Raw genomic sequence first — 144,179 nt, 5'->3', positions numbered from 1 at the left:
AAGTAATAGGAACCATGTCATTCTGGATCAGTTGGTATTAAATTTTAATGAATATTCTAACTTCAGTGCTTCATTTATGAACTAGATGGAATAAATACAAGGCCCTATCTTGCATCTTAAAGAATAAAAAGAAATAAAGAAAAATATATAAGTTAAAAATGAGATGTAAACTGATAACATTGTTTCACAAAATCTTCAATGTATTTCCTAATTACAAAATATAACTGTCAGATATAGTTGTAGATATGATCTCTTTTTTTGTTTGTTTGTGTGTTTTTTTGTTTTTGTTTTTTAATATATATTGGATATAATTATATTAATTATAATTATATATTTAATTATAATTATATAATATAATTATATTAATTATATTAATATATATTGGATATAATTGAATATAATATTTTTTAATATATATTGGTGGAAAGGCCTTGCAGAGGGATCTGGATAGGTTGGAGAGCTGGGCGATCGCCAACCGCATGAAGTTCAATAAGAGCACGTGCCGGGTCCTGCACCTGGGATGGGGAAACCCTGGCTGCACGTACAGACTGGGCGATGAGACGCTGGAGAGCAGCCTAGAAGAGAGGGATCTGGGGGTCGTGGTAGACAGCAAGTTGAATATGAGCCGGCAGTGTGCCCTGGCAGCCAGGAGGGCCAACCGTGTCCTGGGGTGCATCAAGCACGGCATCGCTAGTAGGTCAAGGGAGGTGATTGTCCCGCTCTACTCTGCGCTGGTGCGGCCTCACCTCGAGTACTGTGTGCAGTTCTGGGCACCACAGTATAAAAAGGACATGAAACTGTTGGAGAGTGTCCAGAGGAGGGCTACGAAGATGGTGAAAGGCCTGGAGGGGAAGACGTACGAGGAACGGCTGAGGGCACTGGGCCTGTTCAGCCTGGAGAAGAGGAGGCTGAGGGGAGACCTCATCGCAGTCTACAACTTCCTCGTAAGGGGGTGTCGAGAGGCAGGAGACCTTTTCTCCATTAACACCAGTGACAGGACCCGCGGGAACGGGGTTAAGCTGAGGCAGGGGAAGTTTAGGCTTGACATCAGGAGGGGGTTCTTCACAGAGAGAGTGGTTGCACACTGGAACAGGCTCCCCAGGGAAGTGGTCACTGCACCGAGCCTGACTGAATTTAAGAAGAGATTGGACTGTGCACTTAGTCACATGGTCTGAACTTTTGGGTAGACCTGTGCGGTGTCAAGAGTTGGACTTGATGATCCTTAAGGGTCCCTTCCAACTCAGGATATTCTATGATTCTATGATTCTATGATATGATAATTTTTAACAGAAGTTGTTTTTGAGCACATCAAAGTAAAGATTAGGTAAAGGTAAGATTAGACCACTTCAGAATGGACAAGTATCATGCCTTCCTTTTTTTTTTTTTTTTTTTTGTTTAAGTTAACTTTATATTTGAAGAGGAGCAACAGCATGTAGAACAGTTTAGAGGCAGAAATGCTAAATCAACTAGAATGCAGCAGCTTTAGATGAGGTTTCCAGAGTTTGAAAGCTAGTCCCAAGGTAATTCCATTTCTATCTTTTCCTCCATAAAACAGTGATAAATAGAAAATAATCAACACAAGTGATACAGGAGTGACTGATCCATCTTAAAAAAAAAAAAATTATCAACCTCAAAACTAAGTATGACTGTTATGCTGTAAACTCCTGTAACTCTAGAAACCCAGAAGAGTAGTTTACCAGGGAATATTTGTACAATGTTTTTGACTGACTTAAAACACTTAGGGATCTCCAGCTGTTTTATGAGCTTGGATCATAAAAAATATTTTTGGATCAACACATACTCCATATGTATATATATATGTATATATATGTGTAGATTTATAGCCCTTCATCTTGTGTAAGCAGTTACACTCTGCAGTCTCTCTTTCTTTCTCCCTCATACTGCATGCATCCAGAGAATTTTGTCCCCACAAAGTATGATTTTTTTACCTAGAGTTACTGATCACACTGGATATACTTCCAGTCTGGAACAGCATATAACAGAGAGGTAACTGAGTTAGCCAAGACCCAAGTAAATACTATGTAGTGATTTTCAGCTCACACCCAGACATAATTTGCCTTACTAGATTGATTTTAGAAAGCTTAGAAGGGTCTTTCTTTTCACTAGAATGGTTAGACTGAATGTAAACTGTGATAGTAACATCTGCATGTATCTAAGTGGATTTACCATTTCAGTTTTTGACTAGTTTAAGAGTTTGTGTAACACTCTGTTTCACTGTTACTTTCAGTGTGTGATCTATGGCTACAAGAAACAGCAAATCAATTTTGAGGATAACTTGTTTTCGGGCATCTGAGGAGAAGTGAGATTCCATTAAGTCCATCAATCACCTCCTGAATCGTTTTCCCTTAAGGAATGGTGAAATAACTTGGTGTCCTGATAGATGCTTAGGGCCAACACAGATATAAACAGAAGGGAAAACCCAAAACAAAACGTTTTTGTGGTTACTATTATTGCAGGAAAAAATGACTCTTTACCTTTCTGGTCTACATCTAGATTTAGAGAACATTTTATCTATACATATATTTACATATATTTTTCCATCGTTCCAAGAGTAAAAAGCAAGGGAACATTTTTTTCCTCACATTGCTGTTGAGACTTGAACTGATGTTGGCAGATACCTCTTATCAGTTATGGTCATCAAGACCACTTTTCAGGATCACTTTTGTTCCTGTCTTGTTTACTCATCCCTTGAGTTAGAGGCAACACAGTCTTTACATTTCTTATGCCCTATTTATATCTTGGAAGTTACATGTACTATACATTTCTTATTAACAATGTTGCGCTCCAAGTAAAACAGAAGTGATAGTTGAGCATATAACAGTTTTAGATGGTGACTTTATCTCTGATAAGTACATTATAAGACCTCTGCATCTAAACAAAGCCTTTTATATATATATATATATATATATATATAATTTGTTATGGTCATGACAATATATTTGTTATATTTATTTTTTAATTTGTTATTTCTTTAATTTGTTATTTAAATATGTTATTTTTAAAATTTGTTATATATATAAAAATTTGTTATATTGTTTATATATATATATATTTTTTTTAATTTGATAACTTTTAAATTTGCTATCCTCTGGTAGGGAGAGACTATTCACAACCTATTCACGATCTGCTTCATCCAATGAAAGCCATCTGTGTTGGAGATGCAGAAAAAAAGAATGACTCAGATGTCTGACAATTGCAGTCATATTTATTATTAATGAAAAAGAAACTTTTATTTCTGCATGTCAATGTGATTACAAAGTTACCTTATAGGACTGGAAAAAATGATATCTAGAGACAATCTCATGTTGTACTGAAGCAATAAGTGAAAGAAAAGAAGAATTTCTACAACATTTGTCTTTATCCAGATAACATAAATAAAAGATGACTGAAGGCAGAAATAGTAGAAATAGCAAAAAATATTTCTAATAAATGAAATTTGTAGTAATTATTTCAGAGGAATGGAGAGATCTAGTCATGCTGCCAAGTTTTCTTCCACTGAATTTCATATGGTTTCATTTCTGAATTGTATTTTCGCTTGTATGTTTTTCTTGCAATTCACTGTTTAATCAAGATTATATTAAACAGTTGGTCTTGATGATCCTTGTGGGTCCCTTCCAACTCAGGATATTCTATGATTCTATGGCATAGACTTTGGATTTTCAAATATAAATGTGTGTTTGTTTATTATTCTCATAGCAAGTGTGAATCTCTTTTTCAGTGCAATATGTTTTTAAATTGCCAATACCAGTAATGTACATAAAAATGATACTATTTTGATATACTGATGGGGGACAAAATCATATCCTTTAAAAGAAAGGCAAAGTTCATAATGCTCACTACCTAATAAAGAAGTAATCTCTAGATTTTTTTTTTGATTTTCTTTTTTTTGTTACCAAGGGAGTACAAAAGAACATAAGAGGAATTAAAGGGATGGTCAGTGACTCACCAAGTACTTCAGAGTTTAAGGTGTTATGAAGTGTATAATTTAACCTACATTCCAATCAAACATATTGATAAATGAAGTTATCTATTATCTCCTCTTCACAGGACATTTGCTGGAGAGACCAATGAATGACTGACTAGAAAGAAGGCAATTAATTAACCAGTGCCCTATTTTCTGTCATTTTTTTATTTATGCTTAACTCAGCTTTACAGTAGCTATTCCTTTCCCATTTCAAACATGATACTTTCTTCACCCTTCAATACAGTTTTATAACATTGTGTTTGTACTTCAGCACTTTTTCCTTTCTCCAGTACCATCTGTTGCCTCCTTGCTTTACTTTGTTCCTGCTAAGTTTTTGCATACTTCAGTGTTGTACAGTAAGTCTTTTACCACTCATGGTACTCACCCTGACAGATCTTCTACTGCTCTGCATATGTAACAAGAGGGCTCTCAGGAACTGAGAAGTCAGATTGCAAAGAAATGTTAAGAGCCAGCTTATAAAATAGAACAATATCATCAGGAAAATTATTAAACAAGAAAGGAAAACATGTGCAGCAAAGGGAAGACCAATCTACTATACAGGTATTGAGTATACAGACACAAAAATAATGAGAAAACAGAATTTTATTTGATGAGCTTATTGAAGGAAATTTTAAACAGCTACTTAGTATGTCCATGAACCAGTAAATCACAGTGTAAAACATAAGCTACAAGCTAAGGAAATTACTCAGTAAACTACAGATTTAATTTCTGTGAATGTAATCACACAGTGGACAAAAATGTTGTAAAAATTTTGTCACTCCAATTATTCCATGTTAAACAATACTTCAGTTTCATGCCTTTATCTTCTTTCCATTATACTTTTCTCTTACTCATCTGACCCTTTTTTTAAACACGCATCTTTTTGTTTGTTTGTTTGTTTCACATTTTTTTTACATTCAGTCAGAAAATGCCCTTTCATCTGAATCCCTCCTCCAGAGATAGCTCTTCCTGCTCACAGTTCATCTACCTACTGCTCTTCCTCTCAGCTGTTTGCTCTTCATCTTGGTTATGCTTGCTCTTTACCTCAGTTGAGGACAGTGACTGTGTCTGGCAAATGTTACTAGTCAGATGAAGAGAGTTAGCACCACATGGAGTCCTGATTTTACCTGTTGTGTGCTGGCCAGAAGAGCTGACCAGCTTGGTGAGCACTGCAAAGCATAAGCCCTTCCATTAAGGAGCTGCACTCCAAGGAGATGAAGATGTGTGAGGAAAGTATGATAATGTTAATATCTGTTACTATCAGGAAAGGGCCTGGGGTTGCTAACAAGGATGCTGATATACAGGGTGAAATTGTGATAAACAGTAAACTTTAAACATGTATGATCTATGAAAGAAAGGGCATATTTTCTGGCAGTGTGAACCAGAAAAATGTTGCTTTGAAAGATTAAAAGAGCAGTAGAATGGTAGCTAACTGGAGAATGCAGAGCATTGGGTAGAGATGGCAGTGGGATACTGATGTTTGCACAAGTGCCATTGCAACTATGTAAATATGTACATCTTTCCACAGAATGCATAGTAATGTGTCTAACCCTTCACTGGGTCCTACCTTTGCACAAGCAGATCTGTACAAACTGTAGGTAACCCAATTATATCTTGCACATTCATAATGGCTAATTATTTCTTTTATGATAGAGAAGGAGAATGAACTAGAATATATCATGATTTAACTAAAGCTTAGTCACTATCACAATGCTATTCTCATTAGCAATCTGGGGTAACATGGTAGCGTTAAGTCACAAGCATGCCAAATTGATTGGATACCAGTAGCCATTGACTAGTTATTGGGGAGCTATTGTCAAAATGGAAAAATTTATTGAATTGCATTTGATCCTTGCCCTCCCCAAGGCATGGTGCAGGAGGCAGGCACCTAGAGACACCTAGGTGCAGCTGTGATGGCTATGAAGGGTGCAGTTAGCTCTATTTCACTCTAAAATGAGCAAAACCAGAATAATGTAAGGTGGCTATCACAATAGTCCCTCTGAAGTTTTACTCTGTTTTGTCTCTTTCCCAGTTAGTTGAATAAGCTGAATATGGCTTTCAATCAGTGATCACGTCCAAAACATGGTGAAAATCTCTGAGAGGTCTTGTATTTCCCATAGTTTAAAAGATTTGTTATGGTGGTCTTAAAATGCAGTTAGAGAGTTTCATGAAGTAGCATTTATTTTGGAAGATGTATGAAAAATATTTGTTGCATGGCTGTAGTGTGTAAATGTTATGATGTCAGTGGAGTTCCCAGTCATTAGTGAGGCAAGGCATGCAAAAGGAGGTATGACATAAAAACAAATCCAGTATTCAGCAAGTTAATCCATCATGGAAGTGGTTTTGACTGGTGGATAAGTAAATACTGTTTTAAAGAAAGGTAGAACTTGATGAGTGAGGAAAGATAAGTTAGGTCCATATAAAGATGATGTTTTAGCATGGATAAATTAATTGTTTAATTGACATAACAGAATAATCCATTCGAACAAAGGTTAAAAAGAGCTTTTTTAAATTGGCAAGCATGACAATACAATACCACAGTTTGTGTTACTGGAATAAGAGAATGGGAAAAAAGATGTATCTGCATTATGGTGGGGAAAAAAAAGCTGAGTTATATAAAGACAATATAGAAAGGAATAAAGAAAAAAACTTGTATGTTTTTGTCAAATACAATTTTGAACACATACTTTTTTAACACTACTTTTTTTTTTTTTCTTTTTTTTTTTTTTCTACTCTTTGGACACAGATTGCTGGAAAATAAGGACATCATCACAGAATGTTTAAGGGCACCCTACTACCTCCAACTTGAGTTGGAAGGACAATATCTTAAAATGTCATAGGTATCAAAACAAGAACCAGCTGAAGTAATTGCCTCTTGTCTGATGGAGACTTATTGGCACAGATAACCTCTCTACATGCAGAATATTTCAATAAATTCTATGGAATCCAGTATGGATCTACTGGCATTTCTGCTTCTGTTAAAAACACCTGAGTTTATCTTTCATGTGGTATTAGAAAAAACATTGTATTTTTTCCATTCAAAGTCAGTTAATATAATTCTCCCCAGATTTTTTTTTGTACATAAAAGCATTCTGAAGTACACATTATTTCCCAATAAACCAATCAAGGTCAGGTAGATTCTTGAGAAGGTGAAATGGTTTCTGGTTTTGGCTCTGAGAGCATTTTGACAGGTGCCTTTATCTAGATATTACAACAGCTTTTTTTAGTTGCTGTGTAGTGAGTCTCTTATCTTTCTTTAGAGAAAGCAGATGATGGAGGGGAGTGATGAGTAGTCAGAAAGAAAAGATTACCTGACTGTCATATGACTTCACAGGCAACAGTCAAGTGAGCGGTTTTTTTTGTTTGTTTGGTTGGTTGGTTTGTTTGGTTTGGTTTGGTTTGGCTGGTTTTTGTTGTTTTGTTTTTTTTTTTTTAACCTTCAGCAGAGAGGCAAGAGTAAATGTTTGGCAACTGCAGCCCATTTTGCTCAGAATTAGTGCTATGTTTTGTGTTACTTCATCAGTTTTTCTATCTGAACTCCTGATTTAAGGTCTAAAATAGATTCTGGCTGAGAGGGAGAGAGAGAGCAAAGTCATTAGTTTAACACTGGTTTATTAATGTGTGGGCATGCTGTTATTACCAAGGCCAATAGTGGCAGAACACCAGCAATTTTGCTTGTCCCCCCCACCACACAATTTGAGAAGATAGATAGTACCATTGATTCACTGTGTTATAATTGTGTCCTAATGCCTTCACAGTTTCAGCTTTCACTCTGAACTCCTGGGGCCTCTCTACAGTCTTTTCCATTAGTCATACAGTTGTTCTTTCTTTTTGAGGAACCTACTGAGCATCTAACCTTCCTGATACCTTATCGCAGCAGTGTCCCCAATGTGTTTTTTTTTGTTTGTTTTTGTTTTGTTTTGTTTTGTTTTTGTGTGTGTGTGTGTGTGTAAGAAAATGCTTACTTTCATCAGTTATAATTGGTATCTTGTCAATTTTGCTAACTGTATTCATTAGGACAAAAAAGTAGACAGGTTTATCTCTTCATATTCTTCATAATATTTATTAGTTCAGGAACATACAAGAATAACACAAAATAAACAAATGTTGTTTTTGTTTCCATTATGTCTTCTAACAATTATATTGTTCCATGCTTACAACAAATTTCTTACAAACATGTCATTGAAATGTGCATATTTCTGTGTTTGTTCATTCGTTTTTCAGGTGATAGTCATCAATATATGGGTATGTGTGGGTTTAACAAAAGATAAACAAAAGAACATTAGAATACCTTATTTTTTCATATTCAGCTTAATATTTTCAGTATTTCATTTTCACCAACTTCCCTTTCTTTGGACAGTTAAAGTATACTCAGTGTATTTTTTAAATCGTTGTCAGCAATCTCTTTATGGAATTTCTCTCCTGAATGGAATAACTCATTCAGAAAGACACATTTTGAAGTGCAAAACCTTTCAAATGTGCTTTGCAGTTCAGTTGTCTACATTGTCTTAAATCTGTCATTTTGCTCTTCAGTTACCTAGTTTTATAATCACTGGTTGAAATTCTTCATTGCCAAGACTGCAAATTATTATGTATCACTTTACAATTTCGACATACCACATTTTGCTGTCTTATTGCGTCTTTAGTGTTAGATCATTTTGAAAGGTTGAAAACTGATTCTTCTCTTCCTATTCCCTCTGTGTGAGAAGTGCTGATAACCACATTCTGCAAATAAGAGTAAGCAGCTCTGTTTTGAATTTATCATACATTACAATTTTCTGCTCCCTCTTGTTTTGTTGATGAGAATTACAGCAAATTGTGAAAGTGTGAGGGTGTTTTTTTGCCTTTTTTTTTTTTTTTTTTTCAGGAAAAAATATAGAAATTACCACCATCTTATCTTATTATAGGAACCTTTCAGAAATGTAGTTATTGGATTCATGAACTCCAAAAGGTCACATACTGACAACTTCTTGCTGTTTCTGTTTCCCTGCTAGTTACCTAATGTACTCTTCACAATCATTTTAAGCATCAGAACATAGTCAGGCTTACTTTTGCAAATAAAATTAGAGTGCTTTAAGAAATGATTGCTCTCTAGGTGATCATTCACCTTCTGTCTCCAGGTGATTGAACAATTCAGAAGCCTTCTATAGTAGAGGCCCAAATTATGTTTGTAAACACATATGCAACCAGGCACAGAATGCTTGACTTTAGTTGTCTTTCAGTAAAAAATTCTTAAGGTGGTTTGAAGGTATATTTTTTAATGTTAACATTCAAAAGGTTAATATACAGTAATAATGCAAAATATGGCCATGTAGTGCCTCTGGGAACAACTCTTAGGAATGTCAAATGGGAGGGTAAATTCAATTCTAAATAGAAATGTTTTTACTATAAGTTTTGACATTTCTTACAGCCAATCTTACATAGAAATTAGCCTATGTTAACATGAAATTGCAGAGTAAATCCATTTTTACCATGATTTATATGACAGTGGGGGTACTGATCTAAATTAACTTTTATGATGCTTTTAAAAATATTACAAAGCATTTATATAGCTTTTTGCTATTTAAATATAATTTATTTTTTATTTTATTTATATTTTGCTATATTTTAGAGAACAGAATTTGTTTGGCCTGCCAAATAGATAGGTGCCAAATATAGTGAATAGTAGGTATATAAAATGCACAGAAATGATTGCTTTTCCATCTGGAATCCATTTTCCAAATACATTGAAAACTGGTAAACAGCAAACAAACAAAAATAGAACAAACACTAAAAACAAACAAACAAAAAACTAGGCCATAATTTAAGAACTACCTTGTATATTATTTAAAGGTGGATTCAAAGTCTAAATTATTATGGAAACTGAGATCAGACCAGTCACAGAATAAAAATGCAATTTTCTTGCTCCTAAGACCACTAGAGTTAAATCATTTTACAATACTAATGCTACAGTGGTTAACTCATTACATGTGTTGCATTAAACAGATACAGTTAAGCCAGCTTGTAATTCTCTTGAAAAGTGCTTAAATAATGAAGAATCTCAGGCACCTCTGCAAAGGACTGTTGACTTTATAGCTTGTTCCTGAGTTAGAGTATCCTTTTGTAAGTTCTGAAATCTACAAAAATTTGATGGATCTGGCAACAGTGATGTAATGGGGACAAAAGTAACGTGATTTCTTGGTCCTTTACCCTCTATGAGACCAATATAAAGACATATCTGAAACAGAAATGCTTAGGTAAATGCATCAGAGCAACTTCAAATATTTGACAGTTCTACTTCAGCGTGGTCTCAAATTATACCAAGATCTTGCTGTGCTTTGCATAAGTATGCAACGTGGGGGGAGAAAAGAAATGTTCCTTTCCCCAGATAATTGGCAATTTACAGGAATGTCTACATTCCCATTTGCAAACAAATGCCAATTTGAATGCCATTCTCACAGCAAGATACACCACTGAACCAGAGATCCCATAGCCATGCTGCCTCACATTGTACCTGGTAGCATAACCCTCCCAGAGACCCCCCATCTATGGAAGGGTCTGTGTTTACCCTAGGAAAATGACAAGAGGAAACATACCTCCAGCAAGAGCTTTCCCATAATCTAGCATAGCAGTAACAACTGACTGAGCCGCTGAGCAGTCTGTGGCTTATCAGACAGGGTTTTTTCATTCTGAGATGAATCCTTCATTAGCTTTTTTGTTTGTTTGTTTTGAATGTATTGTTCTACTTCCAGAGAGGAAATGTGATCTAGCATTTAGTATTTTATGATACCACCTGCTAAAAACCTTATTGAAATTTTTATTCCTATAATAGATATTGAAGATAAATCAGCGAAAGATTCATCAATAAGAGTATACTAGTCAGCATACAATTAACAGCATAACTCATTAGGTGTATAAAGATTAATCACTTAGTACAAGGTGCAGTATTGTTCATTAATTTTTGCAAGTGGTAATGCATATTGAAGCCAAAAACCTTTGTATGTAAATAAGACAAAATTACGTGTCACCTTATTAAAGTGTTTTGTTGTTGTTTTTGTTGTTGTTTTGTTTTGTTTTGTTTTGTTTTATTAGGTCTATAGTCTGAAAGTTAATTCTGAGGCAACTTGAGCTATATGCAGTCTGTAGATAAGATTTAATTTTCTATTGATTCTAGCCTATCAATCTTCACAAGCATTAAAACAACCCTTATAATAGTTATGAATTAAGATACGCATCAAGTAATGCTTGTGTTCTTAATTTAGATGATTTTTCAAAGCCAACTTTGTTTAAAGCTTGCTTCCTACTAAATGACATAATCATGTTCTCATATTAATAATTTTTTTTAAGGTGAATAGCATATAAACTTACATTCAAATATTCATGTTGGAATTTTAAGAAACAAGATATTTAAATTGAGTGCCCCTGAACAGAAAAAAGTAATCACTGGAAGTGGACTATTTCCAAGTTAAACATACAATTTAAAATCTACTGGACAAGATCATGGTTCACTTATTTCTTTGCTGGTGGTTGCATTTACTTCAAAAAAAAAAGTGAACATAAAATGTGATCTGTTAAATCTATACTGCTGGGATAACATATCTGCTGTCACCAATTCATGTCCTGCCATCGCCAATTTGCAATCTATTTCTCCTGGATTTAGGATTCTCAGTTAACAAACACATTCTTTACTTTTTTTTAACAGACAAAATATTTTCAGTGCTATAAAAGTTTTTATACTCCAGTATAAGCATTAATTAGATACAGTGAAAGTAAAAGTCCACCAAAGCCAAATTAACACAAGTGTTTCCATTCTCAGCCTCATGCAATTCCTTCGCTTGTTTTTGCACTTTGTCATTATCTTGTATCTTGCAGTTTTGAAACCAATATCTCCTCTGAGACCCAAACCACAGAGTGCTTTATGATATCTGCACGCAGATCCTGACAGGCTGCTGAAAATGTCTCCATTTCACGCTGTTATTTGAGCCTCATGACGTGCTACTTAAACTTGCAAAAATATCCTTACTTACTCAAATAGTATGATGGACGTGAATGGGGTTACAGGTAAGTAGAATTTCTTACACATTACCCTGGAATATTTTTTTAAAAAACTATTTTGATATTTTCAGTTCAGACCCTTCAAAGGGGAATGGTTACCACAACAGCAAGTATGATCTTAATATTATTCTACAGGGGAAACAGAAAAAGCTGGAGGGAAACCTTGACAATATTGGAAGAGGTTTGATGTGCCTAGTCTTGTCTTTATCGGAACAAACTGGTGTGGATTATGTCACCTGTCATGGTGACAGGAGTGCAATGATAATGCTTCCCCAGTTACAAAGTTTCCCTGAATCTACCTTACAGCTACTTACAGCTGTAATCTGTGAGAAATATACCTTATGAAATCTACCTTATGTTTCTATGTACAGCTAGGAATGAGATTATGAATGATATGAATTCCACAACATTTTGTGTTATATCTTATTTTGAAGTATTATCACTTTTCTACGTTTCCTCTGTGGGTGATAATAAAAAAAAAAAAAAAAAAAAAAAAAAAGCAGATGCAACAGATGCAATGACTTTGTGTGTGTGAAAAATGTAGCATTAAAAAAAAAAAAGTCATAAGCAAAATTATCATTTAATAAAATAAAAGTTAAAATTGATTAACTTAACCAATTTTGCTTAGAAAACACTTCTCCTACCTGATTGATATTCATGCTCAGGACAACATAATTCCTTAGCAAAGATAACAGATCAACAAAGAAACAAGGATTTTAAATCCTCCTCCTGAATTTCAAAATAGACAGGAACTAAAGCCACAAATTCTGCATCTCTCTTAGTTGTGCTTGTCAGGCAGCACAACTAGTCCATAGGTACAATTAACAGTATAAATAACTTCCTGGGATAATATAGTTGCTTCAGTGGGAAATCTGCTCACACAAATTTGTAAAATCAAGGAAAATTGCCAGAAAAGCTTGCTTTAGACATGCCATAACAATGACACATCACATCAGTCACTCTGGGAAAGAGTCTGCCTCTGTACAAATAACTTTGTTACTTCCAAATTCTAACAGTATGTCCCAGTATGTAATGCTCCATGCACTATTCAGTTAGGGAGAACAGGGGGAAGTGTAAGGGATAGGCCTGCTGGTGGCCTCTCAAATCAAGACATATGATGAGAAAGACTCTTAATTAGCATGTTATTTAGGAGAGTTATTACTATTATTATTATACTTTTAATTGGGGATACCCATTTGTCAAATGTGTGTAGTCACCAAACGGGAAAAAGGACTTCTGAAGTTGAGATGCAGCAACAGAGAAGTGTGAGATGGTACAGAAGCTATTGATAATAGCAGAAAAAGATATGGAGCACCATAAAGCTATAGAGCATCGAAATACAGAGGTATAGAACAAGATTTATATATTTCTTTCAGCCACTATATTGCTTACTGTTGATATTCCCATACACCGTAAACTTTAAACTCGGACTACAAGAGAATATCAGAAGCAGATAATAGGAAACATTTCATACTTTATCAACCTTGTAGTCATTTCGTGCTCTGTTATCAGTTATACTACTACATCAGCACATCTGTCACCATTCCATATCTTCGGAAACTATTTCTGCCTTAAAACTGACAAAGTCAGATTAGACTCTCCTGCAACTGAATCAATTCTCTACAGGCTAAATGGGCAATGGGACACCCCTCTCTCTCCCTTTCTCTCTCACTCACTTATTTTAGATAGTGAGTTCCACCACAGAAATGTTGCAAAAACATATGTTTTATTTATTCATGTTAAAGTTTTAAGAGGGTTGTAATTTTAACAGACCATTGATTTAAATAAAGCTTTTCACTATCTGAATTGAATGTGATCAAACAATCCTTCCATAATGCACAATGATAGGTCACTGAAACATTTTAGAATTCATTTGGCATTAATGGCAAGAGCAATTATTAGATCTCTTCTGGGTAAGCTGTCAGTGATCTTGACAAACATGTTCATTACATGTCACACATCAGTTTACTAGTTAGTAGTAGCTCATGGTGTAGTAGAAGTATTGTGTTCTATCTTCAGGCTATGCCAGAAATGTAAAGTTGTTAATCAGGACTTCGCATGTAGTACATAGTCCTGAAAACCCTACTCTGGCATTTTTCATGATGCAGAAATGTAGGAAATTATTCAAAATACAAAGTCAAATATTATATCTTAAATTGTATTAGTGAATATTCTCATCTCATATTCTATTACAATTCTATAATTTAGTTTATAAGTTCAAATAAATGTTCAAAAGTTCAATCTAATTCATGGGCTCACATCAACAAGATCTATGAAATAAAAAATAAATTAGCTCTTAAATTGAGATCTGTAGCACACTTTTAATAAGATTTTATACTCAAATCCTTGTTAAAGGGAGGTTAGGCCTTTAGCTCTTTACTTGTGCTAAAGAGAGCCAGATGGATGGAAGACTATACCAACTGAGAGCTATCTTTTGGTTATATGGCCCAACTGGTAACAGTAGAATGACCCTTGTCAAATAAAATTGACTAATAAAATTAACTAAATAAAATTGACTAATAAAATTAACTAAACATGAACACCTATTTCTGCTTCATGTTACACAAATGAAGTAATCAGAAACACAACAGTAGCAAAGATATGGGGAGGACTCAGGGAAGGCTGTTCCCTATGTGAAGAAACTGCACTTGATACATTCAGAACTATGACAGGGGTAATGTCTTGCCCTTCATTTGAAATTCCTGTCCTGTCTGAGATTCTTAACTAAGGTCTGAACTGAAAATAACTGCACTGAGATACAGTGAGTGTCTTACAGCACAATATGATTGGCAAGATTTTAATCCCTTTTACTAGGGATTAAAAAGTTAACTAGGCTGCGCTGCAAGTTGTATGTGTATGTACATATATTTTTAGATATATGTATAGTTATATTTGTAATATATCTGCATATATATCTTTCTGGGGGGATATATAAATCTTTTTGAAGATCTATACATGTGAACTTTTGAAGAAAAAAAAACACACCAGTGATATAGAAATTCATTTAATTAATATGGAAATTTCATAACTCATCTTTATTTTGTGTTTGTACATATGTACATAATACAAGCATGCACCTTTTCTTTCATAGAAAATAGAAGCTTAAAGTCAATCTTTGTTATTTTTAAATATCATTTTCCACTGGGGAAGATAGAGCTATTTGCATATTTATTAAATATATTTTACCCAGAAAATTCATAACTATGATGCCACATCTCATTGAAAGTCTATTTCTACAAGAAGCCAAGGTCATTAAGTAGAAAATTCTGTACAAAAATATAATATGTATTGGCTACATTTAGAATAAACTATAATAGGAACTGGTAGAGATTTTGAGCCTTAGGCCATAAAATTCAACAAATGCAATCATTCTTCTGGTAACACTAGCATTAACTCAGTTTTGGAAAGCTGAGTAACTAGGCACACTGGTCAACTCCTAAAAGTCAGTATTTCTTGATAGTTACAACATAATTGAATCTGAAATGTTTCATTTATTGTTTATTCTGCATGGATGGTATGTCAAGTCAGTATGATTTAACTGTGCATAAATTCTGACATTTTAGGGACAATGAGTATGGAAAAGAAATCATGAAATGTTGTGGCATTTTTCAAGTTTGGTAATTGCCTGTTCCAGGTTTGATTACAGACATTGCTCCAATACCCTATTAGCAGACCAACTGGTGGAAAAGGTGAGGAAACAGGATATCATAATAGATTCACTGGCAATATTCTCAAAAAGGCATGGTTAAACTACCAAATTGTTCTCTCAGGAACTTGCCTCCTTTTCGTACAGTCTACTTTCCTACTTCTACAGATGTAGAAGATTACAAGCTGATAGCACAATTGGACTAGTTTCTGCTTTCCACTTCCATGACATTTAGAGTCAGGTTTTTAAAATATTTGTGTCTGGCCATGAAGATGTGCACCTGCTGGGACGTATAAAAAAAAACACACTAACCCTGAAGAGCTCATTGGCAGAACTGCTGACCTCCTGGTTCTGTACTGGCAGCTTTCATTCCCACACTTGGACAGCATGTGGCTGTCTAATGAGGGAGCCCCTAGGAAAAAAAAAAAAAAAAAAAAAAAAAATTGCAAGGAGAGATAAAGAGCAAAGCTGGGTAAAATAAAAAATAAATAAATAAAAATCTACCTTTCCTTCTTTCTTGACAGAAAATCTGTGCAAAACAACATAGCATAAGATAAAAAGAGACTAGATAGCAGAAGAAAAATACCTCAGGACAGAGCAGAGAGAAACATATTGTCAGGAATCTGTCTACTCTAAAATGGGGACTCAGACTTGAACACAAAAGGTGCATATGTCACTGCAGCAAGGAAAGAACTTTTGTACATATTCAAACATATGGCCTAATAACTGATAACCAGCTAAATACTTTAAAAGAGCTATACGGGTATGGTAATCAAGTGATAAAGTGTGGAGATTACAACAAGAAATGTGTCATTTTTATAGAGTGGGATAGATCACAATACCATTTACAAGGACATGAAGTCACTGAAAATACAACAGTGCAAGTTAGATGGAAACCTGACAGGAGCTCTGGCAGGAGAAACTAAAGTTTTGGCTGCAGCCAGCAGCTAAACAAAGGGAAGGCACCAACACATACAGCAGCTTTGTCTGCAGCCACTTGCAGCTGGTTGTACAGAGATCAGCCCAGCTGTACGGATGCACCTCTCCCCAGCCACTGCTCTCTGTGATTCAGTACACTTACTGCAGACATCCCTGTATCTCTGAATGCATTAGCTGGAAGAATAGGATTTGACTTTATGACTAAGATATTTACAGTCCTGTCAAAAACCTGACTTTCTTTTGTACTATTAGGAAGAAGTACATATCCTTTGGGAGGGTAGAAGGCTCTCTATGAAAATGGTTAACTCAACAGAAAGATGCAGTGATGAAATATAGGCAGTAAAGAAGGAATTATGGTGGTGAATTCCAGTTCTTTGTGGCAGAAACTGATAGCTGTCAGGTCGATCAGTGATGATGACAATGGCCACAGGTCTATGTAAAGGAGTCCCAGAGCTTGCATCACTCTCAGTATCTCAGTGACTTGACAGGTATGTGGTTTTTGATACATCTCTGAGTATGACTCTGGAGGTAGTTGAAGAACTTATTTGAAGCATCAATCTTTAATGAACACTGGGAATTTTTCCTGCAGTCTAGAGAAAGATAAGTTTTTATTTAAGTTTTCCAGGTTCCTGACATAACACATCAAAGTTGTCCTAATAAAAATATTTCTACCCTTTCAATACATTTTTCAAAATGTGTTAAGTCACTTTTATTCCCATACATAAATAGGAAAACAAACAAGAAAAAAAATCCATGGATTACTCTACCTGTTCTCCATCAAGAGGGTGGTCAGGCAGTGGAACAGGCTCCCCAGGGAAGCGGTCACGGCACCAAGCCTGCCAGAGTTCAAGAAGTGTTTGGACAATGCGCTCAGAGATAACAGCTTAGTTTTGGGGTAGTTCTGTGTGGAGGCAGGAGCTGGAATCAATATGGGTCCCTTCTAATTCAGCATTTTCCATAAAATGTTGCACCATTCTTTTTTCATCAACTGCAGCATATTCCCCTTGATCACCTTTTCTAATTTGTCTCCATTCAAAAACAAAACAACAACAGCAATTAACATACACATGTATAGTTACAAAAAAGAGGGGCCCCCTCCACATCCCTGGGAAGAGGAGCTCCCTGACTGAGCTCTACCATAGCTCAGTCTCCAGCCCTGCCTCAGTCTCCATCCTGTCCTCAGACCTCTGTTTTTGTTCTCTGTCTCCTGCTGTTCATGAACAGGGCTCCCTGGAATAACCCTGGACCTGCCGCTTGGTCTTGCCTCCTTTAGGACAACCAACAGACCCGCTGTTGGTACCCTGCTCTGCCCTCCGTGCTCTGATATGCTGGGACTGTGATCTGGCTGGGGGGAGCACTGCCCCTGTCCATGCCACCCTCATCTCCCACCACAGAGTCCCTTATGGAGCATCTCCATTACTGCTGTGTCCTGACAAAATTTTAGGCATGGCAAAGAGCTGTTTGGAAAGCAACAGGCTGATGCTATGCTGTGCTATAGTATTGAATTATTTTTTCTTCTGTGCAAGTTAAATAGATTGTGCTTTTAATATCAGAGAAGACAAAATATCTGCTATATTCCCATGCTTCAGTGTCTTTTGTACTACTTGTAAATAAACATAGAAGTAATTTACACAATTACATAGATTTTGTGAGACAGCATTTTTAAGAGATGAAGTTCATTTTGAATTGAATTGCTTATGTCCAAATTTATACAAAATGAAAAAATCCAGTTTCTAAATAGTGAATTTTAAGGAAAAGATGCCAATTTTACAGTAGGATTATACGCATTATTTAGCAATGCATGTAAAGTCTTCTGAGAATCTTCAGGAATCATAAAATATTGTCTGAGTTTGTCATGACATATGTGATGTGAATTGTTACGTGAATTCTTGATGTAAAACTCTACTGCAGGCTAGTTGTATTCTGGCAAGTTGTATTGAATCTTCCAAAGCCGGTTCCCTAGGGCAAATTGCACAGGTAGGCATCCAAACAGGCCTTGAATATCTCCAGAGAAGGAGACTCTACAACCTCCCTGGGCAGCCTGTTCCAGTGCTCCGTAACCCTCACCATGAAGAAGTTCTTTTGCATGGTGGTGCGGAACTGCCTGTGATCCATTTTGTGGCCATTGCCCCTTGTCCTGTCCCCACAAACTACTGAAAAGAGGTTGGCCATACCATATCTCTTTGTCTCCCACACTTCATGTATTTATAAACATTGTTAAGATCACTCCTCGACCTTCTTTTCTCAAGGCTGAACAGACCCAGGTCTCTCAGCCTCTGCTCACAGAGGAAATGCTCCAGGTCCCATACCATCTTTGTGGCCTTCTGCTGGACTCTTTCCAGGAGATCCCTGTCTCTATATATATGAGTGGAGGTAGCTGAGGAGGCAGTGGCCACGTGTGCCTGAACTATAAGGGGTTCTGGGAATACTGCAATCTTTGGGGGTCTTGGGACCCCCAATGCAGGGTTAATGCTCACTGCACTGAGTTCAGCAAATGGCCCCCAAGCTGGCTAGGAACCTGCCCTGAGAGCAGTGGTTAGGGGACTGGGCTTCTTCAGCCTGGAAGAAAGATGGTTTCAGAGGGACCCAGCAGCCATCCAGTATCTACAGGCAGTTATCAAGGTGACAGGGCAAAGCTCTTCATAGACATGCCTATTGGAAAGCTGAAAGACAACAGACACAGAAATGAAACTAGAGAGATTTGGGTCAGATGTGAGGAAAACCTTGATCCCCACATGGACAGACAAACAATGGAACAGCCTGTCCACAGAGGCTGTGTGCTCTCCCTCCTCAGCAGTTTTTGAGATTGCCCTGAGCAATCTGGTCTGAGCTCAGAGATGGCCCTCCTGTGGGCAGGAGATTGGACTGGAGACCTCCTGAGGGCCCCTTCACCCTGAGTGCTGCTTTGGTCACGCTTCACTTTTCATATAATGAAGCAATAATATTATTATTATAGCAGGCAATAATATGTTTCATAATGTATTGTTCATAATAATATGGCTCATATAAATCAATGAAATTGATGTAACGATCAGTGCAATGTCTCATTTTTGACAAAACCCACCAAGGTTGGACTGAGCACTTCTATTAACCTAACACAGGGCCACAGAGTGGGCAGGAAAGAGATCAAATGAAAAACGAAGAAAGTATGTGTTCAAAATTCCAGGTGCAGAGAAAAAGACTGTATTTTTTTATTCTATGTTTAAAAGAAAAAGATTTTTGAGTCTCAGGACAGTACTTTCCAAGACAGCTAAAATGTTTCTTTGACTTGTCAAAAGTTGTATCTTAAAGTGAAGTGTCTGAAGTGTCATTTTAGATTTAAAATAAGAACTAGAGCAAATCATTTTGTTGCAGAAACAGGGTGCTTTACACATAATGAGTAAACAGTGTGTAACAGCTTAGCATTTGAAATTTCAAAAAAATTGTTTCCCGAGAGTTATGCCAAGGACAATAATGAAAAAATGTCAGTCTACTCTAAGAGTATGTACTTAATACATTTACGTTTTTGGAAAGCTCCAAAAAGGGGTTGGGAAATATTTTTCTTCATATCCAGCCTGCAAAATTGGCAGCATTTTATTCATTCACAACTCCTAAAAGATTAAAACTTTTTCTCTTCCTCAGTCTCCCCTAAAGCACTAATTTGCTGCTTTGGCTGACTTTCTAAAGCTTATAATTGGACCATCCACAGAAGCTAATCAGCTATCACAAAAATCTGTGCAGATGAAGATCAGGGAGACATGTTCACGGCTGAAAAGCATACATTTAAAAACCCAGCTCCCTTTATATATATATATATATCTATACTAAAATAAATAAATAAAATAAAATAAAAATAAAATAAAAATAATAATTAAAAAAAAAGCACAGCAATTAAAATTATCTGATCGGTTTAACTTTATCCTTTTCAAAAAGCTTTAAACTCTGCTTGAGGCTGGGGGTGGAGGAAAGGGAAAAAATAACGTGGTCCCCCAAATCACCACCATTTTACCCCTAGGAGGAGCCGAGCAGCCGGCTCCAGACGCGGGAGGGCTCCAGGCGGCGCTGCAGCACCGCGGATGGGTGCCCGGCAGCGGTTCTTGCAGCTGGAGCATCATCGGTTGCTCTGCCACACTTAACTCCCTGTATCTCATCTGTCGGGGTTACTGGCTTTCTGTTTGTTAAAGCATTCTGACCCCCGACCCATTTCATTCCTTACCTTATAATGCCAGGAGTTTGAAAAGAGGCGCTCTAAAACCCTTGTTTTCTGCAAATCGTCTTTCAGATATATTATAGCTTTCCTGTCCTCACATCTCCCACCCTTTCTCTAATTTAAAAGGTAGAATTAAATTTGAGACACTTTGCGCAGCTAATTCTATGGCTAGCATTAAAATGATGCAAACCTTTCTGGAGTCATAGGACAAAGACTAAAACTGGCTGTGTCTGCTGATTTATTTTTATCTTGGTGGTATATTTTTGTTTGCTTGTTTTTAATTATTTGTTGTTTTTCTCTGTGTCACGGAATGCAGGTTTTTTTTGGAAGAGAGCAAAAAATAATCTTTCTTTACATAGCACCGTTTGAATGAATTTATCATTTGTGGTTCTGTCTTAAAATGTTGTTAAAATGAAAAGAAAATACCGCAGCAGCTGAATTAGCATGACTGATGTATTAGCATGAGTTTTTTTTTTTTTTTTTCTAAAAAAAAAAAAAACACTTTACTTGAATTTCATCCACATAAATAAGTGGTGTACTTGCAAACCACTTCTGATTGCACCCCTGAAAATAAATTACTGTTTCAGATATTCTATCCTTCTAAATAACATAATATGTTTATACATTTGACAAGTACTGTTGAATATTTCCCGGGAACCATAAAAAACAGTAGGAGACTATAAGGATACAGAATTTTGGGGGATGCTAGTTTCTTCCATTTTTCTCTAATGCCAGCTATCTTCATGTTCTTCTAAATTTGCCTCACAGATGTAGATTTCAACACATACAATGGATTTATAACACAGCATATTCCAGTGTATTCTGGTTCTGATTCAGGTATTTTCATGGTTTGTTCAAATATACTCTGTTGCAAGGAATGGATGTTCAACACCCATGGCTCTTAAGTAGCTCTGTACAAACTCCTGTATTCAGATCAATAAAGTAAAATGGATACAAAACATAGAAGAGTGTTGATCTGTAACAACACAGATTAAAATCAAAGTCTAAATTTCACCCAAACCGCCTTCCTTTTACGTCTCCTGCCACCCAAATGCTCTGGTACTATGTTAGCTTTTGGATTGTCTGATTTAACTTTGCAGCCTCACTGCCTGGTGAAGGCTAATCTTCTTTGTGAAACACTGTCCCCAGCTGAGGTAGAGCCAGGAACAAAGACATACATCACCCGGGGTCCATAGTCACAGTCTCATAATGCACAAATCAAAAAGTTCGATCTCAGAGCATCTGCTGGTGGTCACCTACACTTACAGCAGAGAGCGGGAGTGCTTACTGGATGCGAGAAAGTAACAAATGGAGATGAGTACCACCTCTGATCCCAAACTAATTGTGATATTCTAACTTTTTGATTTAAGATCAGAACAGAAGACTGCTATTGATTTATGCATGTATTCCCTTAGCATTTATACATAGTAATTTACTGTGTGCTAGTACTAGTAACAGGAGTATAACGTAGACTTTCAGGAACTGTGAGATACACCTACAATCCTTCATTTACACTAGTTATGAGAAATTATCCAAGCTTCTTTTTCAAACTATATAGAAGAAACAGTAATAGCTTCCATCTCCTGTGTTTGACTGGACATTCATTTGCCAGTATTATATGAAGCCTTAAATGTAGAAATGTATGCCTGGGGAAAACATGTGCCTAAGAGAGAAAATAGCATACATAGCCAGTAAGATGCTGGAACACAGGAGAATGGCTCTGAGAGTCGTAAAAATAACAAAAATTTGGGCCAGAAGGACCTCAAGAAGTTGTTTACCCTTTTTCACCTGATAAATGTTTGTCCAAAATTTAAGATAGGGAAAATTTGCCCTGGGTGCCAGCTTGAAAGGTTTTTGGAGAAATGATGAAGGAAACTGTTGTTTGCTTTCTGCAGCAGTTCAGAAGCTTGCTCATTCTTTCTAAGTAAATAGATTACATCAAAGACATCTGACTCCATCACCACCTTCCTCCTAATGGAATCAATACACAATGCCCTGAGCTTTGACCAAGTACTCTGGTCAAAAACAGTAAAATTACTCTGTGAAACTTCATCTTCACCTTTATTCTGCCAGAAGATTTCAGGATTTTTCTGCTAGACAAAGGTGACTTCCCATCTCAGAAGAGATGCCATAGTTGCAGTTTGTAGATGAATGAAAACTTCAGTGTAGTGATAATTCCTGACATTAACTGGTTCTGGCTGTGGATCAAGATCCCTCAACTTAATCTGTCTTGCACCATTAAGAACTTCAAACTGACTATACTTTGTAACAGGATCTGCAAAGTTTTTCCATGATGCTGCTACTTTTAGATTTGGTGACTTTTATTTATGTACAAAGTAAGCCTCCGTTAGCACTTCTAATGAAAAGTGGTTTTGTGCCTCTTCATATGGTGATGAAGAAAGCTGGGAACATGTAAGGGCAGTATTCCAAAATATTTTTAAAGCAGAAGGGAAAGCTTCTGCCATTATTTTAATAAAACATAGGTGTTGTTTTTTAATCTTCCTTATCTATAGGAAAAAAAAAAAAAAAAGCTTTAAAAAATATTAATTTGACAGTGATCTCCATTTCTATGCTTCTTTCTCTCTTTCACCGTAGTTGACACTTGTACCAATAGCATGTACCTGCTTCAGCTGACTAGACTTTTCATTTCCATATTGTTGCTGCTCATAACTTCTTTCTCCCAATGTTGCTTCAATTCACAAAGTACAGGTATTCTGCTGTTAATGCTCCACCTCCTTTGAATATGACAGTTCCAAAAGGTATCCTGGTTCTCTTGCAGCTGTTATACTCATTTGATGGTTGCTTTCACAGGCTCATACTCCTAAATATAGCCTATGCTAGGTGTTGTTTCCTACACTTCACAACTGCTTGTGTGGTATAATGCCTCGGCAATATCTCTTGCCATACGGAGCACTGCAAGCCATTGATAAGCAGTATGCATGAAAACTTGTTCCAAGGATGCATCCTTCTGAGCATATATTTAAAGTTAAACTATAGAAAAAGCCTCAAATTAGAATATCAGCTGGTTGTACAGATTTACCCTAGTGAGGCATCAAATGATGTAAGCTTTTCTTTTGTGTGTTAGAATGGAATAGTTTGGTTGAAAGGAACCTTCAGAGATCATCAAGTCCAAAAAAAAAAGCTAAAGCATATTACTGAAGGCATTGTCCAAATGTGCCTTGAACACCAACAGGCATGTCCAACCTGAACCTCCCCTGGTGCAGCCTTGTGCTGTTCCCTTGCATTCTTTGTTTTTGACATGCATACATTCACAAGAACCTCGCAACCAAGGTAAATTCACTGTACTGTTCAGTGTTGAATAAAACTGGCAACATCCGTCAGGAAAAGATGTAGTTTTTAGATGTGGTTCTCAGCTTTTGTAGTCTGTAGAGAATCACATCCAAAAAGCCCACCCCCCCTTCCACTCCCCACTTTCCCCTTCCCACAATAAATGTAGCAAAACAGCAAGCAAATTCAAAATAAAATAATAGTGGTCTTAGTCTTCTGCATTTTATGTCAGTTGAAATCAGCAGAAACTCTTCAGAATCAAAAGAGTGATGTTGGGGGGGAAATGGTGGGAGAGCACACTGTAACTAGCTAATTAATTATTAATATGATTTAAATTATAGTGATTCATGTTCTGTCATTGTCACACACTAGCTCTAGAGGAGCTATTGTTTGACCTGGATTGTGGGCTGCCTTTCTTTTTCTTTGTTCTCATAGCATATCTTACTCCCTTTCCTGTCTTGTTTCATTTTTATATGAGACAAAATCACTGTAGTAGATCTAATGTCAATTACATCTTCATTAATATAAGAAAAGTTATCTTAGTAATAAACAGAACAATCAGGAGATATGAATATGAGGAAATATTAAAAAAAAAAAGTATATTTTTTAAGAAAAAAAATTATGCATAGATGAAAAATCTTAGTCTTTATATATGCTTTAGTCTTTATAGTTTTTGTCCAGATAAGGGGGAAAAATCTTAATCAAATTAAATTAAAAAGACCAGGTGCTGAGCCAATGTAGATCAGCATAAAATAACCAATTCCAAAGGAGACGTGCTGATACATACTGTAGATATAGCTTTTTTTTTTTTTTTTTCACAGATGTATACAATTTAATTTGGCAAATAGGCAGGGCATTCACCTTGATCTCTCTGCTGCCATTGGCACAGACAGGTTTTCATGATGCAGAGGGCTAAAGTCACCTTTATTGATGATTCTGAAAATGTTGTCTGTGTGCTGATGAGCAGTCTGTGAGGCTGTAATAAATGGTCTGTATTTATTCTGTGCATGCTAGTCTTCAAGAAATTTTGGAGCCGTAATTGATGCCTGTCATTGCTTCAGAAAGTATTACTGATCCAGCCTGATTCCTTTCTGCATATCGTGGGTTATGACATTTTATGGAAATTCATTACGTGACACATTGTGATAAGCCATATTTTTTTAAAAGACTTATTTTTTTTAAGACTTAATCTAAAGGACAAACATTGTATCCCAAAGTCATTCGTTACGATGTTTAATTATCCCCACAAGTGGGAACAAATCACTGAGGAAATTAACCCATGTTAGGCACAACGTCCATTGTGTATGTGATGGAAGGCATTAGCCTTTGGGGAAATGATGTGATTTCAGGAGTAAGAAATATAAGATTGATCTTTTTTATACAAAAATTCTTCTCCATTGAAATTAACTGATCCATGACTTCTTACATCATGGAGGCACCTGTCTTACGTCATGGAGGCACGATTATTATTGATTGTTTGAGTAATTGTGAACTTTTTCTCTCTTCTCTTTTCTCAAGTGCTTGTAAATTAGGTTAATGATTATATTATTTGTCTTCATTAATCTTTACTACTTTTGCAGTATATATGCAATATATATACTGTATTATTTGAATAAATTGAATTTGTTGTATCTGAATATTTTATTTATACTGTATATACATTTTAAAGATGGGAGGGAATGGGAAGTAGAGAGGAAAAGGTATGCCTCCTTATATTGAAAGCAGGGCATTCAAAGTGAAGAACAAATCTTGAGCTGTTAAGATGTTGTCGTGTTTCTGAATTTGTAGTACAATTATCTGAATGCTATTTGTAACTTTGTTATCTACATGGAAAATCATTTGCAAACCGGGGAAAAGATTGTGCTGTGCTTTGTCTTCCAGTTTGGAGAGTCATAATACTAACAACTCTTTACATTTAAGCTTAAAAGAGCAAAATAAGTTTTTAGTTCTTCTTAGCCTGTTAATGGTCTGCTAAAATGGCTCTAAATGTATAATAATTATGCTATCATACACAACTGATTCTGGAAGAAAAAAAAAAAAAAAGAAAGTAAAAAAATATTAAATACATACTTCATTGTTTAAGTGAGTTAAAAATCACCAAATAAATGTTATTATTGGTCCCATACCTGGCATCATAGCTGGGATTTTCATTCATTTATTAACTTCTAACAAATTTCTCCAGAGTTCCCTCATGTTTTTATCACTGATTTGTCTTAGGCATAAGTGGGTAACAACGTCCAAGAGGACCTTCACAAAAAAGTATAAATTTGCTCTACAGAGATTATGTAAAATCTGTACATGCTCTATGGAGATAATCTACAGAGATTATGCTCTACAGAGATTATGATAAAACAGTTTGATAGAAAACAAGAAATTGTAGCTGAGGAAGAATTGTATCTCAAGGTTTGAGACTGATTTAAAACCTTTATACCTTGATCTTGTGGCAAGTTGATACTATATGCAATGGCAACTAGAATCTCCAATCAGGAATTCCCAGATGATGAATACTTCACTCGGGTTCATTTCATTTATCAAATACTCAGAAATTCTTCAGAAGTATCTATTTTTAAATATTTCTTTGTAGGAATGGATGCAGTAAAATTAGTTGTACTGGCACTGCAAACAGTCTATATTCATTTAAAAACAAAACAAAACATAACAAAAGACAAATCAAAGTATCGCATTAGCGTATTTCTAATAAAAATATTTTAAATATGTTAATGTGACACCTGATTTCTTGCTGACAAATAAAGTCATGGGTTTGTTTCTTCTGAAACACTATGAAGTTATAGGAAATACCCTACTCAGTACCTAATAAATGATGTAGAATATCTAGAAGTATGAAAAAGCTTTTTCATACTGTGTCAGCTGAATAAATAGGCATGTTTTCTGATGTTTCTAAGTTTTCAAAAAGTTAGAAAAACAATTAAGTTGCTGTGTATAAAACATTGGTATGCAATAGCAGGACTATGGTTATGTCTACGTGCTAGAGTGTCATGGTAAGAGCAAACAATTCAAGATTCTTTAAATATTTCATAGTTAGTTGAGGTAATTGCAATTATTTTGTTTTCCATGATGGACTGAGATTCCATATGTTAAAATTTACCATTCAGAAACCGCTATGTGATAAATTCTTCATGTAGCTAAGCCATGAACTTCATTCAGTATATGGCCTGTTGTTCCTAACATACATGGTTTTAAAGACATACCCTCAGGTGTGTTAAAATCCTCTTAGAGTATAGAAATTTTTAAGGAAATCCAGAATACATTAAATTTCCATAGAAGCAGTAAAGGAATCTTTACTATGAAAAATTCTTGTGTGTTTTTTTTTTCTTTTTTTTTCTTTTTTTTTTTTTTTTCTTTTTTTTTCTTTTTTTTTTTTTTTTTCTTTTTTAGGGAAATCACAGTAAAGATTTAAAAGCTCTTCTGGTCAATTTAGATTGCTAGCAGCATGAGTATTCTTATACTAAATATCTCTATTTCTGGACAGAAAAATCTGCTGTGTCTACAGTTTTATTGTTGATTTCAGTAATAGTTACAAAAGAAAAAAAAAAATCTTTGCAGATTACTCCATACTGGACCATAATCTGGAGTAATATTTGAATTGCAGTTATGTTTGTGCTGTTGTGCTAAATTGCCCCATGTATATTTCTGTAAGCTTTATTAATGTTCCATGGGAAATTAATCTCAACCACTTTCTTTTATGTAATTTCTGATTGTGAATGGATATCTTACTGCAGGATGCTGAGAGGGCTAGCCAAGAAAAATGTTGGCAATGTAATTCTAAGTATATTAACTTGAGCCATGTGTTGTGATTTTAAGGTAAATTATATAGCTGCACTGACAAACTATCTAAATTAGTTCAAGTTTGGGTACCAACTAAGAAACTAAAATTATTTGTAAAGTTGCTGATATAGGCTCCAGTGAAATTAACAGGACTAGATTCCAGTGATACAAACTCATAAGTTATACTAAAAAAATAATGCAAAACACACTGACATCATTGGCTGAAATTTTAAGGAAAAGTGACTGTTTCGTTGGGAACATTTGTCTTGACCATAACTGTCAGTTGAACAGAGGACTGTAAATTAATCTAATCTTGATGCAACTCAGCATCTGCATGCAAAATGAAGTCAGGGGACTTGCAAATTTCCTGTAAGGTATATTTTATTTTTTATGCATTTGATTAGAAACGGAAGCTCAACGAGCATGAAAAGTCCATGAAATATTATTTCATCTAGTTGTTACAGAAACTGACAAACTGTTGTTCAGGAGTTCTAAAAGGAAAAAATAAAATGGGTTTCCTGGAAATATTTTTTTTATTTTAATTATTAATTAAGTTTATTAAACAGTTTAAAAGTGTGGAACTATATGTCTGGCTATGTCTTCACTCCAAAAGATGTGTTTTTATGTGAAAACTTTTGTGATATTCTTCTTAATATCTTCTTCCACAAGGGAGGCCAGACAGAAGTAGTTTGCATAACCTAAGAGCAGATGTATCTCAAAATACCATGTCATGGGGACAAAAAACTTCTTCCAGTATAAAGCATCCAATATAAATGTGCAATAGAACATTAGATATGAGGAAATAAGTTCTTCCAAAAAATGAATTCAGACTGATTCTCTTTATGACTAGACAAAGACTTTAAGATACCTTGACTACCATCATATCAGCATGCAGCATTGAGACATTTGGAAGAAATGGTGCCAAGCATTATTTCAGACATGTACGTATTACTCGTAATGCCGTATTTCATTCAATTTGAATTGTTGTGAAAATCTTTTTTTTTGCAGGGAAGGCAAGAGGAACCCATTTGAAGTGTAGGAAGCATGCAATAAGGATCAGGAAGACTCACCTTATTTTTCATGCCAGATGTGATTATTAATTTGACTGTTTCTTAGTTTTTCTCTGATGATATAGTTACTGTTTCCACAGTTGATTGCTTTGATTATTCATACTATTTGTGTAATTTCTGCTAGTATCCATGTTAGAGGGAAATGTCATCGAGAATTGGTCCAGATCTTTTCTGGTGATAAGGACAAAACACAATGTTCAATACCACATATTTTTATTCTCTAGGCAGTTTGGACCTACAGAAAAACCATTTGGAAAAGTACAAAAAGAAATATGGGTCAGCAGCTGCCTCAGATAAACAGAGATTGCTGGACTCGAGAGCAAACAGTAGCATACTGCAGCGGACCTGTTTCCAAGATTTTACAGACCAGTGATTTTTGAGGCTATTTGATATTTACAGGTACTCTTTCTTACAATATGATTTGATGCATATGACGCACAGTTGCAGCTTTATTGAAACACTGATCTGTATTGTCTTTGGTTTGTATTTTAATATTACGTAAGATTTTTGTTCTCATAGAAACAGAAAATACATAATTGCATTTTTGGCAAGAGAAATCAGATTGGCTTGCTTTTATTGTGGGAAGAGGAAAGATCACCTTACCATACTAGAACATCACAATTCTCAGTCACAATGAAAATCTATCATCAGAAATTAAGTTTTCAGTTATTCATGTATCTATGAATTTGTATCTGTCTGTGGGGAAGAATTGACACATTCATGTGCAGTCCTACAGCATGTGCTCCGGATTAGACTTCAGATTGACTTTTCACAGGTCACTGCCTTATTCTTTGGGATATAACTCAAGACTGAACCAAATATTTTATGTTTTGTTTCTTTTTTTTCATGTTGATATAGTAAGGGGAAAATTCTTTTTGCATCCCCTGATTATTTGCATCATAACTTTGAACAATCCAATGTCTTATGCCTACCTAGATCATTAGAATGAATCATGTTGATATGAGGCAGGATTTATAGCATCATAGAATATCCCGAGCTGGAAGGGACCCATAAGGATCATCAAGTCCAACTCCCGGCACCATACAGGTCTACCCAGAAGTGTAGACCATGTGACTAAGTGCACGGTCCAATCACTTTTTAAATTGAGACAGGCTTGGTGAAGAGACTACTTCACTGGGGAACCTGTTCCAGTGTGCAACCACCCTCTCGGTGAAGAACCTCTTCCTGATGTCCAGCCTAAACTTCCCCTGTTTCAGCTTAACACCATTCCCGCGGGTCCTATCACTGGCATTTACAGAGAATAGGTCACCTGCCTCTCCACTCCCCCTCATGAGAAAGTTGTAGACTGCGATGAGGTCTCCCCTCAGCCTCCTCTTCTCCAGGCTGAACAGGCCCAGCAACCTCAGCCGCTCCTCGTACGTCTTCCCCTTTAGGCCCTTCACCATCTTCGTCACCCTCCTCTGGACACTCTCCAACAGTTTAATATTCTTTTTGTACTGTGGTGCCCAGAACTGCACACAGTACTCAAGGTGAGGCTGCACCAGCGCAGAGTGGGACAATCACCTCTCTCAACCAACTAGCAATGCTGTGCTTGATGCGTCCCAGGATACGGTTGGCCTTCCTGGCTGCCAGGGCACACTTCTGGCTCATATCCAACTTGCTGTCAACCACAACCCCCAGTTTTTTGTTGTTGTTTTTGTTTGTTTGTTTTGTTTGTTTTTAATGCAGTTAAATAAACAGGATTGCAGTACAGGAAAAAAAATCTTGTTTCATTTGACACAGGATATAAATTTAATATCAACTTCAGGTTATTAAGCATTGGAAATACTTAAGAAGGTAGACTTTGGTACACACCTGCTCTGTTCCTCAACTGTAGAAATGAATAGATCTTGTATGCACAATTCTTAGCCAAGTAAACAAGTCATCCAGGTCCTATTCCCAAATGGGATGCAACTTGCTCCCATTTCCAAATGGGATACAGTCTGTTCAAAAGTAAAGCTATTGACTCATCTTTACACATATGTAGCCATTTTTTCTTATTTAGACTGTAAACTTTTCTTAACAATAATAGTCTGTAGGAGTTAGATTTCAGCCTCAGTTGGGCCTAAAAGCATCTGTAGAAGATGCAACCAATAACACACTTCATTCAGACCCAGTGCCTACAGGGAGATGAAAAATGAGCGTATTTTGGCACCGAAATTTCCCAGACCTATTGTTTATCTAATCTGTACGTTTTGGACCCTTTGTACATCTTGGAACTGTGTCTCATTTCTTTTCAAATACACCTTATCTTCAGAGGACAGGGAAAAAAATGAAATTAAGAAATGAATATTAATTTATTTGGGGCTTAGGGAGCATTTTACTTCTATGTTTATTTGTTTGCCTAGCTTTGATCTGCTATGTTCCAAAAAAAGCAGTGGATATGATTTCAAAGACTCAGTGAGAGACAGTAAACTTAACTTTGGGACTGGTGATAGCATCTGTAACTTTTGTTGAAGAATTCAACAGAGGTTGCAAGTGCTCATCACCAATTTGGATTAGTTACTAGGAACACATATGACAAATCTTACCTTAACATGAAATGGCCAAGTAATAACACTGAGTAAAAAAAAAAAAAAAAAAAAAGAGAGAGAGAGGAGAGAGAGAGAGAGGGAGAAGCTTAATGATGGTGGAGTGGTGGAATGAATGATGCTGGTGTTATAAAACTTTATGCTTCTTTGCAGATTGGTGTATATACCTAAGGCAAAAAGTGTCCTTATATTTCCCAGATTATATGACTTTGTGAAGGCAGACATGTTTAGAAATTAGGTGTTCATATCCCTTCGGATTGATGCTGGCTAAATGCAGATCTCTAGAGGTGGATTGCATGATTAATCCTTTTTACCTGTGATTTAACTCATTTCCCTGTCACTTAATAAAATACCCTTACCAATAACAATGCTATGTTAAAACATATAATGATACTTCAACTTTTCCAGTGAATTAGTCTAACTAGCCTATTATGTTAATACAGGAGTTATTAAGTCACTCATTAATTCTGTCTGAAAGTATGACACCCAAGGAAGCAATTTGTGTTTGGTATAATTGCCATCATTTGAAAAGAGATTTTTGTGCAGGAAATTATTTTTTTAACACATTCAATTCCTTCTTATCAATCTCATAACACCATTTTCCACCCGCTCAGCCATCTCATCTCTCAGCTTTGAGATTAAATCATGCTGAGGCATTACCAAACTCCTTTCCTTGATCTATACCTTTCCTGTTGATATTAAATCTGCCTGCAAGCCACTATACCATTTGCATGTCCTCGCCATGCTGGATAGCATCACAAGCTGTATGTTATAAAAACATAAAATCTTTCAGCACCAATTACAGAGTTGAAAAGGTGCCGTTAGGTAGCTGTGACTGATCAATAAAGACTTTCTGTCTGGAGTTCCCTGATGAGAGAAATACCTTGGCTCTTGACCTTGCACTTTACACTTCATTCTGTGATATATTATATGTCAAGATTTAGCAGATGGTGAGAGATGCAATGGGAGGTGACTACATTACACCCTACTCTTGACTGACGCTCACTTTAACTGCAGCATTTACATTACTCTGCCTTTGCCTCATCAACTTGAGAATTGAAGTGTTGTGACTGGCACTCTATCACCTTTGACCATAATTTTTTTTCAGTAAATTTGCTTCCATTTTCCTTCTTTTTCTGCTTTCCTTTCACATAGCATTTTCTCTACATTTTCTTTCTTGTGTTCATACCTACCAGTTTCTTTTCCCTCTATGGGTTTTATTTTGTTGTGATTTTCTTTTTTTTTTTTTTTCAGTTTGAAGCTTCTTCATAGTAAACATTCTCTGTGGTAGAGAAGGAGCAGCTTAACACTAACTATACAGGCCAGCAAGAGAAGCAATAGCGAAAAGTAAAACAAACAAACAAAAAATCTATAATGTACTTTTCCAGTATACTTTGTCCCCTGCAGTCAAAAAAGGGAACTTCAGAACAATTTTTCTAGTCTTAGCTTCAGCTAAAAGGTTACAAGGTAAAAAATGGATACTATTTTCAGGAGAATATGGATTAGGCACAGGTACCTCTTTTATTTAGAGTTTAAAATAGATAATACTGCAGCTGTTAATAAGCCTGAGATGTTATTTTAGTAAAAGTGCCTGACTAGCTGCAATTGTATTAGGTACAGATTACTGTTTTCACAGATGACACTATTGTTACACCGCTGTTTTCTAAAAATTAAATCTGTCTTTCTCTTCCCATTCATCGTAACTAGGTAAGTAACCAAATGAAATTCAATAAATACACTGCAGGGCAAGGGTTTTCAAAACAAAGTCCTAGGATTTGGCTACCTCTGGTAACGTCATTGCATCCACATGGCTAAATCTCCAATTATCACTTAGAAAATGTACTAGCTGGTGTCAGACTTATTAGCATGATTATACATGAGGTGCTGAAGAGAGAAGATAATAATACCATTGCATAATTGTTTTTCTGTAATATGGATAGCACTGGGTTTCAAGTCAGACATTGAACAAATGTCTGATGTATCCCCATTAAAAGGGAAGATAAAGCTTCAGAAAGTTTAAACTCATATTGTTTTTTTACAGTCTTTAAAAGAATTAGGAATACAGATCTAAAGGTACTAGGAAGCATAAATAAGTTTCGATATCTGGAAAAAAAATAATAAAATGCCATGAAACTACATTTTGGCCACTGAACTTAGAGAGTATTTAAAATGTCCTCATCAAGATAAATGTGCAGAATACAACTGAGATGAATTAAATCTGTAGGTGAAGGGGAGAAAAGGGACTATAACGAACCTGATGTCTGTATAACAAAGGATTAACAATTTGCTTAAATTTATATAGCTGAAGTAGATGCTGGGCTGAAACACCTAGAGGAGGACATCAGCCCAGTTTACATAGCTGGAAAACCAGCCACTGTCCAAAATTTTGATAAATGCATGACTCCACTTTGTGACCTTAATAGTTTGTAAAGAATTACATAGCTCATTCTTCATAAATATCCTTAAAGGTGACAGATATCTGCGTAAACATGCACGATTCCACAAAAATCTGAACCAAATACCTACTAATTAATTGTAGAAGTTTGAAGATTAAAAATCTCAAGTATTGATTCTCAAAGAAGAAATATCATGCATCCCATCAGAATTAGAAGCTATTCTGTGTTATTAAAGTGCCATAGATAAAAGAGCACAGAAGGTAAAATTCTGTCCCTTTGAAGTCATGAGCAAAACTCATCTTGACTGTTTTGGAACCAGTATTTCCCAGTGATTATATGAAAACCACAATATGCACAAACAACATGTGTGCATTGACACAGATGCACAATTTGCTGACAAAACTAGTTACAGGTAATCGGGGGATAATCACAGGTAACAAGAAAAGGAATAGCAAGGGAATAAAAAGTATTAATTACCCACACATAAACCTATATTCATAATAAATGCTCTCTGGAATAACATCTGCCAGCATATGAAGGAATACAAAAAAGCTCTCTTGTTTCTCAGTTCTGCAATTTAAACATAAAGTAAAATTCTTCTTAAAACTATATTTTTTGAATAAAAAAGGATAAGTTTCTCACATCAAACACATTTTCTTTATAACACATTCTGAAAAACAAGAATTTACATTAATTGAACATAAATGTTCCGTTAATTTCATTTGGACTATGCATAGAATATACTGTATCCAAACTGACAGAGTCACCATCCCTGGAGGTCTTTAAAAGACGTTTACATGTAGAGCTTAGTGATATGGTTTAGTGGAGGACTGTTAGTGTTAGGTCAGAGGTTGGAGTCGATGATCTTGAGGTCTCTTCCAAACTAGAAATTCTGTGATTCTGTGAGAAAAGCTATCCTCTAATTTTGTTTATGCATCTGATTATCTTGACTTTTACCTAGTAACAGTTTTGTCTACAGGTTCAGTATTTTCTTTTTATATAAATATATTTGATAGAATAATTGATATAAAGAGGAAAAAGCTGCAAGCACTAAGGTGATAATAATGATTTTTCACTTAGAGCACTGAAAAAAGAATTAATGATTTATTGTGTACACTTGTTTGTTTGTCTGCTTTATTTTGACCATGCCTAATTAACCCTTGAAGAATATATGATCCCCAATGTTTACTAGAAGATATGCATTCAATCACTGAAGTCTAACTAGTCTTAGTAAATTACATGAGCCTTCATGACATTTCCTAACAGGCAAAATCTGAGCTGTAACAGAGTTGTATGTGATTCCACATGCTTCACCTTGAAGAAGTACATCACCTTGGAATGAAAGTTGTCTTTTAAGTAAACTTAAGCAGTACTTGATCTTGTTTTGACAGCTTGTCCTTGATGGCATGCATGTATATATCCCTCAGGAGGTTAATGTAAGGTACTTACTTTCAGGTAAGCAGTGAATTTAATATATTGAAGTTATCCTTTCTTAAGGATCTTGCTTGCAAAATAAATCTCCAGTCACTTAAAAAAGGTTTTGCTTTAGGCACTAAAGTCAAGTGACGTAACAGCTAACTCAACCTTTTGAAAAATAATTACCTGAAGAAAATGTAGCTCTACTTCTGATTGTAGAGAGTTCAGAAGATTTTTCATTGATTTCAGCAGAAGTAAGCTTAGGTACTTTGTTACCACTACATCTCAAAGGGAATATACTCCATATTCAAACGGGGAATTTATATTTCCATAAATATATTTAAGATTAGGCCACTTGGATCATGGCAATTTTGCTTATGCCTTTACACAGGTTGTTTTGAGTCTACTTGAACATACTATGCAAACAGTCTTTATACCACATATTCTGTTTGAATTAAAATATACTGAAGAACTAAACTTACTCTGATTCGTGTCACACAAAAATAAACAGATCTGATAGGACTAGTGGTCCTGTTAAAGGATTTTTAAAGACTATATGGGCCTCTTTTAAGAGGAAAGCCATCTTTAATGCTTCTTCTCTTTACAGACAAGTATCTTCACAGATTTTAATATTAGTTTTCTGCTCAAAAAGCAGTCATGACATATTTTTTGCCAGTACTTCTCAGACAACATCTCATTCTAAGATCATCGCTTCGGCATATGATGCTTTATTGTACCTAGTTCAAGCTTTTCAAACTAATCATTACAGAAATTTAGGAGGAGAATAAAATATGATCTAATTAATTCTCAAAATAGCAAGCCTTTAAAGGACTGACGTGTATTACTTTAAAATACTTTTGCTTATGAAATGCAATCCAGGGCCAAAACTAGAGTGTAATAAATTGCTCACTGTGAAAAGGAGGCTTGTTTTCCCTTTCACTGCTCTAAACTGTTAGAGTGGGATCAATCTCTGCCCTGTTTTGCTAGTAATTTATTTTTAATAATACAAGAAATGCTCCCTTAAGTCTCTGATGTAGATTTTCTGAAGTCAGGGAAGAAAGTTAATTTGAACACATCTGCACCATCAAACATAATTGCTCCATAACATGCTGATTCAGTACATCATTCTGTCATTCCATTTATGTGAAAAAGATGGTAGCGTACCATTCAAGAGTGAGCTATAAGAATGGACATTTGCAACAAAAATTTCAGAAAGATTTCCAAGGAAGTACAGAAATCAACAGACAACAAACACATACATTTTGTAAAGCTAAAACAGTGATTAAAATAAATAAAATGAGATTTTGACTAAAATAATCAAAGTTCAGTTAAGGTGGATTCAAGAAATAGCAATTCCTATATGCATGCACTTGTAGGATTTATTGGTGGTTTTCTTTGGTTTGGGGTAATGTATCTGTTGAAGGCCACATTAGAAACACCTTGAAAGAAAATATAGATGCCAGAAAATATACTTTTTTACTTTGCAATTCCTTAGTATTCCTTGGTGCCCCTGAATATACAGACGCTGATTTTTTGACCCTGAAGGGACAGGTTTATTATGTCCTCTACATACCTGACACCTACTATGGAGAACAACCAAAAGGATGCAACAGAGAATTTATCCAGCATCTAAGTAGCACCAGGTTTGCCAGAAATGCATTTCTTGTAAATTCCCAGAGGAAGTAACAAAGGTGTAAGCAGAAATATAACCTTTTCTTGCATTTTACCATGTCATTGATATTTTTGTTATATAGTAATTTTTACATCCTGCATTTTCTAGGTACAGCAGTGTTTGGTTTTACCTTTAATGACAGAGTATTATTCTTTTCATTAGACATAAGAGCAACACATAGCATCTGCATGCTGCACCACCATAGAATTGCACTGTCCCTTCAAAGGCCAGGGAATCTTTCCTCTCACTGTGCAAATGGCACCATGATTGCCTGGTATTTTCATGAGCCCTGAGTGTGTGACACAGATCGCTCTTTGGGCTTTGAACTGTTTCAAGCACAGATGGAAGGAACTGGTTCAGTGAGCACAAGTTACCTGTAACAGCATGGGGAGCTGGAAATCTGTGCCTGGCTTGCTAAGCCACAAGAGTAGGCAGGTGAAGGCGTCTGCTGTGTGAGTCCTTTGGAGGTCGATGATGCTCCATGCCCACAGCACTCTGACCCTCTGACCAGCTAAAAGAGGAGGTGTGACTGTGTTGCTTTGCAGAAAACAAGTTGCATTTTTAAAGGAACAAACTTCCAGCTGGGTCTGACAGACGTTTCAGTGACTCACGCTGCCAGTTGGGGTTTACCAATGTTTTACAGGGTTATAGGTAACTGAAGATCATAGTGCCCCATCTGTACATAGTACATTTGAATGGGATTAACCAGTTCAATGAACCTACATACTGTATTTAAAGCCTACAACCAGTTAACTAACTAAAGGTATGAAGGAAGAAATAAAGGAAAATACACTGAATTGTTTTCTAATTTCTAATTGTTTTCAGCCCCAAACCTTGCATTTCTTGACTAGCTTGAAAGGCAGGTTGAATTTCTACAAACCATGAGACTGGGCAGGGAAAAAATAAGACATTTATGAAACTTTCCTTAGAAAGAAAAACACAGAATATGAGGTGGAAAAGTTTTGTCATAAAATCTCAATATTTAGCAATTTTGTGAGAGTAAATAGAACACCTAGCTTGGTATATTTAGCCATCCTGCTATAGAAGAAATTCTCTCCTAGATTAACAGATTCTGAAAGATCTCACTAAGGACATTTATACATTTTTAGAAAAAAAATATAAAACATACTGAAGAATTTTTCAACAATTTAGGCTCTCCATAAAAATTTCACAGCTGTGAGTCTTGTGGTAGTAACATCCATTGCAGGCTATAATTCACAGAGGAATATGGGTCAAACCGTTATATAACACTAATGCCAACTTTTTAGCAAGTAGCAAAATACTAGGGTGGTGGGAGTTGTTGTTTAAAATATGAAAAAAGGATACAATGGATTGCATGAAGATAAACTCAACTAGGTTCATGTTCATGCAAAAACAACATAAAAGAACAAATATGTTAATAATAATGATGATTGTTATTATTATTATTAATATTGTTATTATTAGGTCTAGCAAATAAATTTTGTATCAGGCAGTAGATAAATTCAGCACTGAACCACTGATATCTGTTTGGAATAACTAAACTCTCCAAGAATAAACAGGAAAGACATGCTAGAATACAGTTTTTTTTAAAACATTTATTTTACAACATTTTTTATATATTTTATATTCAGTGTCACTGAAGTTCTTACTTTTACCTTTCATTAACTTCCTCGTGTCTTGTGACACTGTACTGCTTGAATAAATAACATATATGTGTGTGTGTGTGTTTATATAAAGAAAGGAATTTTTCACAGCCTGGTTCTGCCTGCTGCATATTGGCATTGTACCAGTTACTATTGAGAAAATACATCCTTAGAAACTGAGCACTTGCTATCCATGCATTTAAAACTCAAAAGAACTGAAAAGACTTTGAAATCTAAGGAAAAGCAGATTCCTTTCATCCAGATTTATTCCTTAAACTACCAGATGAACTCTATAAACTAAACACAGAAGGCTGTAGAAGGTGGATTACACAGCAATATCTGGTATTAATGGTTGAGTTCAGCCCTGGCATAAAGGCATGGTGTAGACAATGCAACCTTTTTGTAGATTGCTTTTCTTGTTACTGGCTTGTCCTTGTGCACCCTAGATAGGGAGTTACACAAGCTAACACCCACACTCACTGACACCATTGTAACCATGTAATTTGCACTTTGAATAGCTCCTCCACAGAACTGCAGTCAAAGAGTTTGTGCTGCACTGCCTATACTCTGTGTCACAGCCATTCAATTATTTTTTATTTGCTTTTTTTCCTGATAGAACTGTGAACACTTTTTTGTTTGATTTTTCATTTGAAATTAGGTCTATACAGATGGTAAAGGAAAAAAATGAAATGAAAATGAACAATATAGTGGAAAAAATACTCTGACAGCAATTCTGCAGATATTCTGCTCCTAAATATCATGCCCTAGCACTCAGATTTAATTCACTGTAACTGAATTTGTGTTCTCCTAGTGCACACTGTGGGAAAAATCAGGACCTTGGAGACAATCTAAAGCATATCAATCAATATTTGCAACTTTAAAATTCCTCATATGGATTCTGTGAACTCAATTTTCTTCTATAAAGCTTCTGTTGGCACAATACACAGCATAGCTTTCTAACCACTGATACATTATGTTGCTGGCATGGGTCTGTAATTTTTCATTAGCTAGCCATTCAATATTCCCAGTTTTCTTTACACCAAAATAGAAGGGATGTTCTTCAGTTATTACATTGGAAAATGCTTGTGGGTATATTGTACCTAAAGGGAACAAATTCATTATATAGCTGCACAGTATAAAAGTGCAATTACTCCAAGCTGACAATTACATTTTGAAATACTAAAGTTTACTGTTTTGATGATGTCTGTAGTTTTATTTTTAACAGATAGATCAGCATGAACAATTTTCGTAATAGTATGCAAGCTACTCAGTTCACATTCTTCAATTGTATTGATTTTACCATGACTCTTCAAAGGAGATCAAATATAATAGAAGGAAAACGTTAAACAACATTAAGGTCCATATTCATTCTGGGTGTTTGCCCAGTGTAACTCCAGTATTTCAGCAGAAAATTACCTTCTTCATTCAAGATATAATCATACACATAATCTGCCAGGTGTGTACATGTAGCACTGTGCATGTTATTAGACAGAGGAAAGGGAGAGGATCAGAAACTTTCTGAATAGCAGGAATAAACCCAAACACAACAGGGCGAATGAAGCCTCTTAAAATTGCAAAGGGTGAATATATATGTACATGCTATATATGGAGTGGTAATTCGTGTCGAGAGAATGGTTGATATTAACAAAGAAGAGGGAGATGTGGGAGTGTGGCCATGCGGGTCAGAAAGCCCTGTGGTTGATGATAACATTAGACTCTTAAAGATGAGGCCATCAGGAATGTAAAAGAGTTTAGAGGGTACAAAGAAGGGTGATTCAGGAGACGCCATGCAGTCTCAGGTTTCTTGTTCTCCAGCCATTAAGGCATGTAAGTTTCTGGGTGTTTGCTGTTGCTGTTATATGAAAAGTTGTTTGAAAAGAACTGCTGTGGGGAGGAGGGTATAAGAGGGGAGCCTGTCCTCAAGAGGAAAAAAAAAAAAAAAAATGCAACATGATATGATGAAGTTATGTCATCAATAAAGAAGCAGGGAAAAGGAATGAATAGGGACCAGCTGGCAGAATGGAGACCAGGACGGGAACAGGCACTTTGATTGCCTCATGAAGATAGGTTCAGCCAAACTCAGCAAACTGCTCAAAGAAGTTCATACAGAGTCACTGGAAATAGCCGCACCGGAGCTGGAGAGAAGCTCAAGCTGAGAGAAGCGGAGCCACGCACACAACTGCCCCTCGCCGGTAAGCAGCTGCACATTGTGGGGAATCATACGTCCTTGGAAACGAAGACTGTCCTGGTAACCTTACAGTTTATTCTCCTTATTAACAATCAGACAGTTTATGAGCCTGAAATATGGGACCAAACTGAGGTCAAGGTGTGGGCCTCTGCAACTAAAAATGACAAGGTAGCGGCGGGATTGCGCAGCACCTGGTGAGCAATCTCTGAGGCCTTGAAGAGCCCTGTGGGACCACAGTCAGAAACGTGTGGTTTGCCAGACAGTGAGGGAGCTGCAGGCTCCTTTACTGATCCTTCTGCTACCCCATCGGCCCCTCTGCTGCTACAGCCATCGAAGGCTTTTGCTGTTCCACCCCCTGCTGACCTGGACGTGCCTTTTGACCCAGGCCTATTGGCCTTGAAAAGGAGATGGATACGCTTTTCTTCGATCTGGGAAGAACAGGATACATAAGGCCCGAAGGCTGAGTTGCTTGACAACTTAAAGCAAGACATATTGTTCAAAAGGAATGGAAAATGGAGACTGTTAAGTCATGGAACGTAAAGGATTGTTTGTTACCTTTTCTGATTGCACATATGTATAGGTGTACTCGGGTTTAGTATGTAAAAGCAATGTTAATGTTTGATGTTCGTGTGTGCGTGTTGGTGGAGCATAGACTCCCCGCACACTCAGCACTGTTTACTTGCCTTTTATACCTTTTATAAATATTCCTTTTATAAATATTAGTAAATTCAGATTCAGTTGAGACTTCATTTATAACATACATACACATGTACAGACACACCTGTGCGTACCGGGTAGGTAAGGGCTGATGAGATGGGAGACTGCAGGGCTGCAGAGAGGTGAGCAGGGAGCCCAGCCTGGTGGGCTGGCGAGCTTCCTTCTCTGCTGTTCCTGCCTCAGGCCTGCTGCTTTTAGGCTCTGGGCCCCCCGCCCTGCCCCCGGTGCTCCTTGTCTCCAGCTCTTTTGTCTGGCCAGTCTCCTTCCTGTGTATTGGAGGTGCCGTCTGCCTGGTGGCCCGGGCCCCCTCAATGCCTCCCGCCTGCGGTGCGCCCATCGTTGCCTGTTGGCCATCTCACTGCTGCCTTGCTTGTGCAAAGCTGCGCTAAGTGGCTGTGCCACTGCAGCCTTACACAATACCTGCACACTGTCGCTGGTTACACAGGCTGCATGCACGTTCAAGGCAAGCTAGTATTAATTATACAGGTGTCACGGGCCTCTGTTTTTGCTACATAACAGTTTATCTTAAAGGAAACTTCAGATCATACAAGCCACTTTCAGCTAAGTACCAGCTAAGTACTGGCATAATATAAAATAGATTAGCATCCTGCAGCTGAATGCCAAGTGGAAGAGATAACAGCAGAAAGGGTGATTATCATAAAATGTGTCTGTTTTCTTCGCATCTCCATTCCACCAGGTTACATGAAAATACCTCTCATCAGCAGAATGAATTCAGCTCTGCCGTCAGGCTGTGGTTTCTAAATTTAAGGGAAAATATTCTGTCTCTCCTGATGTGTGTGTATACATACATATATATATATATTTTTTTTTATTATTATTATTTTTTTTTTTACAAATGACTACTTATTGGCTTAGATAGTATGTAACAATAACCTTCCGCAGGTTGGTGGTATTGCCTGTGTTTGAGAAACACACGTAGGGGGTAGGCCTTGCAGGGAAGGAAAACCCTAGATTATTACAGTCATAACAGCTACTGATTTGGTTACTCTATGAAGCTGAGAGTCTGCAGTTCAGTCACATTTCTCAACAAGATAATATTAAAATTTGAATCTGAGGCTCCTCCAGCCCAGCAAGTGTCTAATCATCAAACTATTAAGTAATACAGAATGATTTCTTTTTTTATCAATGGTAGTTAAGTCCTATTCCAGGTTTAGTCATTCATTTTCAAAATGCGTCTCTTTTTCTAAAAAATAAATAACTATGAAATAACATTTCCACTTGACATTCTTCTTCCCAGAACGAAAGAAAATAATAATTTGCATATCTGTTTTATAACCTGCATTTATCAAACTGTAAAACTCTGCATCTTCACATTATATCTTAGAAAATATTTTTTAACAATATAGATTTCTCTATTTCATGGTCTGTTAAGCACTAAGAAATACAAAAAGAGTCTCCTGTTCAAATGATGAAGCCATCTTGTTGTCATATCCATGTATTCAATATAGTGAGTCAGCATTACTTGTTTTGTTTGATTTCGTTTGACTCATGACGTTATGATTTGTCTCTAAAAACTGAAGACATAATATGAGATTGGTGGAGAAGAAGAGAAAGATGCCAGAAGCTGAATGATTTTGCAGACTTATTTCAGATTTAGCCTTATCAGATTTCTTACTGTTTTTATCACCTAGATAGTCATAAAGTAATTAATACTACTGAAATGTGCAGGTATATGTGCATTAATATTACTGAAATGTGCAGTCATCTGTTGAGATAACTGGCTAGTGGATGAGAGGAAAGCAGTATTTATCCTGCTTTTCGTGCTGTCTCCTAGAACTTCATGCTCTGGAGCCTGGAAAAGATGCATAAGCCTGGAGAAGAAAAGGCTCAGGTGGGCTCTTTTCAACGTGCACAGATGCTTAAAGAGAGGGATTAAAGAAGATGGAGCCAATAGGCACAAATTGAAATAACAAGAAATACCATACGAACAAATGAAAAACTTATATACTATGAGGACTGTCAAACACTGGAACTTTCTAATGTCTTTGTTTTTCTAAAAACTGTGAACAACTCACTTTTTTTTTTTTTTTTTTTTTTTTGTCCTCTGATTACAAAATTGATTATTCCACCTTATTTGTTGCAACCAGTGCTCTGTCTTGCAATTCATCTCAGTGTTTTTTTCTGAACATTTTGTCATGCTGACAAAGAAAAAAAGAGTAATTTTGAATACTTTTTCTGTCATATTCTAGGATGTCTGCTTCTCTTCTTGTTCTGCACAAATACAAGAAGTCTATTTTATCACACAGGTCATTAATGAAAATACTGATGCTGTAGACCCTGGGGGAATAATAATAATAATAATAATAATAATAATAATAATAATAATAATAATAATAATAATAATAATAATAATAATAATAATAATAATAATAATAATAATAATAATATAGTAATAATATAGTAATAATAAAAAAGATACATCTCAAAATATTCCTTACTTTTACTTTTGGCAGCAAAATAATGAGACATGGTCATGGAGAGGTAGGCATAGTTAGGCATAACTTTAGAAAAAAAATGGTTCTGAGATATAATATAAAAAAATAATAATGATGATTGTGGATGCCCTGGAAGTGTTCAAGACCAGGTTAGGTGAGGCCCTGAGCAACCTGATCTAGTGGGTGTCACGCCTGCCTATGGCATTGGGGTTGGAACTAGATTACCCTTGAGGTCCCTTCCAACCCAGGCCATTCTATGATTCTATGATTCTATGAGATCATTTCAGAGAGGTTTTCAAGATGGCTAACCAATTTGATAAGTCTATGTTACAAGGAAGTACTCTAACTTATAATTTCTGAAGTTTTGGATGGGCTTTTACTCACACTTTTTACTCATGCTACTCATATATCACAGTAGCATCCAGATATTTGTAGTTGCTCTTTCTAAGGAAGATTTCTATAAAAAAAGAGGTCAATCTTTTGGCATCATCATGGATGGATATCCTTGTTCAGTGCCTAATAAAACACTATGATTGTTCTTTGGCTGACTTTTAATATGCTTATGAAGTCACCTCTTGTTACTATTGGTGCCTTTCTGAATTTCATTTTATCTTGTCTTTTCTAACTTTGCTTCTGTTTATTTTTTCTTGATCTTGCTGAGGTGTTATATAGAAAGTATTTCCTTTCTTTGTAAAACCATGACAATGTAATGCAGCTTTTCTGAACTTCATGCCTGTTCTGTGAATGCCATTCAAATTCAGCTATATTCCAGTCTGCTATGTTAACTCTGCGTATGTTCATGCATACTTTTGTGTGCATTTAAAAAATACACACATGTGTACATGTGTACATGTGTACAGGAATGACAACAAATATAACTAGCATTTCATTTTTCAGTTTAGTACATCTATACTCTAAAAGGTGAAATTACCTTCACATTTTTAATTAAAAGCCCAGAGTTTACTAATACTAGGCATTACAGGGGAATGCATTTAATTTATCTTTTTTACAAAATAAGCATGCATAACAATGAAGTAATTTCAGTGATTCTAATTTCAATCTATAAAAGAAGATACCATCTTCTCAACTGTAATTACTTACTTTAGTAACAATCATTACCTATACCTGAAAATTTGTAGTATGAAAGCTCATATGATTGAGAGATCATATTTCTTATAGTAAGTGATTGATTTTCTTCAAGTGTCATCTTTCTCGCACAATCTTCTGTAAAAATACCTTCACTGTATAAATATCAGTAGGAAGATAAATCACGTCTTTTTATCTCTATTGTTATTGTGAAGGCTTGGGGTTTTTTTGTTCTTTTTTATTTTTTTTCTGATAGGTTAGTCGAGAGTTAAACACAAATAAGACAAAAAAACAATTATAGTTTAGTTCTTTCTTCAGATATTCACCATATATATATTCACCATTACATACCTTGAAGAGTCAAAGTCAAGCACATTTTATCCAGCAAAGAGACAGTATATGATTTTTATGGGACCAAAAGACCAAAAAAAAAAAAAAAAAACTGTAATATAATAAAAAGGGAGATGAATTATTTTCTTATTTTGTATTTATAAATGAAATATAGCAAATAAGTGAGCATTGTTTATATATGTATTTGATTAGTGTTCTGTTTTTGTCATAGAGATTACAGATTTACTCTAAAATTCATACAAGAAAAGGTGAGGCATAACAGGCATCAAAAATATGGAACAAGTTTATCAGATAAATGTATGTCAACTTTACAAGAAAAGCACAGTAGATGCAAAAGAACTGTGGTTTTGAGCACCTGAAATACAAGCTCCAACTTTAAAAAACTTTTTTTTTTGGTCTTTACAGTAACTCGGGCTTTAATGTGATTTTGTATTTTTCATTTTTATTTATTTATTACATGAACCTAGAGGCACCACAGTTTTTATACAAAATTGCTTCCTTTCAGAAATGTTTTTCATGCAGTATGTTAAAGGTAAAAAACAAAGGGAAAACTAGTCTACAGTTTTCAGACTTCTTTTTCTACAGAAGTTTGAGCAAATAGTACGTTAGTTGATATGCATCATATCTGTATTTCTCTTCTAGTCTTTATATATAGATTCACACATTCAGTCATTTCAAATGCTTTTCACAGTTGAAATCAGGATATTTTTCACGTATTGCTACATTTTGTTCTTAATTCTGTACCTGCCATTGCTTTTCCCTACAATTCTAATGAGTTAATGCAATTAATTTTCACCTTCTCTAGAACAATGTTCATGTTTTATTGTCAGGACGAGAACAGCATTCTCATCTTGTGATGCATCCTGGAAATATATAAAAAATAATGTTTATATAATAAAATATATGCGAATAGATAAAGTCATAAATGAAGTGGCAGAGGTGAAGCAGGAAACAATGAAGTTGTTTAAGGAATATTTTCTAGTCCTATATCCCCAATACATTGGATTTAAGTCAGTCCTGCAATATGATTTCATGTCAAGATTTAATTTAAATTTAAGAGATACTGTTCTTCCCTTTATTTCATCATAAATGATATCTTCTGAGTAGAATATAATAGTAAAGAATTGAAAAATGAAACTCAGAAAGCTGTGAACAGTGTAGGAAAAAAATAGCTTAGAAATAAAGAATGAGGGAAAAAAATATATGTAATATATTTTTTAAAGCTTTCTGTAAGGCCTCATTAGTAGTTCTTTTCTTCAAAAAGTTATGTAAAGAATTGCTGCATTCTAAACCTTCCTTCCATAACACAACATCACTAAAAAGATAAAATACTGTTTATATGTATGTTATGTATACATATTAAAATATGTAAATTATGTATCAAATCATAACTCAACAAATGAAAGTACATAGTGTTTACAGTTCATTGTGTGAACTGTGGCAATTTGACAATGGAGTTGGTTAAGCTTAGGTCAAATCCTATGGTCATTTGGCTTATGCTACTGAAGTCTCTGAGATTAATTAACCTGAGAAGTATAATTAGTGTCATCTGAGGGTCTTAAAGTGAAACATTTAAGAGGAAGAAGAAAAAAAGAGGTTGAGTTTGAAAATGTTTAAAGTTCTATAAGTATTCTAACTATCTTCAACAACATGTCTTTTCATCTTTAATCCAGTGTAAGCTCTTTCTGTGCTGTAGCTTTTGACTATATAAACCCCCAATAATGAGAAATATAACTTGCTCTTACTGCAAAATATCTTTACTGCTAAAATCCTGTATCAGCCATGTCATGCTTGCTGAATGTATTTACATTGTTGCATCACTGGCCCTATTAGCCCATTAGAAAACAAAAACAAAAACAAAAAAAACTGTCTGAGTAGTTGTTTTAATCACAGCACACTCCGTGGAGAGTCACAAGTTATATTTTACCCTGAAAAGGCAAAAAATACTACTCTTCCCTACCTACTAGGACATCTACATATTAGGGAGACTGGGTCTCCAGTAATCACTCCAATGAAAATTTAAATACAGTTTATAAAAAGTCAAGTTATCCAACTGTGGTGTAATTGCCTGAAGTAACTAGGAAAATAAAACTAACATTCGCATTTTTAAGGAAAAGGTACAGCATTGAAGAGGCTTTCAGGGTAGGGCATAACTGCATTACCTGAGCATTCCCGATGTTCCCAACCTTAGATGCTATCGCGCTGGGGAAACTTGGTGTGCTAGCCCTAAGGAACAGTATGGAGCGTAGAGCGGAGTGGAGACACCACGGTTAGGCTCTGTAACCAGGTGGGGACTCGACTGTTCTTGTGGACAAAACTGCACTTTTTGCCACCCTGAGCCAAGGACCTGTCATGTTTTGACAAATGCTGTACCCTAGTGTACTTTTTGCTCATTATAATATCATTATAATACCAAAACACACCTCCATCCCAAAAGCTACGCGCCTCCAAGGTGCAACCACCCCTCACTGAGCATGCGCTCTGAATTTTTCGGAGCCTATTACTTTAAACGGAGACGGGAGAACTTTTCACCAATCATAACTAAGATATGCTTGACTAGAGCCACTCAAGCTCCACCTGAAAGATAGAAAATAATATCAATTGGCCCAAGAGAAAGGGGATGTCAGGGAAGATACCACCGTCAGGGGAGATACCATCCCGAGGAAATACAACATCCTTAAGACCTCCTGATTCCTGGGATCAGTCGACAGGCTGAGCCTCTCTTCCCCCCCCCCCCCCCATGAGGACGCCTTTGGGTGAGATCTGAATACTTGTTTATAAATCTCTATAGAGTCTTTGATCCTTTTAACACGTTTATTCCTAGGCTGCGCACCTGTAACACCTGTAACACCTGTAACACCTGAATATTTCATGCATGATAGCTTGCTTTTGCAGACAGTCACTATTGCTGGCAATACAAAAGAACCTGATTATCTGTTGCTGTAATAAACTGTACTTGATTGCATTGTGATAGCTCTCATTAAGTGCAACTAGGGTAAGGGTGGATATCCGTGATAGTTCAGTGTTCTGAATCCATCCAGACCCCCAGACGGTTAATGCGTTGTTGGTGAATGTCTGAATGGACCCCCAGACCGTTAATGCGTTGTTGGTGAATGTCTGACTGGACCCCCAGACGGTTAACGCGTTGTTGGTGAATGTCCGACTGGTTCAGTACCCTGAATTCGACTGGGCCCGTAACGGTTAATCAGCTAACACGACACCAACAGAAAAGACAGAGGACAGCAGAATATCATAGTTTTTTAGTGAAAGCATGATCAAAGAAGATGGATCTTGCACATTTGCCTGTCTTCAGGCAAAACTTTTGTGTATTGAGAGGATAGAGCAATCACTATGTTATTGGGCTGTACTTCTTTTTCTATTCTACAATTCAAAAATTGTAGCTATTCCATGTCATTTGAGAAAAGATTTTGGTAGTGGATTTTCACTGGAAAAGGTCCCTCTGGGGTTGACGTTAGTGCCACAGACAAATGTGTGGGCCATTGACTAACTTGAGGTTAAGCTAACTGTATAAAAGTACTATATATAAGAAATATAGAGAAATAAAACAAATATTGATGTGAGAGGTTGACAGAGTTGGGTAACTCCAGAAAACATGGGTGGACCTCAGATGTGCTGATGAAGGAATTAAAAACTGCCAACTCCAGAAAACATGGGTGGACCTCAGATGTGCTGATGAAGGAATTAAAAACTGCCAACTCCACAGGCTATTGGACAGGAATATTGGGAACCTTTGGAGTAGCACGATATTCTAAGGCCAATAACACCTATGTAGCCGTAGCAGTTATACCACTTATATATGGCTGATACTACACGTTAGAGATGGTTTGGCGCTTGGGATAGATATGGGAGGAGAATGCTGCCAATAAAGAAAGGGTGCAAGGGCTAGCTAATTAACCCTCAGACAGAAGGAGCTAGCATCCTGGAATTGTTATGATGTTGCCTGTTCCAGACCTGATGGCATCAACAGCTATCAGCTACTTCCTAACAATTAAGCATATTTCTGTGAGATGAGTGTTAAATGACATCCTCTCCTCAGTATGTCCTGCTGCATAACTCCCAGCTATGCATAGATGCAGCATCTGGTATACCCTTCCTTCTCTCCTGGCTCTGGCTTTTGGACATTTCATTAAGTGATGACTTTGTTCCATGTACCAAGAATCCAGACACCTGGCTTGGGCTTATGGATCCTACTAACAGGACTTCAAGCAAACATTAGCTGCTTGCAAGCAAAGTGAATACCCATTTTCTTAACAATCAAACCAGGAAGAGCTCATGGTTGCTGGAAGGTGTTGAGTCCATCATAGGACCTAGGATCTCCAATAAAAAATAACTGAATGGACTCGCTCACATCTGTTATACACTGCTCCTGATCAGCGTACTATCTCCATTCCACTCTTGTACATCTGAATCTTCCCTATGTTTCATTCTAGCAGTCAGTTCACTTTTTATATCTGTCCATCCCCAGTGAAACGGCCAGAACAGGAGCTTTCCTGCCCTGCCTTCATGGACCACAACCTATCATAAGACATAAAAACTTTTACAGCCTTCTCTGATACCAGTCCTTGCTAAACCTTAGGGACTGCCAACAGTGTTACCTAAATCAGAGACAGTTTAACAGGGGTTTCCTGAGTCAAGTTCCAGGTCCAAAAATCCCCATTATTTTCCTCTACACCACTTATGGTAGATTTTCTTTTTTATCAGACCATCAGCTCTCAGCACTGATGATAATAAATGTGTGATATAGAGACTATATTACTCTATGTAACTGATAACAGAAACAATTGAAGGTAAGTAACTTCATAGACCAAATTATGTTTCTAGCTGAGGCTGGCTTCTGGAAAGTCATTTAAAAATGAGTGCTGTGTTACTCAGGACAGTCTTAAAGGTTATGACAAGTATTTTCCATAGAATAGCGAAAAATATATTTTATGTTTCCTCATATCCAATCCTAAATTAATTTGTTCGTATACAGGTGTGTCAGTCTTGTAAAGAAACATGTGTATGATTATCTTCAGGGAAGAGTATTCTTTTTCGAGGCATAAAAATTAAGCTACTGGCTTTTTTTTTTTTTTTTAATGAAAATGGAAAAGGAAAACAAAATATCTCCTTAGACAAATAATCTAGAAAAGATGAATACCTCTTATTCTTTAAGTACCTAATCCAATAGAAAACAAAAATATAATTCTATTTATCAGCCAGTTATCCAGGCATCATCATATATATAGGTTGACTGCATGCCCAAAATGAAACCAAATATGAGCATGTTTTTCTGTTCCTTTACATCCTTCGCATCTTGTAGATAAAGTCTGGTGCTGTGCCAAATTAAAAACAGAGGTTGAAGACATTATAAAAGTTCAAAAAATATATCTTTAAATGAGAATAAACTGTTTGTCACATCCCTTAAAGCAGGCCCATTCTGTAAGATGATAGCGGGACTATCAGATGATTGTTGTTAGTGGGGCTTGTTTTATAAAGTAGTGAAACAAATCTGGCTATCATACTGTGATTGTCTGAATATATATCCTTCCATAGCATTCGGTTTGATTTGATTAAACTTTTAATTAAACTGCAAAATGTCATGCAAAAATATTTATATCTTAATTGGAAAGTGTGTTTTCATTCTTTGATTATAGGCACAGTAAATCTCATCATTAGCTTTAGATCTTTTTCTTCCTGAAAACTCAAATGCCTATGAATTTATTTTTTAGACAAATGAAGTAAAAATATTAGTTTAGGATAATTTATATATTTTAAATACATTTGTAATATGTATTTATTTGACATGCCCACATATAATATCTTTGTCCAAGGAATAGCTTCATCTACAGAAATGCCTTTCTAAGACCTTTAATAAATTATACTGACCAAATAACTAAAAAGAGAAATAACCAGATGAAATTACTGTGTATTGTTGATTCCTTTTCCTTATGCAGAATACAGCAAAATCAATCAAACAGGTTTTACAAGTTTTGTTAATAACAAATCAGTTATTATTACAAATCATGTCAACCATGATATCGTAACTTTTTGCTGTAGAAAATTATTTTTGTGGTCACCAGGTGATGTTTAGCCCCAATAAGAAGTTGAAATTAGAAATTGTAGGATAGTTTGCACTCCTGAAATTTGAAATACAAGGCAGAGGTTTCTTTAAATACTTTGGTTGAGTGGTTTCTCTACTGCAAAATACAAAAGTGAGGTTACTGAGTTAAGGGCACTGCATCAAGAGCTGATTAATAACCTCTGAATGAGTGAATATGTGTCTGCCATCCTACAGCAAAGGCCATATGTTACACTATCACTTTCATTCCAAACTGCATCTTAGCCAGTGACAAGAATAATTTCTGACAAGCAAGGAAATCGTCTAATACAAGAGATATCATAATTTGTAACAGCAGAATTGCTGAATGACCTATGGTCCCAAGGCTTACTCTTAGGCAACACACTAAGGCTTCATCTAATAGTGCCAGTGTTTGTCATATCTGAAAGGATCTGAAGAAAATGTCATTCAAAGTCAGTGCTTTAGAGTGCTGACTGCAAGACGTGAATTAATGAAGCTTCTTCTAGATCAAATAAGCTAATGGTGGATATCTGAGAAGTACAATAAATGATGAAAATTTTTATCACTGAGGAAATAATAATCTGTTGGAGAAAGTGTTAGAAACGATATTACATTTAGAACTGAACAACAGATTTTAAGATGTCAATATGTTGCTTAGAGCAATTAAGGTCTATTTACTCTATTATGCATACAAACTGTTTATTTTGCTTTTAAATCATAACACTTAAAATAATAAATATTTCTGAATACACAGTTCTTCAGAAAAGTTTGTTACCATATTGCTTTCTTCCCAAGTGACATAATATTTAATTTAACAAATCAAGATGAATTTTATGTTCTTAAAATGTTAGCAGCTGAAAACTGATCAGAGAAGCTGAAGCTTATTTCAGTGAATGTAGCCATTGCAACAGTATCTACAATTGAAAAAGACTAAATATATTATTTTGTGAACTGGTATTTGGCTAATTTCCAAATACAATTAGTGAATTCTAAAGAATTTACCTTAAATTAACCCTATAGTTTGTTCTGGTCTTTTTCTAACACCAATTTGTCTTGTATGCTTCATAGAATTTTGGCTATTTAAAAGATCTAATGGTCTTACAAGGGCCTTGGCAGCTTTCTTTCGGGGTTCTCTGCAAACACAGACATTAAAAATATGGAGAACTAAAATTTTCTATAACTCACTAACCTGTATTATATGCCTCAGGATATATCTCAGAAAGACTATCTGATTTTAATTCTGAAATTAGTGAGAGTGTCATGAATAAAAAAGGATTTTTTTGATGAAAATAAGGAGTGTTTATTAAAAGATTCTGCTTGTACATGTTTTGGCAGAAGTCATTATAAATGTACACAGAAATCTCTGTATTTCTGAAAAAGCATAGGGTAATTCAAATTTTTCAAACCTCTGAGGAAAATATAAATGCACAACTCTTCTGTTTGTCCTTACCACCTCTTTCTCAATTCCCAACATATTGTGTGGTAAAAATAAATACATCATTTGTATCTACTGTATAAAAGTTTCAGATTGAGAAAGCATTTATTGTTGTTTCTGTTGCTGACAACTGATCAGAGAGAGGGCAGGCAGAAGGAAAAAGCTCTACTGGAACCCTCTGTCCTGAATTGAGTGACCAGGTTCCCCATAATTCATAGAATCATAGAATCATAGAATATCCTGAGTTGGAAGGGACCCTCAAGGATCATCAAGTCCAACTCTTGACACCACACAGGTCTACTAATTCATAGATAATGCTCCACCAAAGGGAAGTATACCCTTCAAGCTGATAGGAAACTGTGTTAGGGAAGTTTTCATTATAAAAAGAGCTGGGCAGATGTAAGAGACTGACTGGAGAGAGGAACGCATCTGCTTATGGCCAGCCAGGAGCTTCCATCTGTGTAACATTCTGGTTTTCTAAGTCTGAACTTGTTTTAACCATGTGTGAAGCTGGAGCAGGTGTGCTATTCCCTAAACAGCTATAATGGCTATGATATATGGGATTCATCTTCAAAGACAAGTTATGCTTGATTTGGAGAAGGAACATTCACTATTTATTTGTCTGTTTCTATAACGGACAAAAGATATCCTGACAGACTTCTGTGCCATTTCATATTCAGTGATTTCTGCAAATATCATCTAGCAAAAATTTTGACATTGTATGAGACCAAGATGCTGTTGGCCTAAGGTGGCAGCCTAGGATTGATCTTCAACATGGTGGATGGATTCCCTTCCCCCAAATATATCTGAAAAGCTGTGCTTCATATTTACTCCAACTCAGTTCCCATATGTAAAATGGAAAACACTTTTCTGCTTAGTTCACTTTTCTGCTTAGTTCATTCTTTGGATAAATTAAGCATTGTAATTCATGCTGCAATCAACAGTAAAGTGTTTCAGTACCAATCAATAAAGGCTGAATAAAACAGAATCTATAGTCCCTGAATTCCTTGACAGTGTATTGCTTAAGGAATGTTAAATGTCTTAGAGAGTCGAGGACACCCACTGCAAGCAAGAAGCCGATTGCAATAACTCACAGAGAAAAGGAGTAGCCAGGAAGTCTTTTGAATTTTGCCTGGTTCTCAAATCCTTTGTGCTCCTTCTGAACTATACACACAGTATATAGAAAACAGCTTATACATAGAGCACTTTGTCCTAATCGTGGGAGATGTGATATTTCCAAATGAAGTCTCACACACAGAATCACACAGAATTGTCTATGTTGGAAGAGACCTCAAGATCATCGAGTCCAACCTCTGACCTAACACTAACAAGTCCTCCACTAAACCATATCACTAAGTTCAACATCTAAACGTCTTTTAATGACCTCCAGGAATGGTGACTCTACCACTTCCCTAGGCAGCCCATTCCAATGCCTCTCAGTAAAGAAGTTCTTCCTAATATGCAACCAAAATCACCCCTGGCACAACTTTAGCCCGTTCCCCCTCATCCTGTCACCAGGCACGTGGGAGAACAGATCAACCCCCCCCTCGCTACAGCCTCTTTTAATGTACTTACAAAAAGCGATAAGGTCGCCCCTGAGCCTCCTTTTCTCCAGGCTGAACAAACCCAACTCCCTCAGCCGCTCCTCGTAGAACTTGTTCTCCAGACCCCTCACCAGCTTTGTCGCCCTTCTCTGGACTCTTTCAAGCACCTCGATGTCCTTGTAGCGAGGGGCCCAAAACTGAACACAGTACTCGAGGTGTGGCCTCACCAGAGCTGAGTACAGGGGAACAATCACTTCCCTAGCCCTGCCCACACTGCTTCTTATGCAAGCCAGGATGTCGTTGGCTTTCTTGGCCACCTGAGCACACTGCTGGCTCATATTCAGCCGACTATCCACCAATACTCCCATGTCCTTCTCCACCAGGCAGCTTTCCAACCACTCATCTCCCAGCCTGTAGCTCAGCTTGGGGTTATTGCGCCCCAGGTGCAGGACCCAGCACTTGGCCTTGTCGAACTTCATGCAGTTGACCTCAGCCCATCGGTGCAGCCTATCCAGATCCTCCTGCAGAGCCTTCCTACCCTCCAGCAGATCGACACACGCACCTAACTTGGTGTCATCTGCAAACTTACTGAAGGTGCACTTCATTCCCTCATCCAGATCATCAATAAACATATTAAAGAAGACTGGCCCCAGTACTGAGCCCTGGGGGACGCCACTAGTGACTGGCCTCCAACTGGACTTGACTCCATTTACCACGACTCTTTTGGCCCAGGTATCCAGCCAATTTCTAACCCAACGAAGTGTGCGCCAGTCCAAGCCATGAGCAGACAGTTTCTTGAGGAGAATGCTGTGGGAAACGGTGTCAAAAGCCTTGCTGAAGTCAAGGTAGACCACATCCACAGCCTTTCCCTCACCCACCCAGTGTGTCACTTTGTCATAGAAGGAGATCAGGTTTGTCAAGCAGGATCTGCCTTTCATAAACCCGTGCTGACTGGGCCTGATCACCTCGTTGCCCTGTAAGTGCCGCATGATGACACTCAAGATAATCTGCTCCATGAGTTTCCCTGGCACTGAGGCCAAACTGACAGGCCTATAGTTTCCTGGGTCTCCCCTCTGGCCCTTCTTGTAGATGGGCGTCACGTTTGCTAGCCACCAGTCGACTGGGACCTCCCCCAGTATCCAGAACTGTTGATAAATGATGGCCAGCTCCTCCGCCAGTTCTCTCAGTATCCTCGGGTGGATCCCATCTGGCCATCTGCATACATCCAAGTGCCGTAGCAGGTCGCCAAACATTTCCTCATGGATAGTGAGGGCCACATTCTGCTCCCCATTCCCTTCCACCAGTTCACGGTACTGGGTATCCAGAGAGCAACTGGTTTTGCTGCTAAAGACTGAGGCAAAGAAGGCATTAAGCACCTCCGCCTTTTCCTCATCTTTTCTAAGTTCCCCCCCACATCCAGTAAAGGCTGGAGATTCTCCTTAGTCCTCCATTTTGCATTAATGTATTTGTAAAAACATTTTTTGCTGTCTTTGACGGCAGTCACCAGATTGAGCTCCAGATTAGCTTTGGCCTTTCTAATTTTGTCCCTACACTGCCTCGCAACATCCTTATAGTCCTCACAAGTGGCCTTCCCTCTTTTCCAAAGATTGCAGACCCTCTTTTTCCCCCTAAGCTCAAGCCACAATTCTCTGTTCAGCCAGGCCGGTCTTCTTCCCTGCCAGCTCGTCTTTGGGCATGTGGGGACAGACTGCTCCTGCACCATTAAGATTTCCTTCTTAAAGGGCGCCCAGCCTTCCTGGACTCCTCTGCCCTTCAGAACCACCTCCCAAGGGACTCTACCAACCAGTGTCCTGAACAGTTCAAAGTCAACCCTCTGGAAGTCCAATACAGAAGTTTTACTGGTCCCCTTTCTGGCTTCTCCAAGAATGGAGAACTCTACCATTTCATGGTCACTCTGCCCAAGACAGTTTCCAACCACCACATCTCCCACCAGTCCTTCTCTGTTTGTGAAGAGAAGGTCTAGCGGGGCACCTCCCCTGGTAGGCTCACTAACCAGCTGCATCAAGAAGCTATCTTCCACGCTCTCCAGAAACCTCCTAGACTGCTTTCTCTGGGCTGTGTTGTGCTTCCAGGATATGTCAGGGAAGTTGAAGTCCCCCGCAAGAACAAGCACTGACGATTTCGCAACTTTTGTCAGCTGCCTGTAGAACTCCTCATCCCTCTCCTCATCCTGCTTCGGCGGTCTATAACAGACCCCTACCGGGATGCTTCCCTTGTTGGCCTTCCCACTGATCCTAACCCATAGGGACTCAACCTTATCACTCCCAGCCTCAAGTTCCATGACATCAAAACTCTCTCTTATATAGAGAGCCACACCACCACCCCTTCCATGCTGCCTGTCCCTTCTGAAGAGCCTATAGCCAGACATTGCAGCACTCCAGTCATGAGAGTGGTCCCACCAGGTTTCCATGATGGCAACCAAGTCATAGCCTGCCTGCTGCGTGATGGCTTCCAGCTCCTCCTGTTTGTTACCCATGCTGTGTGCATTAGTGTAGATGCACTTCAGTTGGGCCATTGCCTTCTCTCCCAGCCTTGCCATTGTTCCCCCTGGCACAGCTCTAACAACCCTTGTTTCAGCCCCGTCCCTCTTCTTACCTAGTTTAAAGCCCTCTCAATGAACCCCGCCAGCTCCTGGCCTAGAATCCGTTTCCCCTTAGAGATAGGGACCTGTCTGCAGCCATCAGGCCGGGTGCTGAGTAAAGCACCTCATGGTCAAAAAAAAACCAAATTTTCTGTGTTGGCACCAGCCTCTGAGCCATGTGTTTATCAGGTGGGCTTTCCGTGTCCTCTCTGTACCCCTCCCTGCCACTGTAGGGATGGACGAAAACACCACCTGCACTCCCGCTCCATCCACTAACCATCCCAGTCCCCTAAAGTCCCGTTTGATGGTCTTCAGGCTTCTCTCTTCAATGTCATCACTGCCAGCCTGGACTATTAAAAGAGGATAATAGTCAGAGGAGTGAACCAGGTTCGGAAGCTTTCTGGCAATGTCCCTGACCCTGGCCCCAGGGAGGCAGCAGACTTCCTTTCAGTTAGGGTCAGGCCGACAAATAGGTCCCTCTGTTCCCCTGAGAAGGGAGTCGCCCACAACAATCACCCTTCTTTCTGTCCTGGTGGAGGCAGTCCTGAGGCATGGAGTCAACTTCCTCGCCCTAGGCATCCTCCTGGGTAGACTTTCCACCTCTTCCTCAGCTACCGGTCTCTCAAGCTCCAGGGCCTCAAACCTGTTGTGTAAGGGCACCTGGGAAAGTGGGGCCGGGGGGGTGGGGGGGCATCACATGCGATGTTGAGCAGGGACCTGTCTCCATTCCTCCTCAACTCCTAGGTCCCCTGCCTCCACCCGACAGCAACAGGGCAGGGGGTCCACCCCCATCTGGGGGTCTCTCCCCGGTACCTGTCCTCCAGCCATGCAAGGAGTTGCTCCACAAGTCTATCTCCCGCTCACACTCCCTGATATCCCTCAACCTCTCGACCTCCTCCTTGAGTTCTGCCACAAGGCAGACCAGGTCGTCCACCTGCTCACACCTCACGCACACAGTCTCTTTGCCCTACGCAGGTGGTAGCAACAGGCTCAGGCACTCCATGCACCCGGAGACCTGAACTGCCGCAGTGTTGAGTGAGCAGTCGGTGTGGGTGTGTACAGACTTCCTGGAGAGCGCGCTGTGCCTGGTGTGTACCATTGCAGCTGAGCTAGCGGTAGACCGCCGTTAGAGGAGGTATTCGTATGGGCGGAGGAGAGGGCATTGCCCTGCCTGCTCACCCTGCCTGCACTATCTGCTGAGCCACTCCCTTCTGTTGCGCCACGCCCTGCTTGCCCGTCCTGCTCGCGGCGCTCCTGGTCGCTCGCGCTCCCTAGGGGCAGCTTTTGAATGGCCGGGGAGGGGGCGCTGCTGGCTCCGCCTACACCTCCTTCTCACCTCATTCACCTCCCTTGCGAGGGCTGCCGGGTCCTGGCGGCTCCCTCGAGTGGGCTCGGTGCCGGAAAAATTAGCCCTGCCTGTTCAATGCCCCGCTCCGCTGCAGAACGCATCTGCCCCGGAGCCGATCACCTTGGCAAGTGGCTCAAAGTATGTTACCTGCAAGGTCCCAGCAGTGTGAAATCAGCAATCTGGCTGCTAGAGCTAGGATGTCCAACCAGCAAAATATTTATGTGGTTAGACAACAATGGTGCAAAGCAAAATACACAAACAGACTTTGAAACAGAACATTCTCCTGGAATCTTTGTCCTAGTAATGCTGAGAATCAAAATCACCCTTCCTCTGCAAGATGGTTACTGACAACTTCACATCTTTTATTAGTAAGGTTCCTTCAGAAAACATTTGGTTGTGAGCGGTCATGCTTACCATTCATATATTTAATAATCTACATGAAATTAACAATAGTACTGGCATATTTCTAATTCATGGAAGAAAACTCCTTCAAAAATGCTTTCTCTACTTAAACACCTGCCCTTAGAGTTCATGAATGCAGAATGCATAGAAAAAGGCATATATTGAGAAATTATGGGAAATAATGTGTTTTTATTTCACTTTTTTTTAACCTTTATGTATGCCCAATGAAGCAGCATGAAGGATCCTCTCACTGTACCAAAATAAGTTCCTAAGAGAGTTCTCTAATTTCAAATTAGCTTATTCCCTCTCTGAAACACAGTGATTATTGCATAGATTGGTACACAGAAATGGGAAAAACAGCAGGCTTCATCAGTTTCAAAGGAATCAGCAATACTGATGTTCCAAACTGGAAAAATAAGTGTCAGCAATGACACTGAGTACAATAGAAAAAGTATACATTTTATATGCACCTAATATTTATGTAAAGCATAACTTCTTTTCAGATTATCTCTATTTTCCTTGAATAAAAATAATTTCTTTTTGCATTTTGTCTTCAAAAAACAGCCTTTAGTTAGTTTTCGCCTCATTTGCAATTCTAAATTTCTTTGCCATCAGCTAAAGTAATAAACATTTCTGCCTGGAAGTGTATTTTAAAGAGAATATTCTCAAAATTCATACATTAATTTTGGCAAAGCATTGTTCAGGGTTTAAATAAATCCTCCCCTCATTTGAGTGGTAGTTGTATTGATGAATACACAAGCAACTCTTTGAAAATACAGTATATTCACAAAGAAAATGTATGGAAACCAGATAAGTTTCTTGAAAGGGGAAACTCACTTGTTCTCCAAGGAATGGCAACGATTACTTTGAAGCTCACTTGTTAACTCTTTTCCTAAACCCAGAATAAACGGTTATATTTAAAGCAGTTCATCCAAGCTTCTTGTACTGAATGAAGCACCTACAAGAAAAATACATTTCAGTCATCTGGAATGAAGTTAATTAGTAGAGCCAAGTAGAAACTGGAATTTCTACTTTCTAAAAAAAATCTTTATAGATTTGGGTAGTAAGAAATGTATTATACTTATGCTGCATTACACTTTTTAGCCAGAATTATTTAGACTATATGAAATATAGTATGTCTTGACAGCAGAGAATACTTGCATTTGGTATCTGCATAGTCTAACTTTTGTCTAGACAATAGCTGTAGAAAAAAATCATTAACAGGGAAAACGAAAAAAAAAGGAAAGAAAAAGAGAAAAAGAAAAAAAAAAAGAAAAAAAAAAAAGAAAAACAGATGAGAAATATAGTTTGAGAATGTTTATTGTCCTAAACATGTATTAGGAATACACCTGTGCTGTACTGTATTAAGTTGAAGAAAGATAGGTTCAAATCGTGATTTTTCATTGTATTTGATTTGTTTATGTCATTTTGTTTAATGGGAAATTTCAACATTCTCTGATAAAGTGTATTGTCTTAATAAATGAGTGTTCCTTATAATGGATGAAATATCTTCCCTTAGTCATAACAACTTTAAAGAACTTATTCTGATTCACATTAAAAGAAAACAGTAGATGCACACATTATCCACAATCAGCTGACAGCTGGTAAATTATAGATGGAAACCAGATATCCATCTGAAAACTTCCCGGATTGCTCTGAATGTTTTAAATTACTGCAGTCACATACAAGAGTATTTGCAAAGTTTTCAGAAAGATCTTGACAAATTAGAAGTCTAGACAATAACCAACCACATCAAGCTTAAGAGGAGCATGTAGTCAATTCCACACCTGGGACAGGGTAGCCTCGGATATATGCACAGACTGGGGGACAAGAGGCTGGAGACCAGCTGCACAGAAGGGGATCTGGGGGGTTGGTATTAGTAGATCTGGCAAGTTGGACATGCGTCAACAGTGTGCCCTGGCAGCCAGGAGAGCCAACAGTACCTTGGGGTGCATCAAGCACAGCATTGCTAGCCAACTAAGGGAAGTGATTGTCCCACTCTATTCTACTCTGGTATGGCCTCACCTCAAGTACTGTGTGCGATTTGGGATGCTACAATATATGAAGGGCACACAACTATGGGGAGTACTACAGGAAGTACTAAAAGGTAGACCACGATGGTGAAGGTTCTGGAGATGTATGGGTCTGGCAACATGTAGCAGGAGTAGCTGAATTCATGTGGTTTGTTCAGCCTAAAGAAGAGAAGACTGAGGGGAGGCCTCATGGTGCCCTGCATCTTCCTCACAAGGGAAGTTGGGGGTCAGGCATTGATCCCCTCTCTCTGGTGACAGCAACAGGACCTGGGGAAATGGCATGGAGTAGTGTCAAGGGAAGAAATTTGATAAAACTCAACAGACCTGTTACTACAAGAAATATAATAACATATCAGATGCATCACAGCAGCAGTAATCTACATTTCCTTAGGTCCTAAACAATCTAATTAAACAGAAAACCCTAAAATCCTTATTTGTACAACTTTTGGACAATTATAAAACAAAAGCAAATGGAAGTACATGGTTTTAGAGAATCAAGGACCTAGAAAATACGCAAGCTCATTGTTGGTGGAAAATTCTTCCTAATTTCAGCGAGTTTCATCATCAGTGTTACAGAATGTGTTTCTTCGCACCTTGTATGAGATGATTCCTCACCACTGAGGTTAACATAATGCAATTACACCTAGAGTGCTCAAAGGTCTAAAACACATGTAACCATATAAAAGTTAGCTTGCACCTTTTCAAGCTGTCTAAAGGGACAAAAAGGGTCTTCAATGCCAGGCATAAATAGTCAAGATAATTGAAAAGTAAGCTATATCGCTGACTCATCCAGAGGTTTAGACTTGTTACAGAAATGGCTGTAATTGTTAATTAATATAACTCTTCTGACATGCATTTTCTGGCCAATCATTGCTGTTCCGATTCTTATTTTAACAGTGCTTGTTTCAGCTCTGTAAATTTATAGATCTATTACTTAGAATGATTCAACACTGAGAATATCTATCAAGGAATTCAAAGGTTATTTAAATAGAATATGGATGAATATTCTGTCGCACAGGTATACTTGTTATCCTGTATGTTAATCAGAATTTCATTACAAGCTAAGGTCAGATCTAGACAGAATAGTTCAGCAGGTATTTAGTACACTATATCATTTTTTGAGTCACATGTAGCTGTACAAGATAATTAACATTTAATTGATAGTTTATCACACTTTAGAGTCAAGTAAACACCTACATTTTCAGTGTTCATGTTAGTTTGTATAGTTAAGATCAGTTTTGTGGTACTGCACTGAAAGCAGCTATTGTGGATTGCAAAATAAATAGCTCTTAGCATCTGGCATTCAAAAATTATAGGAAGAAAATTACATCCCCCATCATCACAGTATTTTCATGTTTTACAATTCAGAAAAATTGTCTGTGACCTTTTCTGGATAATGATGTCCCATCATTTGACCATGTCATGGGAAACCATTAAATCCTTCACAATTAGCAAATGAAATGTTTCTGCGGTATCTTCAGAGAAATCCAGCTGCCTCGTGCTCTTAACTTTCTGAGTTTTTTTGTTTTTTCTTATATACCAAGCTCTTAGCAAAATGGGAAATATTTTGCATAACAGAAGATTTCTAGTCAGAATACTTTCAATAACAATATATTTAGACACAGTAAACTGTAAGAAAAAATATTTTAACAGCATAGCTTTTTTCCCATATCCAGCTGTAGAGCAACTTGTGACTGACTTTAGAAGGAGAAGACCTGTTTTCATTCTAACTCTTTGCAGGGAGTATATATACAGAATTTTGTAATAAACATGCATGTAATCTCTCATTATCTTGCTGTTTTAAAATATTACCCTGTGAAACCAAGTCTTGCTAATTTACTGTGCTATCACACTTTTCTAGAAGAAAGTTAATCTTATAGTGGATGCAAAATACTCAGAGCTTATTCCTGGTTGTGAAAGTCATCTTGGCATAGAAAAATATCTACTCATTGCATAGAGTAATGAGTAGGTAGTTTTGGCAGAAACACTATTTCTAACTAGCAAAATTTTCAAGATATGTAAATCTTTTCTCATTTGGAGTCTATATGAAAAGTCAATTAAGAGTAAAAAAGTCATTGAGGTGTTTCTTCAGATATTGTTTAAAAAAATTGTTTCAGGTTTAGTTATTTATGTTTGATTGTTAAAAATAATCAGCTTAAATCTTCAAATGCAAAGTTGTCTTTAAATTAAAACTGGATGTTTTGTTTTGAAAAGAACAAAATAAAAGATTTTTACATGAAAAATATCAGCCCATTATTCTGATTATCTTTGAATTATCACTGATTCAAAGAGACCTTGGATGTTTAGTCACTGATAAAATCCTGCATATAATTCCACAGAATTATTTAACTGTTCTTTAAGAATTGAGCATTATATTTAAATTGATTGTGTTATCTTTGGGGGATTTTTTTCCTGAAGGAATGCCTGTGTGGAAATGGTAAACATTAGACTGTATCTAATTTGCCATGGTATTGTAATGATGCATTATCACATTAAATTTTAGATGAGATCTTTGAAGAACATGCAGAACAGTAATTGGACAGCTCTCCTTTCTGTTACAGTTGGTATTGGTTAACACTGGTTAACCAGTTGCTCTAGATTCCAGATGAACAAATTTAATACTACTTCCTGCAAAGCATCTCCTTTACTTGCTTTTAATTTTACAATATGAACAAAAGTGGTGTGAAAAGTAATTTAAGTAAATTGCTTTTCTTACTGTGAGGTAATGTCCATAGAGACCAATGACCTTAAATGTTATTCTCCTGACAAGAAGCAACTTTCAGTGTACTTTAATCCTCAAAATCCATAACTCAATAAAACAATACCTGTAATGCAGAAAATTGGCTGATGGGGCAGAATGCTATACGATTTTATTCATTCTTCAACCAAGGGTCAAGAAAGAGCATGGAGCTTAGAAATTCCATAACATATGTTTTTAGGACAGTTCTGTGTATTTCTTCATACCAGGTATGAAGTCCATGGGGAAAGATATTTGTTTATTAACTACATTTTTCTCTGAGGTATTGAACGGATTGAACGGATTTTGATAGTCAAAACAGTTTTAGTTCCTTCAACATAAAATTCCTTAAATCTTCTACTCTATTTCTTAGTTTTATGTAAAAATGGAACACATTATTAAATATGTATAGCAGTAAGGTAAATTTCCATTCAACTGCCGTTTATTTATATGATTTATTTTAAGGACAATAAATTACTATTATTCTACTAAATTCTCACAAATAATAAATATTGCAGGTTTTCTTTTTTTATATATACTTTTTATATTTTCATTTTGGAAAATGCAACATAAGAAACACAATTAAATTTTTATGGGTTTAAATATAGAGAGAAATTTAGAAATTAAAGTAGAAGACTGCCTCCCATTCCAAATTGGAAGCAGCAATATACCAAAAAAACAGGATATGAAAAATCTATAAATCTATAAAAATAGAAAAATCTATAAGTGTTCATACTGGCTTTTTTACCTCTGAAAATAATTTATAAAGCTCATAACTTTAATGCTATGATGCTAAAGTGTCCTTTCAGGTTCAAGAGTTGTTTATTCAAACATAAAATTCAAAAGCAAATTCTAAAAATAAATCATAAGAACTCAGACCCATAAGAAAGAACATGACTTTCATATCTTAATTTTGCCATTGTAGACATATTCATACAAAATTAGTTAGAAATAGAAAGAAATTATATTTTATTTTTGATTAAGATACAAAAGCAGTAAATTACACTGTTGAAATGGTCGAAAGGAAGCAGAAGTGTTTGTTGCATCTTTACAGCAATGAGTAAAAAGTAGATATAAAACTAACATTTAATGAAATCAAAACAGAAATATGAATTCTCAACGTGTCACTTAGTTTTCATTTAGGCAGCAATATGGAAGAAGGCAATTGTCATAATTTTTAAGATCTCCTAAGCAACTTAAAACTTAGTTTTAAATTCATGAGTCTTTGAGAAACAAAAGATTTGTTTCAGCTCAATTTGCCTTGTATATATTGCAAGTTGCATTAAATTAAGTGCTTTTGATATGAATTCTCTAGCAAGATTCTTTGGTAAGGGTGAACAAAGCATACTATCAATAGCAGAACTGGGTTTTACTGAAAATACAAACCAACATACTCACCTTATTTCAGAAAAAAAAAAAAAAAAAAAAAAAAGCTGTAGGACAACACTGTATTTCCTTCAGAGAAATTTCCAACCAAAGTGGAACAGATGCTGAATGTATGGCATGCATTTATGACTTGTCCAAGACACTTTGATTTATTGTATGTGTAAAGTATCATTGCTTGCCTGAGACAGTCAAGCCTCTCAAACCAAGAAACCAAGGATCAGTTCTCTTTGAAACAGTTCTTTACAATCCTTACTATAACTGAAGATATTTGAATCTCTTGGTTCGTTCCCTTCAAAGAAAAAAAAAAAGTAAGACCACTTACTTGGTTCCCACCTCCTCCCCCACGCCCCCCAAAAAAAAAAAAAAGACAACTTAACTTGAATTAACATCTCACATTTCTACCATTGAGAAAGTGCAGCCCTGGGTCTCAGGAAGTATGCTCTTGCCTTTGCTATTAACAGGACAAAGGCTGTATATTAACTTAGCACTGAAGGCCTTAGGACTTGTCTTGATCTTCTGGAATGTGGTCTTCTGGAATTAGCTTATGAGCAGTAGCCTTCTCATGACAAGGAGACTATTCTTTTATTTGCTTTCATTCTAACTCAGTTTTGTGCATTCGTGTGGTGTAATGCCTATAGTTATAATAACTATCTGTTACAAATAGACAGTAAGCATCATTTGTTGCCCTGTGTAGAGTGAACCAGCTAGGACCCTAGAATAAAAATGTAGTTGAATGCAAGACAGGCATGCTAACAAAGACCTTGAAAGCACAGGCAGACTCTTTATAGGCCTGTATACATGAAGGTGTACATAAAAATCTGAAATGGTCAATTATTGGTCAGTGAAGGAATGCAACTGTGGGAATTGGGTAGAACTGGTCTTAGGGTAGCGAAGAGATCAAAGAGCAATATCCGTATGTAATACATAAATATACGTAGTAAAACAGAAATGTAGCGTGCAATTCCAGAACACTGAATGAACAGTTGGCAAACAGAGTTAAAAAACTGTATGAAAATAAAATATTTATGTAAATAAACATGGACCTGTTGCAGGAAGCATGGCCAAAAGCACGACAGACACCAGTAGAGTCAGATCATGCTCCAATTTATTGCCCGAATAGCCTAACTTTTATAGTGAACTTGACAGGGGCGGACAGTGTTTCACACAAGATTATTGGTCAAAAGCACTCAGACAAACAACTACAAGAAAACAACCCCACCTGCAAGAAAACAACCCCCTTGTGATTAGCAGTCACGTAGACCTTGTCCTTGAAGCCAGCTACTGATAACAATATTTTTCTAAATTCCTCAATTGGGCAATGTGGGAACACTGTCATGGGAACTTCTCATAGTTGCCCTGGTAGCTTGGTTTGCTCAGCTACAGCAAGCCATGGGATTTTTGCTGTTTCAAAAAATCCCTCAACACGGACCCAGGGAAAAGGTGAAAGAATTCTCCATCAGCATTATACACCTCTTGGTGGAGAACTTGGTACTCATAATTCATCATAGTAACACATTGGAAAGCTCAACATAACAATATGGAAAGTGATAGATATGAGATGGTTTGTACATATTAGTTTTAGTTACCCTTACTCAGAATGTTAAAAACTGTAACTGGATAGTTTGGACTATAAGTCTATAAAATGTCATAGATGATGAACTATGCTGCGCAGCTAGGATAGTTCTATAAATATATGTTATGATCCATCATTTGCTATTTCATTAAAAAAAATACAAATCGTTTACTTGATGTAAAATATAGAACTTGGTTCAGTTATACTCATTGTCTTATTGGATCCAAGGTCATTAATAAGATTTCCTACATGGGTAAAATGAGGAGGTTTTTAGGTTTTTAGGCACAACAACAACTCTCTCTCTCTCTCTCTTTTTTTTTTTTTTTAATAGTTAGGTGGTGAGGTGAATCTCTAAATTACCCTCACCTTAGCACCTTTTCTGACAATTTGGATGTGGCAATTATGAATTATCATTTATTTAGACTCCTGATGTCAGAGGTATTGAAGGCCATCCAGCTTCTTACAAAGTAAGTTCTTTACTGGTTTATAGCACAAGACCTATGTGAGACCTGTGCTTTAACAGAGTGGCTCCTTGTACCTCCCTGTCACTATTAATGATGTGTAATTTATGGAAATAGTAGATAGCAATACCTAATCAGCAAAGCTGCAGCTAATAATGCTGGAAAGTATCATATGGGATTGATGTCATATTTCTGAAAAATGGAATTGACAAGTAAATTTTCTGCTATCAACAGCTATAAGACTCTGGTTTAGAAAAGCATGCAATCTATTCAGAAGAACATTAAAAAGATTATTTTTTTATTATTATTAATAAAGGCATGTCTAATAATTCTTGAAAAACAAGACTTTGAGTAATTGAATGTTTTGCGTTATATTCTTATATTTTAATTTTTAGCCTATGAACTAAGTAGGATCCTACTTAAATTAGTAAAAATTATATGGATTAATTGGAAAGGACAAATCTCTGTATTAATATTATTACTATTAGTTTGATTTTTTTTTATTATTTTGATCTATTTTAATCATACCAGTGACCAAACCAAATAAATAAAGAGCTACTCACACTACACAGCTTTTCCATGATGGTTGTATAGATAGAAATCATTTTTTGAAATCACAAGACAAGGTTTCTGCATTCTCACAGATTTTATTGCTAAAATAAACTACAGGAAATCAGTTTATAAACATAAAGCTATAAAACAAAACTATGCACTCTTAGCTGCTCTTCCAAGTTATCAGATTGCCTGTGTTATTTAAGTGTCATTTTTTATGACACAAGTGAAAATATTCGGGGGACACAATGTTTTGAGATGAAAGGTCTGATTAAACCACTCAGTTTTTCACGGTATAAAATCCTCTTATTAAACTAGGTTACTCATCATATTTCTAATCTTAATTTCCTAACTACTTCTTTACCAACTTTATAACGAAAAGCCGAGTACCATCATAGTTACAGGAAGTAAGGATGATGGTAAACCTTTCCACAGTATATGTTGGATAGACAAAGACAATACCTTAACTACATCTCTCATTCTGAATTTGACCAAGGTACAAAAATGTGTAAGAGCATCAGGCACTCAGCAAACGGATATTTTTTCTGTTTACTGAATCTTTTCTATTTACAAATCCCTATACTTGCTTGTGTATAGTTTGAAGTTTGTTGTACCAATATGCACAGAAAATAGCAGAAGTAAAATTCCCTTATAGCTTATCCTAAGGCCTTAAATTACATGAATTACACATCACATTATTAAATATTCAGTACTGACATATGTACCCAAACTGTGCAAAATATGGTAAGGATTTTTAAAATGAATCATGATAGTCATTATAATTTTGGGCTGCACTGAGAAGAAGACAAATGTCTTTTATGATGACAGTGGAATAGACAAAACATGGCACTGATGGAGTGGAGCAGATTGCTCAAGCAGCTTGACTGATTGACTGTATCAGATATCACTAGTCTGGAATGATCTACAGAATCAACACCAGCTGAAAGGAATTCCAATATTCGTCTGGTTTCTGTAGAGCTCAGCTGCTTCTGGATCAAGAATCTGAAGCTTTTGAAAGTTTTAACAGAGAGGGTGATATTCGCAATGAGGAATGTAGATGCATTAAGACAAATGAAAAAAATAAACATTCACTATGCTTTTGTTGTTGCTGTTGTTCCCGTTTGCTTGCTTGCTTTGGGGAAACATGAATTGCCTGTAGAACCAAGCATGAAGAGATCAGCAGATTCTCAGGAAGTCAAAGCTGGATACCTTTTGAGTAATGTGCTGTTGGCACAATACAGAGGTAAAATGGAGGGAATTCTATGTAATATTGTAATTTTGCTTGTAATATTGCACCTAGCAAAATAAAGTAATATTCCATCTGGTCCTGGAATTTGTTTTCATAGTTGGTCTATTTCTATTTATTTCATTGTGTTGCTTACCTAAATCCTTCTTTCCTTCAAACAGTTCTGTCTCTGAGTTCTTGAATTGGACAGCACACTGTCCAACAACCCTGAATAAAAGTGGCCATCAATATTTAAGTCCCTAAAGCACATAGATTTTTGGTGTGACTTTCAACCTGATGTACTGAAGCCTAATTAAGCCATTTTTTTCTGATTAGAAATAAGAATGTAACCCAAACCTCTTGCTTTAATGATTATTTTTTTCCTGATGTTAACATCATATTCAAAATCCACACCAATACTGGAGATGTAGATAGTGAATTGTCATATTATTCTTGGACTGTACCTTAAAATCAATAGGAACTGGCTGACTTGAATGAGCAAAGCATCAGGACAGCAATGAATACCTATAAAGCTTTAAAAAAAGTAACCTATATTAGAGAAGGTCTGTTCTAAAATATGTACTAGGAGAAAAAAGCATCCCACATTTTACAGACTGCTAATCTGTAGGTCTTCAAATGAACAGCAAATTGTACCCGTGAAAGGCAATTTATAAGGCAGAGTAAGTGGGTAAGTTTTTGTAGCATTAACTATCAGTGATTTAGATCAAAGGATAAAGAAATATCAAGTACAGGAATGCGTCTAAAATGCTGTCTTCTTCCAAGGTTTTAGTCAGAGATAAAGGGAATGAGGGAATGGTTTTAAACTAAAAGAAGGGAGATTTAGATAAGATGTTAGGAGGAAATTCTTCACTCAGAGGGTGGTGAGGAACTGGAACAGGTTATCCAGAGAAGCTGTGGATGTTGCATCCCTGGAGGTGTTGGTGGAAGTTGGACAAGGCCCTGGGCAGTCTGGGTGGCATCTTCGCCCATGGCAGGGAGGTTGGAATTAGATAATCCTTAAGGTCCTTTCCAACCCAAGCCACTCTATGCTTCATATGATTCTATGATAACATTGTCTGACAGAGATCTACGGTTAGGAAACTTATGCTGAAGTTAGAGATATAAAGACTACAATAGTGTTACACTATTTTATACAACACCCCAGTGACTGGACCACCCACCTAGAAATGGAAAATCCAGGTTCAGTTCCCAGGTTCAGCAGAAGGGCATTCTGCTGGAATCCCAAACATCAAAGATTTTGAAACTAAACTCATGCTTTCTATGTAGAAAGAACCATGACTAAAAAAAGTGATTTGAAAAGGAGGACTTCCAGAGTTAAGCAACATAAGCAAAGGGAATTGGGATTTTAGTTTTGGATTTATGCACCTATTCTCCATGTCAGTACTGATTTAGATAATGAAGTCCTTCACTGAATCTTTTCTTTAGGGCCTAATCTTATACATGTATATTCATACAATGTATGCCAAATCCATTAGTTAACATCTTCTGTTCTGAAATAATACTAACTCCCTGTATTACATCTGGGCATGCTCTGTATTTCCCTGAAACTGAAAGTATAGAATTATTCTGGTAGATTATAATGCTTGGGAATATCTTGGGTTCTGAGCTCTGATGTATATTAGATTTTATGCAGTATGCAGCTTCAGAAAGATATTTCTATAGCTTTCCTTGTTTTTAATATCTGCCAAGGAGCAAATGACAGATGTTTCTTCTGTGGACTAACAATCAATCAGAAGTGTAGTGCTGTGAAGCTGTAATAGTCAAGGGATATAAGTGAGGTAAGCTTCCAGAGGGAGATAGTATCTTTAATAGAATGATAGGGAAATAGATTTTTTTGGGGAAAAAAAAAGCCATATAATGTTTTGGTCTCAGAGTGACTAGCTGCCTGTTTCTGCTTCTTCGTCACAAGGCCAAGGATTTTATCACCTCTTCTCTTGTTAACTTTCTTCTCCAATAACTATCCTATTTTCTAAAATTGTCTTGTTATTTAACTAAATGCAATTGAAAGTGATTATTCCAATGTACTTTGGTTGGAACTCTTTGCATCTATTTCAGACCTCTGCTAAAAGTTCATTCCTTTTTTTTTTCCAGCTGTACCAGCTGGTACAATAAATGATACCACTTCTCCCTGAAAAGAAACAGAAGTGCAACTGCTTATTAACTGAACAGATTTGTAAGTGATTGCTAGTCACTTTGCATATTGGAACTCATATCTTCCTTGTACTTTTTACTGTAACTGAGGTTAAGGCACTTTGTGAGCTTCCTTCTGCACTCAATATGCACCTTTATGCAAAAGAATTAGTCAAACTACAGATTCTAATTGTTTTATTTTCTCAGTAGTAAGCCTTTTAAGCTACAGAGACTTCACCTACATTAGAGTACACTTATATAGTTCATGACATAACTAACAATAATGGGATAGCAATGTACACAAGGCATTGCTGTTTAGTATGCAAAATTGTTATTCCAGTCTTCAATAAGCTTGTTAATATGTAACTTATCTACAGTTATTCAGATGAGCTACTGCACTTTGAGACATTCCTGTTCACTCCTGTGTGATCTGTGATGGAATTCCATTATGAGAACTGTTTATAAGATTTAGTGAAATACATATTAATATGTTGGCATAATTGAACTTATGTGCTGTTAACACAAAGGAAGATACGTGAGAGTCATTAAACGGTCTGTGCACAAATTAGAAGGATCATGGCTGTCTTAAGAAAGCTGTTCATTGTTCTAATCTATTTTTTAATTCAATATTAAAAGAGCATTTACTGTGCACTGATGCTGATGACTTTGAAATACCTTTTAATCCAAACAGCTGTGAGCAAAGATACTTATTATGAATTTGTAACATTAGTTACTAGACATTTTGCATATCACTTAGAATTACTCAGAAGAAAGTATTATCTCAGAAGAATACTTTTGAGCATTAGTATTAGCTGATCAGGGGAATTGCTAACTGGAGTGTAAACCAATGCTAGAACTAGTAACTACTAGTAAAACAAGTAGTGATAGCTAGAGAAGCCTATGAGCAGTCTCAGTGGTCAAAGTATCATACAATATTTTCATATGTGACAAATTATGCCCAAGTCATCTCCAGAACTTTGTATAAGGTGTAAATGGAAAGACTGTGGCCTGTCCTTACAGTTGTGCATGAATGAGATTAGAGAAGCAAGGACCCATGACAATGTGTGGGTTAATCATGTCACAGTGCAAGAGGGAAAACAGCTCACACAGAGTTTCCGCTTGCACTGCTGAAGTAAACAGGATCAAGGAGTTATCACACTTTTCTGTTCCCAGCCTCTTGCACTGATGTAATTGAAAAACACATGACTTTCTTTGAAAGACAAGGAGGAAGACTGAGGCAGGGAACTGGTTTGCAAGTATATCCAGCTAAGGGAGGCCATAGGACTACAAATATGTAAAAACAACTTTACATTAGAAGGCATTTCAAGGGTAAATATTGCATTAACAGCAGATGTATAAGCCGTTAACATAGTAAAACTATCAGTAAGGGATAAGTTATATTTCTAATGAAGCTATTTCAAGGAATGACTAAAAGTTATTTTGGAAAGTCCATGCTTATTGAAGAAAACAATATTGCTTTGTCAGGCATAATACACCTCTTTGGTGGATAAAGTTCTTGAAGTGGATAAACTTCCACACTACCTTACTGTGGAATGATTATTGCATTATGGAAAAACTCTGCAGTGTTCTTCATATACCAGGACAGTAAATATTTGTGTTGCTAACTTTTCCTGCTGCTTGAAGAAGTGCTGTAAAGATCTGGTTAGAAGTCAAAAAAGTTTTTGTCATTATAAAAACTGAGTTGAGAAACCATCTGGGAGAAACACAGCATAATCTAGGCTGGGATGACTAAGCATCTGTTCTGGAGTTCTGCCTGTGCACAGTGTGGAGGGTTTGAAAACACTACAAGGAAAAATAAAATGATACTTTACAGCTGAGTTTTGTATAAGTGCACTAAACATTCATGCAGAAAGAAAAAAAGTCGGTCTGTTTTTTTAGAGGTTGTTATTCAACATCCTCTGGAGAGAAAGAAAATCATGTTGTGAGTTGGTTTCCATGTTCTTTTCTGTAAAGCCCCAGTGTCCAAAAAACACGAGTAATTGTACAAGTGACAACTTATTTGGACCTTTTAGGGAAAACAAATGTAAATTAAAATATGATCAAAAGTAGACTATTTTGGATGAGTATAACATTTTCCCCTTAATTTTTCCAAATTTTAGAATATCATCTTAATTCTTAAAGCAGACAACCACTTATCTTTAAACAAAAACAAACAAATTAAAAAACACCTTTGTTCAGACAAAAAAAGTTTTCTTTAGTCTGCCTTAGAGTGCTGATTACCTCTATCATCTTGCTATTTCAATCTTATTGCACTCCCAGGGTTGGTGATCTTCAGGCAGTTTTTTAGAAAGAGATGAAATGCTGTTTTACATGTTAGATCACATGCTTCTAAACTACCATTGAAAAGTATTGTGTTCCTTTCTGACAGCAGATTTCCTATCAGTGGCCTGTGACAGCCAATAGGCTCCTAAATGTTTATTTCCAGGAAATCTAAAACAAACCACAAAGAAGTTCTGTACAGTATGTACTGGGTTCACTAAGGAGGTAACTAGTTAAAGGGCTGATGCATCCAGGAAATCAGTTCAGGCTGCTTATTCTAACAGACTATTTTTAACTTTTTTGTTATTGTTGTTGTACTTAGTAATATTATTATGAAATGTATAATATCTGCAACTCATGTAACTGGGTGATTTTTCATTATTATCTAAGGAAAGTTGGTAGAACTCATTATTGACCTAAGCACACAGTAAATGCTGCATAAGAAGACATACTATAGAAGGATTAGTAACTAAAGAATGAGGACTGACGTCTTTTCTGGAAAATTCCCCTGTAACATCCATGTGTATATGAAAACTGTTAACAGTCTCTCCTTTCTTTTTGCATGACATGAACTGTTGCTGGGGCACTTTATTGTTCATGTTGAAAAGTGCATAGAACTGGTCCCCCACTGGGGCATCTTAAGGGATATAATACCAATATCTGCAGCTTGGGGCATTAGACAACATGAAGTGGTGTATACTTTATAAAAGATTTTCACTGTACATAAAAAAACATTGCTTACTGAAAGATTCAGGCTAAAAGAAAAAACATCCTTCAGCATTGCCCCTTAGTGTAACGATATAGTCCCCTTGAATTAACATATTTATTAACCAGTTCTGGCTAGTGTTTAAATCGTGCTGTACATTTATTTCTAATTCATTCTGTAAATGTCTTTGACTCTTGCTTTTCAGGCTGGTGCAGATTGCATTAAATGAAGAACTGGAGTATGAGTGTTGTATATACAGTTTGCCACCCTACTGCATAGCATGCGCTTTCCAGGTTGCAGGCGTTCCTTCAGTGGTCACATGATTATGAAGAATTCATTCATTTGCCCCTATGCTTATATAATGCACACAGAGCTGATAGAATGTACTTAGAAGGGGCATCACAAACTGGGTACAAACACATCTATGACACTGGAAAATGAATCAGCTAAGGAGGAAATGTTGGTATAACTAACAGAATCTCAGGTGGAATATAGATGAGAGTCCAAGGAATTACCAGTACAGCAATTGAAAAGGCCAAGAACAAGATAAATCACATGGATATCATCTTAACTCAATTACTAATGAACAAAATATTTCTTAGGATAGCATTTAAGGCCAGGTGTAGATAGAAGGATAATGGTGCTAAAATCTATATTGAAAAATATTTTTTGTTTACTAATATTTTGAAAATGAGATTGTATTCATAAACATAGAACAGATAAATCTTTTTCCAGGACTAGTGTGCTTTAGGGTTGATGAATTGGCAACAATTAATACTCACATACACTGTAATAAAATGTTCATGAAGTTTATTAGTTGCCATTCTTATCAACTAATTAAAAACATCTTCAGGGTAGGATATGTAATAAATGGGTTGGAGAGAAAGACAGAATGGATATAAACACATTTTGTTCCCTTGAATATTGCACGAGACTGTTGACTCATGGCACATTAATTCATGTTACAGAAAAGAGCAGTACAGTATAAAAAGGCAATATAATATAATATGAACTCTGGGTGTATAAGGCATTCTGGTTGTAAGCTAATTTTAAATGTTGAGATAAAATTAATGTGCTGAATTATACTTCTAATGTAGAGGCCATGTGAAGCTACTTGATGACATTGGCTAGCAAAAAAAAGTGACAGCGTGTTCTACTTTCTTTCAGCAAAGCTGAGAGACTATAGCTCATTATCTTTCTCATTTGTGTAATGAACTAATGAGCTCAGAGGAGATTTCCTATCTATAAAGCCTTGATCATGCCTTTGGGAGCTACTTTCTGTGGTGACCCTTGCCAAGTAAAATAACTATTTTGAGGGGAAGTATTCCAGTCATCTATAGAGTAGATAGAGAGAAATGTGCAAGACAGAATAGAAAAATAAAGACAATTCTGCAATCTGTATGAGTCAGAACATGTTATCTCATCTTAGGATTCTGTATGCACATTCCCCTGATGTTGTTTCCTTGGTGAAACATACCTCCCATATGCGCATGGGGAGCTGCATCTAGGCAAGGAATTAAAAATCAGTTTATTTCTTAAGTTATCCCAATCTGTGTGTATCTTTGAAGTGCCCAAGGAACTTGGAAAATTGGTTTTGTATTGAGTTCCTATTCAATTTTCTAGAGTGAGTTATAAAAGGTTAAAAAATTCCACCCTGCCAGCAACATGTAAACCTAGTTAAGTGCTGTAATTATATGAAAACACGCAGCATTATTCAGAAATGTCCACTCTTACTGTTCATATGAAAAAGTACTGTAATAAGATCATGAATACAGCTTCGTGAAAGGTCTGTAGACTCAAACTAAATGTCATGAATCGAGACATAAGACATGCATAGCAAAGCTTTTTTTGTTTGTTCTGCATTTTAGTCTCATCTTTATCTTAGGTGAAGCTTCCCTTTCATGTAATGTATAGGTCAAAATGCGTAACTCTGCTCTTATACATGAAACAGTATAGAATATGATTTACAGATATACAGATATGTATATATTTGGAGACTATTTTTGATGACCATATGAGAAAATATCGTGGTAGGCTATACTGTTATTACCAAAACAGAAATTAAAAGAAAACAAATATATAAATATATAATTACAGATCATTCTATAGAAGCCTAGAATTATCATTTAAATTGGCATATTAAAATATGGTGGCTTCCAACTGCCAGATATGCAGCTCATGTTACAAATGTCATCACTGGTATACAAATTCAGTAATAAATATTATATGTTACACACACATATGGTATAACAAATGTAGTTACTGATATTAGTAATGTAAAATGCTTATTTTTGCAGAAATGCAAGGTAAAATACAGTAGCTGAATATTATGCAACTGCAGTTATGCAACATAAGCAAGTTGCATGTTTACATGGAATTATTATCCAGAAATTTGTAACTGTCTTTTTTATCTGTGACAAAGACATGATATTTGTGGCTAGTTAGAATTTTTGTCAATAATTTTAAATAGTGATGAAATGTAAAATAATATGACAGTATGTATTGAAGTCAATTTTTTTAAGTGGTCTAGTAACAAAGAAGAATGATGTTTTCATGTACTAATATACAAGATTAAGATATTTAGAAAATAACTATGTAAATAGACAAGATATAAGTTCATTTTAGGGAACAATTCTTAGAAGTGCTCCCAAAATTATGTTTCTCTTTTGCTGTGCTTCCGAAGAACTGTTGGGCATAATATGATTTTAAAAATAGAGTTTATCTTTACTTTTGGATTAATGATTAAATAATATTGAGACTCTTCCTAATAACTTTATTGAGACTCAAGAGAAACAAACGGAACAGTAAGAAGTACTGGTATACTTTAATTTTATCTGAATTTTATGAAGAGCATGGTCACAGGCAACTGTTCTAAAATTATAGCCTCCTATTTCCAGAAAGTCATAGAAGCATTCCTTTCACATCTGTGTTAGGGAAAATACATGTATGTCTAACAGACCTGTGTTATGCGTGTTCCTCAACCCATTTTATACATCCTAATTGTGTTCTGAATGCAAGGTGAATAGTGGTTGGAACAGTAAAAAAAGAGAAATACATGCAAATTACATAGTAAATTAGCCATTAGTACCCTTAATTCCACCCTCCAATGTCAAGTGTGATGTCATGCCCCTACATGTTTGGACTCATACTTACCTTTTTAATGAGAATGGACAGAGGGAGGGTGTAGCAAATTTCCAAATACATTAAGTTATGCTGTTTGTAAATAAAATATAATAAAATAAAATAAAATAAAAATGAAATGAAGTTAAACTTAGATAGTAGGGATTTTTTTTTTAATTCTACTTTTTAATAGTACAAAAAAAAATTAAAATCTTTTACCTGAACTAGTTCACCAGTTACAAAAAGAATGTGAGTATAAAAAGGATTATAAAGCCAAAAAATCCTTCAGGAAAGATTACCATATTGCTGAAAAGGCTGTTAAAAAATAAAGGATAAAAGGGGAAATGAATCAGACCTCAAAGGTAAAGTCTATAAGCTTGCTTCAGTTCTTAGAGTTTTAAAGTCAGAAAGTAATGAATTATCTTCAAACAGTGGGGGGAAAGGCATTACACAAGTTAAAAGATTTCAAGGAGAAGGAACTGTATTAGCATACAGGGAGGATATCAACTTTATATCAGCTTAGCATAAAAAAATAGTGAGGGAGCAGGAATTAACGTGATTGAATACTAAGGATCTCTCTTGAATGCTGGAAGAGTAGCACAATGTGAACCATTAGAAAATCATTATTTATTAAGCTACCAAAAATGTTCAAGAGATGAAAGACATTCACTAGCACAGAAATGAATACTTGCTGAATTATTGTAATTTTCATTGATGACCATTGTATCCCTATACTGCGTGTAAAATAATTATGTTTACATTGTCAATTTTTCTGCCCACCCTTGGGAAAAGCTATATTTGCAAACACTACAGTTCTTCTTTATTTTATTTATTTATTTATTTCAGAGAGGAATGTGGGATAAATTCTGATAAAAACTATGTACCTACATTCATAAGGTAGGTCACTGAGGGTTCTTAATTGTGTGTTATTGGATTGTAATACAAAATGTTTATGTTGTAAAGGGCTTGCATTCCTTAAAAGAGGTGATCAAACATGTTTTTATTTCAGGTAACTAGGTCCTGTAGTAAAAGTCAGAAGCCTGGAAAGCGAAGCCCTTTTTCAGTGAATGAGCAGAAATACACATCTCAGATGGGTTTTCAAAACAGGTAATAGGTGAACAGGGACTTAGCCAAAAGCAAACACTGCATACATAAAAATTACTGTTTGTTATTTAGACACCTGTTTTGGGAAATACCTTCTCTTACTTGGATGCCAATTTTTATAATTTTTGTTCTGAGCACTTATACATAAAGCCCTTCTATAAAAATATGGGACAGATTCGAAGTTTCAGAAACTGTTTTGCCATGAATACACTCAAATGATGACTTGAAATATTTCCAATTTACTTTTCTCCTCAGCCCCATAAGATCAAATCCACATCCTCCAAGTCACAGCAAATCAATTACCTGATTATCTGATCTAGTGATTATCCTCCCATCTCGATAAAGTTGTGGCACAACCAATACATAATACTGTTTGCAGATGGCCATCAGGGAGCCTGATTCTCTTCACCTAAGAGTGTTAGTTCTGGAGTTGTCTTTTATGATTACTTGTGCATTTTTAGTCCAAAGCGGTGGTTGTTTGTTGTTGTTATTATTTTTATTTACTTTTTTTTTCCTTTTTTAATACAAACTGGAACTACTGTACTAAATCAGGAACTACGAACTTCCTGAATTTACCTAATACGAGATTTCAAATTTCAGTTTACGGCTTTAAACTATCCAGCTACCACAAATATGATCATGCCTTTAATGGCAAAGGCATGATCATTCCACAATGTGTTACACAACACAGGACTAGCTGTTGTTTTTGGTACTGCCATCATCAACATATGTACTTAGCTTTGTTGGCAAGCTCAGAGGATACTGTGATAGACTCCAAGATTTTTTTTTACAGCTGTCTACATACAGTCTATGAAAGCCTGTCTCGAAAAGACTACATAAAAACCAGAATAATTGTTTCTACTATCTATAACACTAAGTGAATTGACAAGAAGTTTTCATTATGTATATCATATAATGACAGCTTTTTTTTTTTTTTTAATCCTTTTCACACTTCCTGCTCTATTTTCTTTTTTTTTTTTTTTTTTTTTTTTTTTTTCAGTAACTCCTCCATTCTGTAAATCCCTGGAACAATGAAGCAAGTAAGCTGGATTCCCACCCTTGCCACTTGCTGGGTCAGTAATAAATAAGAAACTATCTCATTTGATGAGCCACTTGATTGAAGTGAAAGTAATGAACAGCATTGAACAGAACATAGAAGAGACTCCTTTATTAAACGTTCTTCACGAGAACACATCCTTTCTTTAAACTAACACCAAGCGTGACTTTGACAGAAAAATGAACATTTTGTAAATCTGTAAATTTGTAAATTTCAGTTTAAATGTATCTTGAAGACTGTACATATGGAACTTGCTCCATATAGTTCTACTTACACCTGTTATAGGATGACATTCAATCTAATTGGAAATCTGCATGTTCCAGCTTGCGTCTGGTGTGTCTCATGAACCATGAACCTCTGGGAAGAGTCTGGCTCTATTTTCTCTGTATCTTTACTTGTGCAGATATACCTGGCATTCTATTTAATCAAATAAAATCTTGTTTAGGCTTTGGAAAAATGTAAAGACATACTTGTTCTATGTTCTATGAACTGGAAGTTTTGTAACAAAACTGAGTTTGAGATCAATTCAAAAATGCAAGCCTAGCATGTAACTGAAAAGTTGCAATTTGGATGAAAGACAAATTTGACATGACAATACTGGATTTACCGTCTATGTTCCTAGCTCTACAGTCTGCCTCTTGGAATTATGTAACTATATCAGAATCCCAAAATTCTAGACGTCATGATAACAAATCCCATCTCCTCTCACCTTTGATCCACCAAACACTTTTCAACTTAAAATCTGTGCCTGTATGCAACTAATGCAGCAATATCCCCCTGTGTTTGTAAAAAATCTGAAAAATTAGTGCTAAGAAAGGATCTTCCATTTTCATTACACAAACCACTAGCTTCAGGATTCACTGGTGAAGTCCTGTTGCCTTTGGCAAGCTCTTCAGTGATGAATAAAGGTACTCCAGTACCCAAAGAACTGAGTGTTTCTTCATGCTGCTGCTGTACTCTTTAGAAGAATACTTACACATGTGCTTATATATTGTAGGCGGTAATGCAGCTGATTTTTCTTCCTCTGAACCTCTAGAGAACCACTTCTGGAGGTACACAATTTGCAAGTGGAATTCCACTGTTGTCCATCAGCAGCACATACACAGTTTTCAGTCATGAAGAGTCACCTGCACTATTCTTTAACAAACTGGCATCCAGGCTTTGAGGCATGCATCTTGATGCAACAAGTTCTGCAATTTAACAAGTGGGTAGAAAAGTAACTCCCTTTCTGTGTTTTGAACCTGATAGTTCTCCTCATGCTGGCTCATTCTTATACAGCTTGGAACATTACTGACAGAAGTGCTCAGTAAAACAGAGCAAAATAATTAGTAGAAAGTTACTGTGTTACTGAGTATAGAGGCAGAGGACTGGGATCTACACTCCTGTAGTCACGGTGGAAAACTTGAGTAAGGGCCAAGTACAGAAAACAGGAGTTACAGTGCATCTGATGATTGAAAACTGTTTTTTGGTTCTGTTGCTTAAGTTACCTGACTCATGGTCAGATGACAATCTTCTAATAAAAATGTCCTCTGACAACCAGTTTGGGCATTTCAAACTAATGAAGCTTATTAGACATTGTTATGGTAGAGTTATCACAGTGTGCATAGATCATGAGTCCCAAACTTTATTCATGTGTCATCCCATGGTTCCAGAGAGAATTAGTAGATGTCAGAAGATCTTTCAGAAGATCCTTCCTTGGGGTATACAATCTTTAGGTAAGGAAATTAGTGGATTGTGGACATGTATTTGGCTAGACAATCTCAGAATTTGGAGATTTTCTACTGTGTGGAGTCCAGCCACAAGAGCAGAATTTGCTCTAGCCTATGAACAAATTAAAGAAATACAAAGATTTCTGTAACTTGCATGTCTGATTTATACTACTGAAAGGGTCAGTGTTCTGGAATTTTACCACCTCGTGGTTTTCCAATTTCTTTGTGATGTTTGAATTAGAAGGCTGCTCCTTTAACAGATGCTTCTGACAAGAAAAGCCATTGTCAGAATGGCTTCTGACAAGAAAAGCCATTCTCTAAGAAACATTTCAATTGGTTTTCAAACCTATACAAATCAGAATGAAAAGTCTTTTAAGCTTCTTAAGATCTATAAATAAATTCCTTTTTCTGTGTTGGAACAACCACAAAATGATGTTAATTAAAAAATGGCAATGGTAAAGATTGCGGTCGTGATCACTGTATATTGAGTTGTGTTGCTTATGCACTTGTTCATATCAGTAATGATCATATATGAAAAGAGAAAAGAAACCATCCAATTTAATGATTCTGCAATAAATTAATCTTTAAGTAGAATGAGACTAAAATAAGCACAAGAGGGATTTTTTTGTGTGTGTGTTTACAAAAATAACTTTTAACTAGAAGAAAATTCACAAATATCTGCTGAACAAGATATGAAATAAAAAATTATAAATGCTGTAAATTGGACATTCTGAATGCAACTAATTTAATGAGACCATTAGTGAGACATGACTTGGATACAGTATTATTGCATTGCTCTATCATAAATACAGTTGATTTAAAAATATTTTTCTCCAGGACTGGATCTAAATGTAAATTAGATTACTTGTTCTCTACTAAAATTGTTTTTGTTAACAATAATAAATATTTATATAAGAAATAGAGATGTAACGTGGATGTATAATGCTTTTCTTAGTCATTTCAAATCTGTTTGTGAATTCAAAAGCTAGTTAATGTAAGATCCATATTATCGTTTTTATTGACTTCACCTGAAGCATTTTTTACATATATATATTTTTAAAACTACTCTTTGACTGTCTTCTGATTGGATTCTTACTGACAAGGAGAAGAATGTAACCCTGGATGCCTCGCTTTCATTGCATTAAATCAAACCAGTACTGTCCCTACATTTCTAATACTTGCACTATCATGTACCAGCCCAGAATATGAAATCTGGAGCTCACAGTAAGTGGGCTGTTTAGCAGCAGCAAAGCAAGAAGGGTTAAAAAGTCAGAGACACAGATAACTTGAAGCATTCCATCTTAATCCTATATGACTTTTTAAATTTATATAGAATTTATTTTCTTAAGTTTTTAAGTGGTAAAAGCAATAGAAAAAATACTTCTCTCTTGCTAAAATGCATTTGCATTCCATTACCACTTCTCTGACTGATGCAATTCCAGACTTTCCTGTTCCACTGCTTATAGAAATTACTAGATAGTTCTTCACTCTTTCTTGTAGCAATTCTTTGAAACTCGATTTTAAGAGCCTAAATAGACTGTGAAGTTGACTGAAAGAAAAAAAATACTATCAACTTTTGATATCTGAATCTGCTGCCCTAAAATACATATACTTTTTTTTTTTTTTTTTTCTTTCTGGTAGGATTTTACTTCAGTTTGTCTTTCCCTCAGACAACATTTTCTCTAACCAGTGTTATGTTTATTCTTCTATTAGATATTCTCCTATAAGACAATACAAAAGTATTCTTTTTTGTCTAAGACAGATCTCTGCTACCCCTGAGATTAATATTGCTCATATAGTGGACTTTTTAGTAGGTGATAAGAAACTAATGTTTTATTTTATTTTATTTTATTTTATTTTATTTTATTTTATTTTATTTTATTTTATTTTATTTTTTATTTGTCTGACTTTTAATTTTGGATGAGGAATGAATTCTCATTTTTCATTAGTTCCATTAGTCATAAAGTATTTATAATTGGTGGTGGATTTATAACCAGCTGGAGAAATAGTTGCAGGATTGGAGACTTCAGCTATTTTACTGTAAGTAGCCTTTCTGAGTTCAGTCAGTATTAAATGTATAAATTTCAGTGTCTACATCAGAATTTGGAGCTAGGGTTACAGCTATGTGAACAAGTTGCAGCATGGTGAACTAGAATGGAGAATAATAATGCATATTCATTTCCTTGAAATATTTGTTCACGGCTATAAATGAAAGTTTGTTGTGGCTGTCATTGGGATATAAACTGTAATTTAGCATGTGCCAGAAGCCTGAAATTGTTAATGTTGACCTGACAATATATGCTGAAGAACCAACCTTAGGTTTCACTATTGAAAATGCATGACATTGAAGTGAATAACACTCATGACAGTACCACTTAAAAGTATTACAAAGGCATTCAAAGATTTTTTTTGATACAAAGAAAAAAAAAAGTATTATAAAATCTATATGTATGAGTATATGAGAGGTCTTTTTCATAGAAAAGGTTTCTGAAGTTACAACCCAAGTAATGAAAAGATCATTTTTTGGGCTCTTTTAAAGAGCTAAAGAAAAGAATTCTACACTTCCAGAAATATTCTTCCAAACTCAAAAACTGGCCAAAACCTACATGTTGAACAAAGTTTCCTCTTACAGTGAAACAAAGATTTCTGACACAGACACTATCTGAACAAAAGGTTGTGTAATCTCTGCTAGTTTCTCATGGGAAAAGAGTTTCAACAGTGATTCTTCTCAAGCTGTTTTTTTGAAGAAACTTTAGCTTTAAGAGGAAAAAAAGGAAAGAAAAATGAAAAGAGAAAAAACAGAAAGGAAACTGAAAGAAAAAAAAAATCCTACAGATTTTTTTTTGGAAAGAGTCACATTATTCAGATCTAATACAGCTTGAATATAGATGACAGTAAGAAAGGTAGGTAGGCATTCGAAAATTTGTCTACTTGATAAAACTGTTAACACATACCAACAAAAACCTGGCCCTCTAGACAAGATGTTACCATATATATGAGCACCACAGCAATGCTGCATCAATTCACAGATTCAGATAGTATGCACCTGTCCCTGATACGACCAAAAGTGGATGTTCAGAGAAGGGAATATAGAAAGAAATATGTTTTATAAGACACACCACTAGGGTTCTTCTATAGCTGCCAATTTTTTGAGGTTCAGGAAACACCTGAGATTCAAGCATACCTTGAATTCAGAAAATCTCATTTGGTCCCTTCTTTATGGACATTTCTAGTCTGTGTAAATATCTAGAATTTATATGAGGTGCTCCCAAAAATTCTCTTGCAACAAATACATAAGCATTGTTCTCACATGTTCCAACAGTGAGATGATGGACAAGATAATCTCACCAAAAGGTAGTTCCAGCTACCAAAAAAAAAACCAAACTCACAGTGCTTTTGTATTATGGTTATTTTATTAATCATCATCATCACTTGGAAATGTGAAGGATTTACATTGTAATAATTGTAACACTGTAAATAAGCATTTTGATTAATGTAAAAAAAAAAAAATTACAAAAGCTTACATTTATATTTCTTAATGGTATTTTCAATTCAACCCAAAGTTCTATTCTTCAGTATCAAAGGTTTAAAATTATCCAGGGTCCCTTGCACTTTCATAGTAAGCAATCAAAGTTTTGCTTTCACCCTGGAATCTTAAAAGGTTTTTTTGTTTGTTTTTTTTTCTATCATTTTTATCATGCACTGTGACATGCACTTACTAGTCTTTAAGCAAAGCTGAAGCAAAAGACTTGCCTTCAATCTGTAACACCAAGTCTGTAACACTGAATTTGTCTTTATGAGTAAAAAAAAAATTGCTATTCTTTTCAATTTTCTGAGTAATGGAATCTCTTGCATCTTCTAATTATTCTATAGTCCTTAATCTTTAAAACACAAAACATATCTGTTAACCAATTTTATTTCCATTATTTTTGGTTTCTCTTCTCACTTTAAATATTCTGTCTATAGAAGGAGCTTACAGATCCAACAAAATCCTTCCTGAGCATTTTTCCCACACTTATTAGGAGTGAAACCCCATAGATAGCATTTGTACTTCTGAATAAATTTAATCCCTGCCTTATCTATGTTCTGCCTTTAATTGAAGTGTTGCTGGCCTCATCAATTTTTTGGTTTCTAAAATTTAGCCTTTCCAAAATGCTAGGGTTTTGTTACTTATCAGTATTTTGTTATTCCTGCAATTTAGCAGTATCTGAATTTGTTCATGACTACAGGTTTCAAAACCATCTTCTACTACCTGCACTTTTGCCATATTCTCTCTACTTGATAGATGAGCTGCTTCTATTTGACAGGTTGTTAACTTTTTTTAGATGAACCATGTCCATCATGTCTTGGGACATCTAGGTGCATGCCAGGAACTTTATTTCTAATTCTTGTATAGTAAATAAAATGTGCACTAAATTTGCAAAGTATGTGATAAATGGCAATTTAACTACTTTATCAACATAGATTTTTCAATATATTTTCAGATTAATTCATCTGATTTAAAATAGTTTTGCAGTAAATTGCCAGGGTGTGGGTGGATGACACACTTATCTGATACTTCAAGTAGTCACGCTGTACAGGAACCAGACATGATTCTTTCCAGTAGTTAACTTGCCACCTGACATTGCAAATTGCTCTGTGAAGAGTAGATTCTCCATGTCAATTTATTTGTAGTATCAGACCTCAACTTTTTTTATGTTCCAAGAATGCTAAGTGATAACTCAATTCTCAATTACATTGCTCTGCCAGTGTAAAAAAATCCACAGCATGTACATAAATGTCTTGCTGACTGCAATCTCTCTCTTTGATTTTTCAAAGAAAGACTGTAGGCACCTACCATCAGGCAAAGATTTTAAGCTCTCAACACACAATGTGAGGCACACAAATGTGAGAAATACGAGTATGTGATAATTCTAAGCAAGGCACATACGTGATAATTCTGAAAAATGCACCTAAATGCTTCAGAGGGACAGAATTTAAAACTCATTATTATTGACTAGTTTCAACAGCTCCCCACCATAGAATCCGTAGGAATAATAAATGCCTTATTGAAAGATAACATACAATCCTGAAAACCTGAACCATTGGGGAGAGTTGAGGATTCATAAGGCAAAGAAACTGACTCAATTTTAGTGCAATGCTGCAACGTAAAGGAGCTGCTGAGGCCCAGAAATGTATAAAAGAGATTGAACACGAATGGAGTAATTTTATGTCTTTATACAAAGCTAGAAGAACAGTATTAGGATAGTCATCTGAACAAATACAAAAAAGAAAACTACTGGCTGGATATTAATTTTACAGAATAGAGCTTTAGAACCTACTGTGAATTTTAAGCTAAGACTGAGTGAATTGCTGTGCTGTTGCAAAAATCAAATGTTACTGTAAAGGATAACAAGAATGTGAAGTAATCCTTATGCTCTGTTCAGCATTAGGAAGGTCTTATCTGGAGTATTGTGCCCCATTTTTGTTAGGAGATTTAGTTTCTGGTGGTAAGGATAGTTAAGCATTTCCTAGAGAGGTTATAGACTCTCCAGTGGTGGAAGCCTTTTAAGAACAGGTTAGATAAACCTGGATCAAAAATGGGTATAGCTGATCCTGCCCTGGAGCAGTGGATGAACTAGATAACCTTGCCTAGTATCTGTCCAGACCTATTTTGTATGAATGCTATGAATTTTACAATTATGTGAACAAAACATACAGCTCTGGTAGGATATTGAATTATAGCAGAAAGTACAGAAAAACTGAAAAATTGATGTTAAAAAAGTCGTATTTTAGTAAGACATTTAAAAGAACTTAAGCTACTTTTCCAAAGTTGAAAAGTAATTGCATTGAAGATGAAAAATACTCATAGAGAGAATGCTAATTCTGGTACTATCTCTAGGTACGTAGAGAAATATAATAAGTAAATAAATAATAATAATAAAATAACACCGACTAGAACCTAGACAAGTTTATACTGGAAACAATGCCAAGTTGTTAATGAGATGTCAGCCAATGAGGCAATCCCAAACCAGAATTTGAGGCAGAGACCTTTCTGAAAGATGTGTTATGGGGAAGTTTTACTTCAACAAAAATAAAATGTGTAAGTATAGGGGATACATACATTTTGATTTCTGATTTGATTACCAAGTGGTGCCTTCTAACTTTACATGTTAACCAACCTATAAAATACTTTTCCTTCTTTGAAACTTCTTGGTGTATTAAAAGTTTTGTTCTCAGTTTTCTGAAGAGTCTTTTAGAACTACAGCAATATAAACAACTTCAATTGCTATGTTTCTTTTAGAAAAACAACAACAACAACAAGTATTACAATCCTTTAGCCAGAAATATAGTACAGTCTGATAGGTTCTATTTTGTAATGATGGAATATCTCAATTCATAGGGCATAAAAGAACTGTTTGTAGGGTAAGTAACAAATCTCCCTGTTTGGAGGAAAAAAAAAAAAAAAGTCCATATGCTTGCAAGGTAAAGAAGAACTGCTACCTGCCTGGAAATTGCCAATATTTAACAGGTTCTATCTGGACTTTCATTTTTTGTCTCAGCATGGGCCCCATTATAGGGAAGATGAAATTGGGCCCAGAGGGAAAAAAATAAATAAGCAGATCCCCTGTAATTGGCATTGGTTTCACTGGCATTGCAAGTTTTCAGCTTTTTTCAGGATCAGGTCCCCTACATTTTATGTTCATCTTCCTGGCTATATTTCTGTAAGTCTAATTAGTCTTTAAGTTGGAAATGACAGCAGGGGAACTATTCTTTCTAAAAAAAAAAAAAAAAAAGAAAGAAAACAAGCTTGCATCTGTCTTGCTTTCCAAACTAGCAGAGCTCTGTGCTTAACAGGAATAAAAATAAATGATGAATTTCATGCCTTTAAAAAAAAAAAAAGTTGGTGTTCCAGTGAATCACGGATTAGATGTCTTCACTTGTCTAGAAGATACCAGAATTTCTGAGCAATAGAAATTCCAGTGGGATGGGATGGCTAATTCCTATGCTATATTTTCCAGTGCTATTGTCATAAGCTATATTCATATGCAATTTTCTTGCCTTTGCACTTTAGGTATAATTCGCATTTTGTGGGCACACTGAAGGCACATTTTCTCAGATATTCTACTGTAGTATACAGTAAGAAGAGAAATTATTTTTAAAGTAACTTTGACACAAAAAACTCATGAATATATTCATAAAGTCAATATTCCCATAGACTCTCAGACCTTCAAAAATTTTGTGAAGACTGTAGATTAAGAATTCAATGAACACTTGGGGAAAGAATGTAATTGCCTTCCAACCTTGTTAGGTAATACAAGGGAAGTAGCAACAATCAACAGAGAAGGAACAGTCTTTATGAACTGAAAGAAAACACATACATACATGCAACACTGAACAGAGGATAGATGGTTTGAATGTGTATGAAACATAATGATACATGTTTCCATTCCACCATTCCATGCAGGAAGCAAAAACAAAACAAAACAACAACAACCAAATAAAAAAGAACCAACCAACCAAAAAACAAATAAATAAGAAGACTAGATCTTAAAGGAATAATAAGTAGGTATTTCTTGCCTTTGCAGTTTTTGACAAATGTAGGTCACTATTTACCTGTTCAAAGAAACACACTGCTAGTTTCACTGATTAACAAGTTTAGGTCTAAACCCTGAATACCCCCCCCCCATAGAGTAGGTGTGTTATTTTTGGTTCCAGTGGTATTTTCAGTTTCTATAAGTCTGTAGAAAACATCACTCCATAAATTTACCATCATAGAACTGCACTGGTGCTCCTTAAAAAGCATGTCAAACTGAAGCGTGATGGAATTCCATACACATATTTGACTCAGAAGACTTTCTCCATTAAAGGGAATCAATCACTGCAAACTGCTGGTAGTTTAGAAGCAACATAACCACTATAAACCCATAATAAATATTTTAAATTTTGTATACTTTCTTCATGCAAGAAAAGAATCCAAGATTGCTCTTAATGTTTCAGAATATGAGGTGTAATATATTGACCCTGGAACTATTTATTTTACAATTTGCAGTAGCATACTGATTTGCTTTTTCCTATACATATGAGACAACTGCTTACATGAATAGGAAGCATTAACAAATACATAAATTCAGTGTTTCATGTTCATTAACATTAAATACATTAACAGTTACAGAAACTAATTTAGAGAAGTGAAAAAATAACAATGTATATTCAATGTATATATCAATGTATAGTCTATTTGCTTTACTCACTGGAGGAATATGTGCATGGTAGCCAAAACATAGCCAATAATATCTCCTTATAAAAATGTGTTAAGCAGTGTGCAAATACTACCTTACCTTGAGTATGCATGCAGCCTGTGTGACCAGCAGCAGTGTGCAAGTATTGTGTAAGGCTGCAGTGGCACAGCCACTTAGCGCAGCTTTGCACAAGCAAGGCAGCAGTGAGATGGTCAACAGGCAACGATGGGCGCACCGCAGGCGGGAGGCATTGAGGGGGCCCGGGCCACCAGGCAGACGGCACCTCCAATACACAGGAAGGAGACTGGCCAGACAAAAGAGCTGGAGACAAGGAGCACCGGGGGCAGGGCGGGGGGCCCAGAGCCTAAAAGCAGCAGGCCTGAGGCAGGAACAGCAGAGAAGGAAGCTCGCCAGCCCACCAGGCTGGGCTCCCTGCTCACCTCTCTGCAGCCCTGCAGTCTCCTCCAGGCTTCAAACCCCCTTCGGCACCGAGGCACTGGGGATCATAAGGTTAGTGTTCATGGTGATAGTGCTTAATGCTGTGTGAGAGCTGACCACTGGCAGTAAGTGTGAATTAATTCAGTAAGGCTTGGCTTTAATGTTTAAAAGTGGGCTCATTTGTCAGTCTGCTCAACGTGCCAATCTCATAAATCTCTATTTCTTTAACTGATATATATATAAGTGGTTATATTCATTTGCAACAACTTCTTATGTGTTCTAACATTTATATGGTTTGTAGACAGCTGTATCTGTTTGTCTTGCTCCTAATGTACTTCACACCATTAGAAAAACACTATGCATTTCCTACTAACAGGGAATTGATATACTATGGTCCCATGCCTAGTTCCCTATGTAAACTGCAATGTGTGTAAGACGGATAGAAGAAGGGCTGCAAAAAAGCTTTGCCAAATGGAGCACGAGATGTGGAGGATTCGTAATGATTCAAGGATGTGTGAACAGAGCTCCAACTGATGGTGTTGCAGATTTTGCGATGTTGATGTTTTTCATAAGTGCTGCATATGTTTATTTGAGTGTACTCTGTCAGTGATAATCGTCTCTCTCTCTCTCTCTCTCTTTTTTTTTTTTTTTTTCCTTTTCTATTTATAGTTTTTCCATCAGCGTTAAGCAATCTCTTTGGAAAGCTCTTTTGTGTAGATTGCCATATCCTACAATCTTTATATTATGGCCTAAATATTGTCCATTTTAAAGAGAAAACCTGCAACACAGGGCCTTGAATGTCCAGCTGGACTAATGATGAACAACAATATTTTCATAGGTTGGGTAGCCCTTCACTGCTTTACCTGAGGGGGAGGGTGCGTGTGTGTGTTTGTCATCAAGGCTTGGATTTCACTCAGTAAAATCTTGTAGTGAAGTGTTAAAGAAATATTTGCCTAGGAAGTAGCTGAACATGATGGGGGAGCACAGGGCCTGTGGAGCTTGACTAGGCTTAGAAACAGGATTCTGCTTTCTAGCTGTAGAGACTCATCTATCACCAATCCTCATCATACCCTCAAGTATTAAGTGCTTCATGCTATACGAAGGAAGTAACCTTGGCCTTCAGATAAGACTGCCTCATAGCGATTTTCCTGCTAGTTGGCAGAATGCTGCAGGCAGATGAAAAGCAGTCCTGTGCTGTGCAGTGTGCCCAGGAGGAACTGAGGAGTTCAGGCTTGTGGCAGAGCTCATCCTCCTGCACCCTGGGGAGCTGAAGCTAGAGATGAGGCACCTCAGTGGGCGCTTCGGCAGCTGGAAGAGTTGTGCTAGGCTGGGACATCAAGATTAGCTTGACTCACAGCTTGAGTCAAGCTTATTTTTTCAAAGTTTCAAATCTGCTTTCCCAGAGTGTCTGAATTGGAGAGGGGATGCAGCAACATGCTGCAAAAAGGAGAAAATTTTCTAGAGATATCCTGAACTCAGAGCTCATGTTGGACTTATAATTAGCACTCCTAAGTTTCTGAAAGGCCTGTCATGGTCATATGTTTTCTCCCTGGGACACAGAACAGTTTTTTCAAAGAGGCAATCTCTGCAAAAATGAAAATGTGACTGACTGAAGTGTTAAGCAGCTGAGCAGTTTGAAAAATTATTCCTAGGTCTATTAATAGGAAGGGGGATTTGGCACCTCCTGTTTTCCCGTCATAGCCACCCCATGGCATTTAATATGAACATCTGAAGAATACCAGCCATGTTTCCAGATATAGGAACCCAAGTCTAGCTGACACCTGAGGTGGATGCAGCTTCTCCCAGTGGCACCGCAAACCCCCTCCTGAGGTGGCAGGTACTGCACCCTGGTTGTCCTCACCCAGCCACCCCAGGTCTCCTAAACGTGGAAAGGGAACCCAGCACTGTCCCTTCAGTCACACCTGGCACTAACCTGTGGGGCCTGGGACCCTGCAACTCACACAAGGGAGAGACACTGAGCCCAGGCCATGGCCCCATGCACCCTTGCTAGGCTGTGTTTCACGTGCCTGCTCAGGGACATGTCCCACGCACTCCATCTTGGTCTCCTTTCCCCAGATCAGACCTGAAATCTGGGAGTCCTGGCTCTCATGTAAGTGTCGACACAGGACCCAGCAAGTATTCAAGTCACAGGCCTTCGTGTCAAAAACTCTCCTCCAGCACAAGTTTCATGACAGTTTTGGAAGACAATTCAGCAAGGTATTTGCATACTAGATTGTACTGATCTCTACTTTGTTTTTAAGTGAATTCTAATGCTATGGTACCTAAAATGTGATAGAAGTTGTTACGAGGATGTGTATGTAAGTACACATCTATTACTATCTAGAAAAGGAGGATAAATTAATGGTTATATCAGATTAAAAGTTTCTCCTTATCATGGTAGAAATGATTTTGAAATTTTCAAACTTTTCTGTCTCTGTTCTGCCATTGTATCTGTACATGCTTGTCCACTGTAGGACTTGCATGCATCAGCCTTATGTTAGCTCTTGCAGTAGTTTACTAAGTGTACCTTCCTTTTAAAGATTGAGACAGCATAACATGCTGTATTTTTAAACACAGCTTGCAGCTGGTAATAGACGAGTCTATAGCTAGTACATGTGACAGTGTTTGCTGACAGTTTTTATATGTCTTCCGAAGTTCAGCTCATGAAAACTACCACACTAGCTGAGACTGAAGATCCACTGTCTCAGTTTCTCTGACAGTTTGGTATTAATAGATTTCCAGCTGTCACAGGTGGAAGAGCACTCAGCTTTTTGCAAATGCAAATTCTAAATAACAGCAAGAGAATATATGTTTTTAACATTATTACTCTTAGAGATTTCATTTAAAGTTATATTTGTGTAGTATGAATTATGTAAATAACATTACAACTTCTAGGGATTGTGAAAGAAGTGTTTGAATACTGGAAAGCTGGATTAATGAGATGATGAAAAAGATGTTATTTGTATTTAGTTTATGCATGGTCCTTTTCTATCAAAATGTATTTAAATTCCATTTTAAAGCTTTTGTCAGAAATAATCAGGGCTAAATTTTAATTCTATAAATTAAAAATATGTTTGTGGAATTCCATGGAGAATTGCTTTTAGAAATGCACTAAATATTGGATGAGTTGTAAAGTCTGTATGTCATTCAGATTTTGTATGAAAATTCATGTGGTGCAACTTTTAAATAGCGCTTCATAAATTGTAGACATGTAAATTATCACCTACTATATGTTTGAATTACATACAAAGAAGACAAAAATTTTAGATAACATTTTTTTTATTGAAAGCTCATGATCACTACTTCAGAGCATGTGGTGCTTATTGTATGGAGGAATTGTTTTTTTCTAATTTTTTAATCTTGTGGAAGGTGACAGTAAGGTCTCACATAATTGTTTTTGTTATAACTCTTCTTTTTTGTGTGAGAAAAAATCAGGTAACATTTCTTGATGTGCATATGTTTTGTTGCCCCGTCCAGTTCCTCAGTACTCATTCCTGCTGTTGCTGACTGAAGATACGAGAGTAGTGGGTATGGTTTGGTGTGATGAAGGAAAGACTGTCTACCAGACACACAGACTGAGTGCTAGAACTAGATGCCATTGCAGGGAAGATAGATTATGATTTAATACAATATAATAATGAAGAACAGAGGCAGGATTGAAATGTAGGAGGAGACTGACATAAACTGGAAATCTTGCGGATCAATAAGACACAGTCATTAATTTATAAGAAAAGTAGGGTCTACATGAATGAAGTAATTAGTCAGGCTTTGTTGGCATGGCAAAATGTCTTGATACTCAGTGCCATCAAATATTTCAGACCTTGCATTCTCCTATTGTCTCAGCTTGGGTGAATTTGTAGCTGCCACAGCTTAAGCTAAGTGATGATTATTTGGCCAACTTCAAATGGGTCAAGCTTGCTGGTCACCTAGACATGGCTGATAGATCTGTAGTAACCTGAACACTGAAGACAGGGGAGATCATGGCAGAGTCAAGACAGCCATCCTGCAAGAGGAAAATGTCAGCCTGGGGAAGCAGTGCCATCTGTTCATATAGTTGTGCTGTCTGTAGGCTGGAGGCCTTATAGCAACTAGAAGGAGTTATATCCTGAAGTCAGAGACATGCAAAAGAGCAGATCATGAATGTGTGTATTTCCTAACATTTCCTGCATATCTTTCTAGAAGAGCTGGGTTTGGGAATGTGGTCTAGGTAGCTGCATACAGACAACTGTTGTGGCTTAAGGTTCCCATCTAGGACCAGCCAGAAGCCTGAAGTGAGAGTATTTGTCGCTAAGGCAGGAGGAGGACTATAGAAATGTCAGGCTTTTGCGACTCCCTCTTGCCATGATCATGATTTGTCTATAGTAGGCCTTTAAAGTTTTGCCATCTTAGTTTTTCCCAAAGTGCAATCATCTGTAGTTTTTCATGTGGACAGCTCAGAGCTTTAGGGACTGAAAATTCAATGAGCTATGAAAGTAGCAGGATCCCGTGAGATCTAGATGACCGTTATACAAAGTGAAGTAGGACAGCTTAATACTTACAGGAGGACTTCTTTCATCTTACTTGCCAGATGGGAACTGGAGTTCTGAGCATGGCATGAATTATGCTGAAACACTGAAAAAGCCCTATGCAATAAAGAGAAGGTTTAGGCTCTGGCATACCAGTTGTCACAAAGAGCCAAGCTAGGTAACTTGAATCTACCAAGTGCACTTTGATGAAAACTTAAATATAAGATGAGCTGTTCTACTTCTTTCATTGAAGAACTAGAAGTTGAGGGAAAAATAGAAATGAAACTCCTTTTCCTAAAATTTATAAAATACATAACTAAGCCCTCATTTGTGCATTTATTTCTGTCATATTTTGCACTTTGTGAATATTCATGCATTTAAACTCAATGACATTATAAAAGTAAAAAGATTGTCATCTTCCTTGTACAAGCAGAAGGTGGAAGCACAAAAAGTAAAAGGACATTTTAAAAAGTAACTTTACGGGGACTTAGAAGTATTTGGAAATAAAATCCCAAAGTGATTCACCTAAGAGTGCACATGTGAGGATGTGACAGAGATGGGAAGATCTGGATTAGAAATCTTTACTTGGATTCTCTACAGCTACTCAGCATTACTCACAGTAGGTTGAGAAGCTAGCACCAGAGTCTTACATGCACTGTATTTTGAAATTGAATTCAAATTTGACTAAGCAGACTGAGAGAAGACATATATTCCAACTGAGAGAAGACATATATTCCAGTGTGGATTCAGTTGAAAAAATGCTGCTTAGGATAAAGCAGTGTGTATTCCTTGTGGGGGAATGAAGCAGTGTTCTTTCTGCCTGATCTGAGTTTTCCTTGTGATTTAAGGCCTTATCTTTACAGTGATGTGTTTGATTTATTTCCACATTACAGAGCGTTTCAAGGTTGAAGAGTGACTTGTACGAAGATGGCAGATCCTGTGAAATTATGGGAGTCTTCCAGGTCTCAGCTTAACAGGCCACAGCATGAACAACCATCCCAGAATGGGGAAGGAGAAAGCAAAGAATCAGAACTCAAATGCAATCTGCTCTTTGTTGTTAAAGAAGACCACCAGGTCCTTCCAGAGCTGGGTAATAAGCTATAAGAGATGGGAACACATAGGTTTTGTACAGGAGAACCGTGAGAAAAATGCTGAGGACTGGCCAGAAATCCTGCTTCAGGTGCAGGATTTAGCCTAATCAGTTGGCTCATCTTTAACATGTCTGGATCTTGCTGTTCTAATATTAGTTCAGGTGTCCATACCAACAGATCCACTATTGCATATGGCAGCTCAGTAAAGAACATGAAAACAGAAATCATGGAGTCAAATTTCCATCTTTGTCTTTAAAACAAGGGGCTTTTGATTAAAAAAAAAAAAAAAAAAATTGCATTAATCTGGGGATTTGCATACATAGGGAAAAAAAAGTGGGTTTTAGCCTGTTGTGTTTGCCTTAAGGCAAGATTTTCAAGATTTTTCAGGGGATGGACCTGATGGTTGTAACATATTATTATAAAATAGAAAACAGAAAGCCCTCTGGATTGGTGTGTGCCTCAGGTATAAGCATAATTAGTTAACCTTGTGCTGAATTTTTAACTATTAATTGAAACAGCATGTTTATTTGAGTTGGATTCAACTTTCTAAGCATGTTGATTGCAAGAGGTCAAATTAATGGTCATAATGTCTGCTTTTGGTCTTAGAACTTGGTGAGACTGCTGTTCTTTCTTCAGTAATAGAAAATAGTAGCAGTGCCTTTGAAAACATCAGGCACAATGGTTTTCTACCCCTTCGTAGTATTGAGCACAATGAATGTTATGGTCTTAGTTGTTGGATTCAGTTCAGATTTTGATATATGTGAGCAGATGCTCTATGATTCTATATTTAAAATGCTACTTAAGGAGAAATAGTTAAGCCAATGGTCAGTTAGTTTTTGCCTCTCCAGAAACTATTCTGTCTCCTGGTCCTTCTACCCATGTTCCTTTCCACACAAAATAGATATGCTCCTCAGAACTGTTTTGTTCTCTGCAACTGTGAGTTAAATTCTGAAATCTGAGGATAAAAGTTTCACTTTTGCCACTGAGGTGGCAAAACTTATTTTTAGATTAGACTTAATTGTTTATTATCATGGTTTTTAATACTTTTTTTTTTTTGATCTGCAGTTGTTGATAGATTTGAGGAAGAAGTGGTGAGTCATGAACAGGAAGGGCTTAGGCATGCACAAGAGCGCAAGGTGTCATCAGGAGGTCAAAGAAAAAACACCTTCCAAAGTAATGACATAGCTCATCAGAAGTCTCAAAACACCAGTTTGAAAATAGCCTTTCAGGACAAACAGACAGGCACGTCCAAGGAGAGATGCTGTAACGTGAAAGAATTCCAGGACACTGTGGTCTCGGGGAGAACTTCAACAGGGCAGAGTCCTTATCAGTGTACTGTGTGCAGGAAAAGTTTCAACTCTAGCTCAAACCTTCTCCATCACCAGCATAGCCACACAGCAGAGAAGCCTTACAAGTGCACGCAATGCTGGAAGAGCTTCAGCCGCAACTCAACTCTGACTCAGCACCAGGAGGTACACCGGGGGGAGCGCATCTTTGAGTGTTCAGAGTGTGGTGATCATTTTACACGCAGCTCCAGCCTCACCCTCCATCAGAAGACTCACAAAGGGGAGAAGCCCCACCTGTGCACACAATGTGGTCAGCGTTTCCACAGTGCTTCTGAGCTGGTGGCTCACCAGGGCTTACACTCATGACTTGTGGTCCACACATGAATGTGGTTCTTTGGGCCTTGAGGTGTAAACTGGAACCACAGGAATAAGGATGAAACAATCCCGCTCTAGGACCAAGCTCCCTATATTTATTTTTCTTCATTTGGTCTAACTTAAAGATATGTGGTGTCTCAGGAGGTGTCTAAGATAGGCAAAGCAAAGAAACGGGTAGTCCCTAATGTAAAGAGCCTGGTTGAATGATCAACTACTTACTAGGAGAGTCCAGTGGCTGAAGAATGCCTTCTTCACATAAGCTTCTGTTGAGATGGAATTAGGAGTTTGAATTTATTTAAAAGACAGTATTGGAGAGAGAATTAAGATAGATTCCTAGGCAAGATGTGAACTAGGTACTTTAATGATACAGTTTTTGTTCCAAGTTCAGCTACAGCATGACCTTGTGCTAATTACTTTGTCTGTCTATGTCTTTATGACTCAGAGTTTAGAAAAGGAATTAGTCTTCTTTAACTTAACTTTCTCAATGTAGATCATGGACTAATGTGTGCCCAGATCCTAAAGTCATTGGAGACATGTGTTTAGTAGTATAAAGAGCAACATGTTCTGAAACGTATATGTCTTTTTCCTTTGCTTTTAAAAAGAAGATTTTTCTAAAACTTTGGGCTTTAGAAGTTCTTTCATCTTTTAATGGAATTTGGGTTGCTAACTTGCAAAGACACTTCTGATATTAGCCTTTTGTAATTATCCAAGGTTTCTGAAGCGATCATTGCTAGATCAAACATCAAAATGAACCATTCTTTCCTGCTCAGTGCTTATAGATCTCTGTAAGTCCTTAGCATCAGCAGAAAAAGTTTGATACTGAAGTTAAGAGTCTTCTACTAGAAATCTTTAATTCCCAGCTTGCCTAAATATCTGCTTGAGGAGAAAGGAATGATTTGAGAATTGTACTTAAATATGTTAGAACAGTGTCTCTACTGTCGTGGAAATCATAGGGATAGTCAGACCGGAAATAAGAAGAGGATTTTCATTTTATTCTACAATTACATTTTTAATGGAAAATGGAGCAGTTACTGAGAATTTGGATGACTGTCCCCTCTTGACTTTCACCAACTGAATAGTTTCTTCAGTAGAAATTAGAACCCATCTTATGGGTCCACAGAGATCAGGGAATCAATGTTTGTGGCAATTCCTACCCTAAAGAAATTTCACCATTTTTCATTGAGATGAAAGGATGAAGAGAGACAGACACCCTGGGGTACCAAAGCAGGCTGGAGAAGTGTCTGTCATTACAGCCTACACTCTTGATGTCACTTCACCGTGCTTTATGGCTGTGTTGGCTTTGTTGTGGTTGTAATTAGCAGAGTAGTACCCGAAGACTATTTTTGTATATTAATAAACAGAAAATATCTTAGAATTGTGCTTGGTTTTATCCTCCTTTCACAGAACTTGCCATCCAAAGTATCTGGAACAAGGATGTGAATCAGGAAATCAGAAATTTAGTTCAGTTCTGATATAGGTGGTTGACATATTGTCAATTGATTCAGATTATGTAGAGAGTTTGAGGAGGGCTTAATATTTCATTATAAAGAATAATTAGTACAATAAATTTGCTACTGATAGGAGATGTAAAATCTTAGAAAAAATATCAATTTTATGTAAGCAAGCTGTTTATGTGACAGGTTTCCATACAAATTTATTTGGTGTTCAAGAACTAATGTAATCTGACTTCAGAGTTTTGTTTTTTCGTAAATCTAAACAATGCTGAGGATGGGAGCACAGACTGACAGATGGACACCACTCATTCTGCATGAGTCCAGTCATCCTTGAGATAACAGATGATGACTATCTGTTCTCATCTCAGCTGGATGACCTGCTATCTGAAGTGGGTCACAAAAAAAAACAGTTGTTTTTTTTTCCAAGTAAATCAAGGCAGTGTCTGAACTTGTACTCCTGCCAGTGCGGATGATGTTATCTGTGTTTGGTCACACAGATAATCTCCCATTTAAAAAGAAAAAGGACAAAGGGAATTGTCCTTTCTACCATCCAGATAATTTTCTAGATGTTTGCCTTATACTGTGTTGTCAGTTGATGGGATGGGGCCAGAATTGTGGTTTCTGAGGAGTGAACTCTTACAACTTGGAGGCACACATTAATGGAGAGAAAAATTAATTTCAGATTGGAAAATAACTAATGATGCTGTTAACAACAGAGCTACTATTGTTCTTTGATGCCAGGAATGTTTTTTTCTTTATGTGTTTGTACAAAGTCCTACATAGTGAAATCATGCTTTACAATGGACTCTGTTAGGGCTGCCCCTCCAGAACTGAGGGTGAAAAGTGTGAGTTGGGGTGTAGCACTGGACTTTTCTAAGTGCTTCCAGGGAGGATAAAGAGACACTTCTTTAGCAATGCCTCTCTACTGTGATCCCAAGAAGATATCTCTGAGCAGTCAAGATTATTACACCCAGCCCTTTCCACCAAAAGGCCTACTTCTGAACTTCCATAGTTTCGTTACTCCTAGAATCCTCCCAGTTGGGCAGTCTATCTCTCCTAACGGTTTGTTTTGTTTAATTTAACCTTATGTTACAGAGTGCATGTGTGGGGCTCAACATCTCTTAGGATGGAGGATTACAAATACAATGGAAAAGGAGATAATTCTAAATTCCATCAGTATTTGGAGAATGTTTAGTGCCTGTAGCTGAAGAGTAAAATGCATAACAAGAAGGCATGGGCAAACTGAATAGTCACTAATTCAGTTAAGGGAAAATCAGTTTTTACTCTACAGAAGGTATTTCTGATATTTTCAGGTGTCTCAACAATTTTTGCTAAGCGTACTTTTTTTTACAGATTATACCAAGAGGATAAAAAGTCCATTTCATGGGAGTGTGTTGACTTCATAAGGTTTAAATTCCTGGTAGACAATGCATACTTTTGACACAAGCAAATGAAAGCAATGCATTGCGTCACCCTTGCCTGTACAAGAAGGTGCTCTTATAAATGCAAATACACCACTTTTTAACTTATTTAAAGTAGAAACACTTTTGGTTTTGTCTCCTTAATCCTTTCCTTGCCCTGCTGACAGTCTCTTTTAAATTCCACATGCCAGCTCCATCTTCCCCTGCCCCCATTTCCATTTCCATACCCCGTGGCCAGCTTGTGATCCAGAAAGATGGCATCCACATTCTGTTTTCTCCTACTTGGTAAAGCAGGAAAGGCCTGAAAACAGGAAAGACCTAGAAACACAGACGAGAAAGTCTGTTATCTCAAGTTCTGCCTAGATCATTAGAAGGTATATGGCAGATATATACATGTATTATATATATATATACATAATACACATATTTTTTTTCACTACAGTTCTGGACTAAACACTATTAATACAAATAAACCATGCATTCAGGCTCTAATGTGTCTCTAAATCCCAGTATTTTATTTTCCCTAAACCAATGTGGAAGGTGTTAGAAACACTTCAAATTCCAGCCTGTGTCAGACAAATCCTCCCTGTGCTTACAATAATACTAAAAAACAACCTTTGCAAAAACTCCCAGCACCAGAAAAAAACATTTCATATAAAAAGTGTCATCTAAATATGGAAGAGCTATTATCTGTTCTGCCTTTAATAATGTAAGCAGCAGCCAATGTGAAAGTTAATTTATAATACAGGGAAAATAGCACCTACACATCTAAAAGAACTTGCATCATTCTAAGTAACTCTTCAAGGGTTAAAAAGTTGTACTAGTCTTTTTCTTTTTGAGTATTTTAACTGATTGGTTAAGTCTTTTTTTCACAACTTTAATTTACAGTTACCACTTCCACGTGTGTACATTTTAATGATTTGCTCTTGAAAATGTTACTTATCAAATTAGCTTATTCCAGAAAAAGAATCTGTGTGAGGTAGTCTTGCTCAATGAGCCTTATTTCTTGAATTACTTCCTTAGTTTATGAAAATGCAATTATTATGCAATTACTCTTAGATAATTAAATAATGACAAAAGTGCTTAATTTATTAAATTAAGTAGGTTTAGCTCATCCTGCCTTTGAATGTACAAGCTTAACTCCTGTTAACATTAGGGGAACTTTCACTTCAAATATTGAGAGAAAGTACCCCTTTTTTCTGTATTATGGAGTAGATGTTGAACTGTTGTAAAGCTTTTAGATTATTAAAGGAGACTTTGCAAGCAGCGTATTTTTAGTTTTTGAAGTTAAACATATAGTGACATAAGTATTCAGGTATTAGATCTGAACTTTTCAGTAAAAGCATTCTAATTTTCTTTTTACTTTGTTACATTTCTGGGGAGGTGATGTGAGCAGGGACTGTCCCCTTACTGAATTGTTTGCAAGATCCTGTTAGATGGGAGGATTACTAAAACCTCATGTCTTAAATACTGAAGTAGGATGTGTGCTCCTTTGTCAACTGTCCTGTTGCTTGGCAGGTCCTTGTCTTTCTTTCCCCATTCAGAACTTTTGCAACTAAATAGAAACTAAGTAAGTGGGCTATCTTCTTTTGCAACTCAATAGAAACTGAGAAGTCAGCTCTCTCTTTACAGAAACGTTATTGCTGATAAGCTTATTAGTTTTCATATGCCCAACTCAATTTCCTACCATGGTCTCAGCTACAGAGTATTAACGAATATACTGATTGCAATTTTTTTATTAAGGTTATTAATTTTGTTGGATATGAAGGAGTGAACATTGAGCGAGCACTGAAGCATTGAGTTTTTGCTTTAGGTTTTGGAAAAATAAAAGAGGAGGAAAGAGGTGAAGTCACTGTGTTGGGAAAACTAAAAATAAAATTCGGACTCACGATAAAAAATATAATTTCTCCAAAAAGAAAAAGGCTACAGAGTAGCATATAAAAGAAAGAGAAGGAAATCCTCAACATACTACCTTTGAGTTCCTTTTCATTTACATTAATATAGTGAAATTCCAATGGAAGTACAGCTTTTGAATGTCTGTGTGAGGAATGCACATTCTGTGTATCAGATTTGAGATGTGTGTGGCCCTGTATGGGTCACGAAAGAGCCTCTCTCACATCCTTTCTATGTGAATGAGTAGGCTCCTTAAAGGAAGAAAAGGGAATACTAACTGCTAGTTTTGTAATGACTTTTTTTGGTATGACTTTGGAATAGTCTATTGAGGAATAGAAAACAATGACATTTCTGAATAGCTGAATATTTATTAGTGTAGACAGTATTTACTTACACAAATATATTGCTGGAGATTAGAAGTTATTATTGAAGTCAGAAGAAATACTGGATTGTAAAACTAATATAACAACAATGAAACCTAAAGGATTTCATCTCAGTTAGTGTTTTGTTACAGTGAATTTCATCAAACTTGAGCTTTTTAAAAATAAAAAAATAAAATAAAAAAATTGTCTGTTTGTGATCTCTTTATGTTGATTGTGTTCTTTGTTCTGAAAGTCTTATCTCTTGCTACTGCCCAGATATTCAGAAACTACTATGTGTGAACATTTATTTAGTATTCACTAGCACATCTTTTTGACCTTTTTGGCCTTTTTACAGCATTTATCATGAGTAGCCTACCTGATTTCTTTCCAGTTGCAGCGGTTGCTGTGAGACTGGTACAGTGAGATACTACACTCTTTTACTTGCAGTCTTTTCATTACTTCTTTCTTTCCTTGAATAGAAACAGTACAGAAGGTCTGTTCATAACATTTGTGAAAAAATATTCCATTACAATAACCAGACAAAACCAAAAATTAGAATCAGGGTGAAAGAGTTTATTAATGAAATTTGAACAAACCTTCAATATTTTTTTTATTTTTTTTTTTGGTTAATAAAATAAATTTTTAATCAAAACACCTTTGGTTGTGCTGGCAGTGCAGTGGAGATGACTACACATACCCTATAGTATAGACTTAACTGAACTAGCCTTATGTTATCTATATCTGAACTATCCAGGTGCTAACCTTAATTTATCTATAACTGAGCTATCCAGGTTCTAGCCATTGATGTATCTGTGACAGCATAAGGCTTTGCAAGGACTAAATTATTACCACTTTATAAATTAAATAATAGAAATCTAATTCAGAAATTTCAGATCTGCCTTACAGTCAAAGTAATATAACACCACTAGATGCTGGAGGCTATAGAAATAGGAAAAGAAACTAATGTGATTGAACAGTGACAGTGTGCACAGGACAAGGAAATTAAAATTGTGTAGGCTGCTGTAATTCTGATGTGTTTGGATTTTTATTTTTATTCTTGAGCGCAAGGTTTTGCTTTACTTACTCTAAGGTAATATAAAAGTGCAAAGAATGTGTGTTACTTCTACTCAGAGAAGAAAGAATTCCCCTAACATGGAGAAGAGATTTTCAACATGCGAGATAAATCTGGATATCCTTACAAACATACTCAAGTAGTTTACTGTTACTCTGCAGCAATATGGATCAAATTTAGCTGTTAGATGTATTTCCAAACTATAATGTAGTTTTCAGTAGTACTCTGAAATATCCTTAGATTTAAGTTGAAGAACAAAGTACATTTTCATTAGAAATAAGTACATTAATCATTAGAAATTAATCATTAGAAGTACATTAATCATTAGAAATAGTTTTATCTATTTCATTTATTTCTAAGAAGTAATACATACTGTGAAAGATTGTTCTTTTTTATGGATGACTCCTAGAGCAGTTTGAATTTTATAATAATTCATGAGAAATTAATAAGCACTCATAATGAATAAACTTAGGGACAGTTTAATGACTATTCATCAGCAGTTCATGCACAACAAATCCAAATGTTTATCAGAGATGTTCATAAACATAGTGCACAAGCAGCCTTAATGAACTGATAAAGAATATTAATGAACATTCATTATGAATTTCCCTTTGCTGAGAATGGCATCCTCAGAGGCAATCTAACACTTCAAATTCCTTTCTTTAAATAAATAAATAAATAAATAAATAAAGAGAGAGAGAAGAAAGAAACATGGGTATTAAAACAAAAAAATCAACAAAAAACAACAACAACAACAAAACAAAACAAAAACTGTAGTGTTTAGGATGGAAGTGAAAATAAAATAGGGTGGTGCTTTTTTATTTTTATTATTATTATTATTATTGAGACCAGGAAGAAGTTTTTGTGGAGTTTAAGAATATCTATGCAGTCATAATTTGTGGATTTTTGTGTGAGGGATCTCTGAAGACAATTTTGCCAGAAGTTTTTTTAGATAATTATACAGTCATCATCTCCTACTTTGTTGTTGACTGTGGGTTTCATACTTGTCTTATTTGCTACAGAATACAGAGTAGAAATGTAGGACTGCATTCAAGGAGCCTTTTGAAAAACGAAAAGTTTGAAAATTAGCAGAAGAATAAAGTTAGAAAAAAATCCAGAGGTGTCAGAAAGAGGATTAATATTTAGCACCTCAGATAGGGGGGGAATTAATTGCATTTGGATACCAAGGGTTATCATCAAGATGTATGAAATGGGATTGCACTTTCACAGACAACAGATCCATAAACAAAGGTTACTAAACTGAGTATGTAGGAATGTACCCTCTAACATCCCAAATGATTATGGCTGCAAGATGATATGAAGGAAATGATAGAGATCAGGCTCCTGTGTTAGGAGTGTCCTATTGCTGCTGTCAGAAGCAGGATAAAAAACATTGAATTACATCTTTTCTTTTCTTATGTTCTTGGAAGATATGGTCAGTGAATTAAGAGGTTAGTCTTTGGGAGGTTTGTGAAGGATGTTTAAGTTAGAACGTGATGAGCATCAGAAATTTCATGGCTAACAAAGACAGTTATTATTGTTTTTACATTCTACATACTGCTGAGTAGAGAATTTACATTGCAATGTATCTTTTAAAAAGTTGTGTACTGTCTTATTTCAGATTTCAAATTGTTTTGGTAGTATACCGTATGTAATCTCAATAACTTGTTCTAGCATTTAATTAGTATAACTTTAAATATGGAAGTGAAAAGAAAAAAAAAGAGCTTTCAATTCTGTATTTCTGTACTGTCAATGTAAAATGAGAATGTGCTTGAAAAAATATATACATGATATCTGTGTAAACTTCTTTCAATTCATACATTCCTAATAGAACACAGTACTAATAATTAACTCTCCTCCTACCACTGTCCCACCACTTTTACGGAGGATGGAGGAGTTAATGGAGTTTTGGATGTTCTACTTCATTATATTGGAAGACATTACATATAAATAAACACTTTTTGAAACTGCTGTTCAATAGACTTCTGATGGTGGTAGAAAATCCACAAAGAGATCTCCGAGATACGAGCCCAACTGGAATACTATCTGGAAAATAAAACTGGCAAAGAAGTAACTGTGGAACAGCTTCAGGATGCCCGCGCTGGTGTTTATAACAGCATGAAGGAAATGTTTTCTTGTTTTCTTGCACACTGTCTATGCTGCTTTCCTCATTCAGAAACCATATGTAGCAAAGATCAGAGCAGTTCTACAAGAAGATCTTTGAGAAAGACCTGAGTAGAGAGACATCCCTATCATTGAAAGAGAGAACTCCTAAGCTGTTTTCTTCCCAGAAAATTCTGTGCTTTAAATTCTATCTTAAAACTTGGTGGAAAAAGTTGTATGCTTTCTCACCTATCACAAAAACTGAATGTAAAGTAGAACAGGTTCAATGCAGCAAATAAAAATCATAGGTTCAGGAAATCAGCTTAACACTTTCTTGTTTTATGATTTTACTCATGGGTCTATCTTAAAATAAAAAAATAAATCCTTGTAGTTAGGAACTATATATTACTCACATTGATTATTATTTCACTGTTGATAAATGACTATATAAGTTATATTTTAATCAAATTGAATTCATAATCCAAAGTAGAAAATGTGTACAGTATTTATTATTTATTATGGTTCATTTTCATTGGTAGTACAGTAAAAAATAGACTAATCTCTGTTCATATTTATAAAATACAATTATGGGTCCCAGGTTATTTCTAGTAACTGACAAAAGTTTCACTAGCACAGTGATGAAGGCATAGATGAAAGACTGTTTAACTATACACTGGTTCCTTTTCACAGCAAGTTAAAATGATATGCACAGCATATTAATCACAGTTTCATTGCAAAAACATTGGAGGTCAACTGAATAAAATCACATTTATCTGCAGAGAAACTGGAGGAACAAAACATTCCTTCAACTGGGATATGCTTTTTTTATCTCTAATTCATAGTTATTGGAATAAGATGAAAGCTGTACTAATCATTGCACTGAAATTTGCTTTGCATACAGAATAACTAAGCTGCTTCTGGTTTAACTACTACTAAGAATTCAATAGATACTTATGTAACTCGTTATGCTCAAAATCCTGTTACAGGAAAAAAGGGAACACATATATAAAGCCACAAAATTATTAGTAGTATAATTGAAATCTTAACAGTTTAATCAAAAATCATCATTAGTCCATATTAAAAAAAAAAAAAAGGAAGAAGAAAAAGAAAAAATGCTAATGGAAAGAAAAAGTCTTAGTAATCCAGTTAAAACTGTTATACACACATATACTTGGTAGCATGCACTCCTGGTCCTGGTGTTATGAGCACCTGGATCCAAAGGTTTCAGTCAAGTGGAAGGGAAGTACACAGTCATTAGCAGTGGGGCCTTTGCTGGGAGGAATGTAGTGATGATAGCTTCTTCCTTGCTCTACTGTCCACTCTACCAAGCCAGTATTTCTGCGCACTGCATTATTACATCACAATCATAAAATATCTCATTCTGCTCAGAATAGCAATTTGTTATTGTCTGTATGAAACCCATGGTTGTACCACTGAAATTTAAACAAATATAGCAACAGATATAGACACCTGTTCATTAAAAAAAAAAAAAAAAAAAAAAAAAAAAAAAAGTCTAAAAGTCTGGTAGAGCTAAACCAAGTAAAAGTAAAGCTTCAGACAGGTTAAGACAATTTTTGACTGAGCAAACTTGACAAGATTCAGTCTTAAGGCCTTGTAGACTTGGTAGCCTGTGGCCTGTGCTTATCAATGGCAATGTTGTGCTACGAGGTTACAGGATTACAACCTCAACATATATTTTCTAATTTCTCAAAATTGAAAGACAATTGTGGAAGACTCATGAAAAGTAGGTTCATTAAAGGTAATATGGCTAATATTCTATTTATCCATGTGAACTCCTAATCTAGATTTTCCTTCGTTTCTTTTTGTGCGTTACTTTTCCATTCCACTTATACATCCTTGTACTTCTGGATTAAATATGTATACAAACATATTATAGACACAAGAACCTGTAAAGCATTATGATTATTTTAAAACAGTATTACATATGTGTTAGCAGCATGGCAGTAGGACAGGGGAGTGTCAGGCTGGATGTTAGGAAAAGGCTCTTCACCCAGAGGGTGGTTGAGCACTGGAACAGGCTCACCAGGGCTGTGGTCATGGCACGGAGCTTTCCAGAGTTCAAGAGTTTGGACCTAAATCTAAATCTAAGCAACTAGGCAACTGTATATATATATACATTATTTAGTTCATTCATCAAACTTTTAAATACTCTGTAACTATGACTTGCAGTGCAGTCAGCAGATTCTGGTCTACAAGGTTTGTCCACCTCTTGGTATGATTTCATTTGTCCAGCACATTTCTACTATAGTTTTGCACCAGAGCTCTCTGTTATGGAGAATGCCTAGCAACTTGGGAAGCCTCTGGGACTAGCACTCAGTGGGGTATTTAACCCTCCCTCACTTTGGTGAGGGAGGTAGCTAACATGAACTTGAATGATAGCTCTGAAAAATAGTGCACTTTTCAGGGACCACGGAAGTACCTCAGCTCAAACATGATTTATGGTGCATTTTAATATCTTGGTTCACTTGAAAGTAATGGGCATTTTCAGCGGACATTCAGTGGACATAAACGCAAGTATGGTTTAGAATGCGTGAATAGTATATGATGAGACCAGGATGTTGAGTTCTTCCAATAACTTCATGGGATCTTAGAAAAATTCATAGGAAGGGATCTCAATAGGGCTGTAGTCTTGCTCAGAGCAGGGTTAGCTATGAGCTCAGACTAGGTTACTTAGGGCAAATCCAGTTGCGTCTTGAAAGCCTCCAGTGCTGGAAACTCCACAACCCTTCTAGGCAGGCTTCTCCACTACTAAATTGTCCTCACGGTCAAAGGTATACAGTCACAATCCCTTTTGCTTTGATTTATGATTTATGTTTAATATTTCTTAATGTCTTAGGATGCACCTTAGCAAGGAGCCTGGCTCTGTCTTCTTGATACTCCTTTTAGGTATTTAGGTATTTGATTGTTGCTGTTACGTGGTTTAAGAGGTTTGTACACCCATATTAGAAGAGAAAAAATCTTAAAGCAATTTCAATATAAAATTTAACAGTATAAAGACAGATCTGATTATCCTTTTTTTTTTTTTTTCTTTCCAACTGAGAATAAACTTTGTTTTTTGGGTAGGTATGCAATTTGCCTGCATGATAAAAAATAAAGTTTTACCCTTTATGGGTCATTCGTATGTTTTGTCAAGATAAATAGAAATCCGTGGTTCACTTTTATTGTATAATAAAATCATAGCAGACAGACAGGCCTCAAGAATACAACTATTTAAATATATGTCTTCTGTGTGATGCATATTCTAAATTTGGAGAGTTCAGATCAATAACATAATAGCTGCTCATTTCTGATTTCATCTCAAATATCCTGACTATCTACCACAAAGTGTTGCCTGCCATACATATTGTTTTTATTTTTGGCACCTTGCCTGCAATATAAAATGTCAAGCAGAATTTTTTTTCCCCTGAATTGTGGAACAAATCAGAAGTAGACAGGCATTTAAAAACAGATTTGATTTGCTGTATTTTGCAAGCTCTCTGAGGCAAAGTGATAAACCATAGCAGCTTGAAGTAATGCGATGAGAGAACTCTATCACTCTGCATATGCTTAACTCTCTTTCACTATCATGCTGCCCTTAAAAAGTGTTTACGAGAAATAAAAAGGACTATCAGTTTGATACAGATTTGTAATATCAGAAATGCTGAATCATGGCTCCAAATAAGCTATGTGCATAAAAGCATTACATGTTCAACCAAACAATTTTGTATTACCTGGAAACTTCTCTACAGGATGCTATTTTTCCCACTGTTGCACTTATGAAATGTTTAGAAGATGTTGTACTGGATTTTGTTATCAGCATTATTTTTGGACTATTTTCAGAGCTAACACTGAAGAACTTCTTTCTTTTTCTTTTTCTTTTTCTTTTTCTTTTTCTTTTTCTTTTTCTTTTTCTTTTTCTTTTTCTTTTTCTTTTTCTTTTTCTTTTTCTTTTTCTTTTTCTTTTTCTTTTTCTTTTTCTTTTTCTTTTTCTTTTTCTTTTTTTCTTTTTCTTTTTCTTTTTCTTTTCCAAAAGAATTCTTAGTTTAAAATAGTCATCAGTGAAGTTTCCCTTTCCACCCACACGCGTAGGAAGTAGTGTTCTAGTTAAATTTTGATGGATTTTTTTGATAACAAAAAGTGTGTATTTTAAGAATGACAATAAAAAATAATTTAATGAGGTAGAAGGAAAACAAAATCTGAACCACAGCATCCAGTCCTCCAAGGCCAAGTTGCCTAACACTGAACTTTAATATATACACATTAAAGTCTCAGAGGCACAAATACAAAGACAAAATACAGCTCTACAGAAATCTTGAGACTCGTTCTTTGAACACACAAAACTTTATAAACACACAGATTCACATTTCAGTGTAACTAATGTTAATAATTTATATTCAAACAAAAGTAAAACCAAATCAGGTTACAGTCCACATGTCTTGGCTGGGGATTAGAAATAAGTAACATATCATAGGCAAGTCCTTATGGAAAGGTATCTAGGTATCTTCCATAGATTAAGTACTTTACTTTTTTTTTTTTTTTTTTTTTTCAGATTTGAAAAATATGCAGTATAATACAATGCAAATAGTAAAAGTCCTTTAAATTTCTCAGCATAGGAGTAAATTTATTAAGTTGAAGTAATTGAAGTAATATGTTTGAAAAAGCTTTTATCTGGGCTGGCAGCTATAAATAGTAAAGAGAAGCCTTTCTACAGATATGAGGAAACTACAGGAATGCAACAGAGCCTCCAGGAAAAAATGCAATAAAATAAACTAAGCTCTTCTCTGCTTAAAATAGGATTGTCAGTCTTTATTTTTGGCATAGGAAAAATATGTATTAAGTGCTTCTGAAGAATAAATTCTCATACAACACTCACAGTGTAGGAATGGGGGTTTTCTGACTATCTCAAAGGGGGTTAGGTGAAAATCCCTGTAGGCTGAAGAAATTAGGCCTTCTCAAAGGTGGTATGAATGAAGCAAGTAAAGTAGTTCATCTCAAGGAGAAAGAACAAAAATATGTGCTCACAGAATATGCTTAAAAAAGATGTCTTTTTTTTTTTAAGACAAAAAAATGTCTTTTAAAAAAAGATGTCTTTTTTTGTCTTAAAAAAAAAAGACATCTTAATCAATCAATCAATCAATCAATCAATCAGAATTATGTTTATCTGGGCCAAAATAGCAAATTAAAAAGCTTTTAAATTGTAATTAATTAAGAAAGAACTGAGAGCAGTATCAGTTTTGTAGTAAATTCCTGTTTCAAACAGACCTGGATTTTGTGAGCTTTTGTTCTTCAATATATTTTATCTTTATAAGACATTTGTTAGTAATTAACCTAACTTTTTTTTTTCCTTTTTCTTTTCTTTAGGCTGATTGTTCTGTTAATATACATTGAAATGTATATTAGGTTGTAAGGATGTAAGATGGAGTGAGCCACAATGTACAGGCTTGACCCTATGCAGTCAGAAATTAATTAAGGTGGCAACAGAACATTCCTTCCACATCCTCTGCAAAAAAGCAGTGAGTCCTTTTGAATAACAGGGAATACTACTGCAGAGCTGATGTTCTCTCCAACTGCAGGCTTGAGGTAATAGGCTCAAGTGAGCCTGCAATGATGGCTAGACACGTTATTCTACTTATTACCTCAACCCATGGGTCCACTTTCCTGGTCTGAAATGCCCTGATAACTGCCTTTTTACAAAAGTGAGGGAGCATCCATTGGCTTTCTCCATGTCCAGACTGTTAGGTCTTCAACCAAGAATATATTGCAACCTCTAAAATACCCAGACACACCCACTTCCTTTGTCTTATTGAATGGTTCTTTGCTATATGTTGAAGCATAGAAGTTGAAGGAGGTTGGAGGATTTCATTCCTGAGCCAGGAGATGCTGGCTCAAATGCTCTCAATTGATTCACTCACTGATTCCATGATTAAATCTGTAAATGTTCAAACTTTTATTCTTTTTTCTTGTTATTATTATTTTAAGTATGTACAAGACAAACGAACTGCACAAAATGAATGAGAACTAATAATTTTAAGCAATGATTACACCTTAATAAACTATAGGGAGCACATTTATGTTTGTGAAGTCCATTGTCTGATGGAAGTCATTGTGTTACAAAAGGTAAAGCTCTATGAACAGAAGATCTTTTATAGATGTCTAATTGAGTCCTTTTCTAACCTTCTTGATAAATCGGTTGCATTCTGTAATCACTGTTGGGTGTTTTTTTACTGAAGAGTGAATGTGTGTAATCTGAGACTTCAGTGACTTCATTTCAATGTGAGATTTCTCTATTTCCTATAGAGAATTTCCTATAGAGAATTTCCATTTCTATTCGCGGGGAATAGAAATGTAAATTCCCATTGATTCGTCTCAAGGTTATGTTTTATCATATCGCTGGGAAATAAATAAATAAATAAATAAAAAGTGAAAAGAAAAATGCAAGGGTATTGCTCTCAGAGAGCTGTCATTCATTCACCTTGAACAGGCAATGCCAATAATCTTAAGTGAAATCACTGTTCTTTTCTTTCTTTTTTTTTTTTTTTTTTCCTTTTAAAATCCATGAGAAGGATTGACTATGAGCTTTTAAGTGGGTCTCAGGAACTATTCACACATTCATCATGCTCTTGTCCTGTACTAATACCCTCTAGGGAAGTAGTAAGTTAATCCAGGAATGTTTGATGCAATGTCAGTGCTCTTGAAATGAATCAGAACTTTCAACTAAACCTTGAGCTTTTAACAGGCATTAATATTAAGATGACATGCTGAGGGGAAGTTGTACCATTTATCTAGCCATAATACAGTATTCCCAGTATTTAAATACATATATTAAGACACTGCAGCCAATTAATGTATCAGTGAAATAATCTAAGAGCTGTGGAGTTTCCTAAGAATTCACCTTTCCCTGCAATCTGGAATGCTTTTTAAATGCCAAAGACTGGTTTCTGAATTTTGTCTCCTACAATTCCTGGCACTGCTGGATGGGTTAGAAGCCTTCAGAAGAGGCAAGTTCTGTAGACAAAACCATTCTGCAATACTTTCTAGCACAGTCCAGATCTTTTTTGCTTTATTCACTAAGGAGATGCTCTATTCTCTAACAGTGTTTTTGAAGTACCTCTTCCAGCGTCAGCTATTTGGTCTCTTGTCAGCTACACGAATTTTAGTCAATCTTGTTTTGGTTTTGATTTTGGTATATCATATGCTTTTACAAGGTTGGTAGTAAATAAACTTTGTGCTGTAAATATATTAGCCTCCTCTTCCCCCATACCTTCTATTACCAATTAAAATCCTTTGGCTTACTGCCTCCGTAACTACTAACCAATGAACATAGACACCCTGCCCATTCAGTCAGGAGAAATGGAGAAATGGGAGAAAGTTGGCTTGCTCTGTACACCTCTCCTCCAGTGTGACAAATTGCAGCATGTTAGCATGGGCCTGCTCCACCTTAGAGTGAAAAAATAGATCTCTCAATTTAAAAATGATTTAGTTCTCTAAAACAGCAACAGTCTTAAGTAGAAGTGATGAAGTTTTCCAACATTTCCATGCAAATATGACTTGATCCTCTTCATTGATGACGAATTCTAGGAATCAGTGCTTCCTTTTTTAAAATATGTGTCATTTAATTTTTGTAATTGCCAAGCCTCACAAAAAAAGGGGGCAGTTGCTATTAATTTTGTTGAGCTTTCTTAGATACGGATGCCTGTCCAAAAAGAAAGGATTAATACCACTATATCACCAATGTAGCGCACAGAATAACCTAGCAGATGGATGAAGCCCAAGTAGCTACTGACCTGTGAGGCAAACACAAATGTAAGAAGAATATTCACACATAAAATGTGGTATATGACCAGTCATCCTCTGTCCTCTTTTTTACTGTTTATGGCAAATGACTTTTAAAAAGGTTTTTCACCATCTCACTTTACCTGCAGTTGCATGACAACTTGTACTTGAGGAAGGGGCAAAATATGTTTCTTTCCCAGAAGTGTGCTTATCAAACTACTTACCTAAAGCTTTTTTCTACTAGGCTGTGGAATTTATGCAGAGGACTGCAAGAGACCCATCTTCTAAAGCTATTTTAACTGCTAGCTATACTCATTACTGCCTGTTTTTTACAGTGTAAATAAAGCATTTTTTTTTTTTTTTTTTTATCAAGTCATTGTCACTTCTAAAGCATACAATGTAGTAAAACAGAACTGCTATATTTCTTGTGGACTTACAGAGTGTCATCAGTTCTACCTTTGGTACAAGCCATATTGCATTTAAAGAACTTGTTGCCTGGGATGTGGTTTAAAAAAGAGTGGATCATTCTCTTGAAAGGCTTTGATCACTGCAGTCATATTGTTGCACCTTTTATCTTGCTGGTACATTGATTTTAGCCAAAGATTGCCTTTCATGAAACTCTGAACTTTAAAAGCACCTCAGTTTCAAGAAAAAATACTCTGTGAAAGATCTGAAGGCTCAGTTTTGATCTTTTTATGTGCATATTACTTCTAACTTATTTTCAGCATAGCAGTTTCTCAATGTGTATGCTTCTGAAATGTGAATTACCAACAGTGTGGAAAAATTTTGAGAATTTTATTTTTAAAGTGTATGAAAATTATCACATATTTCTGCCTTTCAGCTGTGTTCTCTTTTGTTTTGTTTGTTAATTAGTTTGTTGGCCAAAAAAAAAGGGGCTTCTTAGAGCTATAGAAACACAGGATTCAAGGTGTGAATGTTAATAATGTTAATTTGTTTTTCTTAATATTTACTGTGCTTTGGTGTTCTCTAGAAGTCACTTCACTGGACTACATAAAACACTTTATTCTTAAAAAAAATGTTCTGCAAGAGATGCGAGGAAATCTGTGTTTGCCTGGAAAGCAAGACAAAGAAAGATTTGTAGAGCATGCTACATCTATTATTGCTATGCTGCATTACTTCTATCATAACTAGAATGTTTACTAAGTAGATATAAGATAAAAATAAGAAAACGTAGGTTCTTTTGAACCCTGGGACTCCTTTATTCTTACATGTACTTCTGCATTTGTAGCAATAAATCTCATGCCACTGCACTTCTGAAATTTTCAACATAAATAATTAAAACGTAACATCTATTAGGATTGCTATAAATTCTAGCATACGATGAAATGTCAGGAGAAAGACATTAATTCTTCTCTTAAAAAACATAAATCTGAAGAAAGTTACTCTGCAAAAGCACTGTGAGAAGATAGGTCTGGCAATGTCATTTGGAAATGTCAGTAAGAAAACCAAACAAACAAAAAAAGCATAGAATCATCACAGAATCATAGAATGGTTTGGGCTGGAAGGGACCTTAAAAGACCATCTAATCCTAACACCCCTTCCATGGGAAGTGACACCACCCACTAGATCACATTGCCCAAAGTCCCATCCAACCCTGCATTGAACACATCCAGGGATGTGGCATCCCCAGCTTCTCTGCTCCAGTGCCTCACCACCCTCTGAGTGAAGAATTTCCTCCTAACATCTTATCAAAATCTCCTCTCCTTTAGTTTAAAACCATTCTCCCTTATCCTGTCCAAGCAAAAAGTTGTTCTCCATCTTTTTTTAAGACCCCTTTAAATACTGAAAAGTTGCAACTCACTGGACCCACTCTAACAAATCCACATCCTTCTTGTGCTGGGGGCCCCAGACCTGGATGCAATAACTCCAGGTGGGGCTTCATGAGGGCAGAGCAGAGGTGGACAATCACCTCCCTCGGCCTGCTGGCCACCCCTTTGGTGATGCAGTTGGCCTTCTAGACCAATATCTGTATTTTAGTAAACACTGCTCTAACACAAGGTCAGTCTGTTCTCCCAGACCCTTCCTTTATTGACATTTAGATTCCCTCTGAAAACCGTATCTCAGGAGTCTTCATTTTAGCCAGGAAATCTCAAACAGTAACTGACTGTTATGGGACTTTCTGGGGCACTGAAACATCATATATATTAGCTTTATTGTGGCATGGACAAATGAATCTCTAGATTTTATATTTCTGTGCAGATTCATCTTCTTGAGATTTTCTTTTGTAAGAGTGTCGTAATATCTTTTATATTTACTCATGGCTAGAATCCAATGAAAGGGATTCAATTTTGTTTTACATCTCAGTTGTCTAAGGTTTCCTTAGTAACAGTGGGCTCGAATTGAACAGAGGGAAAATAAAACATCTTTTTAAGATACATATAAGTCTTGTGGTAAGTGGTGTCAATTCCTCCATGAAACATAATATCAAGGAATGAAGATAAATTTTCTCTATCATAGTTGAATAAGATGCTATAAAAATGCATAATTCCACACGCAGTGGAGACAATGATTTCTCCCACTTCTTATCAAAAGTATTTGGGACTAAAATCTGAGTAACAGCTGAAAGGAGGCTAATCATCTTCTTTGCAGTTGTCAAATAATTTTTGAAATACAGTAAAACTTGTTTTAAAAACATTCTCCATTTATTTATTTATTTATTTTAGTGGAACAAAGAAAAAACAGTTCTAATTAATTTATGAAGGCAGTAGTAGCTTTATTTGAATGCTTTCACTCTAGCTTTTTAATAAGTGGATTTCAGAATTATAGGTTACTCCTCACAGAATGAAATTTTGATTGTACTATAAGTTCAGTTTTGGTCTGTCTGTCTCCAGTCTGTCCATCTACACAGTTATATAAAGAATTTTTAAAAGCCAGTGTATTGCTAAAGCAGTACACGTTCTTATTCCTACTTTGTCTTTGATTGCATTTGTTTGCCTTCTGTATTTAAGGTCAGGCTCACCTTGTTTTTATCAGAAGGCATTCCATTTTCCACTAGTTTACTGGGACTTGTAGTTTTTTGTTTGTTTGTTTTCTTTATATTCTTTATCAATTTTACATTCATATTTGCAGGTTTGTTTTCTATTCATTGTATTTGTATTGAATGTATTCATTTCTGCAAATCTGATGTTTGTCAGATTATTGGGTAAGAGTTAGCTGTTTAATAAACTAAAGCCTTTTAGACCTCTTTGTGAAAGTTCATGAACACATAAAATCTCTGGCAAGCTCATGCTAAACAATTTTACTACCATTTAATACCATCTGTTAATTGAACCAAAATCTTAGTTTGATTTCTTCTTAGTGATGCTTTTTCCTGTAGACAACTGTGCTTCAGCAAGGTACACTTAGTCTGAGAATCAAGCTAACAGTGCAAGCCAGTCTTGTAAGCACTTTTAGTTACGTAAACAGTAGAGATATACAAGCATTTCCTGGTAGAAATTTGTATTTTATTTCTTAGAACCCTATTTTGAGATGTGTGGAATAGCATTCCTGAAGATGCCATAAAGCATTCACAAGTGAATTTTGTTGTTGTCGTTTTCCAGATGTCTCAATATTTCTATTGTTACTGGACACAAAATTACAAGGCAGGGAGAAACTAAGAAGATTATAGAGCATTTTAGCATTTCTAAGTGTAGTGCATGTAACTAAGAAAATGCTCAAGTTCTGTGCAATCTCACTGCCATCAGCCTCACAGCTTAATTCACCCAGACTGAGGCATTTTCACCTTGATAAAATATTTGTATTCTTGTAGTGTATTGAAGATTTTTAAGGCAGATATTTCCAACAAGAAGTCTTTTAAGTCAGACCACAGAAAGCACTTGCAGAAATTAAGCTTCTTGTACCCTTAACATGCCTATTAGATTCTGCCCGTGCTGCTGCTAAGCGTGTGAAGCAGCCTGAACCTGAGCTTTGATGGACAGCTGAGTGATGCCAGGATGCTGAGAAACCAGCTCCTGAAGCAATGAAGAAGATCTGCTGGGTTGGTAACTCGTGGTCATTATGGCCACCTCCCTATGCAACTGGTATAGCAATGATATTCCCTGAGCAGCTGGACAGGGCAGGCAGAACCACGGTGCAGTGGAGCTCATCCACACTGCTATCCTGTCTCAGCCCATCTACTCAGTGCTAACCTGCAGACAGGTCCTTAATCCTTCTACCTTTAGAAAAGGAAAGGTCCTTCAAAGGACTCCTTTGCAGCTGCAAGGGGACCCATGTGAATTTTTGGTGTGGATTGTTTAAAAGCTTTCTGTGATACTATTGACAGCACATTCCCGGGACATCTTTGAAAATGCAGCTACTGTATTCTCTTCATGCGTAGCTGCAGAACCAATTTCTGAAACAAGGATAATTTGGAGGGTGGGGGAGGCTCAAGTGTTTTTCCCTGAATTTCCTAAAAATGTTAAGGATTTTATAAAAAATACTCATTCTGTAACATTTGTTAGTACACCATACAGTTCATATTTAGGCTTTTTAAAGATGTTAAAGTTCTTTGATGCAAAGGTTATCTTTTAATTGAATGTGTGCACAGTATTTACTGATAGAAACTTTACTTTGCCTGAGAAGAAACTGCACTTTTAAGCATTTCTTGCTTGAACGAGCTAGAACTCTTAGACTATTCAGACAGTCACACTACTTTCTTTGAACTCACGTACCGAATCAATGAAACCTCCGTAACAGTTCTAGGCAAATTTGAACCCAACAAAGTAACAATACTAAAGCCCAATAGGAAAATACTTTAAGTGGAAAAGTCCTACTATGCCATAGCATTAACAGCAGGAAGAATTACAGATTGTGAATTTATTTTATATTTACAGCAACAGGCGCTGGTAAAAACAAGACAAAAACAAAACAAAACAAAACAAAAAAACAGCACTTTGACTGACTTTCAGATTTTGTCAGACTGAAAAATGGCAAGGTGTCACTGTGATCATGAATAGGCTCATAAATACTGAAATCAGCACCTGCTGTTTTGGAATATTCACTCAGATTAAGAAAACATATAAATTAGCTTGGTAAAATGGAGATATGGTGATCGGTTAATAAAGTAACTGGTTATAATGTAAAACTGGTAGAGCAAATCCACATGAATGTCACTGGAATTCTTCAAAAGGATTCATTAAATTCTTCAAAATTAAATTCTTCAAAAGAAGACATTATAGTCTGAAGACTGTAGCTGGTGAGACAAGTTCAAATTTGTGCACAGTATATATCCATTCTCAGTCCTGTTTACAACCTTATGCACAGTGTATTATTATAGTGAAGCAGGTCTGCATATAGGCACCCTGCTGTCTGAATTCGGGAGCACCTCCCCAGACACAGAGCATCACTGACTGCATCAGACCATTGAAGTGTACTCAGTGTGCCACAAGTCCCAAGGGATCTGGGCAAAGAGGAAGAGCCCTGCTACCTCTCCACAGAGGGAGAAGAGGATGAACTAGTGTCACAGCATGTACAACTGGACGTAGATTGGGATCAGAATGGGAAGATGATGGATCAGGTCCGTCAGCTGTATGAGGAGTTCATGAAAATCTATTTGCCGGAATACAAAAGAAAAAAAATGTTTGGAAGGTTACAAGAACTTTGCAGTATTAAAAAGACTAAAAACGTAACTGCTATTCAGTAAGCAAACTACGTTCAAAGTAAAGGCTGTCTTATTTTGAGAGAATATCTTAACACACCAGTGAGGTGATTAATGTGAAGTTTTTGGCAGGATATGAAGGCTTTTAGGTTTTAACAATTTGTAAAGAAAATCTGATGTGCTAAAACAGTTATGAAATGCAAGTCAGTGTAGGTGGTCTTTAACAACACAGTATGACCTTAAGGCAAAAATATTTTAAATATCAGTGCAATACAAATGGGTCTTAAGGCATTTTGATTTGAAAAACCTTGCCTGCTGCCTTATGCATATACAGGCATATATGCTTACAAAAACCACCCAAAAGACTGAGCAACTACATCCTTATGTTCTGTAAAAAGGAAGAGAGGTCTAAGAATAAACTACCAAAAAAGAAGAGAAGTTTAAGAACTGTGTTTGTTAGGAGTTTTGTTGCATTTTTACCATATGGCATCAGACTTTCCAAATAAATTTCAGCTTTCTATCAAGCTTTCTGGAAAACTAATAAGGTATCTAAAATAAATAGAGCTATCTGCAGCATTAGAAGTAGAAACAAAACCCAAAAGAACAAGATCACCAAGTTCATTGTTTCTTCTGTCACAGATACCAGAGTTGTATAAATTGCTTAATGAAAGCATTAAGATATATTCTTACATTTCTGAAAACCTAATCCGAACTGTGGATATTTACTAGCTGGAAGTGAACTCTAGCCATACTAAATACTTATATAGTCTAAGTACCCTACCAGGAGTAACATTCTTCCATTTCTGATACTGGATTGGAACCTTGTATTGGGAATTAAAACATCCCCACACACACACATCCATCCATCAAGGAGTCCTACTAAACAGATGCCACCTTGGAACACTCAGGGTTAAAACTTACAGAGACACTTCTTCTGTTTCTGTGTTATGATTTTCAAAAGATCATGAATATTCTGGTTTCTGCCTTTTTTATGCCATGTTTTGTTGCATACTTAAAGATGAAGAAAGTCATGCATTACCACCTCCCCTTGCACAAAGGCACACTAAAAGGAGCCAAGAAAAATCTGGAAAACCTGGAACTGATTGATAAGAGCCAGCTTCACATTGAAACTACTTTTCATAAAAAGCTGCTCATATCTGCGTACCTAGTTGTTATGAGCAGTTAATCACGCAAGAACAAAGGATGTTATACTTTTAACTTGGTCAAATTACTAACATTCATTATATTACATATTCTTATGTAATTATGAACATACAAACCCCACCTGCAACTTAAGCTTCACTTGAGGATGGGAGTGGTACTAAAAACTTATATATTTCTTTTAACTCAGGATCAATTTACACTATTAAACTGGAAAGGGCAATGTCCACAAAGGTGAAGAGCATATCTACTTTTCTGTCTCCCTTCTCCCTTCACTATGCAAGCGTATTAAATATAAAAAGAATTCCTAATAATTTCTCAGCTAAGAAAACCTGGCAAAGACTTTTTTCCACCACCTTGTTGAAAAAAATCCTCAAGAAACAGAAATATAAACAAAAAATACATGTCTTGTGGGAATGATGGAGGAGATGCAGTCCTTCTCTCTTTCCCTCTGGTTCTCCAGGTCCCGCAAAACTACTATGACTCCATTGCTGTGGTTTCCTGCTCCTTAACAGTGTGACAGACACAGGTAGTCAACACTAACACTGGTTTTGTCTGCTGAAGGACCTTGTCCTGAGGACTTCTATGTTATCTAGCATAACATGTAGGAGGATGAAGTTTGTCCTGCTCTCCATAATATCAGCAAATGTTCAGTATGTGGGAGGGAAGGATGGAGAAACTGAGACCCCATTAATCTCTCTGTATAGACTTAGGTGAATACAAACTTTATCTGCAATGAAGGAATATTTTTGTAAAAAGGGAACTCGAGGAAATGGGGTTGGATATATGTGTATATACATATATTAAACAATCAAGGAGATGATAAAAATAAATTTTAAATTCTACTAAATGGGAAAAATTAAATCTTTTATTGCTTAGAACTTGAACAGAATGTATATATGTATAAAATATGTATATATTTGCATAGTAAATTAGGAACCAAGGAGAAAAAAATATTTTTTAAAAAAGTTGAAAAATAACATTTCTATGAAACACTATGTTAATTGTCACATACAATGATATTTTAACTAAAGTTTTAGAACTTTTTAAAGATTGATTTTTTCTCTTTATCATTTAGACATAGTATTTACTAGATGCTATATACTAAGCTATTAAAGTTCTAAGGAACATTGATTTTTTTTTTCTTTTTACCCTTGTCCTTTATTGGAAATCCCTTGAATATTCAAGAGTTTAGGAAATTATGCTGATGTAGGATTTCATTTAGAGTGTTGTCATTTGGAGGTCTCAAAAGGCTGGCACGTATCCGAGATGTTACCCAGCTGTGCACACAGAAAATGCTACATGTGTAGTTTTGTGTGAGAGAGAAGGTCAATGGAAGAGGTATGTTTCCCTGCAAACAATCAGTAAGCAAAGGATATCTGAACGGAGAAATTGTAAATGGAAAAAATATGTAAAACAGCAAGTACATAAAGGGTGAAGAGAGAGCATGTTTATTTCTGAGGATAAGAGAAAATGATGTATGGATACACAACTGCTTAAAACAAAACAAAGCAAAACAAAACAAAAACAAACAAAATAAAAACAAACAAACAAACAAAAAAAGGCAAGATGTTCGAGCACATTCATAGGGAGAAATAAAACATTTGCTCACTTTCAGTTTGTAATTCTTTCTGCAAACATTTTCTCTGGCCATTGATGATGATGTACATTTTTTTTTCATCAATATCACTATAAAAGTTCTCATGTTGATCCATGAATAATGCAGCAGATACATCAGTAAATAATGATGAAGGTAAATAAAATTATATGAATAACTTGATTTTGAATGAAGCTTTAGATTCTGGAGATCAGTATAACCCCTTGTATCTTCAGTAATAATAATCATTATGAAACATTTAATACATGAGTTGTAAAGCTGATTTTCAGAACTGTCAATTTTTTTCAGCTTTTGTTGAGTTTAGCTGGTGCTTATCACAAAATTAAATTTTATAGAAAGACAGAGAGAAAACCCTTAGAAATTCTAGGCATTTATCACCAAAAATAGTAACTATATTTTAAATTAAATATTATTATTCCACTGCATCTTTCAACTCAATTTCCTTCAGTTATTCATTGATATTTAGAATCTTGGTGGAGGAAGAAGGAATGTTTCAAATATCCTTTAGTATATAATTCAAAATGAGAGGAGTTGGGAAGAGATTTTGATCTGATACAGCTGGTTTCATGCAATACAATTTTTATGTCTGAAAGGAAGAGTAATTTTATGAGTGACAACTACTCAGGGCTGTCTTGTCTGACACGGCAAAAGCTGTAGAAGAAGAGTTGTGAAGAAAGAAGACTAAAACATAAGGCCATGTAAATGCCACAGTGAATATGTATCACACATTCCATTGGGGGAGTAGGGGAATTAAAAAGTTAACAACAATCCCTGTTTACCAAAACAATATACTTTCTAATTTTTAAGTGTTTTGTCAGCAAAGGGAATGCAATGTCTAGGGGAATATGGGGAAAAAATAAAAACCTCTGACATCTGTTATGTTTTTTGCTCATGAAATAAGCCCAGAAAGATGAAAAGGATTTGACAATGATTGCTGGGTGTGCTATACTGTGGTTCAACCTCAAGGGCACAATAAACTTGACAAGTGCTCCGAAACAGATCAAAGATCCAATGAATTATTTTGCATTTTTAACCTCTGACCAAAACACCATATCCTGAATACTGTTGCTGTTAATTGGAGAGCTTAAAAGATAAGTAGCATACAGGGACAACCATTGCCATAGGAAAGTAAAACTGTGTGATTAATTATGGCATATTCCCTTGTCTATTCAATATGTTTATGTAAAACTTTTTCATTCTTTCAGCAATAATATTAGAACTCTTCCCCTAATGAGTAAAATTTAAATTCGTACATATGCAAATAAAAAGGTGAGAATATGCATAAATGTCTATGTGAGATATGTTATCCACCTAATATATATATATTTATATACAAAGCTCCTTCCTTACTTGCAATGGAGGTTGTTCAGTTATATTTATCACAGCATAATGACAAAAGTCAAATTTATTTGTAACTCTGGGTCCATTTTGAAGAGATCAACATGTTACACAACTCCATTTTCAATTTGTTCTATTAGCCTATGACCCAATGATACTGTTTTAAAGATCATGGAAAAGTCAATATATCCTTTTCAGTCTATTTTGGATAGCAAGATGGCTCTAGGTAGTTGTTAAATCTCTGTGATCAGTTGATGACATGAGGTAAAATGTTTTGCTCATTTGTGAGCAAAGGCTGGTTCTTGTAATGTCACTAAATGTGGAACATACTCATACAAATTTACACAAACTATTTTGAATTATGTCTATTCAGTTTGATGATGTTTTTGTTGTTTGCAGTGTTGTAAAAACACTAGTTTTAGTGACCAGTTACCAAAATCATGTGAAATTAATTCTAATGGTTTAGCAAAGTTATTAAAACAGGAAGAAAAGGTATGATTGAATTTCAGTTCCATCAACTGTTCATAGCAGTTCAACACATTCTAACTACTGACTACTACTGGATAGTTCTACTAGTGGATATATGTATTTGCACAGATTTTTTTTTTTTTTCCCTGAACAATAACAGAAATATTACATTATAGTCATGCTAATCATGGGATATGAACAATTTTCTGGAACTAAAATGAATAATGTTAAATCCTACATTTTGTATATTAGACGGGCTGTATCTCTGATCAAATGACTTCTCTTTCCATTTGTTCAACATATGCTCAGCAAAGTGAAACTAAGGACTGAAAGTCTCTCAGAATTACAGGATACATTCATAAGAATTTAACAGGAAGTAAGGAGGTGTTAAGATCTACAGAAATCTTCAAATTACTCTAATATTTGTGTAAAAGAGAAGTATACAGAGGTAGAAGAAACTTCTTTTTAAAGTCTGTTGCACGATCTTTCCTCTTTTTCTTACAAGCTAAATGCTTTGATTATCAGACCTTGCTTTATAGGTTTAGAAGGAAGTCTGGTCATAGATTATTTTCAAGCATTAAAATAAGTTTTTTATCTGTATATTTTTCTATTCCCAACCTTTAATCAGCACTTCATAGGATGATGAACTTTTATATCTGCTAGTTTAGTCAGTAATTCCAAACATAAGAAATTTAGAATTTACAGTCATGGCTTGGAACTTGTAAGTCACATCATGTAACAGAAAAATACTAATACTCAGAGACTAACTTTTATACTTTGTCTGTTGTTCCATCATTTTTCAGCTGAGCCCACCCCCCCCTTTTTTTGTTTTGTTTTGTTTTATTTTTAATGAAAAAGTCCAGATTAACATAATTAGTATGAATTAAAAGAATTACATAGGGTATTTTCATTTTTCTTACATGAGGTCAAAAAAAAAAAAAAAGTGATCATTTCATTAAAATGTAAATATGTCAACTGAAATACAGATAACAGAATATTTATGATTTAATTAACAGGATGAAACCATCTTGAAAGCACAGACCGCCTGTGGGAAGGTCCAATAATAGCAATCTGAGCACAAGTAACAACTGATTTCAGTGGAGAAATACTGTCTTCAGTTAAAAAGTCTTTTCATACAATCATGAGCCTGAATATTTAATAGTTTATCTTCAGTGGATACATTCAGGGGAAATAAAAGACTGAATAAAATTGAAAGAAAGCTATCAACTGTATCACAATTTCAGGTTAGGCAATTTAGATTTACTTCAACAGTTTTTCTAAATAAAGCTTTGATATGTTTCATGAAAGAGAACTGCAATTTACTATTGCATTGGTCTATTTAAATAGGTTTTGAGAAGGATAACTGTTCTCAGTTAAATAGTAAGCTCTTGTACTCTATATAGCTCTAAACAGTAAAGATTATATGTCAAATACATCTAGAAAATTCATTCCTCTTCTGTTATTCCAACAGAGTTGCTGTTGTTTACCTCAGAGTTGAATTTAGCTCTGTGCTTCAAGTAATGCCTAAATCTACAAAAGATGTTAGGCCTCGACCAGCAGTGTTAGGCACATTGAATTAAAATGTAGGTCCTTTAAACATTTGTCCATCTATCTTTTAATTCTACAGTCACCCACAAAACACTGGCAAATATTTTAAACTTCCTTGTAAACTAAAAGTGTCTGTCCCTGGGCATCTCTAGAACTGCTCCGGCATTCACTGTGCATAACAGTCAGGTTCTGCAACAGTAGTTACCCACAGTTGTTGCTGATATCTGTAAACATTTTTACACTGCTTCAGTTTTAGACACAAGAAACAACTTCTAACAAAAGTTTTCTCATTTATTGCTTTCATTATTGTGACCCATTGACAGGGTGATGCCAGGATGGCTAGGAAGGAGGTCATGTGCACAGGCTGAATCGGTTTTATCTACAGCAGCTGCACTAAAGCATAAAGCTACAGTTAAAGCTTTCCATAAAGCTTGTTTGCAGTCAGAAAGCTGCATATCAAAATCTTCTGCATTATTTGCTACTGTAACTCCAGTGAACAATAACAAGCAGAGCATTTCTTTAGATTTAAGGAGAACTCACAACTCAATTAGGTTTCCAAATCATGAGAATTGTCTGGATAGTGTCTTTTGTGCAGTGTGTTTTAAAAGCTACAGATAACAGTTTTGTACAACTGAAGGTGGGCAATTTTCTTAGTCTCATGACACGGACTTCCACTACTGTATGCTATGCCACTACTGTCTCTAGCCCATTTTGATCCATGAATGAGTCCATCTCATTTGTATGCTGGATTTAATAGAAAAGCAGACTTGACATAATATATTAGAAGAAACACAGTTATGTTGATCCTACCTTGGGCAGTAAAATGGATTAGAAATATTTTCTTAAAGTTCCTTTCCTGTACATTATTCCATGTATTTGTATTCTACGACAATAGAACAGTGCTGGATTGGACCTCAGGAAAAATGTAGGTAAAGCAGTAGTATTTTATTCCATACCTAAGGAGTTAAATCAATAAGACATGGGAGTTCAAATTCATGTTTGCTCGAAGAGCTTGAGTCTTTCCTCTTACAATACAGGATAATACACTAAACATCATGTATTCTGGACATTTTGTTTTATCTTAATGAATTGCTGTTAAAAAATGGGACAGCCTAATTAGAAGATGGATCAAATCTGCAATTCACTTTTTCATGATATTTGGAATCAATTAATAAAATCAAAAGAAATACAAATTACATGCAGTTAGGGAATACTTCCCTCTTGAAAGACTAATGGATTACTGGAAGTTCTGAGTAAAGGTGTGGTGAACACTTTTCATTAGATACAGGGTTAGACTGGGCATTAGTCAGTATAAGGTTAGGCAGCCACTGAGTGGCTAAAATAAGAATATGTTCATGGATATTATACAGCTAACACACAGCAGGATTTTTGGCTCATAGCTATTATTTGATTGTAGTACTAACTGCTAGTGCATGTTAGTTCTTCTAGTGATGATGTCTTAATAGCAGTCACTATACTTATATACATTTCTTGGTCTTTAGTTAGTACTGAATAGAAAGAAATAATTTTTAAATTAACAGTAGAGCTTTATTGCATTTATGTTAGTTCACCAAAATTGTCATGGTCTGGGGGTTTCTAAAGACTGCTCATTTCTAACATGACTGTATTTTAGAAGAGTATTATTCCAATTGTTCATCTCTCAATACGCAGAGATTATTTAATACATTTCAGTCAAATTGTGCAAAGAGCAAAACTCGCTGACACTTCTGAGACATTTCTATTCTCCAATCTCTTGGTTATAACAGTTTCTCCAAGGTAATTGCTCTGAAATTCATTTTCTAATCCTACAGTTTTCAATTGTTGGCTAAAGATTGAATTAGGAACTACAGCCTAGATCCTCAGAGGATTCTCTGAGGGCTTGGACTTATGCATTGCTGTTACATTAGCAACTATGCACCAGTCGTGTCTTTGACCTTAGTTTAATTGCAAAAGATGGTCTGTCATAAGAGTTCTGTATGAAATGTAAGCAAATGTCAACTGGCATATTAACAGGTTAATTTATTCATTAGAGTAATCATTGCAAAACAAACACAGTGCTCATTAATAAAATCCAAGTATATGTCAAAATTGCTTCTGTTCGTCCCTTCAATACACACAGGTGTGCAATGCTACTAGTCTGGCAGAGAAAAAGTAAGCAAATAAGGGAGAAAAATGAAACAAACCAGAAAAATGTTACTATGCTCTTGGTAATAAAGTTTCCATGATCAGTCGCGGGAACCATTTCATTCAATGTTTTTAAACAGGCACTGAAATAAAAAATTCTACTGAAAATTCTGGCTAGCTAAATTGGAGAATGGACTAGATAAAGGGGTCGAAATATCCATACAGACAGAAATGAATGATCTTAAAGTGAGCAGTGGTACAGATGGATGTAATTTACTAGTATAAAGTGCAAATCATGCACCTGGGGAGCAGAGAAATGATTCCTAACCTACAGGCAGAATGATCTAATTCAACTTAAACAATTCTTTGTTAGCAGCTCATGTAGATTGAGATGGATTGCAGCAGAACAGTTTTGCTAGAATACACTACAAAGGAGTAACCTATGGGGGAAAGATAGTAACTAGTAGCTGAAGACAGAGGGGCAGGAAACTTGTTCCTGTCACAGACAGACCCAGAAGATGCCTGTTCACAGCCTTGAGAATACTAGCAAGACATATTGTTGTTAGCAAAGTGATATTTCAGGTCAAACCAAATGTGAGAATGGAAGATGCCCAAGTGTGCCCTGGCACCAGTGCCACTGATGACCAAACTACGCTTTTTACAAGAATTACAGCATAATCTTTTTTAAGGCCATCTCAACAGAAAACATTCTGGTCAGTTCCTTTGATTCATAAAATTCACTTCAATTTGTTTTTTCCTACTCTGAATGAAAATGCAAAATAAAACTTTCCTTGCTTTGTAAGAAAAACGTTATTTTTCTTTCTATTAATATTTCACAATTCATCTCTACTGAGTTGAAGATAAATGTGAAAATTATTTTGACTTCTGAATAAACAAACTGATTTTCTGTCAGTTATAATATTATTATGGTAAGCGAGGGCTACGTAAATTTTATTTATTTAGTTAGTTAGTTATTGTACTGGGAAAGAATACACTTACGTAAATAGAAGAGAAGATAGCATTGTCCTATGCTTTTATGAAACATTAAAATAAGAGGTGTGGGTACAATGTGGTTAGGTTACTTCTGATAAATAAGCTCAGACAAACAATGCTGTTACTGAAAAATAAGAAATTAGTAAGGCAATTCTTTAGAATGGGAATGGCTCATAATTCATAAAAGAGCACATTGGTTTTCATTGTGTCTAGAACAACTGAAAGAACAATTAAAAAAAAAAAAAGTCTATAAATTTAGGGGACTAAACACTAACCATAACTTGCTTGTAATTGGTGCACACTTTGTTTTGTCAGAACACCTAATCTCAGTTCCTATATATCCTATTGCTATATTCTGTTCTGCAAAGTTAATGAACAAAATAACTAAATAAGGAAGCACTATAAATATGGCATAATCACACCTACATCTTTAAAATGAGATAATGAAAATCCATACTAGCAAATGCTTTCAATGTGGGCAAAATAGGTGTGAAAATGAAAGGCTATTTCTCAGCAAATCTTGCTTAAAATACTGTAAACAATCATGAATATATGTTGCAGCAAACATGCTGTGTTGTAAATGATTTTATTTATAAAAGCCTAGAAACAAAAGAGGTAAATTTTTCATAAGGGGCAAACAAAGAAATCAAAATGCATGGGTAAAATACCTGAGGAAGTAAATATTCATAGCAATAATTTCAAAATACCTCCTGACAAATTATATCAAAAACCCATAAAAACTGTACTAGACATGCAAAAGCATTAAATACTTATGCTTTCCCAAACACTTTTCACTGTAAGAGAAAAATTCAGGTTTGGTATGCATCACAAAATGTATATAGAATGAATGGCAGGGGTAGGACCCGTTTTTCAAACGAAAGTCTGATCTGCATATATGCTTACTGAAACATACCTTCAGAAATGCTGTTTTTAATTGTTTCCACCAATGCACACACACTTAAAACATTCTGCTTTTTTTTTTTCTAGCTACAGCAAGCAATAAATTTTCAGATTATTGACAGAGAAATGTAGTATAATACTGAAATGAAACCAGTAACTTCACTGAACAAAGTGAAGGAGGAAAGAGATTTTTGGGGGTGGGGATCAAAAAATCATCTTGTTTCAGTCTGAGCAAAACTCTGCTTGTCAGAAAAACAAACAAACAAACAAACAAAAACACAATGTGAGAAAATGGCTGAATGTCTGCAGATAACATCCTAGCTAAACAAAGCCTGATTATGTGACTTAGAGCCATGTTTAGTCTTTGAAAGAGGTCAGTGAAACACAGGACATATTTTTTCTGTTTCTTTTGTTTGTTTTGGTTTTGCTGCCAGATGATCAGTATTTCATTTGTATATTAATTCCACATTTCTGGAAATAGAGGTTTGGCTTGGTCTGACTTAAAAGGATAATGTATTTGCAAGTCCACATTATCATAACTGCCATTCACCTACTATGCCACTATTCTTTGTTAAGGGGCTGCCTAGCCTCAAAGGGTAGGAGAGAAGCAAAAAAAGTGTAAATACATCTTTGTTCTCTTCTCATCCTAACAGGCGAGGATGTGTACATTTTCCTTCAGCCAAATAGGAAGCATGCTCACTGACTTAAAGTAAAAGACAGCTTTTCGTCCTCTACAGAATGGGACTGGTCAAGGCTAATCTAGCATCCAGGAAAATTCACAGTCACCTTGACTTTGCGCCTTACTTTGCCTCTTTATATATAGCTCATAAAAAAAAAAAAAAAAAAAAAAAAAAAAAAAGGTAAGGTAAGGTTTAACTGAATTCCAAGCTTCATCATCTGACTTTATAAAGCCTTTCATGAATATTATTCCAAAATTACTCTAATATTAGGAACATATCAATTTAAGCTGGTTAATATTCCCCCAAATAGGCTGGACAAATATTTAATTGCTGATTATGATCTGTGACAGCATAGGTTTTGGTGAAATAGCATTATTCCTTATTGTCCACTGAAATCACTAATATATGTGGATATCCAACATCTACCAACCACAAAGAAGAAAGCAAAGTGGTGAAAAAAGCCTTTTAAAAGACTGTTAAACTGTATCTGTCATACATAATGAGCGCTATATAAAAATCCATTTAATAACAATACCACTGAGCTCTTTTTACTGATCTTTCCATGACAAATACAAAATGTTTCATGATTGAGGAAAGACCTATTGAAGAAACTTAATTTTAAGTAGTCTCTAATCATGTAAAGGGTTCCACAATCTATTCAGATTCATTTTCTGGGGTGTTGCTTCTCGGACTATCTATTTCTCCATAAGCCTGTTTAAAACACTAATATGCTTAATACCTATTTGCAATACCTAAGAAGAAATCTAGTGCATTCAAACTCAACACATACTAATTTCCTCAAGAATCTTGAATGCTTTATAGTGCTAATTATGTCTATTACTGTCATTTACTTTGAAATGATATGTGTGTTCCCTTCTGAAATAGAAATCCTCAGTTTTGCTTAGTAATGAAGAAAGTTCAGTTTCAGTAAGCCTTTCTGATCTAATGACTCTGATTTCATTTAGAAATAATAGGTTTACTTGTACAAAGAATGGTGACACATGTGTTTAATACAGATAACTGACTGCTTATCAATTTTTTTCTAATTAGACATTTTTGCATTATAGGATTTTGCATTATAGGATTAATGTAGACAGTGTTGGGACACTACACAAGAAATGCATATTTCACAAGTGAGATGATTTAGTAAAATGAATTTTGTATTTCTTCGTAATGTTTCTCCAGTATTAATGACTTGGAACACTGCATTAAGTATAATATTAAAAATAGTCAATGCTACTATAATGAAGTTGGAATATCCCTGAATCTAGTAATGCTTGGGCCTGATACATTGCATGTTTCTTTGTCATTGTATATGCAACTTTGAATTTGTTCATTTTTTTTTCATGAACGTGAATCCCAATTCAATCACCTTTTATTTAAAAGTGTGATTCACATAATTGTGTACCATAGTTCCCATTGTGAAACAGCTTCAGCAAAACTGAAATACTACAAGAACAAGTCTATCCTTCCTTCTATCTGGAAGCCAGGCAAAATGAAAATGTTGCTATTGACTCTAGTTTTTTTTTTGTGTGTGCTAAAGATACAGCATACATCTGTCATACTCATGGTATGGCTAAAGGTGAAGGCTGTACTGCTAACCGGTGTGAAATGTTTAAAGTTTGAGGAGAATCAGATACACTTAAAAATGTATAATTATTTTAAAAAACTAGTTCCTTTTGGAAAGAGAAACCTCTGATGAATAATCTTTCAGTAAATGATGACAGGAGGCTGTTTTATCTAAGATCTTTCTTTGTTTTACCCTGCACTGAAAAATTACCTTCAATGTAATTACCCACACATATGAAATCAAGCAGGGAAGGTAGGAAACCAGCATGGATGAGCAAGGACCTGCTGGTCAAAATGAGGCATAAGAAGGGAATGCACAGGCAGTGGAAGCAGGGACATGTGGAGAGTACAACGATGACACCCAGGTATGTAGGGATGGGATCAGCAAAGCCAATGCTGTAGCTGAACTTGATAAGGGATGCATAGAATAATAAGAAGGAATTCTATGGGTACATTAGCCATAAAAGGACAGCGTGTGTCCATTCCCCCTCCTCTCCCCCCCTCCTCCCCCCAATAAACAAGATAGAAGAGTTGGTGACAACAGACATGGAGGAGACCACCTGATGAAAATAGCATACATATATCTATGGGTCCTGATGAGGTGCATTCTAGTGTCCTGAGGGAACTGTCTGATGTAGGTGTCAAATCACTCTCCATTGGATCTGAAAAGTCATGGCAGTCATGTGAAGTCCCAAGTTACTGGAAAAAAAAAAAAAAAAAAAAAAAAAAAAATATCAATCCCATTTTAAAGAAGGGTAGAAAGAAAGACCAGGAAACTACTGGCTGGACAGCCTCACCTCTGCCTGGGAGCATTATGGCACAGATCCTCCTTGAAGTTATGCTAAGATACATGGAAGACAGGGAGATGATTCGAGACGGCCAGCACAGCTTCACCAAGGGCAAATTGTGTCTGACAAATCTAGTGGCTTTCTGTGATGGAGTGGCTGCAACAATGGACAGAAGAAGAGCAACAGATATCATCTGCTTTGCAAGGCCTTTCCACACAACAGGTTCCACACAACATCCTTGTCTCTGAATTTGAGAGAGATGCATTTGATGGATGGACTACTTGATGTATGGATTATTTGGTGATTAAGGAATTGGCTGGATGTCCACATCCAGAGAGTTGCAGTCAATGGCTCAATCCCTAGGTGCAGACCAGTGATGAGCGGTGTCCCACAGGGATCTGTATTGGGATTGGCACTGTTTAATATCTTTATTAACAGCGTAGACAGTGAGATCAGGTGCATGCTTAGCAAGTTTGCAAATGACACCTGACGCTGAGTGGTGCGGTTGATACAACAGACAGAAGGGATACTACCCAAAGGGACCTGACAGGTTTGAAAAGTGGGTCCACATGAATATCATGAAGTTCAACAAGGCCAAGTGCAAGGTGCTGCACATGCATTGGGCCAATCCCAAACACCAGTGCAGAGTGAGGGATGAATGGATTGAGAGCAGCACTGTGAAAAACGACTTGGACAAAAAAGTCAAAAATTGGACATAAGCTGGCCATGCAGGCTTGCAGCTCAGAAAGCCATTCATATCCTGGTCTACATCAAACTGACAGGTAGAGGGAGGTGATTCTCCCCCTCTACTCTGCCCTCGTGAGGCCCCACCTCAAGTACTGCATCCAGGTTTGGGGCCCCCAACATAAGAAGGACATAGACCTGTTGAAGCAGGTCTAGAGGGAGGCCATGAAGATGGTCAGAGGGCTGGAGCATCTCTCCTGTGAGGAGACAGGCTGAGAGTGCTGGGGTTGTTCAGCCTGGAGAAGAGAAGGCTACAGGGTAGCCTTCGTACTTCAGCCTTTCAATACTTAAAGGAAGCTTATAAGAAAGACGGAGGGAGACTTCTTACAAGGACATGCAGTGTTAGGACAAGGGGTAAGGGTTTTACACTAAAACAGGAAAGATTTAGATTAGATGTAAAGAAGAAATTCTTTACTCTGAGGGTGATGTGGCACTGAAACAAGTTGCCCAGAGAAGCTGTTCAAGGCCAGGTTGGATGGGGCTTTGGGCACTCTGGTCTAGTGGAAGGTGTCCCTGCCCATGGCAGAGGGACTGGAATTACATGACATTTAAGGTCCCTTCCAACACGAACCATTCTATGATAATATGATTTATACAAATCCTAACAATCATCTATGCCAAAATTGTTGTAGAGAAGGAAAGATGGAGAGAAGACTAGATCTTTCCAGAATGTTAATAATTGCATGATGAAGGAAGGGGTAAATTGCTTTTCATGTACATTTTGCATATGGCTAGAAAGACGTATAAGGAACACAGGAACTTTACCAGAAAAATATATTAACTTCTTGACTGTGAGAGGCTGAAGATAAACATAATTTAACAGGATAAACCTAATGCTAAACATCACATCACATAAATAGAGATTGAAGAAATTATGGCAGATGAGTTCAGAATATATTTCTGTAAAAATCTGAAATATATCTTCCTGCACTATGTTATCTGGTAACATTCACAGCCTGAAACATTTGCCTACAGACTGCTACTTACACATTTTGTAAGTATTTTATTAATATTTTTGTGTAATTTTACAGTATTACAAAAAAGTCTGATACTTAGCTGAGGGACATAGACAATATGAACATAAAATGATACCAAGTCCTCAGAAATTTTGGAGTATAGAAGGAGATGGTCTAGGAAGAAGGAAAACATAATGACAATTTGTTGAACTCATCTTGTTTTAATAAGGTACCATGTTAGTAATTGCACTTAAACTGATAAAGAACCATCAATCTGTCAAAATATAACATGAGCTTATTTAAGTAGATTCTGAAGAATTACCTGGAGTTACAGCTGATTAGAATCATGTACATCTTCTGTTTCTACGTATCAGCTGATGTTTGGTAAAATATTAAAGATAACATGATTATAAACGGTGGTCTAACTTAAGGATTTTGTTCCTGTTCTGTTTTGTGGATAGGCAAAGAAAACAGCTGCTGTTTTGGCTCCAGTACAGAATACCAAATCCAGTATTACTGCTAAACTGTGATGCACTTAAACCTACTTAGCTTATACCGTATGAAGGCTTAGTGAAGTCAAGGTGACTCTTCATGAGATAAAGTATTTCTAGTGATGTATAAGGTCATCACAATGACCTGCTTATCTACATATCATTTCAAAAATAATTCACTTATTTTGAGAAGGTAACAAGATCACATCAACCCTGACAAATCTGACGTTTGTGCTGAAGAAAATGACAATAATTGTATACCATCTTTTGCTGTAAAGATGTTGCTTTAATACTAATTCCATTTTATACACAGACAAAATAAATTGAAATGGCTGATTTTACTGAGGGCAACTAAAACAGAAATAGAAAAAATACCTTAACATAACAGGAATATCCTTCAGTCCAATATACATCATAAATAACAGCACAAGGAGGAAAAAACACCAGAGAGCTACATAAAGCGGTATGCAAAACATATACTGTAAAGGAACTTTGTAAAAGAAAATAACTTTTTTGACAGAGAGGGATTAAATGTCTTAATTAAAAAGTAGTGGAGTTATTAATTCAAGCAGCTTACATATTACCTAGCAATTGGAAACCCAGCAGGATGTATAAAACACAGTTTTCTGTCTATTAAAAGCAGTCATTGGAAGCATCAGGAAAAAATGCAGAGAATGCACATTTTGTATCAGCATAATGACATCCACCACATCCCTGTAGGGGTACTAGAAAGAAATGTTTAAGTTGTGTACCAATCTCATTTTGCTGATAACACTTTTCGTCAGAATAGATGAAACAAATGTGACTTTCAAAATATAATCATGAAGGACAAGGACACTGGATAACAGCAACCACTTTAAATGTCTCAGGAACTTGCACTGTAAATGTGCATGTTATCAACTTGAAGGCAGACCAATGGACTTCAAGGCAAACTGCCCAGATTATTTTAGCTCTTGAAGTAGGAAGGACACATAGTACTTTAAATGTATTATACAGGTTACAAAAGAGAGGCATATTCTCAGCATCACATAAATATGAAACAGCCTGAGGTGAAAAAGAGCTGTAACCAGAGGCCAATAGGCAGTCTTTAGCTAGACATTAAAAAAAAATAACTTCCTAACAGGAAGCATAGCAAATATGCAGCATTTCACTAAAGGTATAATGTTGCCTGGAAGAAGCATTTAATAGATAGAATGATCTTATGAGGGCAACTAATACTGGACACAAGAAATTACATCTAAAATACTTGCTAAATTACAGGCTACAGTTTTGCAATTGAAAGATACAAATGGATTTGCCAGAATGCTGGCTAAAGTCAGAGGATAATTATAAAGCTCTTACTTGGGAAAAAAAAAAATAAAAATTATTCAATGAGTCAGAAAACCTGATTGTAAAAATGACACTGAAACAAAGACTAGAAACAATCTTTTAATAGCTTGCTGAAATTCAAACATAATGCACCAATTTATAAGAAGGGCCAAAAAAAGCATTTTCTCTTCTGGACATGTAGCTAAATAAGAAAAGACTTACAATTGATAGTTCAATTGGGAAAAAAATCCCTGCCTAGAAAATTATATTGAAGTAATTATACTGGTTGTTGGATTACATTCAGCAAAATAAATCAGAGTAATGCACAGTCAAATATGTATCTACATTTAGATCTTCACCTAATCCTCCATCTGATCTTTGACAAAACCAGTTTTGATGTTTGGTTTATAATTAATTCATATTTAGACATTGTTACTTCTTTCTGCTTCCCTATATCATTACACTAGTCAGGATAAAATATATTTTAGAAGATAAATTTGACAGATTCACATTTTTTCCCCTTCCTCTGAATATGTTTCTTGAAAGAAAACCTGTATCCATGACATTTCTGGAATATTGCCATAAACTTGACAGGTTCAGATAAAATTTTACGATTACTTTTTTTTCAACTTAACCACCTTTGCCTTCATGCTCACTACTACTGAAAATATTGAATACAGCAAATAAAGCCATCATGCTATTCAAATCAAATGCTGAAATAATGGACAGAGTTTATAAACAACGTTAAATTACTTAGATGGACATGTTTTATTCAATATGAAAATACTAATCCCAGAATATACCCTTATCTCTCTAGGAATATCTGACTACAATATCAACGGACACTTTCAGAAATATTATGAAGATAGTAAACTTGGTCACTGTGTACTGCATAACAAGAAACCAGCCATTTTACTTCACGCTTTTATCAAGCATTTATAAGGGAGAGCCTTTATAATAGCATTTGTAAAAATATACAGTTATATATCTTAACTCTTGTTTACCAACACTTTATACTTACTGTTTTATATCCTTTCCATTAGGACTTTCAATTATAACAACATTGTCTTACTTGCAAATACTAGGGGATAAGTAAGAAAGGTACTTAGAACTTAATTTTTAATACAGTGACTTCAGAAGTCTGATATATATATATATATATTCATTCTGGATTTTATTCTTTTTCGGTCCTTTCTCTCAATTTCTGCTTCTCTTCTGTAGTCAGAAAGTGTTTCACCATCTACTCATGCTATCCTTCCATAATTACTGGTTCCAGACAAACTCTTCTATTCACATTAGCCTGGTGCAGAAAATGGTAAACCAATGGGGTGTGTGTGTGTGTGGTAGTGGTGGTAATATCCATGAGGTCATATGATAATCCTGATGATCCTTCTATTCCAGACATTAGGGACTGTTCAACTGTTCAAGAGAAGGCTCATGGGTAGTCTTGTCAATGTGTATAAATACCTATATATAAATAAATGTATAAAAAAAGGGGAGTGAAGAAGATGAAGCCTGACTCTTCTCTGTGGTACCTGGTGGCACAACAAGAAGCAGTGGGCACAAAATGGAACATAAGAAATTTTGTCTGTACATAAGAAAATACGCCTTTACTGTGAGGGTGGTTGAATACAAGAACAGACTGTGCAGAGAAGCTGTGGAATTGCCTTTCCTGAAGATATTCAAAACCTAACTGGATATGGATAAAACAGGCTCAAGATGAATCTGTTTTAAACAGTAGGTTTTTACCAGATGACCTCCAGAGGTGCCTTCCAACCTCAGCAAATTTGTGACTCTGTGATACACTTACTCAAGGGTCAGAAGAATTATGACGTTCACAAAAAATGCTGGACTACGGAATTGCAAATGGTAATAAGTGCACAAAAGAAAGAAAAGCTTATGCTACCTTTTGGATCTATGCCCAGGAGTGACAGAAGTCTAACCTGCACCCCTAAATGCGCTTCTCAGGCAGAAATTTATCTCCTAGGATATCAATGGCATTAGCAAGGAGAAAACAGTTTGTAAAATACAGAAATATTATTTTAAAATTGGTATGTAATTATGTCACACCAAAGTCATTATTTCCATGTTCTCATTGGACTTGAATGGGAGAAAAGCAAGGTTGTACTAAAAAATAACTTTTCACTCATCTCAAAATAATCTCATGATAATATGTATAGTTCTGTAGAAAGATAGAAGAGATAGCCTGAAATAAAATGTGAGGTATAAGCACTTGACTCCTAAAAAGTTTGAAGTAGACAGAAATCTAAATAGGTAGAGGAATGCAAATGATGCATACATTCCTTATTAAACACCTCAGGTGGCCCATCTGAGTCTTAAAGCTTTCCGGCTCATATATACACTGAATTTAACAATAATGGAAAAAGTAATTGAGAACTGGTAGGTCATGTATATCTTTCATATATACCCTGTTTTGTCCTTTTTAGCAAGGGAGGGCTATACAGTACTAGAGGGCTTGTAGCTGAGTAGAATGGTCAAATTATTTATGTAAATTACCTTTAACAGAAGTCTTAAACCAGTGTCTTCCAGTATAAGTTCCTTGATGCCACTGCAAAACATACCCATAAATGCCTACATATGCCTTTAGCTGTCCCTAACAAACAAACAAACAAAAACAAGAACACACACACACACAAACAAACTTGGTAAGCCAGTATTTAAATGTCAGTGGATTCTACAAATGCTTAAAAATACAAATAAGAAGACACACGGAAGTTTTATTCTGGAATAACAGTTTTGCTTATTTTTTCCTGTAAAGACTGTAAAGATGATCTCTTATTTTATATGCTAATCCCAAGTTATGCATGGACAAGAAACAGACTTTTTTTTTTTTTTAATCCTACACTTTACAGTCAGACAAGAGAAAGGTTTTGTTTCTACTTTAAAGAGGAATTCAGTAGATTGCTAATGTAGGAATTTTTGATCATGCACAAACTGGATTCAGATTTTCTGAATCTCTGTTCTTGACACATTCTGTTTTTTCTCTGAACTTTTTCTTAGGACACCTAGTGGACCAATTAATAGTTATAGTAAAATAAAATAGATGAAAAAGAAATATTTTAATATATAAAACAAGATCTTTGTGACAGTTTTCTGACAGAGAATCACAAAAACAGTAGTAAACAAAATTTCAGAGAACTGTTATATATTAAGGAAATATGAAATGCATTCTTAATACAATAGGTACTGTAGCTTGCTAAAACTTGAAAATCCAATAATTTTTAAAATAATAAATACTAAAAAAAATACTAAAAAATAAAAACTTTAAAACAATAAATACTAAAAGAAAAAAAAAAAGAAAGAAAAAAAGCTGAAGTTCTGTACTGTATCTTATTCACAGGCCAACAATGAAAATTAAAATAACCTGTAGAAATATAATTAGAAAAAGGAGAAATACCTTGGCAACTGCAAACAGAACAATGATGAATTAAGTCTCTAGAATCTATGTGGTGCAATTGTATGATTCTTGGAATTATCTTAAAAAGATAAATTTGTTTGTTCTGCTACATACAGAAAAAATAAAAAAAGAAATACATTCAGCTAGCAGAGTGATCCCATATTAAATTCATTTTCCTTTTAAAAGACAATTGAAAATAAGGACAGTCATCCCTTTGGGCCATTCTAAAACACTGTGGCATCTGAAATAAGTTTGTGAACATCACTAGAGAAATGATAGGAAATAAAATGTGCAGATTTTTGGTAATAAAATGACATGACGGGTTGCTATCAAAATCAAACATCAGTCAAAATAACAGTCTTGTCAGCATTATGACTGGAATTGGACAAGGACTACTGAAGATAACAGCAGACTTGGATTAAAGGGGAAAAAATGCAGATCTCAGGGGACTTTGTCTATGCAATCAATTTAAAGCAATTCAGTAATGGAAGTACTACATTAAAGGATACTAAAAACAAAACAAAACAAAACAACATTTATCCTCTTTGTCCTTGAAAGCAACAAAAATGAATCAACTACGATATATAAATAAAGTGTGCATATACAAAACATTGGGAAAGGTGTTAGAAGTTATGGTATTATCAGTTTAGCTAAGCAATTACCTACTTTTTCATTGGTAAATAGCATACATGAAAGTAAAGCAAACACAATATCCAGATTTGATTTATTATGAAAGATAACCTGTGATCTGATTTAGATTTGCCTCTTTTTTTTTTTTTTTTTTAGGAAAGCAACAATTTTATGACTAAAATCAGAAAATTTGTTTGTGATCATGGTAAGTTTGGAGTAACTTCACCAGTCTGGCTGTTTTCTCCTCGCTACTTTCTATCTGAAAGAAGAACATATGTATACATTCTCACCCTAGCCACAAATTATCCCTTGTTAATCTATAAAAACTAAGGTGTAGTTACAAAATGGCAAGAAGTTAAACTTTCTTAAAGGAAGCCTTTTCTCAACATTTCTGCGAAGCATTTGAGACTACTCTAATCAGTTCGTGTCATTTGATTATCAAGAGTGAAGCTCTGAACTTTATGGATGTTACGAATATTGAAGGATAATGCTTTTTCACCATTTCAGTGCAGCATCAAATGTAATTACCTTAGACCTACAGGATTGCAGAGGAAGTTTACACTGGCTTGTGGGAATAACACGTCTTAGTTATCTGCCTAGCACTTTTTAAATTATGAAAAGGTTTATGCCTCCACTATTTAGAGCAAGCCTTTGAAATTTGGCCTGGAGATAGCCACAAGACAAAAAAACAGCATCACCACCACCACAAACAAAAACAGCAACAACAAAAACAGAAAAATGAATAAGAGAACTGAAAACCTTTCTCTCATGCAATTTAGTTCAGGCCATATGGTAAGGAATTAATGTCATTAATATCATCATGTAAGATAATATACCAAAAACAGTATGTGCTAAGTCATAGTCCTCAAACAGTGAAGCAGTGAATATATTCCTTGTGCTGCTTTGCTTGCACATGCAGCTTTTGCTTTCCCTATTAAACTGTCTTTATCTCAAACCACGAGTTCTTGCACTTTTACCTTTCTGATTCTATCCCCCATGCACCTGAGGAGAGTGAGCGAGCAGCTGCACCAGAGCACTGATGCTTTGTGCCAAAAGCCTGTTCAGGTACTCTGTGTGAGAGCTATTGGTCCTACTCTGCAACAAGGATAGAAAAATAATACATTAAAAATATTTGTATAAAAGAACATGTATCGGCTCCCATGTTTGGAAGGTAAATATTTTCAAAAGCTACTTCTCATTTAAAGAAGAAAGATCTTCCAAGAAAAAAATTATGTGTAGGAATAAAAGTCTGATATGACAGAAAGTTCTTCACAGAATTTACGTGCCAAAAGCTGACAACCAGTAACTCTTCCTACTAACAATAACAGAAATACTTTCTACATTACAGAAATCCCCGTTCTGTTGGTATAATAAAGTTAGCTGACAAGGTTTTTAATTGTGCATTTGAGGACAAATTCTGATAGTTATTGTATTTTACTTTGATTAGTTCTTTTTTTTTTTTTTTTTGTCAGGAAAAAACAAGTTTTGAAATTTAACTGTGAATTAACTAAAAGGTAGGTTCTAGCATAAATGTTTGGTGTTGCCATGAAAATAACAATACAAATCATTACAAATGATATATTACCTCCCACAGGATGTCACAAATCCATTTACATTTATAATCTAATCCATTTCTTTCTCCACTTTCCACTCTCTTCATCACCAAATTGGAAACCCTGCATTCCTGATACATATAATTAGCCATCAAGGACTGCATGTTGGAAAGATTCATTATTGGTTTGTAACCCAGAGGCCACAAATGATATCTCATGTAACATGTGATATGTTCCCATATGGTATTTCTTTTCTCCATCCTTGTGACCTGCAGCAAGCAGAAAGGGTGAAATAGAAAGCACAGAGGAAAAAACAATCTCTACGCAATTTGTAGAGATACTAGAAGGAATGAGGTCACAAGCACTAGCTGTACACAGTTAACATCAGCTTTTCTGTCCTTGCATGTTTTCTTGAATATCTCTACTCAGCTGCATCCAGAGAGGAGGTAGGCATTTTGTATTCCATATGCTGACTATTTCTGCAAGCAAAAATTCTTCTCTGAGATGGTATTTCACAAAGTAGTTTTGCACATTAAAATTGAATATTGATTGCATAATGGAGAATTTATATATTATGGTTTTAGTACTGACTATTATTTAACAGCTGCAAAGGTAGTGTGATTCCAATTCTAGGACTTCTTTGTTAAGAGATTACTGAAACACTACTGAATTTGAGCTTCTCAGTAGAGAACTTAACTTTTCAATAAAACAGGTCTGAAGTCTGAATTTTCAGTTAAGTTCTTCTCCTGTGGGAACTGTGACCTTTAAAGTGGCACAGTACTACCCCAAAAAGTATATATACCCTTGACAGGAGCTCATCACAGAATCTCCTAGAAGTCCAAAACAAAATAACAGCTTGTCTAATCTTTTGATGGCGCAATTTAAAGAAGGATAAAAGCAGGTATCTTTGGTGACTGCCAATATAGTGTAAACAATTGTGTACTACTGTATTACACATATACATATATGTCCCTAACTGATGTCAAGTGGTGTCTATTTTTGATAACGAATGTTTTGTAAGAACCTACAGAGTGTAAGTTCTACATGCTCTTTCTACCTAAAATAGAAATTTGGTTTTGTATCCACTCATTTCTAGCCTGGTTAACCTGTTTTCATCAACTATGTTTTTCTGCAATACTCATCCCAGCATAGTTTGAGTTTACAAGGTTTTGGGCAAGGCTGTGTCAGCCTATCAAACATTTGAGATTTCTTCAGTTTCAAACTGGTTGCTAGTGAGATGACTGATTCTGCTGTAGCTCTGAAACAGGGTCAGATTGTGTGCCAAGTCTGACATAATCTGTATGCATCAGACATGCATAATATGTGCAGCTCCATTGGGAATGTGCATCACCTAAAGCAACCCCTTCTTACACGCGAATGAGTGCAGTACTTTTGCTCTGCGAGACTCTTGAAAAGTACTTTATATCAAAATCACCTCTTACACAAAAGGTGCAACAATATGATCCTAAACATCTGTATCCTACTTTTTTTCTCTTTCTACACTAGATAAAGCTGCAGCCCACCTATTTTTTTGACAGACGGCTGCTGTCAAATCACCTGCAAAAACAAGGAAGTTCATTAAAAAGAACACATCTTTCACAAGAATGTCTTTACACCCAGTGAAAGCACAAAGCAAAGACTGCAGAATAAAAGGACATATGAAAAGAAAATGTTGAGGAATAGGCTCAGACAAGTGAGAAACACAGAGGAGAAGTATAACAAAAGGAGTTCATCTAGTAAACATATCAAAAACAGATAGTAAAATTAGTCAAGACAGTTTTTCAAACACAAATGAGATGGCAAAGTTAATGAGAGGAAAAATAAAAAAAAAAAAAAAAAGAAAACACTAAAAATAGCTCTCATTTTTTTCCAGTAGTTTGCACATGTGGCAATAATATAGAAATTACTAGAAAATTGTTTGCCGTATCCATTTGTTTTGAGAATGCAAACCAGATTTCACTTCAAAAGCAATTTCATAATAATGACTTTTCACATCGAGGAGGTAAAGCAAAATTAGACAGGAAATTCAATACTGAAAATATTTCTTTGATTCTTTTTCAGCATGTTTCTCTGTTTCCTGAATGTCTGCTTTTCTTTTCTTAAATCTTTTTTATTGGTGCTTTGTAGCAGATCTTTACCCTATTTGGCTCACATTTAATATCAAAGTTACCGTATCTTTTATTCTATGACTGATATTTGCAAACTAGCAGATGCTAATGGTGCAGAAAAGTGCATAAGAGCTTGAGAGATCATTGTTGAATCATTGCATGAAGCCACAGATAATATGGATATGTACACTCTAGCTTTACTGAAACAGACTTTGAACTGTCATGGGTTTGGATATCAGTTGGTCAAATATTTCATTTCAAGGAAATTATTTTGTGTGTGTGTGCACCAAAAGAAAATATGATGTTAATCCAGTGAGACTTGGGCCCCACACTGCTTCAAATAAGATTAAAGGGATTGCCTACCAGGGTGAAGTTCTATTAAATTTATAAATATTCATTGGTATATTGAAAAGTTTAAAGCAGACTGAATTTCACTTAATTGCTTACAGAAAGTAATCTTATTTAAAAGAATACTGTTAATTAGATTTTCAAGGAAAAAAGACCGGGAATCCAAGATTTTTGTACAAAGAAAGGCTTCGGGCAGCTGAGTTTTATGAAACACAGAAGTCATCAGATCAATTATGAGGGTTAAATTAGTTGCTAGTTTGGCATGAAGATATTTTGTAGTTACAATATAATATCTGTATGCTTTTAAGGGATTCACAGTAGATGAACATTCTCAACCAAATGGAAGTTCCTGAGTATTGAGTTAAAAGTGATAGTATTCCTGGTAACATCAGACAAAACAAAAATAGCTGAAAAACTGAGCTACATCATGCAAAACCACAGATTAGAGATGCCAGAGTAGTAGAATCATCTCTACCTGAGGAGGTATCAAAACAAACAAACAAACAAACAAAGTCCCAAAACAACAAGAGTTGCTCTGCAATGTCAGTAGACAGTACAAGCCATGTGAGTACTGTAATGAAGAGAGTGGCCGCAATGTGCTGTCACAACCCAAAGAATCACTTATTAATAGTAAGGGTTAATAAAAGTAAGGGTTGATACCAAAGCAGCATTTTTCTTACAATGCCTTCCAAAGCTAAATCAGTATTTCCAGGAACTGTGTTAACAAGGCATAATGTTGGAATTCAGTAAGACAGAAAAATATTGGTGCTACTGAGAAATACTAATCCTCTGACTTGGTTTCTTTGCCAAGAATTTCATTTCAGTTTGGGAAGGATTGCATCCCATGGGAGCGACTCCACAGCACAGAGGACAAGAGTGACCAAGAAGGAGAAGTGAATGAAGTGCCATAGACTGACCACAGCCCCCATTCCCCTGTTGCCCTGCACTGCTTGGGGGGAGGAGGTG

The 144,179-nt window shown here is 35.9% G+C and overlaps 3 long non-coding RNA genes across 3 annotated transcripts; 2 read left to right on the top strand and 1 right to left on the bottom strand.

Annotated features, from left to right (window-relative positions):
• Positions 1-32,710: 32,710 nt before the first annotated feature.
• LOC137855686 (uncharacterized) lies at positions 32,711-41,496 on the top strand. The gene is made up of 2 exons (XR_011095893.1): positions 32,711-37,680; positions 37,716-41,496. It is a non-coding gene; the product is annotated as an uncharacterized lncRNA (long non-coding RNA).
• A 3,978-nt stretch (positions 41,497-45,474) lies between these two features.
• LOC137855685 (uncharacterized) lies at positions 45,475-89,389 on the bottom strand. Its single transcript, XR_011095892.1, has 3 exons — positions 89,201-89,389; positions 59,623-59,743; positions 45,475-46,238 (listed from the first exon to the last, which is right to left on the bottom strand). It is a non-coding gene; the product is annotated as an uncharacterized lncRNA (long non-coding RNA).
• A 17-nt stretch (positions 89,390-89,406) lies between these two features.
• On the top strand, positions 89,407-98,171 carry LOC137855684 (uncharacterized). The gene is made up of 4 exons (XR_011095891.1): positions 89,407-89,611; positions 91,616-91,756; positions 94,938-95,134; positions 96,201-98,171. It is a non-coding gene; the product is annotated as an uncharacterized lncRNA (long non-coding RNA).
• Positions 98,172-144,179: the final 46,008 nt, after the last annotated feature.

The sequence above is a fragment of the Anas acuta genome, chromosome 4 (assembly GCF_963932015.1).
Source record: "Anas acuta chromosome 4, bAnaAcu1.1, whole genome shotgun sequence".
Taxonomy (NCBI): Eukaryota; Metazoa; Chordata; class Aves; order Anseriformes; family Anatidae; genus Anas; species Anas acuta.
This window is presented reverse-complemented; position numbering and strand designations above follow the sequence as displayed.